This window comes from Anoplopoma fimbria, chromosome 4, assembly GCF_027596085.1.
Source record: "Anoplopoma fimbria isolate UVic2021 breed Golden Eagle Sablefish chromosome 4, Afim_UVic_2022, whole genome shotgun sequence".
Taxonomy (NCBI): domain Eukaryota; kingdom Metazoa; phylum Chordata; class Actinopteri; order Perciformes; family Anoplopomatidae; genus Anoplopoma; species Anoplopoma fimbria.
Window position 1 is genome coordinate 6,861,354 of NC_072452.1, and position 121,896 is coordinate 6,983,249.

Below are 121,896 nucleotides of genomic sequence, written 5' to 3' on the forward strand. Positions count from 1 at the left end.
GTGTGTGTGTGTGTGTGTGTGTGTGTGTGTGTGTGTGTGTGTGTGTGTGTGTGTGTGTGTGTACGTTTCAAAGAGTGAGAGCGGGAGAGTGAACCAAATCAATCTTATATCACCGAACCGGCCACTAAGTGTTGCGTGTGTAAGCGTCACTCTGCGTTGTTTAAACACACATTTACCATCTAACTGAGCTGCTGCACTGCCATTTGTCAGCCCCCCCCCCAAACCTCCATGGTGTGTGTGCGTGCGTTGCGTTTGTGTGCGTGCATTCGCACACATGCCAAGGTCAACCGCACCTCATCTCGCCGGGCTGGTTTCACATGCTGAATGTAACACAGATGAAATCCACCCTTTGTCATTTGTTTAGCTCACAGTTATATGTGTGGTATTCACGTTGCTGTGTGTGTTTACGGCGCACTAATTGGTTGTCTGTACAGGCTGAATTTACTGTAACCAAACATAAATAATCTGCCGTGGTATTCAGCAGGGTTACAGCTTAATAGTATTGTTTTATCATCAGCGTTGATATGCTATAATAAAACAGAAATTATGAATAAAATGTTTTATAGCCTTTAAACAACAGTGTGAAATACAAATGGGGTGGAGTTGGCAAACCTCCTGACAGGCCAACAAAGCCATAAATTAAACCTTCAGTCCAACTTCTCTGTATGTGGTTGCTTTTAGGGGGAAAACTCAGCGGTCGGAGGATTCACTCTTCTAGACCACACCGCACCAACAGTTCCCAAGGCCGCACCCAGTTGTACGTATGCATTCTATTCAGTTCATTGCCACGCTGTACACTCCTGGGTAACTACATATTTGTTAAAAAAAAGTTAATTAAAGGGAAAGTTTATCCCTGAATCCAACTTTTAGCCAACTTTAAATTATAAAAAAATATTATTCCATAGACATGTATAATTTCCACCAAACCAGTGTAGAAAATTTGCAGAAACTACAAAACGGAGAAAGAAAATGAAGCCGAACTGTATTGACTTGACTCTTACTACAATGTCTCACAGAGAGGCAGCCATGTAGACAGATAAAGCAAGAGACAAATGTAAATCTAGCTAGTGACAGCTAGCTTTAGCAAAAGCTAAAACTAAATTTACTTACTGTCCATTTTGACGAACCTACATCCTTTTGGTTTGGTATTCCACGTTACTGGAGTGGTTGTTTCTGAGAGCAGTTCGTCCTTTAACCACAAGGTTGGTGGTTCGATTCCTCCTCCTATCCGCATGTCGACGCGTCCTTGAGCAAGTAACTGAACCCCAACTTCCTTCATGGGTGTTTTACAGTAGCATTGTTCCTAAAATATTTAGGATGGGTCAAATGTAGTGGTCAAATTTTATGTATGTATTGGAATTCATTCAATACGGTATGGCTAAGATGTATTTAAATCAAATATTTACATGTTTTATTACAATTAAATACAATGATTTAATCAAATATTAATAGTAGAAGGAAAAAAAACACATTTATTTCCTATGAACTTGGTTATTTTACCTTGAACCTTATATTCAAGGTAAAATTACAAACTAGTTAGGATTATTGAAGCTGATGGAACACATTTTGGTATTGGCCTACTGTTCCCCTTGCACAGATAGTAAGTTTTATTAAATTTCTTGGGGGGGATATGATGTATTATAGCTATTATTTCTGGGGCAGATTAAAATAAAATTAAGGCATACAACCTCTCTGTCTGTCTTGTAGTTTGCTGCCTGCCTTTTTTTTTTACTCGTCTCTGCTTCAGCATGGCAGATAACTGAATGTAACACACAAACATAATCAACCGCAAACCGCATTAGCTTAAAGATCCTTGTTCGCCAGAATTCATTTAATTTCATTGGAGCATTGTGCCTCCAAAATCCATTGGAAACGTGTTCTAACCCTCAGACTACAACCATTATGACCCTTTTGAAAAAATTACTTTGCATTATTGATGCTCAGTTTCAGTAACACAACATGTCTTCCCCCCCTTTTGTTAAATCACAAATGTCTGTTATCTGATTATGTTTTCTTACAGTAAATGGACTGTAGCAGACTTGGGTTAACATTTCCTGACAGTCTCTAGCATAATGACACTGCGCTGCCAAACCCTAGCCTTGTGTGAACAAAAAGAAGAAGAAATCTAATCACATTATGTATTTCCAGAAACGCCACCACACTGTGAAGATTTCATCACAAACGTTGCATTCAAGGCATGTTTTACTAAAAAAGTAAAGAGAATGGAGAGATGCTGTGTGCAGGTACACAGAGGGATAAAAGAGAGAATGTGTGTGTGTGTGTGTGTGTGTGTGTGTGTGTGTGTGTGTGTGTGTGTGTGTGTGTGTGTGTGATTGGGGTGTGTGGCCGGGGATGAGTGTGTGTGCATGCATTAAAATAGGGGATTTTCTTGTCAGAGTAGCAGGGTTGGGGATTAGTTTAGGATCTGACTGAGACAGAGGAGAGGAGGGCTCGCCACATAAAGAGATGACTGGGCAAATATGGGCACATACATCAATATCAGCGGCGAGGACATTATAGCCGCCACGCAGCAGGGCAAAAAAAAAAAAAAACGCACACTGCAGACAGCCGCCGAGATTTTCTTTGTTTATGCATGACCGGAGAGAAGGAAATTAATATCAGTGAATTGAATCCGCTCCTATATGGAAGATCTTTATGCCTCCCCAAACCTCAGCCCCGCACGGCAAAATAGATGCAAGAAGCGACACACACACACACACACACACACGAACGCACACAGACACACACCCCGCTGAAAGACAGGCACTAAAATAACCTCTGTTCCAGCTGGTGGACTGCTGAGGCTCCTGCTGGGCTGTTTTAATGGGGAAAATTAGCCAAGCAGAAAGGTGGATCCTGTTTGTTATGCTCCACTGTCCCCCTTCCATGCAGTCGGCCAAGGAGGCATCCTCTGTTGTCCTCTCTCTCTTTCTCTCTCTCTCTCTCTCTCTCTCTCTCTCTCTCTGAGCTCTCTTGACATTGTGTATCTCCACCAGCTGCTGCTGCCTCCACACATCCCTCTCCTCCTGCCTCCATACTCTGCCAGGCACAGATATCTACAGGACATATATCACACACACACACACACACACACACACACACACACACACACACACACACACACACACACACACACACACACACACACACACACACACACACACACACACACACACACCACCAGCAGCAAAGAAATCTCAAATATGCTGTGTTCAAATCAAGGAACTCACCAATGTGTTTTTTTATAATCTTTTTAATATTCCAGCAGTGTTGCCATCCTCATCTCATTTACTTCAACCTGCTCCGGCCCGCATGAGAATGCCAAAACAAAGAGAGAGAGAAGCAAAGAAAGAGAAAAAAACTGAAACAAATGAGAGGTTTTTCATGATACAGGGAGTCGGAATGAGAGAGTGAAGGATGAGAGGAGGATATGCAGAGGGGTGAAAAGCGTCTTTGTTCTGGGTGCCCTTGAGACAGCTGACATCGCCACAATGAGACCTTCTTTCAGAGGGAAGGAGAGGAATCAGAGCCAGAGAGAGAGGAGAGAGGAGAAAGGGAGCAGGATTTGGTACTTTTGGCGTACTGAGCTGGTAGTAGTAGTGGTAGTAGTAGTGGTAGAGATAGTAGTGTCACTTCAATTAGTGTCTGGATTTTTAAAGAAATTGCTGGTTTAATGCATCATTCCTGTCTGGTGTAATGTTAACATTGCACTCACAAAGTTAGCATGCATACAAATCATCCTGTTTTTAAATAACAAATATATATTTTTAACCTTCATTTCCATTAGCACTGATCAACAAAGTGATTTCTGAGAGCTGGGAACGTTGTGACATCACTAAAGAGGGACTGGGCAAAAATATAAACAGGCAGTGAGACATCAGACCCATTTTAAACACACCTCCAGAGCATCTTACGAGACATGGAATATGTGTCATTGCTGGCTAAAGAGGTTTGGACGTAGGTGTCTATAATGTCTGGATCATTCTGGGAATAGCCACAAAGCTTGTGCAAGGAATCTGTGAAATATACCACAAGGAAATTAGTTTTTTACCTCTTGTGCTGTACAGTGAGGGAATATCTATGTATATACTGCACACACACACACACACACACACACACACACACACACACACACACACACACACACACACACACACACACACACACACACACACACACACACACACACACACACACATATATATGTATGTATGTGTATATATATATATAGTGTGTGTGTATTACATATTTATATAGCATTTTTTGGTTTAAAGTGTATATGAAGTTATAACTAAGTGATTCATTGAGAGGTTGTAACAAGACCTTGATTATATATTTACTAGGTCCAACATAGTAAAATCGCCATCATGACTTTTAAGTAAAAGTGTGTTTTTTCAGACATGGATGTAATGTTACGTGACCAGGTGTGTTTGTGTGTGTGCTTGTGTGTGTGTGTGGAAAACATAGTTTTAAATGATCAATCAAACCCTGTCAGTTCTAGACATCCATCACAGTTTACAGACCGACTTCCTTAGCTTTGACCTGCTATACTTGTAGTTGTTGGCACACAATGAAGGATTACAACATTCATTTTGGGTTCAGATAATCTGGAGAAACTGTTAGCATATTGATAATGTTTCTGGCCCCGTCTGATTTCATTGCAGCAAACTCGTCTGGTTCTCAAATCTAAGCTTTTAGTTAGAAAAGCTATGGAAGCAAACCAAACTGTTGTAAATCTGACTTTTCTTAGTGCAAATACTTCTGAGAGTATTTTCTCTGCACTTAACCCCACTATCAAAAATAGTGAGGGACTTTAGGCAGATTAAATTAATATTTTCTTTCCTGCAGAAAAAAACGTTCTCTGCGAGAAGCACCACCATATTTGAGATGTTTCTAGTTGTTGCAGTAATTCTGTCCAACTACTGACCTGCGTTTGTCACATCCTGTATCACACAAAAGCTCGCACACAAACGCACTTTGGTAATCTGAGAGTGTGTTAGACCTCTCTTCCTCCTCACCCAGAGTTCCTGGCCCCGGGGGGTGGAGGGTCTCTTCACCCGTCTCACACGTCCAACCAAAACACACAGCAACACACACACACACACACACACACACACACACACACACACACACACACACACACACACACACACACACATGAACACACAGGAACACACACACTGGCAGCAGACCACATCAGAGGGGGGTCCATTCCTCCCCAAGTCCACAGGTCTCTAGATAAACATATTATTCTGGATTAAATGTTTCCCATATTTGTTATTCTTCCCTTGCGAGACTCCAGGTGGAATTGGTACCAAACCAAAAATCATACGCGCATTCCTTTGAATGAAAGAGCCGGGCCGAGGGGAACGCTCCGAAATGGGAACGAGAATTCCCTTTCGGAGCGAGAACTTGTAACAACATTTGTGCAGATTCTTCGATTGCCCCGGATTCTGCGTTACACACCCAACAAAGGCTGTGCTGTGTTGTCAAGAAAGTCGCCTTTCCCCCCAACCCCCCGCGCAAACCTCCCTGCGCCGCTACCCAGAATCCTCTATGAAACCAGGAAGTGTGTGTGTGTGTGTGTGTGTGTGTGTGCTCGGCGGAGGTCGGCAGCTGGCTCTGAATCAGATCCGATCACTTCAAGAGCCTCTGATCCTCACGGGGACGCCGCGGCGTGAGATGGTGTTTTACTCCATATCAGTCTGAATAGAGATGGAAGACGACAGCTGACCACGCTGAGGCCTGACTCGAAGACTTCAGAGGCAGCGGAGGGACGACCACGGAGTCCTGCTCAATTACGCAATTACGTCCAAATCACTGCCAGAGCCCTCTTCCTTATCAGAGCCGGGGTTGTGGCCCGGAGCGAGCCAACCGGCGAGGTGTTGACGTGCGGCCAGAGATCACATACATCCCACCTATAGCCCCAGTGGGCCCTCGGTAACACTATCTGAGCTGACGGAGCCCCGTACTGCGGGAGAAAGGATTATAATCTCCTCTATCAGCCGCCAATTAAAAAGTTAACAACCTCCTCCATTTTCAGCACCAGGGAGAGCGCTCTCGTTTGCATTCTCAATCAGTCGTTTGGCGGTCGGCGCACCATCCCGTCAAAAAACGTGTCAGGAAGTCGTGCACGAGCTGATGCTCTTGAATGATCTCGGCATCAGACGTCGGCCTCCTGCATACTAATGCAACAGCAGAGGCTCACAATAGTCTGAAGCCGCTCACCGACGCCTTTGTTTTCATCCTCTCATGTTTATTTTTGTAAACTGCACAGCCCCAACTTTGTGCAGCGGTGGGACGTGTGTTGTGGACGGAGGGTTCTCACTGCAGTGTGTTTGATGTCCCACTCTCTCTCTCTCTCTCTCTGTCTCTCTTTCTCTCTCTGGACCCTGGAGACACTCCTCATGCATAATCACTGTGTGTATTTCTCATCTGCCTCTATGTACCGATGGTGGAGGTTAATGCACAGAGCTGCACACACAGAAACACTCACACACACACACACACACACACACACACACACACACACACACACACACACACACACACACACACACACACACACACACACACACACACACACATAAATTAGAGGCACAACGATCTTATTCCCCACAAATAGAATAAAGCAAACGAAGGCAGAGAGGAGGATTTTTTTTGTAATGTTTATTACGTGAGAACCAGTACAGCTCTTCGGGCTTCTCTCATCTTCTCAGGCATGCCGCTTAGCACCGTGCCGAGCTCACAAACGCAATCGAATGTGGTGTTTTAAACACAGTTGCGCTGCGGCGGGTTTAATAAAACCTATCTACTCCTGTAATTCATCATCCTTTACCGTACATTAAGCCGGGGAAGTGATGTGACTGGAGGGAGGGAAGCTCGGGAACAGCTCAGCATTCTGGTGAGGACTCTCTAACTGTAGAGCAGAGGGGGCAAAGAGGTCACAAGGTGTGTGTGTGTGTGCGTGTGTGTGCGTGTGTGTGTGTGTGTGTGTGTGTGTGTGTGTGTGTGTGTGTGTGTGTGTGTGTGTGTGTGTGTGTGTGTGTGTGTGTGTGTGTGTGTGTGTGAGACGGCAGCATCACCAGTCCTCCAGGGCTCAGCAGGCTAATTAATAATGAATCCCAGAGAGTCTGTGTTTGAAATGCAGATGTGCAACTGCCGGCTCCGCCTGCTCCTTCAGAGGGACCTGTGTGTGTGTGTGTGTGTGTGTGTGTGTGTGTGTGTGTGTGTGTGTGGTGGGGGGGGGGGGGGTTTGTAGGCCACAGGGGAAAGTATGTTGGTTGGTTGGTTATTCAACTGTGGCAGAGAACTTGCAGATATTCCACATGAAATTCATTCGTTAAAGGTTGATATTTGAGAGAAAAGAGATTACGTATTGTGAATACTTTTTCATAACAAATGCTCTTGCTCGTCGGTGCCAGCAGAGGCCTCGACCCCACCGAGCTCTTCTCTGCTCTCAGCAACAGAAGAGGAGTGGAAGAAGAAGGAGGAGAACGTGGAAGAGGAGCTGGAGAGGGGCTGAAGAGCATACATTACATTTCTATAGACTCTTCTTCGCCGCTCTATAGGATACCGTGTGCGTTTGAGCAGTTTGAAGTTTAACAGATGGTAATGTTATGTAGATTTTTACCAACCTTGGCTCCCTCGCTGACCCAGGGACAATATACTAGCCCCTTCAGCAAACAGCACCTGTAACACACACACACACACACACACACACACACACACACACACACACACACACGAACACACATGAGAGCGGTGAATAATCTCTCTAACAAACATTCTCTTCGTTTGAGGGAAAGCAAGTTGGACAAACAGTTTCAGTTTAGTGCAGGTGTTTTAAATTCCTTGCAATACAAGATAATATAAATAATATTGGACTGCTTTTGTGCAAGTGAGTGTTTGTTCTCCGAGTGTAAAGGGAGGGCTGGAAGACTGTCTGACCTCAGGCCTGTGTGTTGTTGTGAGCGAATTCATTTTCTCATTAACTAGAAAACCCCAAATAATTTTACGCTGGAATTTGCATCATTGTTGGAATACTAATATCCAGACCTAAGAGAGTTAATTGAAGCCTCACATTGCACTTCATGTCTTTCAGTCGTTCCAGGAAATTAAATTATTAGAATTTTGAGGGAACTTTGAAATTCAAAACAACTTTATCTGATTTAAAAAAAAAAAAAAAAGAATCCAGGGCATTTAAAGTTTCTCTTGTATTGGCAGTCAATAAAATGGCAGTTCAGTTTATTCATATTTTCATATATTATATTTATATAAATTTCCCCCGGATCTATGATATCTAAAACAGAACGTTGTTTTTTTTAGCGTTACCACTTTTTTGTTGTTGTTATGTTCCATTAATATGACCCTTAAAAAAATACTCACTCATTAGTGCTGTGTAGTATTTAAAACGCCGTGATGTAAACGCCATTTCCAGAGCACTGCTAGTGCCACAAAGTGAACACTTCATTTAAAAAAAAAAAATCTTTCTTTTTCCCCTAACAAGCTCAGGTGTTATTTCATCCTTTTTAATTATTTTTTTATAAATCTCGAAATAAAAGAGCATTAAACCTATCTGATCATCGTAATCAGCGCGAGCTTCTGTTCTCTCTATAATAATCACCTCTCACGCGGTGTTCATAAACTAGTCTATGTCGTCCGAAAAGTAGAATCGTATCACAACAATAGGGTTTGAATAAAATCCCCATAATTAATCCCACATTTCACATGGCAAAATTATATATTTATTGAATGTTTATTCTTACGTTATAAGTATCACGAATTAAGTTTTTTTCTCAGAAACGGTCCTTAAAAATATAATAGGACACTTTGGAAACAAATTCAGAAATTCATGTTTCTACACCTAGATTATGGTTTTCCTTTAAATTACCAGGGACTTGTTGAAAAGCATAAACCATTGAATTTACCACTTTAACAGGGAACAACACAAACACACACACACACACACACACACACACACACACACACACACACACACACACACACACACACACACACACACACACACACACACAATAACCCCTGAACCAGTGTGTCTCCGTGCAGTCCAAACAAACGCACCGGGCCTCATGCATTATGAATGTACATTTACACTGCTGTGCTCTCGTGGGATGAGCTTTAGCTTCATATACATTCACTCATTGGTGTGTCCGAGGTACTTCCTCCTCCTCGTCCCTGCTGGACACACACACACACACACACACACACACACACACACACACACACACACACACACACACACAGGCAGAGGTGCGGCTGACATGTCTGACAGGTGGACCATCCTGCAGAAACGCAGCTCAAACGGATGGTTTTTTTTTTTTTTTGTGTGTTTGTTTCAAGTTGATGATGAAAACAAAACGTCTCGTTGGCGACATGATGTGAGATTAGTTTGGGGCTTTGCTTCTGAAGGGCCGTCGTGTTTAACTCCCGGTGTCACTGTCCTTTTATTAGCCACGTCACGGGTTAATGGGGATATCGATTTTGCTGTCCGGGAGCGTGTGAAGTGTGTGTCATTGGGGATGAGAGCAGTTTAAACTCAGAGCTTCTGTGGATGGACACTAAACACCTCAACTCTACGGCAACAACAACAAAACAAAACAAAAAATAGAACTAAAACGGGAATTTGCAACCACGACTTAACATTGTGAATGAGAAAATAAAGGCCCGTTTATTGATGAGTGTCGGCTCTGAAATGAGTGCACACATTTCACACAATCGGGGCTGTGGGATCCTTAAATCGAGGCCCAGAGATGTGGGCTTCGTGGGGAAAGTTTCAAAGGTCATGACACCGAGTGACAGGTCCCACCCCGAGGACCAAGGCTGTCCCAACAGCAGACTAAACCTGATTTATCTGTAGGCTGCAGCCTGCTGCATTAAGCTGGAGAGGAGAGCATGTAGGCAAAATAAGCACAGTCACAACATATATATATATATATAATATATATATATATATATCCCCCAAAAAACACCCCATTAGTCTACTCTGAGCTGCACATTTAGAATCCCACGCAAAAACGAACTCCATTAACTTTATACAATTTTTTGAAATAATTAACATGGGCCTACACAAGCAAATACAAAACTGGATCACTGTTGAATTATTATAGCAAGATAGCAAATATTACAAATGCCCATTAAACATTACAAACACTGGGGAAGAGAGACACACCAAACCTCAATAGGAAATGAACATGTTGTTTTTGTCCTCAGACTGTTCTATAAACTATGAAAACATGGTGATCTTGACCTAATACTCCCTAAATGTAATGAGCAGGAAGTCATTAGATTTAATGCATGTTTTGTTGACCGGCAACATAGTTACTCTCCTCACTTCATCTGTATAACATTAATTTAGTTATTGGCCAAAGATACGTTGCATATGGTACAAGCAACAAACAATGCTGAAAATATGTTTTTTCTTTTTCAATTGTTTGCTTCATGAAGATCACCATACTGGAGGTTTAGAGTTAACAAGTCGCTTTCTTTTTTTATTTACTCTCTTTTTCTTTACAGCAAATAATCTGAGTCATAAAATAATCCGCAATAGATTTACTCAAATAAAAACAAACAAGCAGCTAAACAAACAACACACACAAACCACAAAACTGCCATCTGATATCAAGACGAAATGAAAGAAAAATCGGACTCATTAGTGTGTGTTATTTAGCAGTAATGTGCAGAGAGCCACGCAGTGCTGCCTGGTGTAAGTGTAGCAGGGCTGGCCCGGGTTATCTGTGAATGGGCTCTTTATTGGAGGCGAGGAGCGGGGATTTGCCTTTTATTCGCCTCGCTATGGAAACCAGCTCGACGGCAGAAAAATGTTGATGTGAATAAAAGGAATCGGCACAAGGAGCGTTTCCAGAGAAGCATCTGTTACACTTAGAAACTTAGACCATCGAGAGCAACACAACCCCCTCTCCAAGTCCCTCTCCTGTCTGCTTTATGCTCCCCAAAAAACGCACTTTATTTTTGTAACAATGCAACAACAACAAAAAAAAATGTAAAAATAAATAAATGTGAATGTTATTTTTAAGCGATTCTGCGCGTGGAAACCAGTAAAGCAAATTTTTAAAAACCTTTAAATTGTGTTTATACACAAAAATTCACATACATTTAAATTTTTTTCTCTAAATGGAGAATTCATCCTCTAAAATGAATTGGCTTTTGGCTTTGTCATTTAAAGTGACTCGTAAGAAAATAAAGGAATTGTTTTTGGACACACTACGACATTTGTGCCAGGAATTACTACTATTATTATTATGCGTATAATTCTGCATAATTCATCCCATAACGACTCCAACGAAGCAATCCGGTTTTAGTAAACTAGGCCACTCGAGCAGCCCTGCCAATCACATCAAATATTCAATCACTTTTAATGAAGTTTCAAAAGAGTCGACGTGGAGAATGTGCGAACACAACAACAGACACGTCGGTGTGTTGGATTGTTTCCCACCCATCTACAGAGGCCCGTGGGCTGCTGTAGCCTGGCCCTGTCACCACCCTCCCCTCCGTCACTCCTCCGTCACTCCTCCGGCTCCCGAGGCCCCAGTCCGCCCTCCCGTCCAGCCCGCGATCAGCTCACCTGCTCCGGCCTCTTCTCCTCAGTCTGCCGCCGCCGCCGCCTCACTGCGAGCAGCTCCTCCAACCCCGTCGCTCTTTAATGACTTTCCGGTGGCTGCAGCCTTCTTTTATTTCTCCTAAATGTATGAAAATGTATGCAAATTTAAATCAAGCTTAACCTGGGAGCTCGAGCAATATATTTAATGGAATTTTTTCAAACCAATAAGGAGACTGGGACGCAGTCCTCTAATGGCAAATATGAGTACGCAGCCAAGTTAGTTCTCAGATATGCAGATAGATCTTTTTTTTTTTTTTTTTTTTTTTACTCTGAGAGGACATGATTAGATTCTTAAATACTGGGAGTGTGAGTGTGCAGTGCTTGGGGAAACACTTATTTCTTTGAGAAAATGGGGGGGAAAAAAGTTGGAAATGTGTTAGAGGAGTGCACGCTCCCAGGAGCAAAAGGTGTGATTTTAGTCCGCCAGATAAATATACATATATTTTAATATTTTAGGGAAATCTTATCTTAAATACTAAATTTGCATGTACCGGCCCAGGGTGTATTGTTTTTGTCTGGACATAACAGGTGTGGATGAAGAACGTCCTGTGCGTAAAACAGCATCTTGAGAAGCTCATTCTATAAACACCTGAGGAAGTATTCCCTAAAAGTTAATCTTTAGCAGTGAGAGCTGCTCTTGGTTTGATTGTATCCTTCTAAATTAAGTGCTGGCACGTCTTACAGATGCCATTGCGCTTTAATCTCCTCCTCCGCGCGCGCTCATGGGTGACAGGAGCAGCAGTAACCTCGTGCGTAAATCAGTTGGAAACTTTAATTAATAAACAGGAACTGCGCTCCACGCGCACATCGTCCCCAGCCAGACCCACTGGACCAGCACTCTCCACTCACTTCCGGTTCGGCTGCCTGTAACCCTTTCCTCTCCACGGCTGTACGCGTCCAGAGGCGGAGGGTCGGGCATCTGCGCCGTCATTGGCCGAGACGCGCCGTCACTGCGCCTCTACCGGCCCGTGAGTGGCGGCGGAGTCTGTCAGTCAACGCCGGGCTGCTGCCGAGGCTCCAGAGAGAGGGAGATGTCAGAGGCTGAGCTGCTCCCTTCCTTCAGTAGCACTAGTGGGGTTCAGCAGCCAGCATGGCCACAGCTGCCTCCAGCCCCTACACCCTGCTCAGCTCCAGCCCCATGATCCACCCGGACAGCCAGGCCATGCAGCCTGCCAGCCCCTACAGGGGACACCAGAAGCTCCTCCAGGGTGACTACCTGCACAGCATCCAGAGCAACGGACACCCCCTCGGGCACCAGTGGGCGAGCAGTCTGTCGGAGGGCAGCCCCTGGTCGGCCTCCATGGAGCAGCAGGATATTAAACCGGGCCGAGAGGACCTGCAGCTCGGCATCATCCATCACCGCTCGCCGCACGTAGCGCATCACTCTCCTCATCACAACAACCATGGCAACCACCCGGGAGGCTGGGGAACCCCGGTGTCCCACAACACCTCCATCACCAGCGGGCAGCAGATCAACATCTACTCGCAGACGGGCTTCACAGTCAACGGCATGCTGGACCACGGTGGCCTCACACCTCCGCCCAACCCGCAGGGCCAAGGCATGCACCCGGGCCTCAGGGACACGCTCAGCCCCGAGCACAGCGACCTCGGCGGCCACCACTGCCACGACCACTCCGACGAGGAGACGCCGACCTCGGACGAGCTGGAGCTCTTCGCCAAGCAGTTCAAGCAGCGGAGGATCAAGCTGGGCTTCACGCAGGCGGACGTGGGTTTGGCCCTGGGCACGCTGTACGGAAACGTGTTTTCCCAAACCACCATCTGCAGGTTCGAGGCTCTGCAGCTGAGCTTTAAGAACATGTGCAAACTAAAGCCGCTGCTGAACAAGTGGCTGGAGGAGGCCGACTCCACCACGGGCAGCGCCAGCAGCATAGACAAGATAGCAGCTCAGGGGAGGAAGAGGAAGAAGAGGACGTCCATCGAGGTGAGCGTGAAGGGGGTCCTGGAGACGCACTTCCTCAAGTGTCCCAAGCCGGCCGCGCCGGAGATCACCTCCCTGGCGGACTCTCTGCAGCTGGAGAAGGAGGTGGTGCGAGTGTGGTTCTGCAACCGGAGGCAGAAGGAGAAGCGCATGACGCCGCCGGGCGAGCTGCAGCACGAGGGACCCTATTCTCACGGCGGGAGCGCGGGGGACGCCTCCTCGTGCCACGATCTCTGACCGAAAGCACCGGGAGGAATCACGACCCCTAACCCCCGACCCCTAACCCCCGACCCCCGGCACGGATTCCAGGCCGTCCCGACACAGACTCCTCCAGCACTGAACCACAGCGACAATAACAGAGACACCTGTCCAAGCCTTCGTCATCTTCTGACTGTCACGAGGGCATTCTTCTATACAGCGGCATATCAAACGTCACATTTGTTTCTGATCACCTTCGGATCCCGCCAAATTATTTTCTACATCACGGATATAAATACAAAAATGTGCCTAATAACCTGCCAGCGCCTTTGGTTTGTGTCACCGTTTCTCATCCTCTCGGTAATAATGATAAGATGGGACTGATGATGTTTTGTTTTTTCTTAATTTTTTCTTAATTTTTTTTTTTTTGTTTGGGGGGGGGGTCTTTTTCTCTGTTGGATCAGCGGACTGAAACAAACAAAAATATTACTTTTCTTAATTGATTTGTTGCAGCACCGGAGGCCGTTTCTTTTTTTTTTTTTTTTTTACAGTCCACCTCATGCTTCCCTCGGGCTCACACACACCGCTTTAGCTCTCCATATTTACACTCATTATTTTGTAACACACTCGTAGCAGATCTGTAATTATTTCTTTTCGCATATGCAAATATAGGCCCTCATTCCAGTTGTAGAGGTATTGCTACCAACATAATAGCACTTGGAGGTTGTTTTTCTATTATTGAATTCCTCCCTTATGGCCTGTAGCTCATAAAGCCACACACAGTCACAGCTATTTATAAAATTCATTTATTTGATCTGAATCATCTTCGACCATATAAACTGTGTGGACTCTGAAGCAGAGCCGAGAATAGAAAGATGGGTTGACGACGCTATACACCTGCCTATAATTTTATTGTACGTTCAGTATCAAAATTTTATAATCTTAAATACTCCTGTTATTGGTTTATTTCTTAAGTATTTTTTCGAATATTGTACAGTTTTATATATTACACTTTTGAAGTCATTAATTTAAACAAATGCTCTTAGTTATTCATGCACTTAATTAGCAATGTAAAAAAAAAAACACACACAATATTTTCAGTAAGATTGAACTGTTTCGGCGGTTTTATTCCAAATTTCGATGACAGCTCAAGTAATTATTTATTTTCAGTATAAAGCTTGTATTATGTTTTGAAATAAACTATGTATGTTGTAATAAACAATTTCTTGCTACAACTGTTCACTGTCCAAAACAGAATTTAACTTCTGGTGAATTAATATTTAGAAGCAAAATTATACAAAAGTAATAGTTATTATTATTATTATTATTATTATTATTATTAGTAGTAGTAGTAGTAGTAGTAGTAGTAGTATGAGTAGTACTATTTAAATAGTGAAAGCCATAATTTTAATTTATATTTTATTTTGTTTATTCAACATTCCTTTAAAAATCTTACACAATTTGAAAATGGGTTCAGTTTAAAATTGTGACTAATTTTGATTATACTAAAGAGAAAATGATGCTCTATTTGTGTATGTATACAACCATGCTTAAGCAGCACAACCTTCACTTAGCTTCAATGTCATGTCAAAGGGCAACTTTTTCCGAGTCTCTCATGTCACTAACAGCTGTAACATATCCAGTGGTTCAGCAGGACCTTGGCTGCAGGTCTACAGGCTCTACGGATCAAGCAAACTGAGACGCTTTCTCCAGCAGTTCCACTGAAATGTTATTGTCCGGGCCCCTCTGCCCTCCTCAATCAGACATGCGTGATTTATCGCCTGGGCCGCTGGGCCTGACAGCAAAACACAATGACACACACACACACACACACACACACACACACACACACACACACACACACACACACACACACACACACACACACACACACACACACACACACACACACACACACACACACATACTCAGACACACACAATCAGACACACACAATCAGAAGCAGATGAATCTCATTTCAAAGACTACAGCTGCGTGTAATTGGCCATGCAAGGACAATATAGAGCTATATTCCCTAAAAAAAAAAAAAAGAAAAAGTCATAATGGCTAAAAAATAATTTATGGATGGTTTTTGCAAATAAGTAAGCCTATAGATTCAACGCTGCTTTAAATGATTCAAAAACAGAGCTGGAAAGGGAGAGTGAAGGAGGGGAGAGAGGAGTAGAGGAGAGGCGGAAGGGTGCTAGGCCTTGCCTTGAAATGGAGAGCCTGACTGGAATACTAATGCATCTGAATTTATGCATCTCCTCAGTCTGCAGCCCTGAGAGGGGGTGGGGGAGACAGAGAGAGAGAGAGAGAGAGAGAGAGAGAGAGAGGGGGGGAAAGGGAGAGGGAGGGGGAAAAGGGTGTGAGGGTGGAGGGGTGGAGGTGAAAGGGGGCGGTTATGTAGAAGAAGAGAAAAGTAAAACCGTGGCTGATTGATTCCATCCATCTATTTTAGTTCGAAATAATCCCTGATTTCTGGGAGGAGGGGGAGTTTGGGGGGGGGGAGGAGGGGTTGGGGGAGTGAGCGAGCAGCCGAGCAAACAAGCAGAGCGAGCCAAGGTCCAGAGCAGCACTGCAGTATCCTTGAGCCTCTTCCACCTCGCACTCACTGTGTGAGTAAGGATGCTGAAAAAAAAAAAAAGAACTTCCAGATACGTCTGTAAAGAGTAACGGACGCCTCCACATAAATAACTCACTAGTGAAAAATGATTGACTGTGGAAAATGTGCAAAGGACAGCGAGAGAGCCAGAGAGAGAGAGAGAGAGAGAGAGAGAGAGAGAGGTATAACAGGTGCAACATTGAAGCACTTTTTTCAAAGGTATTAAATGAAGAACTTCAGGTAATGATTCCTCCGAAATGCCTGAGACTCCCGGGCAGATGGTTGAGCCTCTGAATCAGATCCTGAGTAAGAGATGGATCATCAGACGGGACAGCAACAATAGAGAAGCAGTAGTAGAGCTGGATGAGCTGCTTGTTTACTGGCGGGGGGGGGGGGTTAATAACAGCACTGGCTGACTCGCATGCACCTTCTTTAATAATTGCATCTCATCTCAAACCTTCTGTTCTCTTTGAATTCTTTCCGTATCCACGTTTCAAAAGACTGATGGTTGAAAGTTAAGAGGTCAAAAAAGTGTAAAAACCCAAATTCCTCTAAATAAATTGTTTTCCAAGGCTTTCATTGATAGTGTTACTTTCCCCTCCGAGCTTTTAAAAGAATGTCTCTGAAGGTCAACAACGTGAATAAAAAACCCGGTATCATTAAAGGGGACTAACTTTGAAGCAGGGTGGCACAAATTCACTGAGAAAGCAGGAAGAAAAAAAAGTTTTGCGAGGTACTGATGTAGTGTTTTTTTGCAGTAAAGCTGGCAATGCAGGAGGTCAAAGAGAGGACATTCGACAGCACATTCATCTTTAATTGGAGGGGGGGGGACGCAGAGGGCTGCAGTCTAGATGTCGCACAGAGAAACGCAGACAGCAACCCACATGAGAGGATTCCTACATGGGAATAATGAATATCGGCTGCTGGTCGGCCACATGGTTGTTTGAATGTTGGACTAAAAATTGCCGACTCTACATCACTCCTTTATTTTTTTTCTCTACCAAGTCTCCCTTCCACCATGAACTTATTGTAAAGCCATAAATGTATTCTCACACCTCTTCTGTCAGGCCACTGATGGTCTGATCCTTGTTGTGTTGAAACTTTTAGAAGTCTTAAAGCCGTGGTTCCCCGAAACTTTTGTTTTTTGATCCCTGAAAAGAAAGTTATGTAAAGATGTGACCTTCATAATCTGCTGCATGCTGTACGTCTGCCAGTAGTGATGACTTCAACCAAATGCTGAAGCCCTAACTCATTTAAAAAGGTCCAGTCATTGTTGTTTAGCTAAATTATATATTCTTATTCTGAGTTAAAAAATGTTGTCTTTAAACGGACTAACTAAATGCACAATTACAGGAAAAACAAACAAACTAAAGTAAATAGTCAAAATAAGAGAGACAACTAGGCTCTTTACATTATGTGAACAAATGAGAGTGAGCTAATAGTTTCATTTTAAATATATATATAAAAAGTTTAGTAGTGAAGCTCATAATGGCAATGAAAAAGTCATTTATTTCTTTATTTAAGATGATATTTTTCAATTACAGTAGCTTTTCACTTGGGTCTGTTATATTTAATACATTTCTAAACTGAGAATTCTCCAAAATGTTCCGTTGTGGGAACCAAACTCCCTCATACAAAAAGGTAATAAAAAACTACAAACGAAGTTCAAATACTTAGAGAAGGTAGAAGGTAGAGTAGCACGGTGTTAATATGTGTTGCCGACACATACGACAGATGCATTCAGGACGTCCCGTTAAAGAATACCAGCTCTCAAAAAGTTTGTCCTGAATTCAGAGCATCACCAGAGCTTAACTTTCCAATAGCGACTCTCAGTGGTAAAGGAATGTGAAGAGAATAGGCGTAATAACCTTACGTTTTGGTATCACACATTTTTGGCATTTTCACACCACAAACAGCTCTCTGAACTCTATAAGCACATGTTTTGGTAATGCTCTTCAAAATTGTTGCGAGGAGGCATCTCTACCCTGATTCATCACATTTTCAGTGTATTAGTTCTCACAGTTGCCCCCTTGATAATTCAAGCAGCCGAGCTACTGCAGGGCTCTGACATGACTTCAAAGTGAATATGACCAAACTTGATAACTGATTACTGGAGGGCAGAGGAGCTCTGTAGGTATGTGCCAGTGGATTTGAGGACAAAATCAGTTGCAGAGTAACCGAGAGCAGAGGAGAGAAGAAAGCAGAACGGATGAGGAGGAGGAGGAGGAGGAGGAGGGGGAAGGGGGTGTCGAAGAAGAAGAAGACGGAAGAATATGCAATACGACTAATCGCATAACCTAAAATCAATTTCACATCCTCAGTTCTGGCATCCCCTGACAGGGGCTGGGCAACTTCAGCTACAGTTAGAAGGGTGGGGGTGGTGTGACATATATACACTACATCCAGCCAAGGGGATCCCAGTATGGAAGTGTATCATCATGAATAGAAAAATAAAGCAGGTTCTTTGTTGGTTCTGGTAAATCTTAAAAGTGGTCTTCCTCACCTCTTAAGATCAGTGCAGGCTCTCAGAAACCTCCATTTCTTTTAATGTTCAGTCATTGGCAATTAATTGTAAAAAAAAAAGAAAAAAAGAAAAAGGATGGTGCCAGTAGAACAGCTGCCTCTGTGATCTCATTGTTCTTCTCTGTTGAGGCTGTGGCATTCATGTCTTTGCAATTACTCTGACAATTAAAACCGTATTAAGGTTGCTCGAGATGATGGCTCCATTAAGGAACATACGAGCTCCGAGTGACATCCACACTTTATTTCTAAACTGCAAACTTTGATGTCTGAGGCCGTGGCACGTGGCTGCACACCTTCAGTCAAGAGGCCTTTATTTTGAAAAATAGAAAGATAGCTCTCGCCTTCTCACTTACCCTGCCGGCATGCCCATTAAACACACACACGCACACGCACACACACATGCCAACGAGTGGTGTATGCGAGAGGCCTGTTTATGACACTGAGAGAGTAAATCACTGTGTCTGATATCTTCATTGGAGACAGAGGGCTGATCACTGCTCGTCCTGCTTGTTCCACATTAACTCATTATCACACACGCTCACTCCATTAATTCTCCTGCTTTTATTAGCAGCAAGAGTGGAGACACGAACACACACACACACACACACACACACATACACATACACAGTGGGCTGATGACGAGCACTGCCTCCACCTCATCTGACAGCTAATGGCTTCATTAGGAGCGGCGTGTTAATTGGCTGACTTTGGGGAGACGCTCGTTAATGAGGATAAATAGATTCACACCTGAGCGGGGGCACTGTGGGAACTCTGGATGGCGAGCAAGCGTGGACTGCGTGTATATGACTGCAACCCCCTTTTTTTTTTTTTTTAATTGTGGAGTATGAGTGGACTTGACGGACCCCTGTCCCCTCCCCAGCAGACTGAACACAGTTGTGTTTTCCTTGCCAGGCAGACTTATTAGCCGAGTGGTTGATTAGCACCAGGAGGCCAAAACAAAGAGCAGTATGTCAAAACAATTAGCCCCACTGTTTACCTCTCAGCTCCCAGGATGACTGCTAAATGCATCTAATCCAGGAGAGAGAGAGGGGGGGGGAGAAAGGGGAGAAAGAGAGGGAGAGAGAGAGAGAGAGGGAGAGAGTAGAGGACATTGAGTCGGCTAGGAGAGTTGCAGGAAAAAGGACAACAGCTGGTCCATAGGCCAATGTGTGTGTTGTGTGTGTGTGTGTGTGTGTGTGTGTGTGTGTGTGTGTGTGTGTGTGTGTGTGTGTGTGTGTGTGTGTGTGTGTGTGTGTGTGCGCGCATTGATGGGAGCAGCCCTCGTCTCAATCCATCTGCTCTCCTGCCTAGATCTCCATCCTCTGCTGTCTGGTCATGACAGCTCTGACACACACACACACACACACACACACACACACACACACACACACACACACACACACACACACACACACACACACACACACTATTCTTTACACACCACTGGTTAGAGGAGCTCATACTCTCGGGGGAGCAGGGGGTTGGACAGACAAAATGGAAGCAGGCGACACCGATCATTTGCATAAGGGTAGGACACAGAGACCCGCTGAGGGACGCTGTGTGTTCAACAGCCACCTGGACGTCCCATGTGCTGGACTGTGTTACCACCTAGTGGTGGCTGAGGTGCTCTGCAAGGGAGCTGGCCATCCTTTTAGTTTGTTGACATAAATGATCATAAAAAAATATGTTCTCTCTACTCCCAAACATTGAAATACTTTGAATTTAAAGCTTCACGACTCAATGTTTTCGTATAAAGAATGGATCATCGACTTTATGTAATATGAAAGTGATCACTTTTGGAGAATTATCCCCAAACTCTGCAGATGTCTTCAGATAGGTGAAGCATTTTATCACCTTTAGCTCGTTGTTTTGGTTTTACAGCCTACAACTTAAGTGTTTTGGTTAGGTAAGGGTATCGTTAGAATTTTATCGATAACCTTATGTTTTTGATTATTTTGTGAGAAAAATACAATTAAGAAAAAAAATCACCTTTGTATTATTATTCCAGTATGTAATGAAATAGTCTTTCTTAAGCAGCAATACAAAAAGTTCCAAAATCTTAAAACTACTGCAACTAAACAATTAGCTAAGTGATAAGCTTTCATTTGTTACCATTGTTTTATTATGTTCTGCTTGTTGGCCAAATGTTTTGTTAAATTGCTGGTATTACCTCCCTTTACGGGAGTTCTCAGCATCTACTGGAGTAAAATGTAGCCACACTTTTTGTTCTCTCTGCTATGATTGTGTCTGTCTGTGTGTGTGTGTGTGTGTGTGTGTGTGTGTGTGTGTGTGTGTGTGTGTGTGTGTGTGTGTGTGTGTGTGTGTGTGTGTGTGTGTGTGTGTGTGTGTGTGTGTCAGAATAAAGCACAAAGACAAAGAGACAGAGAGATGAGGTTTGAGAAGAGGAGATCTCACTCCCTGACTTCTAAAGTACAGATAGCAGAACTATTAACTCCGGACCTTATCAATGCTCCGGGTTTTACCAATTTAGAACCAGTTTGGGTTTCGGTTCACTCTCAAGGCTTAAAATACTTATTTAAAAAACTGACTGTTCGCTACCTGCCCAGCACCAAATGGCCGACGCATTTAGCAACTATAGTGGAGTATTTAGCTGCTAGGAGCTAACTATTTTCTTCAGAGGTTGATGGAGACCAAAACAGAGCTAAAAGGAGAGTGTACTTGGCGGACGGCAATACAAACGAGCCCCAAATGAACGCAAACGTTGCTCCGTATCTACTGGATGTGTAAATAGGCAGCTGTTTGCTAACATGTTAACCTTATGACCTTAATAAAGGGGTAATATGTTCATTATGTGTTTACAACTTGTTCCACTTCCCCTAAGTGAACAAAACTAATTTAATGCTGCTTAATTTGCCATGGTTTCCCAGATATCCGTCTATTAGATTTCTGCCGCCACCCCAACACTGAGACATTAAATCAGTGCTACGGACACTTTCAAGGACACCTTTTTCAGTAAAAAGTTCAAATGAAATGTGTTGAGTGGAGTCTGTGGATAAAACACCCTTATTTCGTTCAACACACTCACCAACGTGTTCTGGTGCAGTAGTTTGAGGTGGCTAATGTTAGCAAACCAGTGGTGGAATTTCATTTAGTACATTTTCTCAAGTTATACTACTGCACTACATCTCAAAGCTAAAGTTGTACTTTCCTGTACAGTGAAAACTATTCAAATCTGAATGGGCAGCTTTCTGATAAACTGAGGAATGAATTGGACCTCTACTGGTCGAAAAAAAATCCTACTTCTTAAGCTAAATAAGAAGTAGGATAAAAAGCCTCTTAAATAATTGTGCAAGAAAAAAAGTTGACTTTTTGAGAGAAACGTGATTCTCACTTGATGGCGCCGCTACATACAGAATAATGATTTTACAGAGTATGATGCAGTGCTGTAATTTTTTTGATTAAACTACCCAACAGTATATAAAGGATGCAACCTACATATTAATTCAGCAGTATTATTCATCCAGTAAGAACATGTATAATAGTAAAACACTGACGGGGAGCATTTTATCGCAAAACTTTTGATGTATAAAGAAAATATTGGTGGTACTAAATACATACTTTTACTTAAGTAAAGGTTAAGAATGCAGAACTTTTACTTTAGTTGTAGTATTTTCACAGTGAGATAATAGTACTTTTACATAAGTAAAGCAGATGAATACTTCATCACTGTGTGTAACTCACAGCATTGAGTTAATCTGCTGACTTTTTAATTCATGTCTACTTGTGTTAAACTAAGCAAAAGTTACACAGTCTTGCTGTTATATACTTATGGTTGGCTCTAAATCATTCTTAGAGTTAGATTGTTGTTGCCTTAAATTAGCATTTTCCATTTCTCACAAGTTGCCCGACGTTTGCAACAGAACAAACCAGCTCAGACTTGGATGCATGTCAATAATGATCTTTAATGTCAATATATACAGAACTTGAAAGAAAAATAGAATCTTAAAAATCAAATGAAATAAATACAATATCATACAATTTCCACAATGTCTTTTTGAAGAGATATCCATGGAATATTTTTTATTTTTTTTTCATAATTCAGCCTCTCTGGTTCGACGGGGTGCGTCCTGTCCCCCCCAGAGAAATCCCTACAGCTCCCCCACATGCTCTTCATCTTCATCATCTTCATTATATATATATTCATATATATTTCTTTGCAAACTAGAATTTCTATCATTGTTACAACACCGTTCCACCTTCAAACTCTACTCTTAACTTTTGTCCATCTGCAGCAAATTTGTTCCTCTTTTGATACACTGCTAGCATCACAAAGTAACAGGAGTCAGACGGCGAATTTGAAGGTAAAAAAAAAAAAATACAGGCTCCGTCCACACATGCATTCATGTAACAAAAGTGCTGGCAGATGATTTTGACACAGAGGGGACTTTCTGATCCGCCACAAGCAGCATCATATCTATTTTTATTTTTGAAGAGAGGAAACAGTCTTGCAATGTCCCTCGGTCATAACCGTCCTGCCAGCACTCTCACACACAAATCATTACTGCATTTTGAAGAAAAGACGTTAAGACAGCGACAGACAACGAGGGAAGGAGAGAGAACTGAGGAGGAGGAGTACAGCAGAGCGCAGATGAAGAGCAGAGTGGGGGAGTGGGGGGCACAGTTTACCAAAAGCAGCTCTGAATCAGCCAATCACAGTGAAGGAGAACATCAGCTGGTGCATTTCTTCCCCACACGAGGAAGGGAGAATGAGAAGGCGAGGAGGGCAAGTGCATATGAAAGCTGTGGAAATAAATACAAGTCTGTCTCCCCAGCAGTAACAGATATGTGAGTCTCCCCTCTTCCTCTTCAGCTGACTTCTTCACAATGCAACCTCGTCCAGTGTGAATGTGCATATGTGTGTGTGTGTGTGTGTGTGTGTGTGTGTGTGTGTGTGTGTGTGTGTGTGTGTGTGTGTGCACATGTCGGGTGTGCCAAATAAATAGATTTAAAAAAGAAAGGGAGACAGGAGGTCTGACTGGCCAGGACTTCGGTCTGTGTGTGTGTTTGTGTTTGACAGTCCAACTGAGAGTGAGGTCAAAACTGGAGGGTGGGTGGGTGTGTGTGTGTGTGTGTGTGTGTGTGTGTGTGTGTGTGTGTGTGTGTGTCTACATGTCGGTTGAGGTGAGTTTCTTCATGCTGCGTCTCTGGGCTAGACTGGACGCCGCCACGGGCTCCAACACCGGCTGGCTGGTCTTCTGGCTCAGTGCTGAGTAGGTTGCAGCCATGGCTCCCTGGAAAACAACAACATTAACACTTGGTTTAAACTTTTAAATAGATACAGGAATCCAACTTTGAAGCTGTGCTTGTGCTGGTTTTTATTTTATTTTTGGTTATGAATTTGTGATGCTCGTGATAATGAGCATCATCACATGATAATATCATAGACTCTGCTTTATGGTCTATTTGACTCTAAATGGAGCATCATTTACTAAATGAACATCATGCTGTATTGAAGAAGACTTGAAACTAGAGATTAAGACCATAAACTCATGTTTACTGATGTTATAAATCAAGTGAGAAGTAGAGTCATTTTCTCATAGACTTCTATACAATCACACTTCTTTTGCAACTGGAAGAGTTGCCCCCCCGATGGCCATTAGAAAGAAATGCAAGTTTAAAGACACTTCTGCATTGGCTTCACTTTTCAGAACCGCAGGTCGCCGCCTGATTCTTCTAATTTTGAAAAATATCTTAATATACCCACTCAAGAAAATAGCAGAGCCATTCTTCCATCTTGCTGATTCATCATTGTATTGAACCACATTTGTTTATCTCGTACAACCCACTTATCCAGAGATGAATCAGAAACACGTCATCTGAGTTGGAGCAGCACTAACAACACTGGGCTTTTAACACCTGCAGGTGCATCTTAAAAACACAGCTACAATAATACATGCTCGTGTAATCGCAACCTCCTTGGTTACACACATCAGTGTGTGTCTCTACAGTTGATAGAAAAAAAAAAAAAAGAGAGTCTGGAACATGCAGTCTGAAAGAGAAGATGGCAAATTGAGAGTTATAAGGAAGGGACTTGTTGGCTTAAGGGACTTAAGCCAACAAAGAGGCTGTAGGTCCACAAATAACACCTCCTGATGGCCGGTGTGCGGCGAGGCCTTTCAATACAAACTGTTTGTCAGACCTTGAATCACATTCACAAGAGAGAAGAAGAGCAAAAATAGACCAGTGACAGCAGTGGGATTCATGACTAAGAGCAGGATGACGAGTCCACAGTCAGCAACACCAAAATGGACAAAATTATGGAAAATTGATGCACGGCCTCGGTCGTTCTAATAGAAAAGGTAAAATGTTATGTGACCAGCATGAAGCCATCGAACCATCCATCCTGCTTGACGGGTGTTAATAACGCTGGAAATTTATCAACAGATCTGAATACTGTTGCTGACTAGGTGAATCCCTTAATGGTGCAATATTAACAACAACATGCATTGAAATTGCTCCATAGCAACGACAGTGAACTATGCTGTTGGCCCTAACAGTCACCAGACCTCAGAAATGTGAGGTAAACAGGTCGTCCACTGCATGAATTCTTCACAGGAACTTCTAACGATCTTGTTGAATCTTTGCCTTGAAAAAGTAAAGGTTTTTCTTGAGTTCTAGCATTACACGTTTTACTGAAAAACAATATTTTTAGGCCATTCGCTGAGGGTCAAAAAGCTCTGTGAGGCTGTCTGTTGTTAAAGTGGTGGAAAAAAAAAAAGAGAACTGAGGCACAAAGCGACGCTCTCAATTTCCTGTTGACCTTTGCTCAGACCCTCCACTATGATCACAGGCTTTGGGTTGCATCTGAAAGAGCAACACCACAAATAAGAGGCAGATTCCTGGGCAGGAAGGCTGGACTCTCTCTGCAGGTTTGGGTGAAGAGTTCAGAGTGCCTTTATATACTCCGGCTTGAGCGCTTGATACGGATGCTGCCTGGATAACCTCTCTCTGTAGGGGGTGATGGAGCAATAGAGAGAATGCAGCAATCTTGCAGGGGGGGGAGGGGAGGGGGGAGTTAACGGAGAGAAATATGACCAGGCTGCTCTGTTGTGCTGTTTTTACTGTGCAAAGTTTCTGATCGCTTCCAGGTCACAAATTTGTGATGTATGCTTATGTTTTGATGTTGGAAGTTCCTTTCCTTTTTTAAAAAAAACTTAATTGACTTTCTTCATCCCATCGTTCCTAAACTTGTGTCTATGTTGGAGTGCAAAAGTTAAAAAAATAAAATAAAATAAAAAGATTCACCATTTTGTGAACAAAGCAACATCCTTTTTCTTGTTGTCAGTCGCCTAGCAACAGTGCTCTCACGACTCAAACCACTTGAGCTTGACTTGAAACACGTGTCAAAAATACGACCTGACGAAGTCCGTTTGAAAGAAGCTTCTGACCCGGATTAGAGGCAAGATAAGACAGAGGGACGTCTGCTCTGTTGGATGTGGTATTAGTAATAGATGAGGTCAGGAGAGTATGAATTACTTTTATGTGTCAAGGGTATGACATCATGTAGCAGAGTTCAGACCCTCTTCTGCTTCAGAGATGATGTGGTTCCATGTTTAGAAACACTGAGTGGTGTGTAATTTACCCATCAGCCAACACATCTGACAACTTTGAGGCGTCTTTGTGTGTGTGTGTGTTGTGTGTGTGTGTGTGTGTGTGTGTGTGTGTGTGTGTGTGTGTGTGTCCACCTTGTGTGTGGTGTGGTGCGTCATGCCGTGTGAGCTGGAAGTGTGGTAGCGTATCTCTGCAGGTGATCCAGGAATGCTTCAGGACCTGCTCTGCTGTGTATCGCTGGTGAGGGTCCACATGGAGCATATGTGACAGCAGGTCCTGGAACGTAAAGATAACATCCAGTGTTAAAAGTATACGAGGGACAAAAACAGGGTGGTTTTTCATTCAAGGATAAACTCCCAATGTTTCTTAAACCATTTGAACAAGCATAAGAAAAAGATGCCGTCCTTGGTGTTTACTCAGTTTAACAGCAGAGCTTTGAGTCATGATTCATCACTCTGCTGAATCACAGATAGAATCTAAATAGAATCAAATCAACCTTTAAAACAGCCAAATTATGTCTTGTAGCACCTTTCAAAAACCACTGTACAAAGTGCTTTCCAGACATGATAAGAGAAAATCATTAATACAAGACTTATATATGCTTGAAAGTCACCTCTCCAATGCAAACTAGCTACCACCTGGTGTGAAGCGTCATCGTGTCAGCGTGTGCGTTTACCTTTGAGGTGTCTGATACCGTGTCCCAGTTGCCACCGGTCAAAGAGAACTTTCCGGATCCTATCCGGAGTAGAATCTCCTCTGGTGTGTCGTTTGGCCCGTTAGCAAACGGCGTGTACCTGACGGGGGGGGGGGTTTACAAAGCAGCCGTGAGGAAAACACATGCAGTGCTTCATTTCCTTTCATAGGCAAACTTGACTGCAACTTTGTGGTGATTAAACACATCATGTCTACAACTATTTGAAATTGTGGTTAAGATTGCAATTAACACCAAAAGCACAACCAAAGGCATTAGACTGGTTTAAAATAATTAAAAAATTTTTTTAATGAGTGCAGTCTTACCCTGCCAACATGGTATACAGCAGAACTCCAAGACTCCATATATCACAGGCTGCATCATAACCTTGCCGCATTAGTACCTAAACCAGCCCAAACAACAGAAAGGCAAACGCTCAGGGACTCATATTGACAACAGGAATTTAATAAAAAGAAACTCCTCTCCTCAAGCTGTTCTTCCTTCACACTTTATATCCTCTCACCTATAGAACATCTCTTTCGGGTATAAAGTCTTATATATTTTTACTCGAGCATTTGCTCTCTTTTCGCGTCCGTCCTTTCTCACCTCTGGCGCCACAAAGTTGGCGGTGTAACAGGGGGTGAGGAGCAGGCCGTTGCCTCCCCGAAGCTGCTTGGCGAATCCAAAGTCACAGATCCTGATGGAGTCGGGGTTCCCCGAGTCATCCATGTACAGGATGTTACTGGGCTTCAGGTCTCGGTGCACCACCTGGGAAAAGAGGAGGAGAGGAAAAAGTTAGAGGAGGAGAAGTCTCCAAATTCTCTCTCGTGCTCACGTGTGCACGGACGTGTCCACTCACCCCTTGGCAGTGGAGGTAGTCAACAGTCTTGGTGATGGTGTAGAGCACAGCACTGGCCTCTCTCTCAGAGAAAAACTTCTGCCTGAGGATCTTGTCCAGCAGCTCCCCTCCCTTCATCAGCTCCGTCACCACGTAGACATACCTGCCCTCATCATACACCTGACACACACACACAACCTGTGAGTAAAGTGGCAAACTAAAAACTGTAACGTTGTGAAACGCTCGCACACGGATGTTACTGACGTCTTTCAGAGTGATGATGTTGGGATGCTGTCCGTATCGCATCAGGATTTCAATCTCTTCGGAGGGGTCCCTCTTACTTTTGTCTATAATCTGAGACACATGAGAAGACAGCACTTAGCAGTAAATCAAATTAGAGAGTCTACTGGCTGAGCAGAAAAAAGAAATTACAGCATTTAACAACCCAAACAAGCTGAGATAATACCAATATGGCTTTGTTAGCTAAAACTGTGCTGCCCTCTGCTGCTCTGTTGGCAACACTAACCACAATGGGCATGCTTTGTCAATTTTCCACAATTTCATACACTTGTGAGGTTCAGAAGCTTTTATGAGTTCAAATCTGCTTCTAAAGGCTGTACAAGTGGAGTTTAGTTCTTTTTTTTATCTTAATAAAAACAAACAGGTACTCGAGAGGTTTTCATAAAAGGCTGTCACACAGTCATAGCTTCAATGCAACTATTGATACTGAAAATGACACATAACGCATCAGTGGCCTGAGGGTTATTGAAGCAGGATTCTAGCTTAAAAGTAACTGTTTAATCCTTGAGGAGCTAACCCCTCCCCCCAACTGCTCATGTGAGGCTGCTCACTGGACAACAAAAGTGGGATTTCATCAGATAACTCTCAGGAGTAACTGTGGAAAAGAAAGCAGGGCTGAGTAGATAAGAAAAATAAAGACCATACTACCTTCACAGCATAGTCCGTGGCAGAGACTCGGTGTACACAGCGTTTACAAATGGAGTAGGAGCCGACCCCGATGTCCTCCTGCAGCTCGTAAAGATCGCAGAACTTGGTGGAGCCCCCGTGCATCTGGAGGGGGAAGAGACTTAAACAGTTAGACGACATTCATCAACATTAACCGAATACATTAATGAATTATTAAAAAGAAGTGGTCCAGTAAAACAGTTACAGGTGTGTTAACTGAAGTGTTGTCTCCACTTTCAGAGATAAATGGAATTATTCTGTTTTATTCTTTTTTAAATGTACCAATTTAGCATCATGTAAAAGCTTAAGATCTGAAAAAATACCTGCGTTTGACCTTCATGTATGTGAGTTAATATGCTAATAATGAACCTGTGTAAATTAAAAACAGAGGATATTTGTAAAGTAAAGACACTGTGTGTTTACCTGAACTATGGGGAGTATGCTGAGCAGCGGGGAGCTCTTGTTCTCATCCATCGGGGTTGGAGCCACAAAGCTGAAGCCTTTGAAGAGCTGGTGGGCGTTAGCACTGGGAGGGATACCTGGGGAGTCTGGATGTACAAAAGGCAATTCATAATATATGGTCATATTAAAATACACACACCTGCTAAAATTTGGAGTTTTGTTTTTTTTGAGTCAGTGCTCAGCTGCAGTTTCCATGGCTGCAGGAGTGGCTGTTTTTTACCTGAGAAGCATATATATGCGTGCGTGCGCGTAGGTGTGAATTTACCTTTAGGCGTTTTAGCGGTGAACTCTGGGTCGAAGCAGAACGTGTCATCTGGTTTACCTGCTGCAGGCTTGAACGGGGGCTGGAGCTCTCTCCTGTACAGTGTCTGCAGGTGATCCAGGCGCACACACACACACACACACACACACACACATAAACATGTTAGAAATCAAACCCAATCACAGGCTGCTTTGCCAATGAGACCCCTTCCCAGATTAACCCACTCCCATCTCTCTCTACAGCACCGGTCCAGCCAATAGCATCCTGCAGGCTCTTAAACACTCACGCAGCGCTATTAGTGCACACACAGTGAGGACTGGCTCTCTGCCCAGACACAAACACAAACACACACACACAAACACACAAACATAGCTGGCTTGGCCAAGACTAATGGCCAGAACTCACCAAGCCAACCGTTTGTTAGGTGTGAAGCCTCAACAGAAGCTGGAGAGTTACATGTGTGTGTTTGTATGTGTGAGAAATGAGAAGGCTGTGTGTGTGCGTGCGTTTGTGCTCACATTCCAGTCGATGGTGGAAAAGAAAGCGTGGCGTTTGATCTCCTCCACTCCGTCGGGCCCGGCCCCTAAAGACACAGATTGCTTTGGTTCAGTTAACCTGGCACGGCAGTTTTTTTATTGTTTGCAGAAGGATCAGCAACACGTTCACACATTTTTTTTCTCTCAGCGTGTGATTTAAGCAGGTGCCAAAACAAGCTCAGGCTTTAGCGAGTGGCGCAATGTGAGAAGTGACACACACACACGCACCTTATTTTCTTTCATTTCTGGTGCACCTTACCTAGCCTGTTAGCAGGGTTACGTTTAAACAGCATTCTCAGCAAACTCTGGGCTTCCAAACTTAGGAACTGGGGCATTCCCAGCTTAGCTCTGGAGGGGGCAGAGAAGAGCAGAGAGCCACAGGTGGATACGGACACAAAGATGAGCTACGGTGGATCATTTCTTACAAAAACTTTGAGTGTCTTAATCATGCAGCGCTCAGTGACTCACTTGAGAATCATGTTCATGGTCTCATTGCGGTCTTTCCCTTGGAATGGTAACGTCCCCGTTAGCATCTCAAACTGCAATGAAAGAAAAGGGAATAGCATCAACAGGATTTTTGTTTTTTCTTTTACCAGTTAATGTTAACGAATGAGCCTGTTTCTGTACCATAAGCACTCCCAGAGACCACCAGTCTGCGCTCTGCGTGTGTCCTCTCCGGTTGACCACCTCAGGGGCCATATACTCCACCGTACCACAGAAGGAATAAGCCTTCTTATCAGCATCTACTGACTCTTTACTCAAGCCAAAGTCTGCGCAACAGCAATGCAAAGCAAAATGGTGAGACAAACAAGCGACCGGACATCCAGTCATCATACCGTGCAGATATTTTTATTCTTTTAGGTGATGTGTTGGCAAAAAGACACATAAAAAAAGCTGCTGAGGAAAGTCAGTCTGAGGACAAAAATGGGGTCGTGAATCTATTCTCAGTAAAGACACATTTAACATGAAACAGTGTAATTACAGGCCATTAACTAGATTAGACTGTTCAATTACTCTTTTGAGTTTAAAAATTGCTTTTTACAATAAAAAAAGTCTAAATATTAGGTATAAGTCAAAAACATACCTGTTAACTTTATGTGTCCAGCTTCATCAAGTAAGATGCTGAAAGACAAAAAAAAAAAAAACAGGATTCCCATGGAGGTGAGCTTCAGACAACAAATGTTTAAAAGTCATCTCATGCCTTAAAATCCCTTGGGGGGGTTTTAGGAAGTCTTTGCACATATACTCTTAAGCTCTGGAGGTTTCTAATGGACTGCTAATGTTGATGAATAACAGATTGGAGTACTCCATCCAAAGCCACATTGTGCACAACCAGTCACATATTGTGATACTACTCAGGCTGAGGAGAAGTCTGAACTAAAGTCAGGAGTGTGTTAGTTGGTATGGGTCTGTGTGACAATAGATGTTTAGTGGAGTTATGGTAGGAAACGAGTTGTGGGACCGGCCGTATGTCAATAACACTGCAACACATACATTTATTTAAAGAACGGCATGATGCTTCATCAGCTATACTGTACAGAGCTGTACAGTTTATATGTTCAAGCCAAAAATCATCAGATGTGCACACACATATGTAAAATAAGTTGGAAGGGGGTTTGAGTGTGAGGGGTCAAAGGTGAAGGTGAAGTCGAGGATTCTTACTTCTCTGGCTTGAGATCTCTGTAAACTATGCCCAGGCTGTGCAGGTGGTCGAGGGCCAGGGCCAGCTCTGCAAGGTAGAATTTCACATCTTCCTCTGTAAACATAACCTGATAAGAACTGGACAAATTTACTCTCTGAACTAAGGAGAGGGGAGAAATTCAGCAGCAAAGAAAGAAAAAAGGACACAACTTCAATATCAAGCTTCAGTGACCATAAAAAAGAGAAAAACAGAGTGTTGTTATTGTCACAATATCAACATTTCAAAACAGGTTACATGACTCAGCAAACTGTTGATTTGACATTTGCCGGCAGCTATCTCTTTGGCTCTGAGACGCGCTTTCAACACTCTATCTGGAGGACAAACACGCATTGAACACAGGGCTGATCTCACCGACAAACAACCGATGATCTAAATGGGAAAAAAGGTTCCAAGAAAAGCACCCGTGTTTCCATGAGGAATTCAAGTCGCAATTTTAATAGAAAACAAACCAAAAACACGAGAGACAAATTACTTGGCCGTGCGTATGCTCTTATAAAAATAAATTAAACATTTCTTTATTTTATTTGCACCTGTTCCATTTGTAGCTGTCAGCTTAACAATTCCTTTGGGTTTTTAGAATAACATTGTGCCGTACGTAGTTCTGATTTTCACAAACATGTTTAAAACATCAGGGTTTAAAAAAAAAAAAAAAAAAAAAAAAAAAAGAGACCATTGAATAGTTGAATGACAAGGACATGCTGTACTTTTCTTTTCACACAAAAACAGTTGCAAATAAATTGAAAGTATAATGAGATTTTAGGCAACAGGACGTCAGCTTACCTCTTTGGATAAGCGAGTGAATACATCCCCTCCCCTGAGAAAGTCCAGTATTAAATACAGTTTCCCTTCTGTCTGAAAGGCTGGGAGACGTGGAAACAAGTCGGTTAATGATCTTGATATCATTCAAAAGTAGATATTAGCTTGACCCTTTTGTTTTTAATGTGTATTATGGCAATCTTGTCTATTAACCACTGTTCAATATCTGTGTTATAACTCTCAAGATATTCTGATAAATGATGTTAACAGTGACTTTTCTGACTGGAACATGAAGATGCACATAAGCAGCTTATCCCTACCTGCACCGGGATGTAACCCGTATGATTATATATAAAATCGCATGCGCAGTATGTAAATAAGAGTTTCTCTTACCGTAGTGCAATTTCACTATGAAGGGATGATTGACTTCCACTAAAATGTCTCTTTCCATCTTAGTGCGAACTCTGTCCCTGACTGGAGAGAGAAAAGAGGAAGGGGGACAATGACGGAGAGAAATTTGACACCGAGGACAGAACGCTTTGGGCGACTTGCACCGTGCGTTTCTGGCTGGATGCAGAGTGAAAACAAAGTTGCCTTACCTTTCAAAGATGCCTTTTTTAGAACTTTCATTGCATATAACTGACCAGCATCTGGACCCAAGATCTTCCTGACAAGAAACACCTGAGAGAAAGGGAGAAATTGAGAAAGATACAAAACACCAGTGCGACCTCATCGATGGAAACATTTGATTTGTGGGACTTGGTTTCCTCACCTTGCCAAAAGAGCCCTGGCCGAGGACTTTGAGCAGTTCAAACTGAGATGGATCAGCTTTCTCGCAGCCCTCCTTCACATGGTGGGTGATAGGAATCTCCTCATATGTCCCTTCATCCTACACAAACAGCATCGGTATGAGACCTCCACGTACAAAAGCCCCTACGGTCTGTCACCCTATATGCTCCCTGAGACCATCGCTACTTACACAGTGTGAGAAAGACTCTCCCTCCTCCATGGGCTCGTCCATGATCTCATGTCCGTTGACCTGCAGCGAAAGCGAAAGATCTCATCAGAGTCGGCAACAGCAAACACTTTCACGGAGCTTGTTAATCCTTGTTTTTTAGCTGAGCAGTGCTGTGAGTGCAGCTGCCGCACGCCCACATGCATGACGGAGGACTCGACAGATGAAATCAATGAGTCACATGCAATAACAGTGCGCTTTCACTTTTCCAACTCACGCTCTTATTTGTTGTCAAACAGTATGGAGTCCATACCCTAAGCCCATCCAGCTGTCCAGCGCTCATCCTGTCCCCATAAAAGCCTCATTATTAGCATTCTAGCTTAATCCCCAGCCAGGGCAAAAACAACATGTCTGACTGGCTCTGAGAGTCTGATGTTTGCTGGGGCTGCAGCCAGCATTCAACCTCTTCAGGACAAACTGGGGTCTAGCTCTTTCAGGGCTTTGGGCTGATGGTGGCTACATGCTTGTTTTTTTTTTTTCTTGTTTAAAGACCACAGTTGGACATTAAAGAGCCTGTTTTGGGGCCCGTTTGCTGAAATGGCCATGCACTGTGATATTGTCAGCAGAGGAATGTCAGATATTTCAGCAACCGCAAATAAATCGGTCAATAAACTGACCGCTGTAACGTTAACCAGGTCTGCATATTTCAATTCTGTGCTGAAGCTCAGCCAGCATGATGTATTCAGTCCAGTGTGTTTGTGTGTTGAATTCCATCAAGCCTCAGAAGAGGGGGGATGAGTCATAGCACTACGCAAGCCCACTCAGTGGGTGGAGCCACCGACATACACTCACGTACATCCACAGAACAGAGGCCAACAAACCAATTTCTAATGTCTATAGCACTATGGGATGATATCATCGACGTCAACGTTCATTAAAATCAGTCACGTGCGCACTTTAAAGCAAAGAGTTATCACAAAGAAAAAAAATGTCAAAATGTAAGCCTCAGTGAAGCCAGGGCAGTGCTCGTGTCATAATTCACACATACATTTTCACTCCCACCTTTGCTGTGGCTCATCGCGGCTGGTAACAGAGCGCAGCCTACACTTGCGGCACAACGGGGCGAGCCTTTTTCAGCCGTTTGAAAAGATGCCTGACAGCCACACGTAACATCATCTCACAGTCACCGATACCGGCGGGCAATCCTTTGACTACATATCGACTAAAAAGTCCAAGCTGATAAGAAGTGCATTAAACAACCAGCATGACCACTGGCCCAGTATAAGTGGATAAGCTTAATGTTTACTGTGTGCTTCTGTTATCTTGGCAGCTTTCAAGCCAGGGGATTAAAGTGCTAACTTGTGGCGAGAGATGAAAAACTTTTTGAATCACAGTAATATTTGGAGCACAACAGTTGATAGATTATTCAATATTTCCATGCCACCTACAGTACCAGTCAAAAGTTTGGACACACCTTCTCATTCAATGGTTTATCTTTATTTTTATTCTACATTGTAGATTAATATTGAAGACATCCAAACTATGAAGGAACACATATGGAATTATGTGGTAAACAAACAAATGCTCAACAAACCAGAATATGTTTTATATTTTACATTCTTCAAAGTAGTTGAATGAGAAGGTGTGAACAAACTTTTGACTGGTTCTGTACAATAAATCAGAGCTCCTTCAACAGCCTGCCAAAAAGATTAAAGCTGCCGTGGTAGAAGTCCTCCAAACACAGGATTGGGGGGGAAATGCATGTTGCAATATCTTTAAAAACAGTTTGACTGTCGGTGTGAAAGACTGCAAACAATCCCAGAGATGGAGAGGTTTATTGGGGTGTCAGGCTGGTACAAAAGCAAACTGAACCTTTGCGAGCATTCAGAGTCATGAGGATGTGTCACTGGTTCCACTGGTGTCACTGGTTCCACTGGTTCCACTAAGCTGATGAGCTGGTGTTAAACTCTAAGGCTGCAGACATGTCCTATAACCACACTGTGCCAGCTCCTCGCTCACAGCACGCCGGAGGAGCCTGAACACAAACTTGCCTCCTAAGTTTTCAAAGCCTGCAAGCCTGTCAGCTAGCACGCTAGCTACATGCTAATGCTACATGTGCTAAGCTAGCTGTGAGGCGAGCTCCTCCTGAGAAGTGTAAACAACAACAACAAAGGAAAGGAGGAGATGGTGTTGTGTTGTATAGGGTGGAGGAGGACAGAGGGAGTAAAGAGCCCCGTGTCACCTGTGCGGGGCCCTGCGGGGAGGAGGAGGAGGAAGAGGAGATGCGGGGCTCAAAACTAATAAACAAACACCCGACACCAGCTGTTAGCATGGGAGCTAGCGCGTTAGCATGCCGCACGTCGTGACGCGTGTCTTAGCTGAACGGGAAACAACAAAGTCAAAGTAAACACGAACCACCGCATCATGTGTCGACTCACTTCACCACAAACGCTGTTTTCGTCCATCTTGTGCCAGGATTTCCTCTCTCCGACTCTTTAAGGCATCGTAGTCGACCTACAGCCCCGCTCCACGCTGCATGGTCCCCTCCTCCTCCGATGGCCGAGCTGCGGTGCGGTGCGGTGCGGGGCCCGGTGTGTGTGCGGGTTTGGGGTTTGTCGGTGTGTGCGGGGGGTTTGGGTTTGTCGGTGACTTGGACCGTACGCTCGCAGAGAGCACCGCTACCCTGCCATGGATGCGAATATGGCGGCTATCGTGGTGCCTGGTCGTCAGTGAATGAGAGTTTATTGACGTATTTATGACGCAACTCTGAGGAGGATTTCCCCCCCGTGCAAACCGGTGGAGAGCGAGAGAGGACGCGGTGGCGTGCGGGGCATGATGCGGGGTGAGATGCGTGCATCCGGAGGACGGGTCGTTAGTTTGTAGACTGATGTACAGAATCAGACAGAAAAGTGTGTTCACAGCTTCTACTTTGAAGAGTGTAAAATATAAAAAACATATTCTGGTTTGTTGAGCACGTAATTCCATAGAAGATGAGATGAGAGATAAGATAATCCTTTATTGTGTTCCTTCATAGTTTGGATGTCTTCAATGTTAATCTACAATGTAGAAAAAAAATAATAATAATAAAGAAAAACCATTGAATGAGAAGGTGTGTCCAAACTTTTGACTGGAACTGTATATATACATATATATATATATATATATATACACATATATACACACACACACACACACACACACACACACACACACACACACACACACACACACACACAACAGCTACTTTCCAGATTTGGAGTAATTTTCCCTTCTCCAAAACTTTATGATATAGCTCCAGTAAAATGTCCTTGGATGATTCTCTGGGATTTATCATGATATACACACCTGAACTTTTTCTCTTGATGACATCTTGGGGTTTTTTTTTTAGAACAAGATTGAATTATGCCTTTGTAAACGGTTCATTTATTAAATCATTGGTTTTAATAATTTATATATATACAGTACCAAGTTTGTTCACACCTTCTCATTCAACTACTTTGAAGAATGTAAAATATAAAACATATTCTGGTTTGTTGAGCATTTGTTTGTTTACCACATAATTCCATGTGTTCCTTCATAGTTTGGATGTCTTCAATATTAATCTACAATGTAGAAAAAAATAAAAATAGAAATAAAGAAAAACCATTGAATGAGAAGGTGGGTCCAAACTGTAGTCACTGCTGTTGTTTGGTTCATGGAGCACAACAGACACCTAAGCCTCTGAATTTAAGGGTGTGAGTTGAATGTTTCAGACACTGTTTCATAAGTCTGTCCAAGTGGAAATAAGAGGCTTAAAGCTCATCCACTCTCCCTCCAGCTCCATCCCTCTCTCCCACCCACAGCCAGTTTGTGTGTGGTGAGGTAATGTAACATACACTACACTAATGTAACATAGACCACATGACACTAATACAATGTGCAATACAATAGTTATAATAGTTTCTGTCTGTATATATAATATTTCAGTTACTGTGGATTCTTTACGGTTTTTTGTTGCTCATTTGGTTACTTATAATGCTTATTTTTGATCTTGTGTTTTTTTTTTTACTATGTCTCTTGTTTGCACTATCCCCTATGCTGCTGTAATCCTTTAAATTTCCCCGCTGCGGGACTAATAAAGGATTATCTTGTTTTATCTTATCTACATGTCTTTATTTGTTTAACGTCACAACTTACCATTTTGAAAGCAACTGTGAATCTAATTTGGCAACTGCTAAATAGTTTCAAGACAACTAACAGTGCTGGTTGGTTTCAAATATAATATATAGGTCACCATAGGCATAGTCTTAAAGTTAAACTAAACGAATGATGTTTTAGTTCAAATATTTAACCCGCAAAATGAGAACAAGCCAGTTAGTGACATTGTATATCAATTGTGGTTGAATTTTATGATTTTAATCTGGACAAATTAGTTTGATTTGTTTAATGACTGCAACTGTAAAAAAAACAACTAAAAAAACATCAGCCACTACAGTATGTGAACATTATTATTTTTTACAGTTGGGGTTTTAAAAACATTTAAAGTGCTTTTTCTACATCTGCTAAGCTGATACATAAGAATAGTGACACTTCTCTCACTGAAACCCAACAGCCACACAGGTAAGTTAGAGGTTGTTTATTGTTCTCTCCGGACCGGTCCGGAGCAAAGGCAGATGATATGTGGTAAAAAAGGCATTTGTCAGCCCAACAGTCGTAGTGAAGCGTCAATCCACAGGCACTGGGCGTGGAGTGTTTGTGTTAATGTGAGACCGTATAGTCCAAACCATCTTCTTGGTGGAGTGTGGAAACATCTGTGTGAGTCTATGCGAGCTGATGTACATGACATAGTCACTTTTGTTCTGTAACTGCCTCCTGCAGATGCTCCTCTGATGCAGAGGGCTCAGTAACTTCAGTCGATGTGTCGTCTTTGTTTCTGGTGACCGGTGGGAATTCCTCTTTTGCCGTGGCCGGCGGAGGCTCCGCGCCGCTCAAGCCGGCCATCGGGGAGCCGTTGTGGTTGGAGAACGCGTCCGCTGACACATCAGCTGGCTGCGATCCTCTCTCCTCCGTCATGTCCTGGTCTGAAGGCTGAGGTAGACTGGCCATGAGCTCCTAAACACACAAAAACGACAGCAGGCCTCAGGTGAGAAATGTCTACCATCAGAGGTGTTTCCCCTCACGCTGACTTTCTAATTTATCTTGTCCGCGTGTAAACATGCCGGTGAATGTACCTGCTGTTTCTCCATGTCATTGCTCCTCACTGCGCTGAGCAGGCTATTAGTGAAGCTTGCAAGCTCGTCGTATTTTTGTTTAAGGTTCTCTAGCTCATTCTCTAAGAACTGAACTTCCTCGTGCTGAAACGTTCAAAGCAAAGAAAAAAGTGAGTTAAAGTAGTTTTTATTAACTATTAACTAGTGTAAATGATCTGTCATAGCCGTGTTTTTTGTCTTCACCTTGAATTCCAGAAGGTTCTGCATTTGATCTAGATCTGAAGCCACTAAGTCGCCATCTTCATCGTCTCCGTATTGGTATTCCTCGTCCTCAGCAATTACTTCAATCTTCTGTAAAAAGAACACAGAGATTAGATCAAATTATCATGACACATGTAAGTCTTACGGTGACTTTTATCTGCTTAGGGTTTCATTCCTTATGTTCTGCTTCTGTATTTTACAGTATTAAAAAATGCCTATTGTCTGATTTGTAATGTCGTGTTTTTGTTGTAATGTTAGATGCTGTTGACTATCTACTCAACTTAAAAGTAAAATATAAAACGGCTCTACATATGTAGATGAGCTTTAAATCTTTATTTTGCCAAAGAAACAAACCATCCTATTGGGTGTTTGTAGAATGCATTGGCACCAGTTTTTTGGTCTTCAACAGTGCTGTAAAGATTATGCTAACTTAGCTCATGCTAACCATGAAACATGTGGTGTGATCAAGCACTTAAAACTTCTGACGTGACAAGGCATGATGGGAAAATGTGCCACGCTGACATACAGCTGGTGACGTTTTGTTGCTACAAACAAATATATGAACCTATATGTTTAAGTCGAGTGAACAAGCTCTGATCCATTTGATCACATTTGAGTTTGTGTAACACAACAGCGCCCGTTTAATATGACGGAATAAGGACGTACCACATTATTAACCAGTGGAGGAGCAGTGGACATGTCTATCCCGTCGTCTTCGTCTCTATGCTGTGACTCGATGGTGCCGTCTAGAAGACAGAAGATTGCACGGATGCTGAGAAGCACGGTTTATATACATACTGCGGTGTTTGTGTGTGCATCGTATCAGCGGCCTAACCTTCAGACAGGCAGAGAGAACCATCATCATTCAAGTCGTCTCCAAGTTCGGGCGTTCTGAGCCCCTCCTCGTCGGGGCTGAGGGCCATCGGAGATTCGTTTCCTGGGGAAGAGGCTGAGAATACAGCGGGCCCACCTTTGGTTGGAGGGATTTCAATACCCATCAGACGGTACTTCCTCCGTCTGTTACTGATCCATGTCTGCCAGTTGAAAAACGCAACGGGATAAGTGTCACAGGTGTTGGGGGGAAAAAAAACAAAAAACCTTGACTACAATTCAACAATCAACTTTTCAAAATAAAATGTGATGAATGTGATGGTTCAGACAGGAAAAAATCTGTATAGAAAATAAATATATCGCCTAAACTAAATCAATATTAAGGAGCTTTTTTTATTTTTTATTATCGCATTTGATTTGAAGATCATCCTAATTGTGGTGTACTGTTTCTCTGCATGGGCAAAGCTTCTCCTTCCTTGCAATAAACATCCCAGTAAGTGAGATGGCGGCGGGGTCATGTGTGTGTCAGGACTGAGAGACTATATTTAGTCCATCTGCATTCCTACGGTGGCCCTGATACATAACAGCGTGACTTTTACACAACTTTGAGCAAGTAAGTTAGAAAACATCTATGACCTAGAAAAGTTGCTCCTTCCTGTTTTCTTTTAGCGCTCTAAAGTTCAGACAAGTCAAATGGTTGTGATTTCATTAAATGTCATAGACGAGTGGCCAGACAGTGTGAGTAGGACTACAAAACATCTCTCTAGTTTCAAGGATACTGCAGACATGTTATGTCAGAGGGGGACCCATACGTTTCTAAATCTCTCTGTATTATTTAACACTGGTACATACCAAAGCAATACTTTAACCCTATGGAGTTGGTTACCTTGACTATTTCAGTGTCTACGTTGAGTTGGTTCGCTGCAGCGGTGATCTTTTCCCTGCAGACCGAGCCCAGACTGGTCATGCCTCGATCCCAGTAGCGCTTCAGTTGGAGAAGATCCCCGTCGCTGAACTGGGTCCGATCCTGCAGCTGAAAATAAAAACCTTCAGCTTAACTACAGAAGATTCATGCTGACGGTAAGCAGATTGTGTCAGTGTGTAATAACCATACAGTAAACCTGGTTTCTCTTCATTTTTTAAATTTTTTTATATTATATGCTCAAAGTTTTGCTATTAAAGTGACTTAATTAAAAGTACTGACTGTTCTCTTTCTGGAGTTGCTGACAACCCAGGGGCCGGCAGACACACCAAGTGAAGTCTGTACAAAGAGACACACAAGCAGTCAGGTTCAAGTCTTTCAACTCACTTTGAAGGAAAGGGGCAAAAACGCTAGAACCTCCCCTACCTGTGAGCCGGATTCCCCTGTAAGTGAGGTCTGTGCTGTGACGGAGTAGCTGCCCTGAAGAGTTGTGTTGCCGTGAAGCAGTGCGGGTCTGGGGCTAGTCGTAGGCGGCGTGGGGCCTCGTCTCGCCGCAGACACTTCAGCCACGGTTGGGCTAGTTGACATCCGCTCCCTGTGGAGGTGTGTCTGGGCCGCCATCTTTGCCAGCCCCTCTTCCCTTTGCCACTCGTCTTCTTCATCTGCGGTTTCCATTGCAATGGAAAAGTTCTGACTTGCGTCAAGGAAACGGGGCCCCTCCTGGCTTTTTCGTGTCGACTCATGACTCGACCTTAGTCTGTCCCCCTCGCTTCCTTCTGACAAGGTGAAGACCTCTTGGATACGAGGTGTCTGTTCAAGGGAGGGACCAGCGTTTTGCACTGGGAGGGAGACCCGCGTCTTCTGAGGAGCAGGTGGTTGAGGTTGGGGGTTGGAGTGAGGTCTGGGCTGAGGCTGAGTTTGGGGCTTCGAGGAAGAGGACCAAGGGCGAGTTTGCGCTGCACCGTACTGCCTGGACCAGCTGTGAGGTACGACCCCTGCTACTGCACTTACCCCTGCCTCCCCGAGGGGTAAAGCTCCCTTCCTGACTGCAGTGTAGACTAAAGGCCCTGAGGCAGATTTGACGGGTGGGAGGTTTTGAGAAAGCGAGACCAGCTTGGAGTGGAGGGGCGAGGAGGCGTAGCTGCTCCTGCTCTGCGAAGCCCGGCTGATCAGAGAGGAGGACGCGTGACCGGAGAGCTTAGAGTCTGACTGAGATGGGGGCGCCGCGGGTCTCTGTCGGGAGCGAGGGACGGAGTTGAGGGAGTAAATCCCAGTCAGGATGACGTCGTTGTTGTTGTTGTTGCTTCCGCTGCTGTGGGGAGAGGAAGAGGAAGGGGAGGAAGATCCCGACGAGAAGGAGGGGAAGGACGAGGACGGGGGGAGGAGGTGCAGACGATTCTGGATGTTCGGCGCCGCAGCCAGGTCAGCGGGGAGCAGTGGCCCTGCCGCCAGGCCGTGATTGGACAGTGGACCTCCGGCTAACGGGTGATTGGAGAGTAACCCCCCAGCGAGTCCGTGACCGGATAAGGAATGAGACATGCCTCCATTCTGCTCTACCCTGGAGGCGAGCTTACGTCTTTTGTTGCCAACCCACGTCTGCGGGGAGAAGAGCAATCAGCTCAGTAATGTCACTTAACAAAACGCTCTGTAATACACTACAGGACAGTGAGGGTAATAATTTATGACTCTGCATTTAGATGAAGAACTCATAGGGAAGAGACTAACTGTCTCGATGACTTGCCTCCGCGATGGTGCAACTCATAATCATAGGACAGAGGTCTGCTTCCCTTTTGCTCAGTCACACAAACACACAAGCACATTTTTATGGGCCTACCCGGACCACGCTGAAGTCCAGCTTGGACTCCTGAGCACACTGCAGTATTAGCTGGAAGCAGGCCTTGCTCTGATTGGTCATCCCGTTATCATAGTAACGCTCCAGGATCCTCTGCTGTTCAGCCGTAAACACTGAGCGCAGGTTCATCTGACAGACAGTCACAGAGGTAAACAACTCACAGACAGATTGTGGTAGATGATTAGATTAAAGAGATAAAGCATTTAGTGCGAATTTATAACTTTTTGGCAATTTCTAGAGGCAATTTCCTCTAGAATGTAATAGGAAGGGTTTTTTTCCCTTGCTAATTTAATTAGAAATACCCCAACATTTTCTCATATTAAACATGAATTCAGCAAATGCATCAACTAATAAGTAATTATAGCCCCTGAAAATGTCACAGTCTCAAGATTACAACTGCAGCAGCGGTCCCTGTACTTTTCAAGCCAACTCTTGATATACTCACAGTATGCAGGCCGCGCCTCTGTGCCCATGCATCCATTCTGCCACTGGAGGGGAACGGGGCAGCCGTGTGGATCACAGCAAAACCTCCATGTTTCTAGATAAGCACAAGTTGGATTGTACTCATCGTGTCTCAGTGTACCTGGCACACTGCTGGGTAATGTGGCTGAGGAAGAAAAAAAAACAGACAACGCTATGCTTAAGAGTGGAAAATAAAGAGTACGACAGGGTCATGACAACTCTATGCACGTACTACGGTCATTGCAACAGCAAAATACTCGTCATCTTTTCTGGATGAAGATCGAGATGTGACCGAGATAATGCAGACAACCAGTCAAGAATACATTACAACATTTTGGAAAAAAAGTTACTGCAAGCATTGTGAAGCTGTAAAATATACAACACGCTGTCAGTCAAAGTACAATAGGCTGTGACAAGCCACTGTGGAGCATGAATAACACCATCAATCAAGATAGTAGCAGCGAAACATTGTTCTATTCATCAACTGAAAACCATTTAAATGCATTAACTATGGAGTTACAATTATACACATTAATTGCATGTTATGGCTGACCTTTTGCCCCCCCCCAAAAAAATAAATAATAATAATGATAATAATAATAATGATAATGTGTCATAAACCTGCTCAAGTAATACAAATTATTTGACATAATCTAAAGAATATAATGTAGTTTTAGTAAATCCTTCAAAATAAAACAGTGACAGTCGACTTTATTCTGACACAACTCTCTCACACACACACACACACACACACTCACACACTCTCTCACACACACACACACACACACACACACACACACACACACACACACTGTTATTGTTGACATGAGATCCAGTGTGATCAGTTTTAAATATGGAAACAAACTGCGGTGCACGTGAGATTAACAGAAAACACTGTTTCCGCACAGGACGCGCGTGCCATAACTTTACGAGCGCGAGCCGCATCAGCACAATGGCCACTCGGGCAGCTCGCGCTAGCTCGCAAAGGCCCGAGCGGCCATATCCGAGCCAGCCGAGGCTCGCTAGCATTAGCATAGCTTCCCCTCCAATGGAGAGCTGCTGCAGCTGAACTTTTCCTTCAAATCTGTGATCCCCCCCCCTTCCTCCCTCCTCCCCCTCCCGTGCATGGCCGCTCGCGCGCTGACCCTGGCTGTCGCGCGGACACGAACCCAAACGAGCGAGGAGTCGGGGGCTCGTGCAGTGAAGCCGTCTCTGCCTTCTTACCATGTTGGATGTCTAAAAATCTCACGAACGTTTCCTGAATTCAGCAGATTCCTCCGCCGGTCGCCCCCCCTTCACCAGACAATGAAATCAGAACGTCCGATCATCAATTCTCATCGTGATGGTGACGTGTCCGCGGACGGGAGCCAATGGGTGAGCTCCGGGTGACGCGGGCAGGCGGCGGCGGCGGGCGGGTTTAAAACGCAGACACACTGAAGAGTTTGTGGTTCTGATGATCAGAGACAGTGGAACGGTTCTGATGCTGCACAGCGGCAATCTGTGGACAACAAGAAGGGTCTCTCAATACATATCTTTATCTACAGATACTAAATAAATAACCTTATATATTATGATAATTATAATAATAATTATTGTTATTATTATATAGGTATTATTGTTATTATTGTTATTATTATTGTTATTATTGTGATTATTATATTGTTATTATTGTAATTTATTATTATTATTATTATCATTATTATTATTGTTATTATTGTTATTATTATTGTATTGTCATTATTATTGTCATTATTATTATTATCATTATTATTATCATTATTATTATTATTTATTGTTATTATTATTGTTATTATTATTGTATTGTCATTATTATTATTGTCATTATTATTATTATTATTATTATTGTTATTATTATTATTATTGTTATTATTTATTATTGTTATTATTATTACATTGATAGTATTGTTATTGTTATTATTATATTATTGTTATTATTATTATTATTATTATTATATTATTATTATTATTATTATTTTTACTATCAGCCACATCAGTCCACTAGTCAAAACATTTACACAGAAAAATAAGAATTTTCTACAAAACGTGGTGTTTGTTGTCAAAACTAAGAGCCAATCAGCTCTCTGCTCAGAGACAGCAGCCTTTCCCATCATGCACTGCGCCATGCAGTCCGCGGCTCTAAAACCTGCGGCCGCCTCGCTCTCGTGAGGTTATCGTTGCCCACGTGTTCATGACGTCAGAGCAAGTCGGGATCAAGTCGGACACAAATCTAACCGGCATGCATTGTGCGGGGACCGGCGGGGATCGATTCTGCGCAGGACGAACCCAATACCCGATCCAGTTATATATAACCTGGAGATCTTCACCTTCTAGGACCTTGTTAGAAGTGTCAGTACCCGACCCGTTCTGCGCATGCGCGTACTTACTCCACCCCAATTTATATATAACCTGGATCTCTTCACCTTCTAGGACCTTGTTAGAAGGAGCAGACCGGGTACTGACAGCATGTCAAAGCGTCCTTTGAAGTGTTTTTTAAGTTCAGTCTGTCACTGAAACTGACCCAGAAATGTTGCAGACAGAAAATGTCTAAATAGACTATTTTCCTGTTGAATACATACATATTTCCCTGTTTGATCAAGATAGCAACTGCTGTGTTTAACATTCCATCAATTATTGTTATTAAAAACAAGGAAAAGTTTGTGTATTATTAATACTTTTTTTTCTACATCCAATCAGATTTTTTTAAATGATGGTTTCATATTACATTTATATTCAGATATACCTACATTGTAAACCTTGGTCAACCTGCTTTGGCAATACTGCACTGAACTATAGTCTACTATTTACCTTAGTGATCAACTGACTATAAGAGATACAGTATCACAGATGTTTTATTTAGCTACAAAAGCACTCTATTCCTAAACATCTCTTCATCCTAAAACGTTCTTCTCCCCTGTCAGAAATATGACTTATTACAGTCTTAGAGCTCATTAGCATTTCTGCTGCCGTATGGCTAACAATATGTATCAGGGAGAGAGACGACAGAAAGACACAGGTCTTGTATAAGGAATTTGGCCACAGCGATCCAAACCATTAGGGAAATGGGGCAATAAATGTTCTGTCCTTTAAACCAGGTCGAAACAAACATTGTCCCTTTAGAGGTACCTTGCCAATAACATAAACACAGCCGCTGAGTGCCATGCATTTTCACTTGAAGGACTCCATCAGACGTTATTGTGACTTTGTAGAGTATCCCAGTCTGTTGGAGGGTTCGTACTTGTCCTACACAGCATATCTGCACTTTGAAAAGTGTTTGTTTTGTTTGTCTGTTTCTGTGTAACAGAAATAAAGTAAGTAATTATACAGTATAATCATTGTGTACTGTGATCTGTTCCTATTGTATGCTATGTGTGTATCTATCTATCTATCTATCTATCTATCTATCTATCTATCTATCTATCTATCTATCTATCTATCTATCTATCTATCTATCTATCTATCTATCTATCTATCTATCTATCTGTCTATCTGTCTATTGCAATACAATACACAGTGCGATTGTAGTTATAATAGTTTTCTGTCTGTATATAAATTATTTCAGTTATTGTGGATTCTTTACTGTTTTTATTGCTAATTTATAATACTTGTATTTTACTATGTCTCTTGTTTGCACTATAATCTATGCTGCTGTAATCCTATAAATTTCCCTGCTGCGGGACTATCTATCTATCTATCTATCTATCTATCTATCTATCTATCTATCTATCTATCTATCTATCTATCTATCTATCTATCTATCTATCTATCTGTCTATCTATCTGTCTGTCCTACCTCCTGCTACTTTCTCCATCTTCCTATGTATAAAGTGAGTCTTATTTGGGTGGAGGTAGTGGTGTGTGTGTGTGTGTGTGTGTGTGTGTGTGTGTGTGTGTGTGTGTGTGTGTGTGTGTGTGTGTGTGTGTGTGTGTGTGTGTGTGTGTGTGTGTGTGTGTGTGTGTGTGTGTGTGTGTGTGTAGAGGGGATGCTGCCTTAATCCATGACGTCACCTGTGTCCCAGGTGCGCAGCAGGGGGCGCTGTTCTTCACAGTGGAGCTCATGCACCGGGGCAGCAGCGCCTGACAACTGATGCTGATATCCTCATCCCCAGATATGATGAACTTAGGAAAAGAAAGAAATAAAAACAGCTGACACACAAGCATTACCTTGCCTTGTGGTGTGGTTTACCACGCGCTGCCAAAATGCACAAATGATGACACGAATTATTTGTGGAAATGCAAATCATGAAAACATGTACTTTCTGTAATATTTCAGGTACTTATGGTATGTGTTTGGTACCCAATAGACCCTGCTGCGGTGTTATCACCATGCGTTTAACTAAAGGAATGCTTAAGTTATTTCTTGCTCTCTCTTTCTATGTATGTGTAAGGTAGGATGGGGGGGGGGCAGGGTGAGAGATCCTCCCTATATGGTGTGCGTTGCACCATTCCCTGGTCTGTGTTATGAGTGGTGGCCCTTGTGATGCTGCAGCGAGGCGGGCGGGAGGAGGAGAGGAGAGGAGAGGGGAGGGGAGGGCTCGCTCCATCCCCTCGCGCCCACCGAATCCACTTCTCACAGCGCGCGGGCTGCTGGCGGGAAGGCACGAGCGAGAGAGAGAGAGAGAGAGAGTGAGAGAGTGAGAGTGAGGGAACGAGAAGGAGGGAGGGAAAGGAGAGAGAGAGAGAGAGAGAGAGAGAGAGAGAGAGCGTGTGTGCGTGTCTCCCGTGTGTGCGCGTGGATTGCACCACCGCATCCCGTTCACCGTTTCTGCAGGCGGCCATGCTCCGATGGAGAGAATAAAACTGACAAACCTCTCTTTATCCCCCAGGTCCGCCCGTCGCCGCGTCATTCCAGATGTGACTGACTAAGTCACTGTGCCGTTCACCTCGGAGAGACCGTGACACCATGGCTCTGGTTATGGAACCTATAAGTAAATGGACACCAAAGCAAGTGCTGGACTGGATGAAAGGTAAATGTGGACCCACTTTACATTTGCGTCAGGCTGGGTGATGCTCGTGCTGCTTATGGGTGAGAATGAGGATGATGATGATGATGGTGGTGGTGGTGGTGGTGGTGGGTGAGCAGCGGAGGGCCACACTGTGTGCATGTGTGTTCTTTCCTCATCCCAAACCTGCAGGGCTGACGTGTGATTTTTTTTTTTTTAGAGGCTGATTAAAGTCATTAAAGTATGGAGGGAATGCGTTTTGTGGTGAAATGGATGTCCCCCCAAAAAGAAGCAGGGAGTGGAGCCTCAGCATTCTGTCATCTCGCTTGCTTCAGAGCTCAAGCCAAGCCTATAGGATGCTGCTGCTGCTGCTGCTGCTGCTGCTGCTGTGCTGACTCCATCAGCATCAGCATCAGCACCAGCAGCGGAGCTCCCATCAATGAATGTGGAACGTATGTCATCTGCCCCTTCACTGACTGCCACATGCTCCCATCCCATATCCCCACTCGCTCTATATGTGTGTGTGTGTGTGTGTGTGTGTGTGTGTGTGTGTGATTGCGTGGGCGCGTGCGTGTTTGATTAATGTAGTTAGCTGCATGCACACCCCCCCCCCCCACCCCACACCACCACCTATGCCAGCCGTACAGTCGGATTCAGCACCGTGGACAGCGCAATGCCTCCTACCATATAAGGCAACCGCGCCGATCACACTCTCGCTTCTTTCTTTTTTTTTTTTTTTTTTTTTTTTTTTTTTTGTTCTTCCCGTGTGCTTGCTTTTTTGCAGGCACGAGGTACGTCCCTTCAAACAAGACAGTATGAATGAGTAATCACTAATCATGCGTGTATGAGTGTGCGTGTGTGCTAATGTGTGTGTGTGTGTGTGTGTGTGTGTGTGTGTGTGTGTGTGTGTGTGTGTGTGTGTGGTAGGAGCCGTTCTCACACACTCTGGTCAGACACAGAGCTGTGAGAGAAACTGTGGTACAGGCCCATTGACAGACAATGGACATGGGGAGGGAGGGTGTCCGCAATCCCTTACTTCTGAGGATGACTTAATCACTCCTGTGTGATGACTCAAACCAACATGTAATGCTCCTGTAGATACTCGTGATTGTATTCCTCACATACACACAAACACACACACACACACACACACACACACACACACAAACACACACACACACACACACACACACACACACACATGTAGAGCCGCCGCTTTTAGTAGCTGATGGATATCCTAAAACTCCATATTGTGTTTCCAGACGAGCCTAGGTCCCTTTATTCTTTATGGTAAAGCACTGAGATTAGGAGTCAAGGTGGTTGTCAGACCCTCAGGGGACACGGCCAGGGAGTGTTTAGGATGCGATACGTTGAGTGATTACGATGATGCTCCTGCTTTTTGTAATCGCTGTCCTCAGCCACAGTGAGCAGTCAGTGTGGAACCACGGCTTCATCCTCTGATCCTGGGAAAGCTTTGCTTTCCGCACCGTTTATTAAAAGGGTTGAAATGTAATTGGAGATGAGATTAGTAGCAGGCCAAATGTGGTTAGAGGTTTGCAACATGGAAAACACAATAAACAATGTTGGCCCTGAGCAATATGAACAGTTGTTTACGCAGACACGGCAGTTGGATACAAACATTTGAAGAGGTGCAAGTCTGCCAATGAGGAGCAGACAAAATTCAGTTATTTGATGAGTCGTATTCCTCACTCTCAAAATTGTGATCACTAGGAAATCACCACAGTAGGAAGTGAACATTTCTTCAAGCTAAGAACGACAGTTGAAAGGTTTAAACCTAGAAGCTGAATCCCTAATTCATTATTTGCCATACATGCTATTATTTGATGGTCTCATGCACTGAAACGGCGTGTGAGGTTTGTCATCAGCAGCGTAAAGACGAAGAAAATTGTACACAGTTGCACCGAAAGTCTTGAGGGAAAATTGTTTTATCTTGTTACAGCTCCACTCGTGGTCTCCCTCGCATGCGTCTCCTGGCCTCTTCTACACCAAGAGCTCAGAGTTCTCTATTTTCAACAACGTTCACCAACATCTCCCATTGTTGTCCCTGTTCCTGTGAAGCCCCCTCCTTCTTTCTCCTGTGGGTCCTCAGTGGCAGGCTTATGCTCAGATCTTATTTTATTCTGAATAAAGTAAAAGGCCAAAGGCTAGTATTAATCTGTACGCTTACAGAGACTTCACTTTGGCCTCTTTTTTTTTCTGGAAGCTCTTCATCTCTCTCATGAGAATCCAAGTAGTCTTGTGTCATCTTTAGGGAGTATTGACATGGAGACCTTCCTTAAGAAGCACTATATTGACTTATCGTGTTTACCAGAACAGATAAAAGTAAATGTGCACAGCTATAAAAGACATAAGTGCTGATTGTTTCTCTGTGGAGAGTGGGGGGCCATCATGGTCCTCAGTTTCTCAATCCATCTTGGTAGAAATACTGAGCCTTTTTGTCTCTAATTGTAGCAACTTAACAGACACTGTAGCTGAATTGTTTGTAATATTTATTCTATTCTTGTTGTTTTGGGGGGCATTTAATGCCTCTGCTAGGCAGCACCAGTAGAGAGATGCAACAAATGTCCCCAGCTGGACCCAAACTGGGGATTAGCCATGAGGGGGGCCCCTGCTTTTGGTGTACAAAACTGTCGCAAAACTCTCAAAATATCATTAATATTACATACAAAAATTAAGAATCTTCACAATTAGCTTGTGAAGATAGCTTGAGGGCACGAAATGCTGTATTGAAATTAGAGTTATCCAATGAAAATCTTTCCTTAAATTTAAAACATTGCTGATGATTTGTTTGTAAGATATTTGCAAGAACACCAACATTTCATTATGTATATGTACGACTTTGATCTTAAACATTATTCAAATTTCAGAAAATTTCATATACGTACATTGACAGGATATGCACATCTGAAAAAGTGTACTCATCTTATCAGTATCATATCAGTGTTCTGACTGTATCTAAAATATTAGTCTGCCAAGTAACTATAGCTCTCAGACAAGTATTCTGGAGTAAAAAGATAAATATTTTTCTATGAAATGTAATGGAGTAGAAGAAATAAGTCAGTGAATAAAAAAAGATATACTTAAGTTAAGTACGAATACCTCCAAATTCTACGTAAGTACAGGCCTTACGTAAATGTACTTGTACATGTGATCTCTTGTCAGTGAGGCCTTCCTTCATATAGACCTCTCAACCTTATAAAAACCACATTTGCAATTAGGTTGGCCTTGTGTGATAGTAAAAGATAGTTTGAATTGTAAAATTCTTATCGAGTTTTGTGACGTCATGGAACCCCTTTTAAGACTCCATCCTTCCCTTGCAGAAACGAAAAGGTAAAAAAAAAAAAGATAAGCTTTACCCAGGTCTCAGGGACAGCATCTCCTTCCTACAGCATCGGTCCAATCCTGTCATATGAAAGAATAGGAGAAGGGATATACTCTGCAAACCTATGGTGTAAACCTGACAGAGCTTCAGCCACCAGGCTGAGCAGTGTACACTGTGTCGCTGTAGAAGGACTGCTCCAGCAGCAGAACACTGGTGAGGCTCACAGAAAGATGACTCATCAGCGTTTGTTTTGATTTGAACACCCACACTGGAGGAGTTTCCTCTATATGAGTGTATGTGTGTGTGTGAGGGGTTATGTAGGGGGGTATGCAGATGCAACTGATGTGTAAAGAATGACGCGTAAGGATCTGTGCTTTAAACGTGTTAGGCAACAAAGAAAAAAATGGACTTTCTCCTCTGCCTCTCGGTGCTGTGTGCACCTCATCAGATCACCCTGTGCTTTCAGGCGCGCGGTATCGGCAGCCTGCTGATGCATGCAGTGACGGGAAAATGAACAAGGCAGCTCACTTTTCCTGCAGTAATCCCTCTTTTCCTCTTTGCGTGCAGATGTATTGGAACCGAATAAAAAAAATCTAAAAATAAAGGTGACGTGTGACATTTCAGAGCCTGTGAATGACTGAGATGTACAAATTTAGATGGAAGTCTACGCACAGATGCGTCGCTGTGGTACGACATGGACAGCAGGAAATGTTTGCTCTTCCGTTTAGGGTATCCTCTTGATGTTATTTGGCCCTTTGAGTGTCCGAAGGGGGGGTGAGAGCCATGTTTACTACCGTTCCATACTGTGTTATTTAGTCTCCTGCTGACACGGTGAAGAAGTCTGTGCTGGAAAACACGCTTCCCCTGGCTTCCGACTGTGTGCTTGTTGTAGTTTCAGCTGCATTAAAGATTAAAGAGCGTGCTTTATTATGAGGACACAAGCACACACACACCCACCCACGCACACACACACACACACACACACACACACACACACCCACCCACACACACCACACACACACACACACACACACACACCCACACACACATAGATGAAACACAAAAAGAGTGCAGAGATGCTGCATATGGATGCACACGGGTACGGGCGCTCAAAGGAATGCACATGCTCACTGTAATATATGGTCTGTATGTATGAATGCACACTGACACACATGCATACATGCACAAACTCTGGAGCAGCGGCTTTAAGTGGGGCATCGGTAGTCATGGAAACCAGATCTGATCATGTCGGAGTCAGAGCAAATGTCATAAGATGGGGGAACCAGCAACGCTCGCAGATGCCCAATATCTACATCCTGGATGCTTAGAACACACAGTTAGACCCACAGCGAGGCAAACGTACATGCCACACGCACACACACACACACACACACACACACACACACACACACACACACACACACACACACACACACACACACACAAACACAAACACAAACACATGCACACACAAGCTTCCCCTCCTGTTTTATGGCCCTGAGCAGAGACAGAGAGAGGGAAAGAGGGAGCAGGGACACGCATTCAGAAATGGGGAGGCGCGAAGCAAAATGAAAGAAAGGCTGAGGAGCCTAAGATGGGGGAGGAAACGAGGGAGTGTGCAAGGGGAAGGGTGGGCATGACCAATAAAAGGGGGAGAGCACAGAGACGGTGGCAGAGCGGTGCGGAGAATGGGAGGATGCAGTGGGCATCATATCAAAGCACCCGCTCTATCCGGGCGCTCGGACAGAGGGGCCTGTGTGTATGTGTGTGTGTGTGTGTGTGTGTGTGTGTGTGTGTGTGTGTGTGTGTGTGTGTGTGTGTGTGTGTGTGTGTGTGTGTGTGTGTGTGTGTATTCATATGTTTTTTACTGGGTTGATTTTGCACCTGTTGTCCCGGGGGTCTGCAGTTTTTACGACCACATATATTAACTTGGTGCAAAGTTTCCTAACCTTGGGGTCGGGACCCCAAATGAGATCGCACGATGCTCAGACAAGGGTCCCTGGAGATTTTTTTTCTAGATATGGCAACAATTGTGTGAAGATTCAAATTTACGTGACAACTTAATTGCTAGGTTTACAAGCCAGCAAATGTTGTCAAAGCCTGACTTAAAAGATTAAACTAGATTTTAAGCTGTTATCCTTTTATAGTCGCCAGAAAGTCAACAGTTTATATCAGTTTAGCTGTCAACATTACTGCAAAGCTAGTTGGTCTGTTTAAGCTCAGACCAACAGCTTGTTCTCACATAATGCTTCAGAATCATGAAAGAAATTACTTGGTTTAATCAACTTTATGGCATCGTGGCTCTTGAGTTGTTTTGGTCTAAAGAGAGTGGTAGCATTCTGACAAATGCTTCCACTCTCTTAGAGACCAAATAATACACTGTATGTTATGGCACTAATAGCAAATAATAAGCTCAGTAATAACCACAACAACGTAGCAATAAAAAAATAAAAAAAAAACACTACAGAAGATTCTTTAACACATACTAATGTTTTACTATTATTAGCTCACATGTAATACACTGACCAATCACACTGCTCGCAGCCAAAATAATACGTATTTCATTCTTAAACCTGCATTAGCGTATCTTTTGCTGTAAACAACATTGTTGACATATAATCAGCGTTATAGAGTTATAGCATATATATTAGCAAACAGATGTTAATCTAGATATCAAGCGGTATGGGCGGCTGTGGCTCACGAGGTAGAGCGCTTGTTCTGCAACCACAAGGTTGGTGGTTCGAACATGCCAAGGTGTCCTTGAGCGAGACACTTAACCCCAAGTTGCTCCCCGGGCGCTTCTTAGCAGCCCACTGCTCCTCTGGGATGGGTTAAAATGCAGAGAATTGTAAATTTCCCCACTGTGGGACGAATAAAGGATTGATTATTATTATTAGTAACAGTAGCGTTTATTTTGAGTTGTGTATTAACTCGTCTTTTAGCTCTGTTTTTCTCTCCACAAACATCTCAGAAAAATATTTTCTTCCCCAGCTAGGTGCTAACTTTGTCAGCTGTTTGGTGCTGGGCAGGTAGTGTTCAGTGTGTTCACCTTAGTCTTTTTGTTTCTGTGGAAACAGCTGCCTGATGTGTTTGGGAAACGTTGCAGATGAGAGCCGTGAGACTGGATCAAAACAGCAAAATGCTGAATATCATGCATAGAACTGAGGGGAACGTGTGTGCGAGTTATCATTTTCCGTGGGGTCGTCAGTCCGGGCGACCCCCTTTTACTTTACACACTGTCATTTGATCCCTGTTGATAAAAAATATTTAGTAGAGCAGCTTTAATGTCAACATGTGAGCATATAAATTGTGACATTTAAGTGTGCTTCCTTGACGCTCTGTCTTGATAGGTACAGCTAAAGTTCATGCTAACACATTACTTCTGCTGGAGTCACTTCAGATTCTCCGAGGTCGGTTGGGTCCTCTGAGTCGAGCTCTGCCTCTGAACTCCTCGCGGCTTCCCGGTTGACCCCGTTTCCCGTCCTCGTGTTCCTCCAGATTGCCTCTTGACACCTCCCTGCAAGCTGGATTTCGGCGAGGGAAAGGCTGCGGTGCACTTGAAAGCCTGTATAAAATGCCACGGTCTTAAGAATATTCTGTCATGATGTGATGAATATTTCACAGTAGGAATATTTTTAGTGAGCGTTGTGTCTTTTCTTCCCACTCACCGGAGCACTTACTCCAGCTGGAGGCTTGCAGATTGGGGGCGGGTTAAGGCGACGGGACAGGAGTCATTGCTGCCTGCCGTTGCTCTTAGCGCAGGCTTTACTCTGACCCAAACGTGGGCCCTCCCAAAAAAGCAGAGTTTTGACAGAGTGATTTCAGTTGATGTTGATGCAAAGTAACTGCTCTGCGAGAGTTTTCAGCCGTATTTCGGCTGTTAATGCAGTCTGTTCTATTGTGGAACACATATATAGGCTACAGCGTGTGTGTTTGTTTGTGTGTTTGTGAGCTCCTTAGCCTAGCATCAGTGCAGGGACCTGAGGGGCAGCAACTGCTGATCCCTCACTTCTGCTCGGAGGCCACTCTCTCTCGCTCCGGTTGCCTGGCAACCCCCGTGTCTTCCGAAGGGGAGGGGTTTCTTTTTCTCAGAAAAGAAGGAAAGATTGGAGAGAATTGCATGAAATGTGGATGAAGCTGTCAACATGCGATGCTCGCTCAGGCCTCGGCACGCTGGGATTTGCTGACGGTCGGCGCGCGTGGGAAGCTTCAATGTTTCTTGAAGAGAGGTTTCCTAACAGACATATTTGTATACCTCATCGTACGGGCAATAAACAATAGAGATCTTGTGCATGTGTGGTAAAGTTCAACAGCATTTAAAATCTAAAGCTCGTTGCTTTTCACATCAAGTCAGAGAATCTGAATCTTTTTGATTGATTGATTTTGATTTATTAAAAACCCAGCAACTCTACAGTGACAATTCCTTTCAAAATCGAATTTGGCAAGTTTTCGGCAATTTGTAATAAAACTCGAAGGCAACTTAATTTCTTTACTTGGACGTTGTCATTCTTGAACCTAAAATTCAAGCTATTACGGACAGTTAACACATTTTCTACCCAGCCACATGACTAGTTGCTTGTATTGCGTACTGCTAATTACAAACAGAGAAGAAGGAAAATATCTGGTGAGATAGTTGGAGCTCAAAACCCCTGAAAACTTGGTGTCACAAAAAAAACGATCAAAGCTCCTATTATTAATCGAGAGTTTGATCAGATGTGATTGAGAATGACGGTCAGATTTTGATTCATATGTTGCTAAATCCTGATTGGTGGATGGAAGAATGTGACTTTGCACTTTTTTTCCAAATGAATCCAGCCCAATTCAAACTAGTGATAAGCGCAAAGACAAAAAAATACAAATACAGGAATCTCTTAAGTGAGGTAAACAAAACAGTCATAACACTGATGTGTATTCATGCAGAATCCCATAACTCACAATAAAAAGCAGCATGAGAGAGTGGTTCCAGACTCTAAATAGAGCCAGCACTATTAGTAAATATTCTGAAAAAGGCTCTCATTCAACTCCAGTGAGAAAAGCACTGAGATGCCTCTAAAGTGTCGCAGCAGAATTTAGGAGGTTGTGAGTACCGGCTGCATGCAGTAATCTCATCATCTCTATCAGACTGTGGGGGATAAAAGCAGACTGTTGACAACTGACAAATGTGTGTGAGGACGAGCTATTCAAAGTGATGGATGCGTGAGATATGCCGGCGATGCCCTGGCTCAGCAAATACTGCTCAATATTTAGTTTCCTGAATCGCAGCAGGGAAAGGCATTATTTACAGGAAACGCATTAGTGTGGCCTGCCACCGCCACATGAGCATCACCCGCTGTAGTGGCTCCGTGGAAGCCCCATTTCAACTATCTGTGGCTAAGCTGTGATGAAATATCTTATTCCAAAGTCAGCATCGCTCCCAGGGGAGACTATCAGCAGCTTACGACTTGATTACACAGAGAGACACTTCCGACATTACTCATGCAAAATTACTTTTTGTTTATTTCAGCTGCACGCAGGCTAGGACTCCTACTACACTACATCAGTTTTTTTTATTTTTCCTGCAGTTACTGTGAACGGTAGAATGTGAGAAGGCATTCGGGATGCGGCGAAGAGTATTTGTTGTTGTGTGGTGCAGATTTAGACTAATCACATCTACATCATTTTAATATCATTAACCAAATCACGAGGTGTAGTGTTGACTAACCTGACGCCCCTAGGTGTTGGTTAGTTTGTGTGTGTGTGTATATGTGTGTGTGTGTGTGTGTGTGTGTGTGTGTGTGTGTGTGTGTGTGTGTGTGTGTGTGTATGTGTTTGTGTGTGTACAGCATGAGCAGCATGTGCTATTTCCAGCTGGCATATGAACTCAGCAGATGAACCCAGATCAGCTGTTTGTCCTCCAGGGGAGGCATTCTGACTCATCTGATTGGCTAGCAGCTGTGTGTCACAACATGTATGCATATGTGTGATTGCGTGCCTGTTTGTGTGTATGTGTGCAGCTCTGTGCTTGTGCAAGTATATGCGAGCGAGAACTCCCATTTGTTTGAAACAACAAATCCCCAGCATACGTTTAAGAGAATGGCACAAAAGATGCACTGCTGTCCACCTGGCAGTCCATTCATGTGTGTGTGTGTGTGTGTGTGTGTGTGTGTGTGTGTGTGTGTGTGTGTGTGTGTGTGTGTGTGTGTGTGTGTGTGTGTGTGTGTGTGTGTGTGTGTGTGTTGCAGAAGTAGGACATAGCTATAGTAGGGGGGCTTTCCCAGAGGTAACAGAGCTACTCAGCCTTGACTTCTTTGATTCTTTATTCATCACGTCTTTATATAATTCATACTAACTGTAGGTGGAAAGAGGGGAGAAAAAGGTGCAACTATTGATGATTAGACACCAGAAAGAGGACTGAAGTGACGAACAGAATAACAAGCGTGATACAGTTCATTCCCCCTGGAGAGAATCTTAAACGTGCACTTAAGATATTATATTGGCATAATTTTGGAATTATGGTCAGATATTGCATTTGCATGAAGACATAAGCCATAATGTGCCACAATGTATGACATGACTACTATTAAAAAGCGCTCCCAGAGGGTGAGGCAATTGGGGAAGGACATGTGAGAGTGGCAGAGGGAATAAGAAGTGTGTATTGGTTTGGTTTCCGGAGGCTCACCTCCATTAAGTGTGGACATAAAGATTCACATTTTGAGAGATAGCCACCTCCGTTTTTGTCTTTCCGCTCACGTGTCTCAGATAGTGAGGTATCAGGAGTCACACATTCAGAAATCCTAGTCATTAGCTGCAGTCTTTCTCTCTGCACCAGTGTTGTTCCAACACTGATTTATGTGATGATTTATTAGACTACACCAGACTATTTTCCCTGCAGTAATAAACATTTTACATTTAAAGCAAAGACAAACAGCTAATTTAAAGCAAAGACAAACAGCTAATTTAAAGCAAAGACAAACAGCTAATTTGAATATAATGCTGGAATGTAGCAGTGCACTTACACTCTCAGTGAAGAATTTGTCACCGAGAGGATTCTTGTGAGAAATACAAACAAACATGCAGAACTGTATTGAAATTAGTTATAACTTTTTTCTTTTTTGTTTGTCTGAATAAAGACAAGTAACTGGGTATGAGAGTAGAAAAGAATTTTAAGAGCTTTTTACAGCAAAACGAAAATGTGATTACATGATTACTGTCTACAAGCTCGATTAGGAAAAATATTTTCCAAATGGAACATAAAGTGGTGTAATTTAGAGCATTTACTCAATTATTGTACTTTGAGATTCTTGTACTTTCTTGAGCATTTCCAATTAATGCTAAAGTATTGCACATTTTACTCCACTACATTTATTTCACAGCTATAAGTTTTAGTTACTTTTCAGATTCATATTTTACATTAAAAAACATGATGACCACAGAAAAACACAAAACATTGTTTAAGATTAAAATATTGGCTCCCGACATGTTCAGCTTGGGACAATTTTTTTTATCTAGTTAGGGCCCCTTGACGCATTTCAGATGTCTATAAGTTACTAGCAAGTCATTTCGTGTTTGAACCTCAGATGTTTAAAATTCAGAAGAGGTAGAAATAACTGTTATTTCATAATATAGACAAAGATCATAGAAAAGTAAAACAAAAGATTTCAGATTTGTGTCCAGCAGAACTTGATGGAAAAATGGCCTTTTTGTAGAGTTTGTAAAATTATTCAAGTATTTAGTACCTATATCTGTGAATGTAGTGGATTAAAAAGTACAGCACTTTCGTTTGAATTGCAATGGAGTCATAGAAAGCAGAAAGTGACGTAAAATAAAAACACAGTACAAGTACCACAAATTTGTACATGTGTACAGTGCTTGAGTGAATGTACTCAGCTACAATCTACCACATATTAATATGGGAGCAGTTTTATTTTGAAGGCATTTTCAATTTCTTAACAATACAACACCAAATTACATTACAAACAAGTCGTCACATGTACCCACTTAATTTCACATGTTTTCACATACTTCATGCACAGACTTGAAGTCACAACAGTCGTGCATGAGATGCAGTGAAACACATACTATAATGTGTGATATGAGGGTTTCTCCATAGGGAATGTATTCCATGAAACAGATTCCACTTGTGGCCCTCCAGAGCAGAGCCTCTTACAGACGTGTTAGAGTCACAATTGCTCTTCTGTTCTGCATGTAACGAGATTGTTTGTCCGTGTCACTCGGAGCAACAGTGGGCTTACATTTTGCCCGTAATGTCCCATGGCACACCAAGATCAAGATGCCTCCTGCTCATCCTTTGTGGCGACTGTGTGTGTGGTGACTGTGTTAAGGTGCTACCACACTGTCTGCTCTCCGTCAGCATCGCCTCCCTTGGGCATCAGTGTTTTCCCTCACAGCTCCTTTCGGCTTTAACAACATGCCTCCACAGAGGCGTCGAGACCCCTGAATAACAGCACCAGTCGTAATTGTATTTGTAAGTGTGATTGCGTTCCAAGTGTGCGCCGTTTGTGTGCCCCAGTGGTTCCACTTGTGTGTGTAATGTGTGTGTGGATTCCACTTGTTTTTCTTTTTTTTTTGTTGTTGTTGTTTTTTTTCGCTCTGCGTGTGCTCATCTGGAGCAGGCTTGTTCATTAGGTCTGTGGGGAGGTGTGCTTTCTGCTGACTTTGTTTGGTTCAAAGCCTGAGGCTCACACGGATCAATAGTATCTTGGACCCACCGCGTCCATGTGCAGCTGATTGGCTCTCTGCATGGCAGGCGGTTGCGGCTTAACGGCGGAAAGTCATACGTCGATATGTTACTCACATCTCTCTGGGTATATTTTGGACACACCCTTAATCACTCAATGGAAATTGCATGCATGAAATTCATTATTTCTTGCATACGCTGAAACAACACAAAAAATGCATTGCTTTTAATTATTTTGTGTGTAAAAAGCATCAAAGGGAATCTTGTTACATTAGGGTGTACAAACATTAACTGGTATTGGAAAGCCAAACCAACAGATATGTGTTTTCTAGGTGACAGTTAGAAAGTTGCCAATAAAGCATTGATGAAATTCCTGGCTTTAGGCTGATGTTTAGCTTTTGTTTTTATTTTTGCAAACATTTCCCATTGAGTTTCTGGGTGTGTGGGTGTCTGCACTCATGCCTTAATTCTCTGTTGCAGCTAAGTGGACCAGGATTCGGTATGACAGACAGGAACTCAAATTTGTATTCAAGTCTGTAATCAATATTTCTTTCCCTCTTGTAAATATGTTTTTGTCTCTGCAGGGGCAGAAAAATCTCTAAAACACTAATTAGGCCAATTAGAATATTTTGTCCTTTTTGGCTGAGGCTGACTGGCAGGCCCTTTATTATACACTGTGATACAGTACTATACATCAGCTCTGGCTAATCTGTCCGTCTGTGTTCTCCTCAGGTCTGGATGACTGTCTCCAGCAGTACGTGAAGAGTTTCGAGCGGGAGCAGATGGGGGGAGAGCAGCTGCTGCACATCACCCATCAGGAGCTGGAGGAGCTGGGTGTCACCAGAATAGGACATCAGGAGCTCATCCTGGAAGCTGTCGACCTCCTCTGTGCCCTGGTCAGTCAGCCCGGTTACTCACTGACACTATTTATCTCAATCACTTACACTTCAGAGGGTGTGATATATAGGCCTATACGCACAGTTGCAGGTCTTGGATGGGTGTGTTATTGTGCGTTTGAGTGTGTAATAGTGTCCAAATATAAACTGCATTGATGTGAGACTACCAAGAGCCAAAACTATGGAACCCCAGAACTGACTACTAAACAAAATGTAGTGAAAGGTTATCACCAAAGTCAAAATCAGAACTGAATCCATTAATAAATATACATACACTAATTTACATTAATATGCTGTAGGTGACACTACAGCATATGGATGGTTAAAAATGAGGTGCACTGGCTGGTTTAGTTTTAATGTTGCTAAAAAGGCTGGTGTTCAGTATGTTCAGCAACACTGTTAGCTTATCCATGCTTTCAGTTTAACTCGCTATCCTCAAAGTTGCTTTGATTAATCCGCAAATACTTGACACTAGTTAACAAATAAATAGAAGAAACAACTTTTAAGTTTGAATTAATTTCATCAGATGAGTGGAGGTGAAGACAAAAAATGAAATGTGCTCTTTCTTTTATCCACAGATTGGAAGTTAAGGGAAATCTTTTCATTTCTTTTCACACTTCAGTTCAATAATCAGCTACATTTTGATTCACCTGATAATCTCAAAACATACATATAATCCCTCCTGTCACACATAAATTGTTGGTATGATTGTCATATAAGACAAGAAAAAATGTTTTTGGCTTTATTAGCAATACCAATCACATAAATTGTTGGTATGATTGTCATATAAGACAAGAAAAAATGTTTTTGGCTTTATTAGCAATACCAATCACTCTGCAACATGTACAGTATCCAATACCCAATACTACATTTTTGTAAATGTATTGTCCCTGTTAGAAATAGCTTGTTAGCTTAAAGAGTCCCCCCCTTCAATTACTTCTTTATTATGTTAAATTGTGAGCAATCCCAATAATAAAATACCAGGGGGAAGTAAACAGTACAGAGAAAAAATAAATGCATTTTGCTAGTTAGCATGTTCCTGGCTAGTTAGAGTGTTAGCGCTTAGCTTGCCAGCTACAGCTAATTAAAGACAATTCTGTTTGTAATATAATGATTATTCATTTTCAAGTTTGCCAGAATTACTTTAAGACCAATTTAGAGTAAGTGCATGAAACTGCTGAATAAATTCTCACAGGTAGAGAGATTTATATATTTGTCTTTGTTTATTTTCCCCCACCAGTCATTGATATTGGCAAAAGAAATGGCTGGAAAAGTCCTCCATCATTTGCTGCTTTGTGTGACTGCCTTGGTCACTGCGGACTGTATGTGCAGTGGCCCTGCTCAGGATTAGGGAATTAGGGGGAATTAGGTGCTACTCTCCCAGAGAGAGAGAAAGAGACAGAGACGAAGGGAGAGTGAGAGGGAAAGCGAGAGGCAGAGGAGGAGAGAGAGTATGTAGAAAGAGTACGCAGGATGCACCTTATCTCCCCGGCACACATGGCTGGATTAGTTTGGGCTGTTTGAATTTGTGCGGGTGTGTGTGTGTGTGTGTGTGTGTGTGTGTGTGTGTGTGGTGTGTGTGTGTGTGTGTGTGTGTGTGTGTGTGTGTGTGTGTGTCTGTGCGCACATGCTTGTGTGTGCATGCTAATCAGCATCACTTCCCATTCAGACGTTCCAGCCTGGGAATGAGCAGCTATCACCGCATGTCCTGAAACTGGACACACACCACACACATATAGGGATGCCAGGTAGACAAGATGCATCACTAAACCTACTGCTGTGAGCAGTTTTAAAAGATCATCCCAGTTTATCACAACTTGGGTCTTAATTTTTGTAGTTTTAGCTATCATTCCTATCAGATAATATAACAGTGGATAAAATTGTTGACATCTTGGGAAGAAACTTTGACCTTTATCACTGAAAAGTTTGGAATTACCTGTTGTATTGATATTTTCCCTCTTTCTTTCAACAACGGCTATTCTTAAAGAAACAAAAAGAGAAAAAATGTAGACACTGAATGTATTTTATTTATATTTGAATGCTTTTGGCCCCAAAATAAAAGGAATTAAATGATTCAAACTTGCATTTAGTTGATGTCCACGAATAATTAAAAAAATGTATTCCCTCAAATACCCTTCGATATTGAATTCGTTTTCCAGTTCAGAAAAGTGTAAGTGGCCCTAGATCCTTATTGATCCTTATTTGTCAGTCCATATGCTAATATTCACTGATCCAATTTCAACAGCCTCAACTGTAGACTAACCTTCTATATCTTTTTTTGAAGTTCAAATATCTTTGTTTAAGCAACATGTTGCATGGTAAATCCAGCTTGTTATAGGCTGCATTATTGTGAAACAGGAAGCTGTTCCTATTTAAATCTCCACTCATTTTGATGATATGCTTACTGTTTCTTTAACCAATGACTGGAGATTTCATCTATTCTTATTCAGCTCTTGCTCAGAGGGTGTCTCTTTAGTCTCTTTCTGCCCAAAACATGACTTTTGTTGCAGACTCCTCATACAAAATAACATCTATTTGTTACGAGGACTTTCTACAACAAATATATAGTAGTTATCTTAGCCATCTGACTGGACACAATCAAGCTTTAGTTGCAGGCAATTCCAAACTTTTGTGCGGTAGTGTAGTTTTTTGTGCAAAGAGGGATTATTACAGGGATTTTAGCCATGCTCAATTGCTTTTAGACTTTGCTGAGGCAAAGTTTCAGTGTTTTTCAAGATCTCCACAATTACTTTGTTGGGTAAAATGTTTTCATAATCAATAGAATGGCAATACTAAAGTTGTAATAAATCAAAATGATCCGTTAAGATAGCCAAGGGACAGTAATTATCACCTGACCTCATACCTCTCATTTGGACCAAAGGGACAAAGCTCCATAGTATAACTGTAGAAACTGTGAATATTTTGGATAATAAAGGACGATTCACTGTCATCAGCTATATAATCCATCATAAGGAAAGCGAAATAACCCTGTTCCCCTGGCTCAACTGTTATGACTTTCTGGTCTTTCTGCAGTAAAAAAAGCGGAGCTTCTGTGGCCTTGGATCAATGCAAGTTTGAAGCGCTGACTGAGCTTTCAGTCTCGGTGTAAATGTGGAAAAGTCCCTTCTTTTTATGCCTATGCAATCGAGTTTTTGCCCCCAGCATCTATGCTAAGTAGGTTTGGGTGCAGTGCATTTTCAGCGGGATGTGCTGGGAAGTGGGCATAATTTAGGAAAATGAAATGACTGCTCAAACACTTTTTGTGTAATTGTATTGAATAACATCGAAATGTGTAGAAACTGAGCAAATGAAAACAGCTGTTTAATTTTAATGTAACTAGGAACAAATGTATAGCCAAGGGCGCAAATATACATTTTCTTTCTCAAGAACTTATTCAAAATCAGCTATAGTATCCAGGCCACAGTTTAAACTTGAAAAATGTATTATTGCTGTAGCCCAGTCTATGAATTACATTTATTGGCAAATAAGTAAATGGTAACAGCAACAAGTACATTATTTTTACATGTTAAAACTTACTAGTTCATTTACATTGTTAAAATACAGCTCATAGTAAATGTAACAAGTTATAACAGCAAACTGCTATTTTATATTTTAATTAATCATGTCTTTTTTATTAAGTTTTATTTCAACCATTCTGTATTTGATTTGATCTTGATACTGCTCATCTTGAAATGACATGTAAAGAGGCCTTGTTTGTTTGTTATTGTTAATACCGAAATTAAAAACAAAAAGAGAAAAAAGTAGCATGCTCTGTTTACTACTAAACCATAAAGAGGGTCAGACGGTCCATCTTGTCATTTCTTTATCTGTGTCGGATGTTAATGAGCTATCAGCCCTATCTACACGATGTTAGGGTAGAATGTAAAGGAGACCCCGTAGAGCGCATGGTCAAGAAGCGGTAGAGAGACGTTAGATGCTAATCTGGTGCTAAGCAGGCATAATGCTACCGCGCCGACATTGTCAAAGCTGCCGGAGAACTAGGCCCAAGATGGAGTGTTTTAAAATGTAGCTATATGCTAACTGCTGTTAGCGCATCAGCCCGTTAGCAAAGTTAGCACAAATTGCCATGTAGTAGCAGTTTGACATCCGTGATATATCCGTCAAACGCATAATGTAGACCCTTCTGTCTGCTGTTCTCTGAAATTGCTTGTTCGTTTTTGCTTTTTACAACATCTTACAAACAACTTAAGTCTCTGAAATTTAAAATATCTTGGCATAGTCCATAATAATAATTAGGTAGCTTTACTATCTTTTGTCCCAGTTCTGCTTGTGTTCTGAGAAAGTGTTTCATGTCATCATGTCGTCATCTCGTCCTGTAACTTTCACACAGATGAGTCATCTTTCCATGTTGTTTCCTTCTCAGTGACATACTGTGGGCCTCCAAACTAATTTAAAAATCCTGCTTGTTACCTGAACGTTATTGAATAGCTGGCCATAATTTATATTTCCAGTCTTTTCCATTTTCATTTTGAGCTAATTAGACAGGATTATTCATATGTCCTATACAGGAAATCTTAAATAAATGTAATCTTTGGGTTTATAGTCTGTGAGGAAGCATCCCCCATTACTGTCTGACCTTGCCGCTCACCCCTACTTGTATCATATTCCCTTTGTTTGATTTACATGTATGTGTGCATGCATGTTTGTCTCTCAGTTTTTTTTAGGCTTACTCTTATCGCAGTTGAAGGTTTAACTGATTACAATTCGGGTGTCAAAGGTCACTGTGACCTCACAAAACACTTTCTTTTAAAGAAAGAATCAAGAATTCATATGCTATTTTGTCAATTTCACGCAAATATCTTATAGGATAAAATGATGAGGTCACATTTTGGACAGACCTGGATGTAAACAGAAACTTGTACTGTAATAGTAGTTTTAAATGGGTTTTTTTGTCACAGCACCTTGGTTGATGGTCTGGTGCAGTAATTGTTTTTTCTTCTACTTGTTTTAGCTTAGTGTTAACACTCTGAATTAAAACGCTTTGTTTGAAACAGTCCCATTAAAAAGACAGTTATTCCTACAAACAAATCAAACCATGTTCAGCTTCATAATTTGTATTCTGTTTTCGAGCTGCTGATCACAGCCCTTGTTTTATCATTTCAGCCCCTCAGTTGAACTGTAGTCAAGTCAGGTTTATTTATAAAGCATATTTGATACGACAGGCGTAGACACAATGTGACCATAAATGACAAAAATCACTGGTTTCTTTTTTAATCAAATTGCAGAAAATTGTAGCTTGACTTGTTTTGGGTAAACCTTTAGTTAAAATCTACAATTCACTCATTATACAAAACGTATCTGCCTGAGTTGAGCAGCAAACCTCGATCTTCCAAGCTTAGAGCAACACACACACACACACACACACACACACACACACACACACACACACACACACACACACACACACACACACACACACACACACACACACACACACACACACACACACACAACACAATCAATATTCTCTTCATTAATAGTTATATACACTACACCTTTCTGCGAGAATGTACATTGTAGCAGGGCTGATCGATGCTTTACTTTGGAAAGAAAATGATTTCATGCTGACATGTCTCCCGTTTTTGCCCAAACATTTCATATACGGCGCTTGAGTCTGATTCTGTGAACAACAATGGTAGAAATAATCAGCATGGATGAGAGGGCCACTCCACACATGGTTGCTATGGCAACCACATCGACATGCAGGTGGAGGGAAGGGGATGGGGGTGGGGGGATGCTTAATGGCATCGCCCTCTTACTGTATTGATTTGACACACACATGCACACAAATGCACGCACTGCTCAAATTATTTATCTCTCTTTCTCCAGCCACACACACACACACACACACACACACACACACACACACACACACACACACACACACACACACACACACACACACACACACACACACACACACACACACACACACATTCAGACAGTCGACACAGGGCATTACTCCCCCCGGCTTCATCTCAGCACTCCGTCCCCTGGAGAGAGAGAGACGCACACAGCTTTAGATCGGATCATAGGACAGGCTAATTACAGCTGTGCAAACATGGGCGCTCCAAGTTCATGTATACATCTACATTCTCACAGAACACAGTAGATTATACAGAACGCGGCGTATGTATGACCCAGTTTCAGTGAGATGCATAGCTGGGTGCTCTCTCCTCTCTCTCTCCCTCTTGTCTTTTGCCTCTTTAGTTCCTCAATTCTCTCTCTCTGCTGCCACAGTGAAACCCTCTCTCCTTTGTAGTCACTGTGGTCGTGACTGTGTAGAATAGATCTAGAGGCAGAGGAGGAATAGATACGTCTAGCTTAGCCTGTGCATCTGACTTTACAAGGGTGTGTGTGTGTGTGTGTGTGTGTGTGTGTGTGTGTGTGTGTGTGTGTGTGTGTGTGTGTGTGTGTGTGTGTTTGTGCCTTTGTGTCAGCAAGAATCAGGCTCTGTCAGGCAGGACATGACTGGAGCTGCCTTGGGACGTTGAGCGCAATGTGGCTCAGTGGGTGTGTGTGTGTGTGTGTGTGTGTGTGTGTGTGTGTGTGTGTGTGTGTGTGTGTGTGTGTGTGTGTGTGTGTGTGTGTGTGTGTGTTTATTTAAAAGGGTCACAATGAAGTAATGGGCTACTCGACCAGCTTGGTGTTCTTGTTTTGGAGTGGAAACTGACTGTTATATGAAGATGCTAATGGAGATTCAGAGATAGGGATTCTAGTTTTAGTTAATACCTCTCAATCTAAAAGGAAAGGTTATCAGATACAAGTAAATATGTGTTAAATTATGTCGTATCTATCCCAAAATATATTGCAGTGGTTTCACATTATTCTCCCATGTTTCTTTGTGGATACATAAAGGATTTATAAAAACCTGTAGTTCATTTCGGTAGATCTCTTGCATGCTGAGAGTGAGATGAGAAGCTCTTTAGCTATCTAATGTTTTAAGTCAAGTTAGGGGCTAGCTACCACAAATGGTTATTTTTACATTTCCTTTTGTGTATACAAAGTGGTAATAAGTGAATGTATTAACAAAAGGTGTGGTCAACTATTTATTTAATCTTTAATCAAACAAATCACTCCTAAAAATAAGTAATTCGTTGCACAATGTCCAACCAGACTGTGTAACAGGAGCAGCACATTAGCAGAGCAGCAGCAACAAATATGTGTGATTCCACTTCTAAAACGAATCCCTCTGTTTGCCCTCCAGAACTACGGCCTAGAGACGGAGAACCTCCGGACTCTGTCTCACAAGCTGAACGCTTCAGCGAAGAACCTCCAGAACTTCATCCTGGGCCGACGTAGGGGCGGACACTACGATGGACGGGCCTCCCGGAGGCTACCCAACGATTTCCTTACCTCGGTGGTGGATTTGATTGGTGCAGCCAAGAACCTGCTAGCCTGGCTCGACAGGTAGCGACCACCTCTTAACCCACGCTGTGAAATTAATTTGGGAATAAGAGCATTCATTTTTAGGACAAAATTCCCTATTTTCATCAAGTAAGGATAATCACAAAAATCGAAATATATACATTCTATTTTAATGTTCGAGCAAGAACACCTGTTATTAGAAATGACTAACTTAACCAGACATGGCACACTGGTCAGTCAAACAAACACAAAGGACTTTCACCTAGAATACCGCTGTTCGTGTCTCGTAGAAACTAACATCAACTAAAGTCAACATTGAGTTATTTTGTCACGTCAGTCTTAAGTGTCCATAGTCAGTCAAGTTATTGTCAACCATGATCTTTCCCTAAACCTAACTAATTGGTTCTGTTGCCTAAACCTAATTTCCTGTGAAGATGGAAGTTTATTTTGAAAAGGCACTATGCATGTCATTTGAAATGTCATCACTGCGCGCCCAAAACTGACGCTAGTTTGAGGCTTAGTACTACGGACTCTCACTCTTGTGAGTGAGAATGTGTTGTACAAAAATGGAACATAATAAACTTCACAGAGGTTATTTGTATTGTTAATGTGTTGCATAATTACCTTGTCAGGTGCTCTAGATATATTTACGCTTCATACAGAACCATAATTCATAGAGGGGTAAGGGAGAGTGTTTTTTATGTCGTTATCGTGAAGTTAGAACTGCTGATGGAACCATACGAAACAAAAAACACATACAAATAAAGCGATGTTTGAGCTTCAGTAGATTCCCGTGTTGCAAAGCCTCCTGGCCAGGATATAAAACCAAATATTGTTATTTGACTTTATCACTTGCTCATGTGCTCTGAGAGGAGCAGAGAATATTTATTTGTTATTGCTCTGACTCTCGCTGCCATATCACAGCTTTTAAAGTCACACTGTTTGCAAATAAATGAAGGGAACAAAATAAAAGACACCAATATGACAAAAATCACTTCCTCGAGACGGAAAGGAACTCATTTTTTTTAATAGAATGGCCAAATATGCTTTGCTCACATTCATTTAAGTGTGATTTTGGAAGCTATTCCACCCTGGAGAAAATAAATACTGTACTCCAAACAGGAGCATATGATGAAAACAACAAAAAAATGTAGAATGAGATCATGACCAGGACAATAATCCAATGTTCTACAAAAGTTTTCCACATTTTAACATGATTTCTTTTTTCCTGCTTTTGTCTGCTTCAGGTCCCCGTTTGCCAGTGTGACAGAGTATTCATTACTGAAGAACAACATTGTGCAGCTCTGCCTAGAATTGACCACCATCGTGCAACAGGTGCCTCCACATACTCACACGAACGCACAGGACTCATGCATCACTCAATCCATAGTGTCCGTATTCATTGCACTGACACAAAAAAGGTCATGATTGTGAATTGAAAGGATAAAGCTAAAGTGGGGTTTGGATTGGGATTGAACGCCACTCACACAGCTTATGGTGGTCTATAGCTTGTTTATATAGATTTGACTATTTGTGGAACATATGGCCACTCCCACAGGCTGTTTGCAGCACGGCTGATGGGACAAGTCGCTCTCGGTAACAGCCTTAGGCAGAGTGCTCATTGACTCACTGTTGGACCACATCCTCTGCTTAGCTGGTGGGCCCTAATGGAGAACGAGCTAGGGGTCTCTCATCCCTTCATTTCCTGTCCTCCTTCTGCTCCCCCCCTCTGGCTCGCTCCCTTGTGTGGATTCACCACGTTTACATACACAAATGCACATTTTAGAAAAATATAACTGGAAGTGCATTCACAAACGCACACGCACACACACACACACACACACACACACACACACACACACACACACACACACACACACACACACACACACACACACACACACACACACACACACACACACACACACACACACACACACACACACACACAGGGATACTGCAGAAATCTCATTGTTTGGACAGAAAGTATGTCTGCTCTCCTGGACTCCATCCACGTCTTTCCTTGTAAGAGCCCGCTTAGAGAGTGTGAGAGTGTGTTTGTGCGTGTGCCCGGAGTTACTCCTGGAGCCAAGCAGATAACACCCCCCCTCACTTACAAGGGCCAGAGGAGAGGGACCAGAAAAGGGCCACCGTATAGGTCCTCAGTGGGCCAAATGAACATGTGGCTGACAGGCTGCAGCGGCTCAGACAAAGGTGGCAGCAGCTCCCGCACTAATGCATCAAATGGATGAATTAGTCGCTACCATGCACATCTGGTGGATTCTGTGGGCTGCTTTCCCAGAAATAGATTAACGATCAGCTATCTTTAAATAACAACTTGTTATGTTCATATAGTGTAGTTGCTTAATCCTGCGGCGGCTCCAAGCAGTGGAGCAGATCACGAACTGGTCAATCCAATGTTTTTAGCCCGCATAGATTATAAAGTAATATGCATAATGTGGAAGGTTAGATACGAAATAGCTGACTGCTGATGTTCTCCTTCAAAAAAGAAGTCATCCATCTTGGCCGTCTCATTTCTCTCCTCTCCTGGTATTTATATATATTTATATGGAGGAGGAAGATTTCTCCATCTCATGTTGTCTTCTTTCCTCTCTTCTTGTTTTACAGGATTGCACTGTGTATGAGACAGAGAATAAGATTCTCCACGTGGTAAGTTTCCACTTTAAAATGTCAAAGTTTTCGGCCTGTATCCATCAAAAAAAAAAAAAACAGGGAAGAGGCACAATTGCATACTCAACAATGACAGCTATTTTTTTTCAGCATCCTTCCCTCTCTGGTTGGATCACACATGAGTTTGTAAAGCGTTATTTTTAACATATCCTAACAAAATCTCCCTTTTCTTAAACAAGTCAAGAAGTAGTTCAGCGTTTTGGAACATAAGCTCTTTTGCCAAGGGTTAGATGAGAAGTTCAACCCCACGCTTTTATCTGTACGTTACATAGGAAGATACAGCCAGCAGACCATTAGCTCAGCAAAGATAAGGGCTGTAAACAAGGGGAAAACAGCAAGCCTGGCTCTGATCTACCTAGCAGCACCTCTAAAGCTCATTAATTAACACGGTTTATTAAATCATTTTCGCCATACAAATTCATTAAAAAAAAGAAGCGTAAAAAGGGGAGCAGTTGCCAGGCAACCATCACCGACTCCAGGAAGTAACTGCTCCTGGCCAAGAAATAGTCCGCCGTTATAACCTCTTCAAAGAAACCATCCCTAAAAAGTTAAAATTTTTCCACATAACATATTATCATATGTGAATAACTAGTTATTATATTAGTTGAGGTGCCAGTAGGAGGATTTTGTTATCTTTGGTAAGAACCATGCCAGCTCTTTTCCTCTTTGCTTTGCTCTTGCAATTTTGGTTCCGATGACAGTTGTAATGGTTCTGAAACAAAATTGCGTTGAATGAGTTCATAAACACATCGAAAACCTGAAAAACAACTGTACGTGTGTGTTTTCTGGGTGGGAGTCTCTGTGTGTACACGTCAGAGCACTGTGTGTTTTTTTTTGTGGGAATTTGTGGCACAAAACTACATGTTAAAGTGCAAGCAAGCCTGAGGCCTTTTGAAAGCTCCAGTTTAGCTTCTGTGTGTGTGTGTGTGTGTGTGTTGTCTGTGTGTTGTGTGTGTCTATGAGTATGCATGTGAGTGGGTATGTGTGTGCGTGCATGTATGCATGACGGAGAACTGTCTGTGTCCACGTGTGAAACCGAGTGAACATCAGCGTCTGATCGGGGCTGACAGTCGGATCGGGACACTTCCTGCTGCCATTCAAGGTCAGGTGGAGGAAACCAAATAAAATGTTAGCAAGGGGGAGTTCACAGAAAAATATCTGAGTATTTTACCCGGAAAAAAAATTCCCACACCAGATGTTACATCAGTATACCATATATATGCCATTGTATTACATATTTATATGTCATTTATATTTTATTTAAATATCAACAAAACCAATCATAAGACGTGATGCAAAGCCCCCCCTTGTCAAAGTGACTTCCCTTTTCGCTTCTTGGTTGTCGTTTACCTCTTTTGTTACAGGGCCGCTAATGACACAGGACAGTGACATCAGGGAAACTCAAATATTTAAATGGCTCTGCACATGTGTGCACACACATAAACAAACACCCACTCACACACACACACACACACACACAAACCCCGGGTGGCAGACTAAAGGCTACTCATGACTAAGTCTGTTATGTGTGGGAGGTTTATGTGTGAAATAGGGAGACCGTGAAGGGAGGGAGAGAGAGGGGGAGGTATTTGTCTTTAGACGTTGCTTCCTTGCTGACCTTGTTTACTACTTTATGTGTTTGAGAAATGAATTAAGTAAATCTGCCACTAAATCATCCTCAACAGACAGGCACACATGTATGAAGATGATGGAGAGCTCAGTATTACAGCTACATTTGGATTTTGTACCTTTGCTCTAAAGGATGTAGGGGTCATATGCTGATGTGTAATCTGCTTAGAGACAGACGGTTTTACAAAGGAAGTGCTCAGAAACAGACAGTTAGGAGGGGAACGAAAAGGTCAGTTAAAGGTGAAAAGAGAACTGAGAGTTGAAGGCGATGTGACTGTTAGGAAAAAACTATTCTATTTATGTATGTCACCGGGAGTTAGCAGACTCGCAGACGTGCAAAAGGCCAAAGTGAAAATGGCGTCAGGCTGTACAGGGTATACAATTATCAAAAACAATTAACATTTCTTTCATAATTCCTCCTTCCGAATTTGTTTACAGACATACATTCCATGAACCTAGCCTTCAGATCTTTTTGTTGGTTTTGCATATGTGTTAGTGGGAAAGTGTTTGCTGTATTTTGGATATTTAACATAGAGCAGTGTGGGATGGACCACATTTCTGAGATGACATAGAAATGTAAAACAAATGGCTAACTATCTACCTCACTGCTAACTGAATAATGACTAACTAACTAACTATCAGAAAACGACTTCCCGGACCAGCGATTTAACATTAGCTTGTACTTTTACTCAGAGAATTTGACAGGGAACATGTAACTTTACACAGATCAAATTTAAACTTTCAACACATGATTATCTTTTAAAACAATAATAATCAAATGAAGCCATTATATATACTAGTTTAAATAAGACTGGCCTCATCCTGCCACTGCATTAAAATGCTGCTTACATGTTAATGCGTTAGTAATATCCAGTGACTGTAGATACTCTAAGGCCATGTCCACATTAACCCGTTTTCAAATGAAATAGGGGGTTTTAAAACTAAAACTATCTCCGTCCACACATGCGTTTCAGCATCGTTTTCAAAATGATTTGCGTCCAGACTTGCTCCCCTGAAAACGAATATCACATGACTATTCAAGTACACTGGGCATGCGCGTGCATTATCCATGTTGAATTAACCTGGTAGTCGATCGGTTATCAAGGCTGTTGTTGTTGTTCTCTTCCGGAAAAGGGTCACGTGGTAAGGGGGTGACGAATCAGGAAAGGAACCAATCAAATAGTGAACGCGAGTGCCTACGTCATCATTTTCAGACTGCTACGTTTTCCGTCATCCACACTATCAGGAAAACGCGGCGTTTTCAAACTTATTCGTCCTCGGGAGCGTTTTCGAACTCCTCCGTTTTCGGTGCCCTTAATCGCCGTATAGTGTGGACGCTCGGTTCAAACGCAGCAAAATATATTCGGATTCATTTGAAAACGGGTTAGTGTGGATGTGGCCTAAAAAGGATCACATGACTATTCAAGTACACTGGGCATGCGCGTGCATTATCCATGTTGAATTAACCTGGTAGTCGATCGTTATCAAGGCTGTTGTTGTTGTTCTCTTCCGGAAAAGGGTCACGTGGTAAGGGGGTGACGAATCAGGAAAGGACATGTCGTAACTGCTAAGAACCAATCAAATAGTTCCGTCATCCACACTATCAGGAAAACGCGGCGTTTTCAAACTTATTCGTCCTCGGGAGCGTTTTCGAACTCCTCCGTTTTCGGTGCCCTTAAATATAAGTATAGTGTGGACGCTCGGTTCAAACGCAGCAAAAGATATTCGGATTCATTTGAAAACGGGTTAGTGTGGATGTGGCCTAAAAAGGACCCAGTCTGCATTTACCTTGTGTATTTTTACAGAATGACAGAAATAAGAGTTTTCAACTCTTTCGAAATGGTTGTGTAGATACATTGGCTTAAGTGATATATGGCGGTAGATTCAGACAGACAAACAGTACGAGGGAGTCTCCAATGTGCACCATGGGGTTCAGACACTGTTTAATGCTTTGGTCAGCTCTGATGTATAGCTACTGTAGCCGTAGTTGTGCCTTTGTCAGCTCCTGCTTAATAATGCAAAACCCACTGCTACTCTGCTCTCCTCCAGACTACGGCCTGCAGCAATCAGATGGACGGGGATAGAGAGTGTGTGTGTGTGTGTGTGTGTGTGTGTGTGTGTGTGTGTGTGTGTGTGTGTGTGTGTGTGTGTGTGTGTGTGTGTGTGTGAGTGTGTGTGTGTGTGTGTGTGTGAGTGAGGGAGATAAGATATGAGCATGTGTGAGCCTGTGTGTCTGATGGAGCGTGAAGTGTGTATGAGTGTGTGTTTTTGTGTGCATGCATGCATAAGGATGAGAGGAATTACATAAGACTGTCCTAGTTGTGTGTTTTTTCCCCTTCCCCTTGTTCTCTCCCCTTTCCTCCCGGACTCTCCCTCCCTGCCTCTCCGCTTCTCTCCCTCCACATCTCTTCATCTTTCCCCGCGTCTTGGCTCAGATTTGTATGTGCCACCTATGCTCACGAAGGTGGAGTATAGCTGCAGCGTGCTCGTCGTATGTGCGGGATAGAGAAGGTGCGAGTAGATGTAAGCAAGAGTGAGAATGAGGGAGGTGATGGAGAGGGACGGAGGGAGGGCAGTGTGCAGCCAGAGTTTAATCCATTTGGCAGCGTACTATGTCTGGCTTTCTGTTTGACTGCTCTTAAATCTCACGCCAGTGAGCCACATAAGTTAACTTCCCTATAATCTGCGCTCTGATTCCCCGGAGGCGTGTCAGATCAAGGCTGGGTGTGTCAGAGCTGGAGGACTCGGGAGTCCCCACACTGGTAGTGGGCCCTTTTTTTGTCTCTTGGCCCGTGTTAATCCTAGGTCAGGACTATTAGTCCAATGATCAAAGAGGGATACAAGCAAAGCCACAACATTGTCACTGAGTGGTTTCCAGCTGGGGATTTCACATGCTATTTATAGCTCTATAGGCGGGATTGGACACACTCTGCTTCTGCTGCTCCCCTACTTATTTATCACTTATTTATCTATTTCCCCCTTTTGTTTAGTTTTTCAAATTATAGCTTGTTTGGTGTCTCCAGGTGACACGAAAAGCCCTCGTTACGTGTAGCCTACACGTGGAATAGAACACAATATTGCTGTCTGTGTAAACAGGAAGCTAAACAGGCAGTGTAATGTTCAAATAACTGACCTAGAAAAGGATGGAAGTGTGTCTGTGTGCGTGTGTGTGTGTGTGTGTGTGTGTGTGTGCATGTGTGTGTGTGTGAGCGAGAGACAGTGAGAGAGACAGAGAGAAAGAGCATAAGCATCACATAGCCAGCTCACTGAAGATCCTCCACCTTTTCCCTCACACTGAATGAATCATAGGCTCTGAGCTATAATGTGTGTGTGTGTGTGTGTGTGTGTGTGTGTGTGTGTGTGTGTGTGTGTGTGTGTGTGTGTGTGTGTGTGTGTGTGTGTGTGTGTGTGTGTTTGTGTTTGTAAGTGTGTGTTGAAGACCTCCTCTGTTCACTTCATCAACCATAATCCGGTAATTGCTCATTAAGATTGGGATCAGAAGATTATTTTATGCAGGGTTCATCACCGTCATGCTGCTTGTGTGAATGTAGACAACATATATTCTCTTACATGTATGTCTGTTACCTTCTAGCATACTGGTGTTTGTGTGCGTTTGTTTGTGTGTGTTTTTGTGTCTGTGCGCACCAAGGAGGGATGCGGTGAGGCAGGATAACCAAGGTAACGGTCTCTGTAAACCCACTGTAGTCAGTCAGCCACGATTAGAAGGCAGAGATGTTGCTGATGATAAATTAAAGTGCGTGCTTGGCCAGGCAGACAAATACCCTGAAAAACATTCAAGGTTTTATTTGGAACAAAGGCAACATGAAGCACCGCTTTTTATTTGTCGTATTTGCTCAGATGCACTACGCATTAGGTAATATGTATTAAGAATTTAAGTGTAGTGGAAAAAACTGGAGCAAGGATAATCTAACCACTCTACAGTGTGTCGGATTGTGTTTAGTTGATGGGAATCCAAAAATAGCCCTTATAGCCCCCCACTCAAAAAAAAAAAAAAAAAAAAGATAACAACAAATGAAATCTGTGCTCTGTAATTTAGATGTTAGAAAATGTCATTTGGGCACCTCGGGGTGTGCTGGTATCGGTGATGTGTTGTTCCGTCTGTGACAGTGTCTTGTGGGCATGCCTGTGGACAGACTGTGACAGGAAACAGTTTGTGTGCTGGAGTGATAGAAGCACCGATGTGGAACAACCTGATGAAATGATTTCTGTTTCACCTCCTCCAGCTAGGTCACGGCATCCCTTGCGGACCAAAACTAATCTCAATAACTTTTCTTTTCTCTTTTTGCCACTCACTCTCTCGTTCCATCTTTTCCTGTCTTTTCTTTTGACCTCCTGCCCTCCTTACCTCCGATGCCATCTCCAGTGTAAGACCTTAGCGGGGATATGCGACCACATCATCTCTCTGTCGTCAGACTCCCTCGTCTGCCAGTCCGCCCATCTGGAGGTGGTCCACCTCACCAGCATCATGCCCAGTGAAGGGCTGGTAAGGACACAGCTGAGCATGCACACATGTATCCACCAAAGCTATTTTTAAAGGTGCACTAATTAATAATTTAAAATGAACCAAACATTTTTTTTATTTAAACCAAATGGCTGTGTGTAATGTGAAAGGGGTCACCGTGGGTATCAAACCCACAGATAATCATCACCCCTCAGCTCCAAAGAGCGTTTTAGCGTCACACTTCCTCACAAGTGAATTCGCAATTGGACTTTATTTATTGTTTTTCAAACAGCATTTGAATATTCTAATTTCAAAGCTGTTAATAATGTTTTAACATGACTGAATCAAACGTCTCTTGAATGCATGATAGGAACAATAGTTAAATATTCAAGTGGTGTAAATATGCAATGCCTGACTTTTGAACTCTTATTCATTATTTACTCTATCAGGACTTCAGGTAAAAATGTGAGACTTGAATGTTTTTTCAAGTTCAGATGAAGACAAATTAATTCAAAGACATGAGCAAATCTGTGGGAAAACAACAAAAGCTTTCATACAGAGCTTGAAGGGGACACTGATTGGTTTGAAGAGTATATAAATTATGTGTATCATACGCTAAAGCCTTTGAAGTCAACCCAATTGAAAATGTTGCCTCACTACGTTACACGGTGCTCTCTGCCACCATCATCAAAACACAAAATAAGAGAATATCTTTTGGAAGAACAGTTCTAGTGGAGGATCTAAAACAAGAATCACTGAATCTGTTCTGGAGCCTCTTGGACAATCAACACCTTACTAATACAATTTGTATTAGTCGTCCTTTTAGTTTGTCACTTAGTAAGTCAAATCTCATTCCCTTCGATTCAAAGTCAAGTCTTAGTTCCTTGGTTTTGTGAGCTAAATCATGACTAGAGTCCAAGACAGAGACGCAGATATAGACACAGGTTTACAGATTTAAAACATAAGTATCATGTATTTCCCCATGTATTCTGTATTATATAATCCTCCCTCCATGTGCTTGTGTTTCAGGGGATGTATATCAAATCGACGTATGATGGACTCCACGTTATCACCGGAACCACAGAGAATGTGAGTTTTTGTTTCATTCAGTAGGAAGCTCAACACCAAACCAACTGCAATTCATGGTCTCAAATTCCACCATGACAGTGAATCCATGCCTTACACAAACAAATCCTGAATGTGTTCCCGGGGTGAAATGGATCACAAAACTGTCGGATCAGATCGTTTAATGTCACAGACCCGATGAGCGTTTCTTCGCTGCCGATACCGATTGCTGATCGTTATAGTGGTTGTTTGCATAAAAACATCAAATTCAAATCATTAGAAAATTTTAAGATTGGATTCATGTTGATGAAAACAATATTTTCATTAGTTTTAATTTTGTATTATAAGCTGCTTAGTTCTAGTGTTAAGAAGTTAAACAGTTAATAATTCCATCGTTAACATCTATTTATGTTGCTGTGAAAATATCTCCTTTCAACAACCCAATTTCTTCAAGTTTCTCGGCCATTTTTCAAGAATACATTTGAATACATCATGATAACTTTAGAATTGACCTTTTCCCCACACTCAAGTTAACTGAACAGAGAATAAACACATCACAATGGAACTCAATGGAACCTCTATATGTTAGGCGTTAGCTCCGGGGCTGCTAACATTACCAGCTTTCCTCCTGCCGATTTCAACACGGATCTGTTGTTCACTATGTAGCATTATCAAGGATTGGCGACTTGAAAGATTTTAAGCCTGTCGCATATTGTTACTGAATATCAGCCGATATCGACTCGCAGTATAACTTTATTTCACACTATGGTTGGTAAATTGCGAAAATAATTTGCGGCTCACATGCGTGCCGAACCGTGGAAGGGGAGGTGGTGGTGGAGGGGGGATCAGCTATGATCTGTTACGGCACTAATATGTTCCCATTGTTCTATTCTATCATCCAATTTCTGCCTCTGCAGTCTCCAGCAGACCAGTGTAAGAAGATCCATGCAGGGGACGAGGTGATCCAAGTCAACCACCAGACAGTGGTGAGTTAAAAAGCTTCCAAACACAACGCTGTGGTCACAAAGACTCACAGGAAACGTAGCTCCCATGTGTTTCCACTGCAAACCGCCTTTTGTTTCTCCATCCTGTGCTATGTTGAGGACATGTCAAGGAACACGATGTCTGCCACCACCACCAACACCACCACTGCCGCCATGGTGCTTCCTGTCCTGTGCCTGTGCAGCTATGTAGGCTAATTAGACTTGCTGCGGGAGCAGATTAGAGGACGATTGTTACCTTTGTTCGGTCCAGTGTGATTGTCAGCTCACTCTTTCCAGAATTTGCTCCCATTGTCGTTAGAAAACCCCTGAAGGAGGCGTCTGGTTTTGAAATGTGAAATCATGTTCCACTTTCAGACTTGAATAAGTTGTATTTCTGCCTTCAACTCATCAGAGTGAAGCACGGAAATGGGCAGCCATTTTAAATGGAACAGCGCCTTGTGAGAGCATGTGATTGAGCGCGCTGTCTATTGCCTGTGCTGTCAGCTCTGGCACAAATGATTTGTTCCAGCGTTATTTGAGATTTCCGGGAGGGGAAAAAAAAAAAAGACTTGTGTCTGTGTGCAGACGTCTTTTGTCTGCTTTGTCCCCGTACGTATTACCTCGTACGTCTCGATAGGTGCTGCTCATTCGAAGGCGGGCATGCAGTGGCTGATTGACCCGTGATGGAGCTACGTGTTATCTCTCTCCATCTCTCTCTTCGGGGTGACAGTGCAGATCGCACCCTGCCAGGCTCTCAGCTCCAACCCCTCATTACTCCCTCAGCTAGACCCTCACCACTCTGATCCCTCACTCTGGGGGAGGAGATAAGCAGGGGGAGACAGAGGTGTGTGTGTGTGATGTGGAAAAGAGGGGTAAAGTAGTCAGGGGATGTTGGGATGAGGCAGAGCTGGGAGAGTGGGGCGAAAAAAGGGAGGAGGAAGTAAAAAGGGACTTGGGGAAAGGAGGGAGAGGATGAAAAGAACAGCAGAGTCTCTCCTCAAGATAGCAATTTTTTCAATCCTAAATCGAGCTGCTGAGGCGGGAAGAAGCACACATACTACCAAAGAACTCTCTGTCAACATCACGGCTGATAAGTCTATCTAGTGAAGCTCCACATTCAAGAATTGGATTAATGTGAATATTGGATGAACAAATTCCATTACATTATGGAATCATTATGTAGGCCTATCCCACATATTTAGCAACAGCGCTGCCTTCATGTCTATGCATGAGCTTCTGTTTGAGACCCACTTCAAAACAGGACTTTTGAGCTCAGCTTCTCTTTTGAGGTAAAATGTGGAATTTGCTCAAATAACAAACTGATTGTTTGAAGAGGCAAAATAATTATGTGGAGGTAATAGCATCTGGGAAAATAATGAAGACCCCGGGGATTTGAAAAACCTCTCCAGCAGCAGTTTATGCTCTATTATTATTTTTGGTAGGTCTCTCCCTGTTTCCCTCCGCTCTCTGCATATTTGCATTACAGACCAGCTCTAAACTGGCCTGGTTAGGAAGGGCCTTGTGTTTGTTGTGAACATACTCTGTTGTGTGCTGTCCACCGTTGTGGTGGAGCTGACGATGGGTTGCGTGATCGTGGTCCAGTTCACTCTCAGTTCAGTGAATTCAGAGATGATCAGAAAATGTCAATGAATTCTCTGTCAAAGGCTTGGTGTTGTTTGAAATTGTACAATATCAGTGCGTATAAAATACCAGTATTAACAAGCGAAACAATTTGGGAACTTTGGCTTCTTCTGTTAAAGGAATGGGTTGATATTTTGGGAAAAAACAATATTATCTTTCATGTCGAGAGATAGATGAAAAGATGGATACTACTCTCTTATCAGTCCCATTATTATTAAGCTTAAGCCAGGTAACGGCTAGTTTAGCTTAGCATTAAGACTGGAGGCGGGGGGGACACAGCTAGTCTGAGCAAACAACATGTTCATTGGTGAGCTTTAGAGGTGCTGGTAGGCAGATATGTTTTTAACCAATTAACAGACATAGGCTACGTATTTCCCTTTGCTTCCAGTCTTTACGCTAAGCAAAGCAAAGCAAAGCTTACAGTTAGCCTGGCTGTAGTTTCTACATATTAAATGGACAGATATGAGAGTGGTATCGATCTTCTCCTCTAACTCAGCAGGAAAGCAAATATGCTTATGTCCCAAAATGCTGAACTATAACAAAGTGCTAAAAAGTGCTTAAGTGGTAAAAGTTGTGTGAACAAAAGGAGCCAAGAACTTTTATATATAATCAGGTGAGGCTTAAGAAACAGTATATTTCAACAGAATATTTCAAATCTGACCAGAGATTAAAAACAAGATTTTGGTACTTTGGTTTTTAATACACAGGCACATTTCTTCCAGTTTGGTTTGATACCTAGCCCTATTTTTGTCACTAGGTAATTAATTACAGTGTGTCCTTGTGTGTCCTAGTATGCCCTTTTTTGTTTTAGTGGGCTGAACAGGACAAAACATACAATAATAAATCACATCATGGCTCTTGCTGCTTGTGATCGATGTCTGGAGTTCTGAACTGGGCCAAAGAGAACAGGAAATGGGCCGCTAAAGGCTGACACAGGCTGGTCATCATTATGTCAGGAATAAGGTCAGAGCAGTTCCGTCTGTGTCTGGGTGAGCGTGTGTGTGTGTGTGTGTGTGTGTGTGTGTGTGTGTGTGTGTGTGTGTGTGTGTGTGTAAGCGCGGTGGCCTCTGCGGACACATCCAGTAGCTGAGACCAGTGTAGCCAATCAATGGCCTGACGAGTGCTGCGAGCTCTGGAGACGGGCTGGCCGGAACCACGAGGAAACTCTGCAGTCAGCACTCCTTTCTTACTCTTTTACCATCTCTCTCTCTTCCTTAGAACCAAACCATACTGACCCTCCTTTATCTTAATATGTTTACAGATCAGCGGCACTGGGAGAGTGTGGTCCATAGTGGTAGTGTCTAGGTTTATTGGTATTATAACTGTTTTGGTGAGGATTTAGCATAGAAGGTACCAAAGCAGCGTGTCTGAGGCATGGTGGTGAAATAGTGTATGTGCCTGTTGTGTCTGCTGTAGTAGCAGTAGCCTGGAAATCAAATTAAGAATATTATAAGTTGAAAGCACTTTTCTCTGTCGTCGTTTGTACTGTTGACACTGTTTTGTTGACTTGAGAAAAATGTGTTAAAAGTGTTAAAAGAAAATACTCAAAGTGGCGGACGATTATGCAGATTTCCTGATGACAGCCATCATTTTTGGACATTATCTAAATCAAATCTGGTAATGATGGCGCTTTAAAACAGACAAACTGTGGAAACGTTCAAGTGAGTCAGACTCATATTACAGCGATGTCGTAGCTCTTTAAATGTATCAATTTGCGGTGTAATCAAACTCTGCAGGCTAATGCTTGAATTCTATTGTTTTATACCTAGATGTTTGTCTGATATTGTATTCACACCATTCATGTTAATGAGACTAACCAAATATTAAAAACACCCTGCATTACAACACAATACAGTTCAACAGCACCAAAAACTGAAACCTCCAAAATAACCATAAAGTTTCAACAAATCTAAACATCATAACCTTCATTCAGATAAAATCTACTGCAGAGCTATTGCATAAGGCTGCATTAATGTTAACTAGAGTTGCCCAATAAACTGGAAACTAAATGTTTGTCAGGTAGGCCACAAAAAGAAGAATTTCCCAACAAATTATAGAGAAATGGTATAGCATTATGGCATTTTATAGCCTCGTTAGAGTTTTTTATGCACCAAATTTGGTGAAGATGGCCGATAAGGGCTTGGGCTAGGTATTCAGGAAAAAAGTATGATATAAGTGGTCACATGGTGGTGCTATCTTCATTAAACAGTTATTAGTTTTTCCAAATTTTATAGCTCAAGTCACATGTAAACATACAGGCCTAAAAGCATACATGATATAAAAACGTTCACCGTCATTATATATCGGTTGTTGTAAATAGTGGGGTTGCACTATAGGTTTAGGTGTCAAGGCACTTATTATGGACTGCACTGTCCCCAGTTCTAAATGGGGACCTTGGTTAAATCTGTCTCTCCAGCGTTTCCTATCATCTCTCCACTGTCTCAGTCTAATAAAATGATTAAACAATCAACCGGTAGCATGTGGCGTTTTAGACAAGTAGTATCCGTACCTGTGAGTGGTGGTTTACAGCAACTGTTTGGACAGCTTTATGTCTGTGCGTGGTGGTTTTCCTCAGACGATTCGGCTGTTTCCAGTGCATTCTGTACACAGAATATGTGTGTGTGTGTGTGTGTAGCTGTTTGCGGCAGTTGTTTCGGTAGCCCGGTGTGTGTGCTCCTCAGGTGGGCTGGCAGCTGAAGAACCTGGTCAACGCTCTGAGAGAGGACCCATGCGGAGTCATCCTCACGCTGAAGAAAAGGCCACAGAACACCCTGAGCTCCACGCCGGCTCTGCTCAGGAACGTGCGCTGGAAACCACTGGGCCTGCAGGTAAACGACAGCAACACCTAGATGCCTCACCTGCAGTAGTCTTGTACATGTATATCTGCACACTTCTTGTACTTACTCTGACGGATGATAGGCAGGATGAGTGTGTGTACCTCTGGCTTTATATTTGACTCACTCTCCGCTCTTATTTTTTTTACGGCCCACACTCTGCATTCTCCTACTGGCATTTTAAACAAATATTTTCAAAGGCAACTTGTTCGCTGTGTGACCTTGCATCAATCCTCCTGTTGAGCGTTTCAACATATCTCTGTTTTTTTTTTTACAGCCCTACGTACTGTTGACACAGTTCAAAGCCATTCACAAATGTGTCGGTAGCTTAACCTCCATCTGAAGAGAATTAATGCATACCAAAAGCGTGTTTCTTTTAGATAGAGAAAAAAATGTAGATAGTGAAGGGGGAATATGGCAACATAGATCTTATATCTACACTTTGTAGTGTGTGTGTGTATGATTGAATGGTATAATATTGACTGAACTCCCTGCTCAGGAGCTAGCGCAGGGCAATGCAAGGTCACCAAAAGGTCCTAGCACACTCCCACTCACATTCATATTCATGTTTACTGAGACTCTGGTCTTGATTCATTCAACCTTTAGCCCTAAGGGAACTCCTTTTCTGGAAAGAGAGTTAATTGTTAATGTACAGTAGATCTTAAAGGTGGAATGCTTGTGAGCTTACAGGAAAGAGTGTGTGTACTTTGACAATACATCGCTCATTCAAAGCCCAGAAAAGTCCCCCAAATTTTGGTGTCAACAAAGAGTTAAGCTGAGATGGACGTAGGGGCCAGGGATGGTCTGAGTGTTTGTGGAGCATCATGTCTGTGGGCATGTGAAATCAGTTTAAAAACACTATATACATGTGAGAGTATGTTCACTCGAGACGAGACTTGCACATTCAGTGAGTGTTTTGGTTCCTGTAATGGCCTCCAAACCATTAAAACCTTGTTATAACCGCGAAGCCTGCTGCAACTTCATCACCACGTCTGTGTTTAACAAGGTTGCTGCCTCGTTAGATCATCGCTCTAAGTCGTTACCATGAGCTTATTGTTTGCTGCGTGCAACAGCAGAGGATTGGGGGAATTCTACCCTGATGGGCTGCTGAGACACAAACGCGCCGTGAGCACCCCAGATCTGAGCGCACAGATATCTGCGGGAGAAGAGAAGAAAGGAGTGTTTTAGATTTGTTCTCTCCCAGAAAGACTGGAGCTCTTAATTATTCATAAGCAACTACAGGCGGCTCCACTGGCTCTGAAACAAGAGCAGCTACTCAGCAAATACTGGAGATAATGCACCGAATCCAAAATATCCTGCTTAACAGCCTGTGTGTGTATGTGTGTGTGCGCACTGGTGGGTGTGCACACATTTCCAAGCGGGGCCGTATATGCACGCTTGTCCATCTGTATGTGTCAAAGCTAGGTGTGTTTCCGTGCAGGTTTGCACATGCAAGCAGAGCGAGGTTTTCTGTTATCAGTCGAGTTACTCTTTTGAGAGGCAAAGGATCTGGGTCACTGCACTCTGTAAGCTCAGTTTTTGATATATACTGTACCGACACACTCTCCGAAAAACAAACACACTAGCACCCAAGAACTCCAAGCTTGGTTTTGGAGGATGAATCGTGCGGCTGCAATGTCTAGCCCAAATGTGGCAAACGTTCAGCCGGTTTATAACTGAATCCACAAAGGAAACAATTTATCTCTGCAAATGATCATGTGGTTCCAACCCCAAATCCCTCCATGGCAACCTTCTTTATTCTACGAAATAATGGCACATCTCTCTCTCTCTCTCTCTCTTCTTGTGTGTTTGTGTGTTTGTGTCTACGGTAGGATGGAGTAAAATAAATGGAATGCTCCCCTGTAATCATTCTGGCAATGGTTTTAACAAATAAATTGAGGATTATTTCTGTCTGCTGCGCTGCTGCAAAATGTGCATGTAGGGAGTCATTTCATGCATGACTGAAGGCCACATCAGCGCTCACATTACAGGTCACTTCACCAGTCACATGTGTGCCACACATTGTCCATGACCCCGCTTTCATAAATCTGTTATATGTTTTGGATACATAAATAATTGCTGTTTGAAAATGCCTGCTATTTTGGGCAACATGTATTGTTATGTATTATTGATGGGTTATAGTACATTCTTTCTGCCTACTTTTGTGACGTCTAATGCAACTTTAAACCTCTGCCATCTTTTCAGAGATGACTGCTTGTTTTTCAAATCTTTACCTCATGATCTTCATCAGCAGATGGCGTTTGAGGCTCAACCTTTAAGCAAACATATCTTTAATTAATCAGAAACATTCAGAGTTCAATGAAAACTAAATAAATATGATAACGGTAAAGCCAAGTGCCTCAGCATAAAGACTGTAAACTTGTGAAACAGCTAGTGTGGAGTATGGTTGCTTGGCAACCTCACAGTGGCCACATTAACATAACCACCATAAAACCAGCACATGTTGTTTTTGCACTTCAGTTGTTGGATGGATTAAACAAACGAGAGATATTATGGGTGAATTAGTGAGCTCTAGAGGTGACAAACCTGAGTGATCTCAATCCTTTCAACTTACTCTCAGCAAATAAGTAAATAAACGTCTCTACATGACATTTCTCTTCCCATGCAGGCTTACCTTTTATATTTTTGTCTGGATTCATTAAAGCCTGACCAGTAAAATATTCTTGACTTCTTGATTAGATTGTATTGCTAATTAGTTCGTTGAACATCTGATTAGATGTCATTAGTTGGTAGCTATTCTCAATTGAATTATATGGCATATTCATTTGAGACCCTATATTAACAGCTCATATTATTATATTTACCTCTGCCAAGTAGGTTTTGTATTTGGTTCAGTTTCACTTGCTTGTCAGCAGGAGCACGAAAAAATGGTGGGGCGATCATAAAACATGGTGGCATTTGTTGCATGGGCCACGCAAGAACCCAGAACTTTTAGTGGATCCGAATAAGCTAAAAATATTTTTCACAATCAATAAACCGGATAGTTATTATATTAGCTCGTCTTAAGCTTATCGGTATCAGACTACACGTTGCTCGATGAATACAACAATCTGCTAATTTTGTTTATTTTTCATCTGTAAAATATCCCACTTTGTAAATATCTCAGTTACAATTCTTTAATATGCAAATGTAAGGTATACAAAATATTTATTCAAGTTGGGAAAAAAGAAGGGGCAGATATACAATTGTATGATTTCACTAACACACACTGATATTGTTGTCAGGCTTCAATAAATCCAGCTTACTATTAAGCCCTACTGTAAACGTTTTATTCAAACTGTTCTCTTACCCTTAAGTCCCTTACATAGTCAAAATATTATATTAAGCGTATTAGTGTGTGTGTGTGTGTGTGTGTGTGTGTGTGTGTGTGTGTGTGTGTGTGTGTGTGTGTGTGTGTGTGTGTGTGTGTAAAGGTGGTGGGATGGGGAATATTGGTCTGAAGAGGATTTGAGCAGCAGATTTTTAGTTAGTTCGGAGTGGACGCAACAGGGGTCAGATGGTTTAAGTGCTGTTTTAACAGACTGGAATTTCGCCTGCTGTGGAGGTCCAATCTCTCTCTACTTCTACCCCCACCCACCGTTTTCCATGCAGGCAGCAGTGGGCTGTAATCACTAAATTACTGTTTTCACTCTCAGCTCCAGTCACCACACTGCACAGCTCCCCCGCCTCGCTCTCTCACTATCTCTCTCTCTCTCTCTCTCTCTCTCTCTCCTGCACTCTTTCTCTCTGTCTCTCTCTCTTTGTCCTATTTCCTTTGCTCTCTCCTCTCCCTCACGTCCCCCTCTTCCCACCCTGTCTTCATTATTTATCGTGAAGCCTTCTTACTGTAAGCTGCCATCATAAGAGCAAGACTGGGAGAGAGAGAGGAAGAGATGAAGGAGGGACAGGGCCTGGGGATGGAGGTAGTGAGGAGGGAGCGGGGGGAGGAGGCAAATGGAAAGTTTGGAATATGAAATGAATTTGCCTAATGCACTGTTGATGAATTGATGAAACACTGGGCTTCCTTAATGAGGACGCTGCCCTTCTCGCCTTCGCTCGGGCTCTCAGTCTGTTTATCCATTCTGTCCACGCTCTCGTCTCCTCTCTAAAATGGAGCGACCCCCTCCGACATACAGTAAAAACACCACATCTTTCAAAATCTGGAAAAAGCATCCTCTGGGAATAATTGTCTGCCCAAGCTGGGGTTGGTCACCCCAGCTGTTCCTGCTGAGGACAAATATAATTCACTTGAAATTCGGACAGAGTTTCCATGACATCCGTAGCGAGGCACCTTGTCCTCAAGGAGTACCTGATGACAAATCTAAGTGTCCTTGAGTCAAGCCGGGGTAGGAGGCCACGCTAGCTTCCTTACCTAGAGCTTCCCTCTCCTTCCCTTGTAGCACGGGTAGAGGGGATGAGGAGAGAGGAAGAGCAAGGGGAGGAGGGGTTGTCATGGGAACAGACACGGAGAGCCCTGTGTGAGGGAAGAAGAGGCTTGAGACAAAATGACAGAATAGTGAAGCGATTGAACGTGGGAGAGGGTGCACCGTCAGACAGACGTAAAAAAAAAAAAAAGACAACGCACACAACATGGCAGCTGTGTGGAAATAACTCTCTTGTTTGGGATTCGGCGTTAAAACGAATGCTGCAGTACAAAGAGGATCACACACAAGTAAAAGGTTCCCTTCCCTCGTAACACCGTAAACTGTGTGCTTGTTTGCCTGTTTGTCTTTCTTTGAGGCGGGAGAAGATCTAATGCTGCAGGTTGTGCTCCCAGATTCCCCTTGCTATCCTTCAATTATAGCTCATGAACAGGTGCGAGTCATTCTCTCCTTCCTCCTCTACTTCCCCCCCCCTTCAGCCGATCCCCACCAGCCCCACCAGCACCTCTCCGACACCCGGTGGAACTTTGGGCATGTCCAAAATGGACGCTCCCAGCATGCAGGACGTCTACATCCTCTCCCCTGTCTCTGGACTCTACAACACCAGGTCAGCCGCTTGGACAAGCAGGTGTCGCTTATGATTATTATTATGATGATGTGATGACACCGATGATGGTGCTGATGATGATGATGATGATGATGATGATGATGATGACCACTTTGCTCTCCCCAGGGAGGAGCTGGGTCTGATGTCCTGCGACGACATCAGCCGCTACAGCGTGAGCTCCCAGTCCGGCTCCAAAGGCTCAGAGGCGGTCAGCTACTACCTGGACCAGGACAGCGGTCAGTACTTCTCTCTACTGGAGGGAGATGGACCCCCGGGGTCTGACTACGACAGGAGCCGCAACACGGGGGTTCGCCGGCGGGACAAGACCCCCACCCACGGTAAGACGGAGAGCGCAATTTCGACAGTGTGAATGGGGTGGTAATGGCTCTGGTCCTGTGTTTGTTTTGTTGGACGGCATGCTCTCTCTGCCACCAGTTTTTCTCACCTTTTTTCTCAGAGCTCCTCCTCATCCATCACTCACATCATGGCTCTGCTTCTTTGTGTCTTTACCTCGTGTACGCACCACCCAAGAAACACCGATCACATGCCAAAGGGTCAGTCCACAAACACCGTGTCCAGCTCCCTGTCTGCCCCACCACCTGTGTCACACTTGTCCAAGACAGCTTCCTAGACATCCTGTACCTTCTTGGGAGACTCTCAAGGGGCCATTTGATGCGCAGGGCGATAGTCATGAGACGGAAGGAAGCATTGGAAGTAGGCTTGTGTTAATCGAATGTTCGGGAATCGATTTTTCCTAAACCGATTTTATTAAACAGGTGATTTAAGCTAACTTCCTATCAGGTCTAAGAATTTATAAGAATTATCTCTAGATTCTCCTATTGTACATTTAGAGTTTCTGTTGGAGCAGTATGTCCGCCGGCTGAGTCCGCTGAGTTAATCAGCACTAGTGCCGAGGGAATTTTAACTGCTTAAGGGGAGACACTGAAGGTGAATTGGGTAAAAAGTTGAACTTATAGATAACCCCATGAAACTTCCCCAGTAATTAAAATGGAGCATTATCTTATTAAGTTTGTGCTAATTTAAATACATACCAAAATTCTTGTTTCATTTGTTGACATATTAGAGTCAAAGGTTTTTACATAGGAATTTTTGGATCTCTTTGTATTCCTCCATGAATTAGAAAATACTAACAAAAGTCCTAAAAATGTTCTGTCATGTTTTTTTGCAATAGAATGCTCTATAAATCAGACTCTAATGGTGCTCTACTGCTCTAATAGGGTAAAAAAATGTAACTAATAGATTTCACAGTGTAACTTCCCATGTTGATTACTTACATTAATCGGGTATTTTTGGGGGAATAAAACTTTTCTGCCATTTTATGTTTGAATATGCAAATTAGGCAGATTGCAACCTACCGAAACTTTTTCCATGTGCCAAGCGTGTAGGAGAACTAGCGTGGCTGACGCAAAAACGCAAATGGCCCTATCTACAGCCAGTGATTGGTTTGTTTGTTTTCAAGTTACTGTAGAAACAGGACCAAAGTAGAGTTGAAGATTCCAAGAGACCAAAATACTTGCTGATCCGTCAGATGTGTGACAATGATGACTGAAAAGTGAGGTTGAAACACCTCCTATGTAGACAAGCTTTAAGGTAATATCATCTAACAGTGATTATGCTAACAGATTAGCTCAGTTCAGCTGTCCCTGATATCGGGGAATTTACGTGAAAAGAAAACTTCCGCGACGTTATGAAATAGCATGTCATAGCAGTCCCTTGAGAGTCTCCCGTTCCTTCCCCCCTCACCTGCACACACTTTGTCTCACCTGTCCACCCCTTCCAGCTGTCTCCCACGCTGTCTCTCAGTCACCGCCTTCCTGCGACACCCCCCACTCCCTCCCACTAGACGACTCTCTGATTGCTGATTGGTCGTTCCAGGTGACCTCAGGCCTGTTTCCATGCCTCCCGAATATAACTGGATGGCCGAGGCCAAGGAACCCAGCATGGGCAAGAGAGGGAGCCGAGGTACACACAAACACACACACACACACACACACACACACACACACACACACACACACACACACACACACACACACACACACACACACACACACACACACACACACACACATACACAAAAACACAGCTCCACACACAGGTAACACAAACAGGTCGGACTGGTGCCGCGCTTTGCTCCATACTCAGCTCAACACATTTCAGCTCATCCTCTGGTTATCCATGGTGGTGTGGTTGTGTGAGGATACATACCTGCCAGGTATGTATCTGACAGAGCGACGAGTAAACATAAATGCTAGAAATTGCATTTGTACAGCTGCTCTGGAAATGAGGGTATTTCTATGTGACCAATTCTAACCAGCTCCACCGTTTTGTGGCGAGCCTCGATCTGTATTCAAGCGAGGATCCTCACTCTACCATCAGAAAGTCCATGAATAACATTAAAGCACAATAGCACCGTCTGGGGTCTGCCTTTCTCCTTTTCTTTCTCTCAGTCACTTTTTAGTGTTTTCACATTTAAGTATGTGGATAATAAACAAATAAGGTGAGAGGCTTTTTCTCTTTGGAACTAAAGCAGACTAAAACTGACAAGATTTAGCAGTAGTGCCCTCCAAATCAGCATAATCATTGCAGACAGATCAGCTGTATGTCCTAGACTGTGGATCCATATCAGATGCTACTGTTCTGAGGCACTTTTATCCCTGTCTGTAAGGGATTTATCCGTAGAGGTATATTCACCGTCATCTATTTCTTCTCTAGGGTTCTCCCTCGATTCTAACGCTAACCCCCCCCTCTCCACCTCTGTGGTTTTCCTCCCTCTTTTATCCATCCAGTTGAGCCTGTCCATCCTCTAACTGCTCCATGCCTCTACCCCTCTCATCCCCACAGATTCAGACAACTCCCTGTTGCGTTACCTTAGCGACGACAAGATCCTGGTGATCGAGGAGGAGCCCGAGGGTCCGGGCAGAGAGAGCCGGCGGGATTCCACCAGACGCTCCCGGCGTAAGAGCCGCAATCCCAGCAGCCCTAGCTTTCCCATCAGCCCCTCCATGCTGTCCTCCACCCTGCGCCTAGACCAGCCACCCGATGCTTTGCCTGTATGTACACAGTTTTTTGAACTGGGGTTTTTAATATATAGTATAAGTCAAATGTGTTGCGTTGCTGAAACCAGACACATTTTTCTTTCCATTTGTGTCTAGTATTGTCTGGTTAAGTCGGTTAGACGTGTGGGTGGTGGTGGTGTGCTGTATGTCTTTTTCGTGTAAACATGGAAAGAGAAATGCCTTTAAATGTCCATGTTAAAGGATAAGACTGGCTATATTCTGTATTTTCTTAATGTTAACAAATAAAATAAAAAAGACCAAAACCAACAATAAATAAATACTACTTGCAAGTACTATCTATGAAGCTAGCACCTCATATAATGTATCTTATTCCTTTGTGCCATAGAGCTCTATTGTTGTCCATCATTGTCCAAACAGTATCAGACAGTTATTCCTAAAGACTGGGTCGGCACCCACCGGTGGGCTGCAGGAGATTTTATTAGAGTCTGCAAATTTCTTCCACAGGGTCTGTGTTCACATAGTGTCTTTTTCTGAGGGCCAGCATCTAATCTTCAAAGAACAGGAGAGATTCTAGTCCATCAAACAACGGTGATGATATATTGCCAAGATATTGTTGTCATAGAAACATAGAAAAAGCTTTTTTCAATAAAATCACTGGGTTGAAGCGCTACCCAGCGACCTGTGGCCGCTTTTCTGCCAGAAAAAGGTGCTATATAGGGTGGCTGAGGCACATGAGGTAGAGCGCTTGACCCACAACCACAAGGTTGGTGGTTCAAACCCCTACAGGCAACATGCGGAGGTGTCCTTGAGCAAGACACCTAACCCCAAATTGCTCCCCGGGCGCTTCATTGCAGCCCACTGCTCCTCCGGGATGGGTCAAATGCAGAGAATTGTAATTACCCCATTGTGGGACTAATAAAGACTTAATTATTATTATGTAGACACAGGCCCGGATTCTTTTTATTTAACATTTATATCTGCAGTAGCCATTGAATTTATGAAAGGCTAGCGTACATTGTTCTTGTCTAACTGATGAGAGGGGAAAAAAAGAGAGTGCTTCAATTAATATATTTGGTCTCATTTATTAAGTATTTACATAAAAGGAAGTTGTGATTTATCAAATGTGTATCTCTTTTAATGGCTGGTTTACCTAAACGTTCATTTACGCTTAAATTGGCTCTCTTCACGATTTATAGCCAAGGTCGGTTGTGAATTGGGTCATGAGGGTTTTGTTATTTTTAAAAAGTGGGTCCCCAGAAAAAAAGGTTTGGGTGGAAAAAACACACAAATGAGCCACACTGTTGCACTGTGGGACATGTTCCTTCATAATTATCAACATAGGCACTGTAGTTTATTTTGAGCTACATATGCTGTCCTGTTGCTGTAAATAGTCAGTAGTGCACCAAATGAGGCATTAATCCACAACAGAATATAGTTCCCAGGTGTAAATGCACTATTTATTTGAGTAATGTTTTCTTTAAACTACTACTGTTCTAGGTAATTAATGAGCCCTTTCAAAAATGAAAGACCAGTATATATATATGTTACACATTTAACACAACATTTAGGTTTTCAGTCATAATAAAATATGGACTAATGTAATATAAAATGTAATGTCTTTTATGGGATTTGTTGACAATAAGAAAAATACAACCACTTTATCCTTTAAAGGCAGCTGAAAAGTCTGACTTGGGTAGACAATATTATTTAATCTGCATGCGTGTTTCACCAGACCACACACGATTGGCAACAATTAACAAGCATTGACTCAGTCTCACAGTGTGCACGCACAATACCAGGACCATAAAACTGAAGCAGCCAAATGGAATTCAGCCACCGTTCATTTTTATTATTAACACCTCTGCTTTTGCTACTTTGACAAGTTAAAATATCTGCTGTGAAAATGGCATATTAGTGGCACTATAATCACCTTCAAGGCTCTAATCCTGACTCGCTCGTACAGCTTCCTTCATCTTGCAGAGTATGTCTGTGTCCTCGGAGGGAGACTGTTTGTGGTTGCAGGATAGGTCACGGTGTTCTCAGATCCACACACACGGTTGTTTGTGTGTGTGTGTGTGTGTGTGTGTGTGTGTGTGTGTGTGTGTGTGTGTGTGTGTGTGTGTGTGTGTGTGTGTGTGTCAGGTAGAGGAGACAAAGGAGAGTGAGGATGATCAGTGTCACTGCATGGCTGCCAGATTCACGGATTATGAGAATGACAGTGTGACACTCATTGACACGCCCCTCTTTAACTTTTTTCTCATGCACTTGCCAGTACACACACACACACACACACACACACACACACTGGCATACACAAACAAACACACACCAGCACACAGGAGTGCATTTGTATGCAGGGTAGCCATCTCACGACTCATCCTAACTCATCCTAATATCCCCATCTCCTCAGACACGCCTGAGTCTAAATAGGAGTTTATTCTGGACAAACACACACACTCAGTTGCATGCGCACGTGCACACAAACACGTACCCCTATGAGTAGGTGCATGACTCAACATCAGCCAGACCAATTACAAGCGCGACTGACAGACTGGGCTTAAAACACGCCGCACGCAATCACACACACAAACACACACACAAACACACACAGCGCGCTAACAGTTTAGCTAGCACCAGCCCTCTCTAACCCTCTCAGCTGCATGCTTCTCATGGTGGTGACTCATATCTATTCTGTGGCACATGAAGTACACTATCCTGCACTATCAAGCATACGCTAACCTTAATGACCTGCCTGTTTCCTTTTCTCATTCTCTCTGTATGATTCTTTTTTAATAACACAACACATAAGAATTTTAGCACATTTTGAATTTACCGATTGGAAGAGTTGTAGTGAAGTTTCCTGTCTTTGTCTTGCAGTCATGTATTTTCTTACACATTGTACACAATTATGTTACCATGGCATCATCCACAGCAGCACAAGTACATTCAATCACTTTTGTTGCATAATGGTAAATGAATGGTTTATGAGATGATAGGCCCCTGTGCCAAAGCCATGCCTAATGGCTGTGACTCAGGGCACCCTGGTTATCTCCTGGGGGCCTGGGTCCCTGAGCTTGTGGCTGGTTGGCCCATTCGTTTAAAAGTGTGTCCACACTTGGGGCAGAGATTAGCAAAATGATAATTTTAATAATATTCCAATTTTAATTGAATACATTCCATTGTGATGATTATAGGATTATATATAGTGGTGGTTATTGTCAGCTCCACACCTTTGAACAATACTTAAAGAAATTGAAGTCACAAGGATCAAGTGCGTAATCAGCCAGAAAATTATCTATTGGTGGTGGAATTTATCGAATGCGAAGCAGCCGGATTCCGAAGGACAGGCTGGCAACTTTTAAAATTTGAAAGTAAATAAATAAAATATACATATGATTTAAAAATATGAAAAGCCAGTATGAGTCTATTACCTGTGCTGTACGTTTTCTTGTTTTATTTCAGTAGATTTTACTTTCAATCAAATTTGTTACAATCCTTTTAATCACTATAATTACCATTTAACAAAAAACACTAAATGCATGCATGCATGCAATAAAACTGTGATGATTTTAATTGCTAGTATTGTATTGAATTGTGTTTCTAGGTTTTTTTAATTTACAACTTTGACAATGTGCATTGTTACAGCTGCAGTTAATGGATTAATTAGTACAGTACATTACTGTAAAGAAGATAACAGCACTTCATGCATTGGATCAACAATTACATGGATGTGAAACATTTCAAATGACAAATATTTCAACATCTTTTTAATTTGCAATACCTATTTGGAAAACCGCCCACCCCTTATAAGGTGCATGTCAGTTATCTAAGTTACATACATATTGTAATGCAAATTTCCCCCCAAAATGTGCACGAGGTAGTCTTTGATGATGTCTTTTCTTTCTTCTTTTCTGTCTCTCAGCGAGGTGCGGACACACTGCGAGCAGACACAACAGACAGGTGAGTCTGTGTTTGTGGTTGGACCACATGCTTGTGATTGATGCAAGGAGTTGTTTGAGGTTACATTCAATCCTGTCTGTCCTCCTGCAGGTACTCCGGCTCAGGAAGCTCAGGAGCTGCATCCATGAGGAAGGTAGGAGAGCAGACAGGGCTATGGGGCTGACTGTGCATCTCTTAGATGTTTTATAAATCTAAAGTTCTGATGGTTTATTTACCTGATTTTTTAATAATGCTGTCTTTCCAGTACATTTAGATTCTGTCTCAAACTGCATTTTAATGATGCAACAAAGGCTTCAGTCACATCAATAACAAGTACACACTCGCTGTTATATGGAGCTTGAGTGTGTCCAAATAAAAGCTAGACATTACATATTCAGCCAGACAAGAATGGGAGCGATACCTGAGATGAAATCCAATCGGGACTGTAATAATTAAATAAAAGCTAACGGTCAGATGAGGTCAATTGGTTTCCATATTTAGGTTACTGTAACACAGGAAACTGTCTTAGTCATAGCCCTAGCCTCTCCTCCAAAGCACTATGAGATGCAGCATACAATGATTCAGCTCCGCTATACACACATTTATTCAGCTTTGTCCCCTAGATAAATAATCAGACGGTGTATTCAGCTATGTTAATGTTGAAACCTATGGCCTACTTACATTATCCATTAGCTTCTTTGTGATGCTCTAGATAGTGTGCAATTCAGGTGTGTTTGCTGAACACAAAATATGATTATAAAGTGACACTTCACAAAACAATAAATCAGAGACACAAATGCCATAAAACCATAAGAGGTGGACCGCCCAAGCTATACAGCAACACAGGCAATACAAGAACCCAACAAATTGAGACCCTGTTTCCATCCGTGCCATACGCGCACGCACACACACACACACACACACACACACACACACACACGCACGCACACGCAAACAATAATCCGCAATGAGAGAGGGAGAGAGAGGTCCACATTCGCGCATGCAGCGCGTGACTTTGAAAGATAAATGTCAGATTTTTTTTTTTTTTTTTAAATTAAATGTCAGAATACGTAATTTTTTGGCGGCACCCCTGACACAGGGGCACCCCAGGGTGCCGCGGTACCCACTTTGAGAAAGGCTGCTCTAGATAGTGTATGATTATAAAGTGACACCCTGTGACTTTGAAAGATAAAATACAATGCTCTTTCTCTCACAAATGAAAAGTTGAACTCATAAGCAATAAAAGGCACCAACAGACACTCAGTCTGGTATGACCAGTAGCTTACGGTGGCTAATGTAAGCTAACTTTAGAGGGTTATTGCTGTATACCAGACATTACTGAGTTACTGACTCTTTTGTGACACTTCATTTTATTGTTAAACATTAATTCCGGATTGTAATTTATGGCCACAGAAGCTGTTATTCATCAAAAGTCATGGCCGTCATGCTGAAAGCAGAGAAACTCCAAACAACATAAATTTTGGCCACAGTGGGTCAATTTCAGTACCGATGCCTCTTAATGTGTTAGCCTATGAGGAACAATTTCTAAACTAGATCTTGATGCATGTCAGTGTCAGCTTGTAGTTAAGGTGATATAGTTTAGGACATCCTGACATCACGGTGGGTTTTTGTCTCTGTGGCATACAGCTTATATTTCTCCATCCCAGGTTGTGGGTCACTTCCTTGTTAAATTGTAGTACTGTGATCCCTCTGTGCGTGAAATCCTCTCTGCTGTGTGCTGGATAAAATAAAAATAAGCTAAACATGGAAAGTGAACTCCCTGCAACCTCTCATGCATTAACACCAACCATATTTTTTTTGTTGAGCTAACAAGTTTTTTCTCTCTCCCCTCTAGTCTTTCCATTACACCTCTCTAAGAACGAAAACCAAAAGGAGAAGTAAAGGTAAACACACTGGTGCATTTTCTCTTTCTGATGTATGATTGTTACTGATCGTTCAACCAATTTACCTTTTATCACAAAAATGAAGCTAAATCTAAATGACTGAACTCTGACTGACTATACCTGACAGGCTTATGTTCACATTGTTTTTAAAATTTACATAAAGAAAGACCTACTGCAGACTTGAAAAGACTCCAGCCATTTGGATTTAGCCTGTTAGGGCCAGATTCATTGTAACCGCTGGATAGATGGCATACTTCTCCTTTTATTACCAGCTTTTTCCCCTAATTTAATACCAGAGCTATGAAAATAACTTTCAGCATTAACATCTTTTCCTCTCTCTGCAGGTTCCCTCACTAGTGCCAGTCGAAGAAGAATTTCCTGTAAGGACCTGGGCCATGGTGACTGTGAGGGCTGGCTGTGGAAGAAGAAGGATGCTAAAGGCTACTTCACCCAGAAATGGAGGAAGTACTGGTTTATCCTCAAAGAGTCCTGCCTCTACTGGTACACCAACCAAAACGTAAGGAATCACGACCAACTGTCGTTATGTCCTGAATCAAATGATCTGAGTTTTTTCTTTAAAAAATGAATTAACACAACTATTAAATAGTTGGGGGGCGGCTGTGGCACATGAGGTAGAGCGCTTGTCCCGTAACCACAAGGTTGGTGGTTCAAACCCCTCTACCGGCAACATGCCGAGGTGTCCTTGAGCAAGACACCTAACCCCAAGTTGCTCCCCGGGCGCTTCATTGCAGCCCACTGCTCCTCCGGGATGGGTAAATGCAGAGAAATAATTTCCCCATTGTGGGACTAATAAAGGCTTAATTATTAAATAGCAATCAAACATCAAAAAACAAATCAGCTGCATCATGTCTTCTGTGACTCTGTAGGAAGCTTTCTTAAGTCTGAGAAAATGGGTTATCTCCAGTTAGGTTCGAGACTTCTGCGGCGTATGTCATTCACATACACAGGAAATAAACTGGGACACATTTGGAATGTTTTAGTATACATCTGTTAAGTGCTGTATGGGGCTGCTCACACGCTGTTTTTGCGACCTCTAATCCATTGTGAATTTGGACTTCAGACAAACATAAAAAACTCACTGTAAGATTTGAGGTGTAGATACATGTTTGGATGAATGGATTATATAAATATTTGCAATATTATGAAGAAAAAAGAAAAAAGGCCTGCAGATCAATTGTGTATGTGATAGTTTGTTTACACAACCCAGTTTTAAAGCAAATACAGTCATATCTCATCTATCTTTTTCCTGTCAAAGGGTGAAAAGAGCCAATATAAACAGCATATGCTGTTTTCGTATGCTTGACTAAACTACCATTATCCAAAATAAAATTGGTATGTCAGTATGGATGACATTTTGTTCTGTGTGCTGATGATGTACCACCACTCTCCATCTGTCTCTGCCTGCAGGATGAGAAGGCTGAGGGCTTCATCAGCCTCCCCGAGTTCAGAATAGACCGAGCCATAGAGTGCAGACGGAAATTGTGAGTGTCCCTCACATGTCGCCAAAATTACTAATCAAGCACATTTGCTCTCGCCCACACAACATGAACGCACACACACCTACGCGGAAAAAAACACTAATCAGTCTTCTTCTCCCCGACTGACTGCAGCGCCTTCAAAGCCTGTCATCCCAAAATCAAGAGCTTCTTCTTCGCCACAGATTGTCTTGAGGAAATGAACAGGTGAGTGTGCGTGCGTCTCTGTGAGTCTCTGTGAGTCTCTGTGAGTTTGTGCTTGTGTCTTGATGTGGACAATAGTCAGATGCTGGGGACGTCACATGTCCTTTCATGAATATTTTAGCCGAGTAAACCAAGTTTACACAAGGCAGCAGCCCACACAACACAGCGCATGAATAAGACATGAACTTTGCCCTGTTGCTAAATGTAGAATTGTGTGTGTGTGAGTGTGTGAGTGTGTCACGTGTGTGCTCATGTGAGAGGGAGATCGTAGTGATATTTGCAGGAGTGCTATCTGATGAGCTCTAATTATCCACACCTCTCCTCAATGACATGGGGAGATAATTGGGGGAGAGTAATTAACCAGCTATATTTGACTTCCATACTGTGCTCATGTGTGACAGCGCTGTTGCACACATTTGCATGTATGTGTGAGAAAGAGGGTGTCGGTATAGGCATCAGAAAAATGGCCTTATGTGCATTGAAAATGAGAAAGATCTTGCAGTGAAAACGGGATATAAACACAAAAAAGCTTGTTTATGCAGACAGATAATTAAAAGCTACACTGAAGATTGAATTCAAGGAAAAAGACAAAACTGATGCTCAAAATTGGCAGAAATAACTTGCTCTAAATCTCTCCTCATTCACAGCGAATCCCATGGAAAGACCTAAATTGGCAATCTTTGAAAATGGCTCACAAATATGGGTAGTGTTTTTAGCAAACATTACACAAACAGGAGGAAACAGTGCATTTGTTTGGGACTATTTTCAGCAAGGGATTAATACGCATGTGGCGTGATAGTAAGTATCTCTGGCAACAGAGCTGTGTATGTGGGATCAACTCCAAATAAACTACGGTGCCCATGTTCATCTTCATGAAGGAACATGTCACCCAGTCCAACAGGGCTGCTTAGTGATGGGATTTTAATAGTTTTTGGACAACAGTGGGGCTCTATGGCACAGAGGAATACGCTTCACCAGGCTTTGACTACAGAGAACACTTGTTAATAGGATCAATTCATAGTTAGTTTTTGGTCTTATCATGGGATTTGTTGAAAATTAGAGAGTCTTTAAAATGTTACCCTCTGGATGTAGCTTCTTGTAGGAGGCACTTCATACTATGATGGTTTCCCTGTTCTTCAAGCACAGACTGGGCCTCTGTACTTAGTATCAACCTTATTGTGAGCTACCTGCAGAGAGTCACAGGACATACTGGGCTCTGATGGAGGGATGGGAGGAGGACAGGAAGCCTGGCTGCAGAGAGAAAGAACGCCATCACTTCTGTCTTTCTGCATCCATCTCTCTAATTATCTCCATGTTTTTTTCTCCTCATCAGGGGGCAGAGAGCGAGTTAGAATGATATAAACTGTTAAAACACACCACTTAAATTATTTAAAGTGAAAGTCTTTTCATGCATCTTCTACGGTTTACCCAGTATAACCCATTCTTTTCTCTCCTCCTCTTTGCGCCTCTTTTCATTGCACCTCTGACGCCCTCCTTCTCCATACTTTATGCACCTCACCTTTGCGTTCCTCTTTTTTCCTTTCCTTGTGTCCAATAGGTGGATGAACCGCCTCGGGTTAGCTGCTATTGGCTACACACCAGATGACAAGGTGCCTCGCCATGACGAAGGTGGGACGGATTCACTTTTCAAGATATTCCCATCATCACCCTTTCGCCCATGAATTGCTAACACGTGTGTCTCTGTCGGTTTTTATCTCAACATCAGACTACTGGAGCGAAAGCGATCAAGACGAGGTCGATGGCTCGATGACGCTCAAACAGGAGGGACAGTCATCCCTCTGTGATACTTATCACCGCACGCCATCAGTAAGTACACACACATTCACTCACACATCCTCAACATATTCTTTGCAGTTTTTCAATCTGATAGAATATTTTATTTCTAAAAGCCCCGCAGTTTTCTGAGCTGCATAGACCGGAGCTCTCAGCATTAATAAAACATCAGACTGTGAGAGTATCTGGTTCTGTTAGCAGCCAAGACCATCACTTGTCTTTAATCTGCTGCCAGAACGTCTTCACAATCTGACCTCTAGGAGGCGACAATTGCCACTGCTCATCACATCTCTGAAACATAATGTAACACTGAACTAGACTTGGTGACTCATTTTCAGAGATGGGCATAAAGGTCCAGTGGCATTGGTACCATGTTTTCCCGGCTGAGCCATGCAGCAGTCATGCCAGTCATTCTGCCATCCCATTGCTTTTTTGCACTCATCTTTTGTTCTATTTCTGCCCTCTTGCCTGTCCTCCTTTCTTCTCTCCTTCCTTGCACACATCCTCCCTCTCCTTGTTTTGCGCTTCATATTTTCCTTGTATCCGTGCTCACCTATCTGTCAACTTCTATGCATCCCTCCTGACTTCTCTCCATGTCGACCAACCTGTCCACCTCACGAACCCTTTGGGCCCTCAGGCTAACTTCCTTCACAGTTATGACCAGTTGCCCCGCTCAGTCAGCTCCATGAGCCTTATGCGCTCCACTCCGTCCCCACTCCCCCCATCAATGAGTGCCTCGACCTCCCCCATCCCTCCACAGATGGTCTCTTCCACCTCCCCTCTCACTCTCCAGGTTAATTCCTCGAGCCCCTTCCCGGAGCCCAAGCACGGCCGACACTTCTCCAGCGAGTCCACGCACTCCCACTCCTCGGCCGAGGACCAGCGTGGAGAAGGCATGGGCATGGGCACGGGCACAGGCAGCACCAGCACCCACTCGTCCGGCTGCCGCTCTTCCCATCGTGAGCGGCGCTCCTGGCAGGACCTCATCGAGACCCCTCTGACCAGCGCAGGGCTGCACTTCCTCCAGACGGCGCCGGGGGAGAGTGATTACGGGGGCCTGATGGGGAGCATGGCCGGAGACATGGGGATGTACGGAGGGCTGGGCAGACAGGGCATGTCCCCCGAGAGACGCAGGCAGGCTACGCTGCCCGTACGGAGACACCACGCCGCAGAGAGGGACAGGGAGCGGGACGGGCCCTTCCCTCTGGAGCGAGGGCCGCACACGCACAGCCACACACACCGACGCTCTCACAAGCAGCGCAGCCAGAGTCTGCCCAGGAACAGGGACCCCATGCCAGGAAAGCTTATACACACCTCAGCTCATATGGAGGAGAGGAGCGAGGACGAAGAGGCGGAGGGACAAGCTGCAGATATACTAGAGGGTGAGGAGGGTAAGGAAGTTATACACTATCTATTTTGTAAGGGGAGAGAAGCAGTAGAATGCAAGAAAAAGTCTCTGTCATCAGAGGAATAGACTTTTAACTAGCTAATGGGTCAAAAATATTGTGTTAAACGTTAGGATTTCTTTTATTTAAGACTGTGTTATCTCAGAACTTACACTGCTGCAGCAAAGTCCCTATATTACAAAGTCATGTATACAGGTTTAGGGGTGAAAGTGGATCTGGGCAGTTCATGTTACACAGGATGTCGGGGTAGAGGAGACAGACAGCATAAAGTAGTAATAAATGCATTGTGGCTAAAATGGTATCATTCAGGCATTGGTAGAGGAAGTATTTAGATAATTTACAAAAGTAAATGTAACGATACCTCACTGTAAAAGTTTAAGTTCCTAAGTGTTATTTGCTAAATGTTTCTAAAGCATCAAAAGTAAAAGTCCTCATGAAGCAGAAAAAAGGCCCCAGTGAGTAAGAAACATTTAAATATTGGATTATTACCACTGATTCAGTGCTATTTATTATTATAAAACATACTGAGCATTGTTCAGCTTTACACGTCATGACTTTAATTCATTTTTTGAAAATGTCTTATCAACAGGATTTTGAACTGAGGATGTGTTTCAGAAGTCCACCACTGATTTGGGGGTTTGAAGTCTCAAATCTTAGGTCTCATATATAAATATAATGTAGTTAGAATTTAAATATTTATCTCTGAATTGTAGTGAAGTGCTTAAAAAATATAAAAGTATTTTGGCTGTTTACTTCTTCCTAGTGTGTGCTATGAAAACTGTAGTTTTACCTTTTAAAGCCTATTAAAAATATTCAAGAGAAAACCAACCTGTGGTATCCCTTGTTACAACCGTATTTGTTACACATGTGCACAAACACATCGTTTGGAAACCTTTGGGTCTCATCCATACATAAAATGTCAGAAAATAGTAAGCCCAAGCCCAAATTGACATCTTTGTATTGCTTTTTCTCATTTTACCAACTTTCCAAAATACCCAAATAGTCAGTTAACCGTCGTCAACCAATCGCTTCAGCCCTACATTAAACACACAACTGTATATCCAATTGAAGCTCATTATGTCATTCTAGCAGTGAACTTGACTCTCACCGGCCCTCTGCTGGGAGTCTCAGACCTGAGGGAGTTGAGAGTTGAGAGCAGAGAGAGGAGGGTGTCGGAGGGAAGGGAGCGGCGGGTGTCAGAGGGCCGTGAGCCGGAGCCGTTGGACGGTCTAGAGCAGCTGTACCGGACCCTGGAGCAAGCCAACGTGACGGCCCTCGGAGACCCAAGACCCTGTAGCAGGCAGGAGTTTCGACGGTGCTTCACACAGAGAGCCAGGGACCCTCTGCTCAACGACAGGCTGCACCGGGTCCGAGCCCTCCGCAGCACCTTGAAGGTAGCACGAAACAGAGGATTCTGTCACAAACACAACAAAGATTCAGGACATTTACAGAGGAATTACATGTGTGAGGATCAATGTGGTGACTCCCTGGTGTCTCTTTGCTCCCCCCCCAGGCCAAAGAGTCCGAGCTGGCGGTCATCTGTGCCCTCCTGGAGGACCCGGGCCTGTGCTCCGAGACCTTCAGAGAGTGGAAGCAGTGGCACAGCGAGATCTACTCAGACATCTGCCAGCTCAGTCCCGGCACCAACGGCCAGGACGACCTCTCCCCGCTGGCCGTGCCGCTCATGACCCACACACACTCCTTCATCGAGACACACGTGTGAGAAAGATAGCGGGAGCAAAGACTGAACTGACGCACACACACACACACACACACACACACACACACACACACACACACACACACACACACACACACACACACACACACACTCACACAAACACACAGAGCTTTACATCAACTGAGTCCTCAGTACTCTGAGCACGCACTCACACACACTCAAACACACACACACACACACACACACACACACACACACACACACACACACACACACACACACATACATATTGTAAGATGTGTAAATATCATAGAGGGAACCGTCTGAGACCTGCGTGTATGAACTTTTGATAATCCTGAGGACCCCACAGGGTGCCTATTGCATGCCTGAACAGAAAGCATTAATCTTCCTTTGTCTATGGAACTCAGCATAAACTCCACACGCTTGTCGGGCAAAATGGAAAAAAAGGAGACTTTTTAACACGTTTGTTCCTTTCTATTCCCTTGGTTTTTGCTATTTTCCTTCCTGTTGATTTTAAGGGGGCAGGGGGAGCTTATGTAGCAGCAATACAGAGGAGAATCCTTTTCACCACAGCACTGTACTTTTGTACTGATGAACTTTGCACCCAGAGCCACCAGTTCTCCCCCGTTCTCTCTCTCTCTTATCTTTTTTTTCTCTCACTGCATATCTCGCTGATTTACAGGGACCTCACTTGTTATTCCGGGGCTGAGCTGACAGACGGGACAGTGTGGGGGAAAGTAAAAGCGGCGACTTTTAGTATAAGACTGTGAAAGGTAGTCACCAATGCTGCTTTATCTGTTTATCGCGTTCCCTCTGCGAGCCAATGAAAACAAGTGTTGAGGAAGCATTGTGTTGGCTAGTTGCACACTATTTCAAACTGTGAACTGTTAAAAAAACACACAATTTTATCGGCAGAAGGAGGCTCCTCTGATAGAGTTTGTATTCTCTCTCCCTCTCTTTCTTTTCCTCTCTCTGTATTTCCGTCCATCTCCTCCTCTTTTCTTATTTCTTTTTTGTCTTTGTTTCCTCTCTCGCTCTCTAGTCGTCAAAGACTTGTGTATATGTGTATACTGCTGTGTATACTGATGTAAATGTTTGCGTTCCACTACCACTGTGATATGTTTCTAGAGGTAGCGGAGGGAAGACGGAGAGTATGTATTTGCGTGGGTGCAAAAGATTTTTGCATTTTTTTAATTTTCTTTTTTAATTCTTAAACAGCGAATGCAAGAGCTAGAGAGTTCTTTTCAAAGGAGTCACTCACTATGAAGAATGCACTTTCTATATCTCTATATCTCATTGGCTGCATCACAGGGTCTATGTCTCATCGGCCTCTTTACCATTGCTGTTCAAAATATCAGGTAAAAGCATTTGCCGTCTCATTTTCTAAAGATTTGTGTACAGTCTACAAATATATTTAAACATAGAAGAATATATAAATCTATTTACGTTTTGTGTCATAGATATAATGTAAAGTATGATGTATTCTATGCCAAGGTTTTGCAGTGTCCCCCTCTTCACTCTGTAGATGCAGGGTGTTTAGCAGTTGAACAACTAGGAGGCAGACAACAACAACAACAACAACAACAACAACAACCACCACCATCATAACAGTTGATTGACAGTTTTTTTACATCACGGCTGACCCTTCTCCTGGTGATGTGTTGCATGACAAAAGTCCTGGGACTGATTTGATTGGACAGGGTAAATTATCGTGGATCATTTGTGTTCTTTATCCCCCCCCCCCCCCCCCCCCTCCTTTTTATCTTCAGCTCATGATTGCAAGATAATTAGACTTGTAGCGCATGATACATGCAAAAGTACTGTTGAAGAATGACCTTTTATTTGTATGTTCATAGATTTGAAGTATTCTTCTGTTTTCACAGTGTGTGTGTTTGAAGACACACACTGTACAATGACTGCAGCGGGCATTTTTGCTGCTCAGTTACTTGATCTGATGCAGATCCTCCTTTAGCATCTTACCAGGAGGTTTCAATTTGATGTTTTGGTTTACATAGAGAGACTGAAACGTTTCCGAAGGCTTCAGGAATCTTACCTGAGAGACAACAGTACAGTTACTTCTAAAAGGAAAGCTATTTTTACATTCCCTCTAAGCATATGGTCGATACTGGGCAGTTTAAGACCTCCACACTAAATGGTCTGTAATGTCTGTGAAACCCGGATGAATCATTTCATCTGCAATATCAGGCCAAGGACTCAACGGTGCCCCCCAGTGTCGAAGACTCTGAGAGACATGCGTAGCACCTGCTGCATCCAGCACTATCTGTACTTATTCTTCATATTTTACTGTAGTTCTTTGACTGTAGGTTCAGGTTTTTTCATCACGTCACACTGTCCTGAAATATCAAACACACCCCAGAGATATAGATCATGTTTTTTGAATGGTTAATTTGAGAGTACCACAAAGAAACTAAATGATGCAAGCACTTTCCCTGTGCCTCCCAACCCTCTCTTTGGCAACAATGGACTAACTATACTGGCGATCCTACACACACACAGCTGCAGAAGAGCTACAATACAGTTTTAGTCTTCAGGCCTCTCTCTGTTTCTCATCTGTAGTGGTCTTCTTTTTCCAACCGCCGCTCCGCTGAGCAGGCGATATACTGTAGATAAAGAGGTGCGAGTTATGATTTGTAGGCACAGACTGTATTATCCCTCCCAGATCTTTGTGTGTGTAGACCTGCAGAAACAGGCCGAAAAGGGAGATTCCACTGTGTGTTCTTTCAGGGGTGTACACCTCATGGTACATTGCACAGGTGTGTAAGATGTAAGTTGCACTGCGACATTAAAAAAGGAACATATTGCTCTTTTTCAAGGATATTAGCTTACTGTTATTCTGTACATTAAACTGACTAAAGATGATATTAAAAAAGAAAGAAAATTACATTTATTCTTCCTAAAGTAGCCTTTTTTGGTTTCATATATATGAATATATATTACAAAAAATACAGATTGTAAACTTAAGTTGTTAAACTTTGACTTCAATAAACTGAATCCTCTGCACTATGAGCTATGATCTGTATATGTGTACCCTTTGTTGGATTTATTGAAACCGCATTACAGCGTGTTCTGTACTTATGGTCGTCCTACAAACCAGGGGGCCATAAATATGGTCTTTTCCTGCACCAGCTAATGTGTATATCTAAAATGTATTTGGGCTAGACCCTTACCTGCTCCCTCCTCATAAGAATCCACCTAAAGAGTTGTAGACAAGTAGACTAGTATGCATACATCAAACCCAGGGCATCCATCTTATTCTAGATTAACTTGTTAGGGCAGAGCTTGAGTGTTGGGCTCTTACTTTCTGAACCCTATCCTACTGCACTCAGTCCAATGTGCATGTACCCCATCGTCCGAAACAATACTTAATGTGTGTTAGTTTGTGGTAAGTTGAAAAAACTTAATTTAGGAACATGTAACATATGAGCACAACAATTCAATTATAAAAAAATAGATTGTGAGATGCTAACAGAAACAAAATATGGCCAAAAAGTAATACCAGATTCACCTCAGTTCATACAGTACCAGTCAAAAGTTTGGACACACCTTCTCATTCAACTGCTTTGAAGAATGTAAAAGATAAAACATATTCTGGTTTGTTGAGCATAATTCCATATGTGTTCCTTCATAGTTTGGATGTCTTCAATATTAATCTACAATGTAGAAAATAAAATAAAATAAAAATAAAGAAAAACCATTGAATGAGAAGGTGTGTCCAAACTTTTGACTGGTGCTGTATTGTAATTAAGTCATGCAAAATGTACAATTAATTAAATGAGCAGATTTAAAAGCCCCTTGGGGTCTGGGGCTTTGGACAGCTGCCTACCTTGCCTTTCCCCTAATAAACCACAAAAGCAATGGCTTACACAATGGTGTGCACTCTCTGCTGCTGTAAGCCTGCAAATGTCCCCGCTGCGGGACTAATAAAGGATTATCTTATTTTATCTTATTTTATCTTATCTTATCTTAAATGTGGAATTGCATAAATCTTCCAATCCAAGCAGAAAGCCTTGGCAGTAGCCTCTTCAGGCCGCTAGGGGGCAGCAGCTGACCGTGGTTTGTGCACCTCGGAGCTGCTCCTCAGAGCCGAAAGAAGAAGAAGAAGAGGAAGAGGAGGAGCGCTGTCATGGCGGCCAAGGTGAATGCATGACTTTTCTTCTTCGTTAAAGTATATTTGTAATGGCTGAGCGGGTGTGTAATCCACGTCAAACTGTCCTGGAGTCGTTCATGCAAAAAACGTGGACTGACTCACCAGTCGAGACATTGAACGCAACGCTGCAGGGACAAAGCTTCACTGCCTCTGCACACTGTGTTAGCCTCCCTGAACGTCTCAATGCTAACTGGACGGCGTGTGTGTACAGTAACGTATTCACCATTAACCTCAGTGGTCTCTCAGCATGTGGAGCAGCTGACATGTGGGAGCCATGGCTTGGTTTTCCTTTTGTAAGACTGTTAACATAGTCAGAGGAAACATTGCAGTCAACCTTGGTTAGCTCTGCAGGAGGCGGTTTGTATGTGTGTCCACATGAACCATAACTAGTTATGTGTCCACATGAACCATAACTAGTTATGTGTCCACATGAACCATAACTTAAAAGCAGCTAAACACACAAACATAAGCGTTGCATTCATGCACAGTCTGGAAATATGACGCATGCTGCAGATTAAAGCACCAAACTGTACACAGAGTCATTAAAATGAGCTCCAGCTGCAACATAAAGTGCAGCATACGTGTCAATGCTTTGATAAAAATAGTCCAAAAATAGGATGTATGTAAGAATAACAGGAAAAGCAGCACCTCAGCACAATGAGTGAGAGTGACTTTTGATGCTGTAACAATGTACTATTGTCATACTTGTGCATTTCTACCCTGAGCCTTCCTCTCTCTTGTATTTGTATTAGTTTGTTGCACTTATTGTATTCGTATTAATTTGCTTCTGCACTATACTTTTGCTAATGTCTATGCTTTTAGATGCTTGTTTAAGAAAGGAGATGCACTTATGACTTCTGGTGACTAGTAGTTCTCTTGAATACCTATGTTGAATACACTTATTGTAAGTCACTTTGGATAAAAGCGTCTGCTAAATGACTGTAATGTAATGTAATGTAAAATTGTGCTTTTTCTACTTTTACAAAGACAAATGATGTACTATCTTTACCACTCATCCTCATGAGTCATCTGCCTAACAGTGATTTGTGTGTTGTTGCTATGAGCAGACAGACACTAAACCTTTTTTATTTATTTTTTTATTGTGTCCTAGGTGGTGATGGTGGCCGTCCCGACGGTGATGGGCATAGCCTCCATCCGTGTGTATACCGTGAGCGAAGTGCCCACTGATGGACTGGTTACTCGAGAAAAGGTACGGTTGTCCCAAAGCGTTAGCAGGGCTGATATGAGAACACTGAATCATTGAATGTCACAGATCCATGCTGACTCTGCCTCTGTCCCCAGCTGAACCTCTACACACCGCTGCCACAGTCTGCTCAGGCCCGGTTCGTTCCAGAGAGGCCGGGTGTCATTCAGAGTGGGTTAACGACAGCGAGGGAGCGCATACTACCATTAGTTCAGGCTGTTAAGGTATTACATTTTGCTGAGAAAACATTCAAGTTCACAGACACCATTTGCTGCAGAATTAACTCATACTTTCACATCCTGTCTAACACCTAAAACCTCTTTGATGGAATTAAATAAGTGTTATGTAAATGAAACCGAGGCTAAAACTCATTAAATAAGTCTTATCTTGCACCTGCAGTGTTAGTTTTCCAACCCAGATTTTTGTTCCTCCAGTTTGTGGTTACAGAGCACAATCCCACGTGGTGCGAGTGCTCTGTGCACGTACGACTCTGCAAACAGCAAAGTTCAGGAGTCAGACAGGAAATAGTGTTCATGCACTCAGCAGCTGCAAGGCTTGCTGCGAGGAGATTTGTCACTTTGATACTGTGGAAGATGGGGAAAAAGAAATACTTCATACTGACTCAGATGTAGATGTGTTCTTCACGCCCTGTTGTAGTGGTTCACGTCAGCTTTTTCCTTTGTTCCCTGCAGGGTGCCTGTGTCTCTGTGAAAACAAGAAGTGTTAATCTATACTATGCAGGAGAAGGTGAGTCAAATACATATAATACTCTCCCTGCTTGACACTCAAAACTTAACTCTTGGCTCCCTTAACTCCCATGTTTGTGCTGACACCCTTGAAAAACAACTCTCACATAGTGTATCAGAGTCATCTATTTATAAGTTCACACTATACTATCGCGTTATGTCCCCAACGAAAGCACTATAGCATCTTACTATCCAGTAATGATACAGCAACACATAATATTGCTACTATTATTATTATAATTTGTATTACTATTTATTTTACCCCTCCGACTGTTACTACTGCTTGTGAAGTGTATTATGACATGAGTTCAGAAACTGAGAAAACTGAAGGAAGGTTGTCATCATGTTTACTGTTTTCCTGTGTTTCCCAGATGTGTACTATTACTTAAAAGACCCTCCCCCGGGGTTTCTACCCAGATTTGGAACAGTCACCATGGCTGGCCTGCTTGGCATGTTCTTGGCACGGAAAGGTAACCTGATCCTCAGTCCCTGTATCACAAACACTTCAGGCCTCCATTCATTAATCGGGCTATTTATTTGTGCATACAACAATATTACAATCTAATAAACAAACCATAATTAAACATTTTGAAGTGTATCTACATAAATGGTGGTATAGAATCATGTCATATCACAATATTTAAGCATTTAATCATCGAACCTTTCTTACATTTTTCTTATTGCATATGATTTGCATCGTTTCCTTCCCTAGGTAACCATGTGATATTTCCCTTTGTGCCATTGAAACTAGGAAATAATACATGATTCTGTAGAAATTCTCTCTTTACAGGAAATCTACACTAGTATTTAGATGTATCAGTGTTGTAATAGAAACTGGCTATTTTTAATTAATAAAAAAAGAGTCTGCCATGAGTCCCTTGCAATATCATAGCAGCATGCAAGCTAGCTCAGGTTGTCTTTAGCTTAGAATGACATTTGCAATGCAGCTGTGTGGTAGTAACAGGTGTACATTATAAATCATCATATTCATCTTTTTGTTAATTTAGCAAACAAGTCTCGGATTTAAATTAACTCACTTTGTAAAACATAATGTACTTGTCATACAGCAGGTGTATGTATTATACAGTTTTACTTGACGCACATTAACCTCAGTTTTACATATCTGTCTGACATCTCAGATTCACATCACAGATTATTTTGCAGACAACAGGTTTGCCACTTCAGTCCTTCACTTCCAACCTCTTTAAAGAACATCACATAAGAAACAAGTAAAGTTTCTGTTTCTGTTTTTCTCAGCCGTCTTAATTCTCTCTGCAGGGAGTCAGATAAATGACACTTCTGAATAGCAGGGCCCAGATTAGGTTTGGCCTCAGGATTGAATCTGTGCCAGATTAGATTGATTTCCATTCTTCATTGTGAACTTTATTTCAGGCTCTCATTTCAAGAGGTTAGCCGTTCCACTGGGCCTGATGAGTGCAGGAGCATCAGTGTGCTACCCGGCTCAAACGGTGGCTGTGCTGAAGGTAACCTACTTCTTTTTTTTTTTTTTTTTTTTTTATTTTATTCTGACCTTATTTTCAGAGTTTAACAGAATCATTGTCCTTTGTGTTCCCTAGGTGACAGGTAAGAAGGTGTATGCTGTCGGGCAGTGGAGCAGCGCTGCAGTGTCTTCACTGCTCGCCTCCAAGTCCCAGGAGCCTGACCTCAAAGAGATTGCTGCTTCACAACCACAGGTTAACAGTCACATTCAGTTACTGAAAAGGAATATTCTGAATATTATATATATATATAGGGGCTGCACGGTGGTGTAGTGGTTAGCACTGTCGCCTCACAGCAAGAGGGGCCCGGGTTCGACAACCTTCTGTGTGGAGTTTGCATGTTCTCCCCGTGTCAGCGTGGGTTCTCTCCGGGTTCTCCGGCTTCCTCCCACAGTCCAAAGACATGCAGCTTAGGTGCATTGAAGACTCTAAATTGCCCGTAGGTGTGGATGTGAGCGTGAATGGTTGTCTGTCTCTATATGTCAGCTCTGTGATAGGCTGGCGACCTGTCCAGGGTGTACCCTGCCTTCGCCCATTGACAGCTGGGATCGGCTCCAGCACCCCTGCGACCCTTAACTGGATAAGCAGGTTACGGAAGATGGATGGATGGATGGATGGATATATATATATATATATATATATATATATATATATATATATATATATATATATATATATATATATATATGTAACCAGCTACTATTAAGTAGAAAATACTGTTAAGCTGTTTTCACTGTGTGTGACTAAAACCAAACAGCGGTTCGACTGAGATTATGGCAACTCCCTTTCCACTAAATGATTTCCGCTCTACGCTTTTTTTTCTTTCTCAAAAAATCCCTCATGTCTCTCGAAAGGGTTGTAATTCATTTCCTTTCCCAGCAATTTGCCCTTTTATGATGGTTTTATTGTTTCTGTTACTTGGCTCTTTGCGCTTCATACGTAGTGGCTTGGAGATCTCTGTTATCTAGAAATAAAACTTAAGCTCACTGTAATCACTCCGTAGTGTCAGCTAAATGCCTGAAATGTAATATGCTAATGTAAGCAATTCAGTTTTTTCCCCCTCTCCATTCAGGGTAATAAATTGAATCTATTAGAACTGAAATGTTCTGAAAACTGTAAGGGTAGGGCTTGATTCAGTTTATAAATTTAATGTATTTCTTCCGTCACTGACAAGTACAGTTTAGTTGTGATTATTCAAACGGTGAAATTCATGATAACAATTTTATATCCAAAAATGTATGCAAGTCTTAGTTAAACAGATTTAAATCTTTATTCTTTGTCCACATTAGCCAGCTGCAGTAGTTGAGGAGGCCTCAGAGCCCAGCACCACCGATGACAGCTCAGCCCAGAACTCTGCAATCCCAGAGACAGAGGTTGAATCAGCCGAGTCTGTACCCGTCTCTGATGAGCCTGTTGTCGCTGTCATAACAGAGGAGGCATCATCAGTAAAACTCACAGAGATTAACCCCGACCAGACCCCAACAGGGACCGTTACAGGTATCGTAGATATTGATCTCTGTCTGCTTCTTTCTCTGTCTAAATCTCTTCTGTTTAACACAAAGGCTGCTACTGCTTGTTTGCTGTATTTCCTCTCTTGTCCAGATCCAGTGGAAAATTCAGTGCCAGAAGAGACAAAGGCCATCGCAGCCTCTGAAGAAATAACTGCATCTGTTGAAAATGAGAAGCCCTCAGACACAAAACAAGCAGCAAAGGATGTTTCTACTGACGCCAGCCCAGCCGAGCCCACGCCAAGCTTAGAACCAGAGACATTAAAGGCTTCTCCAGTGGAGTCCGCTTCAGCAGAGGCTGCTCCACTTGAGGCTGCTCCAGTGGAGGCCCCTGCAGTTGAGGCCCCTGCAGTGGAGGCCCCTCCAGTGGAGTCTGCTCTAGTGGATGCCTCTCCAGTGGAGTCCGCTCCAGTGGAGTCTGCTCCAGTGGAGTCTGCTCCAGTGGAGTCTGCTCTAGTGGATGCCTCTCCAGTGGAGTCCGCTCCAGTGGAGTCTGCTCTAGTGGATGCCTCTCCAGTGGAGTCCGCTCCAGCCGAGACCCCTGCAATGGAGGCCCCTGTAGTGGAGGCCGCCCAAGTTGAGACTGCCTCGATGGAGGCCTCAAATGAGCCAACAGGTACGAGAAATATTCTGCCCCAAGTTTCAAACAACAGACAACAAGTGTTCTTGGAAACCCACTCTTGGTACAGAAGTGGATTCAATGGAAATGTAGCTACTTGTTGAAAAAATGTGAAAAATGGAAGACAGTTCCATTTATAAGCTCCTAAAGCTATTGTACTTGACCAGTACAATACATTGCTTTGTTGTAAACTGTTAATAATATTATAATGAAGGACGATAGCTTTCGTAAAAGTGGGAGCACATCAGTTCATGTCAGTGCCGCTGATCCTGTGTTGCATTTTGATTTGAATCCACAGTGCCGGTTGTTGAATCAGCCGAGCCCGAAGAACCTGCTGTTCAACCTGAGTTAACTGACCCACCACAAGTTGCTGCTGTGGAGGAGACACTCACACCACCTCAACAGCCTGAGCAAGAAAACAACAAAGGTACTGTGAACGCCGCTACACCACTGCTCCGGGTCGAGAGTTGGGCATCAAGACTCGCACATACCCACACTGCTTCTCTTCTGAGAATTTCCTGAACTCAAAGGCACCTTAATGTGTTGGGTCTTGTGCTTGTTGATATGCGTGGTGTTCATTTTCCAGACAGCCATCCAGTCTTACATCACAAGCCAGCTCTAAAGTCTGTGGAAAAACAAACTAGTATGACAGATTTAGGAGAGAATGACGTCAGAGAGCTATTAACTGAACCATATCCTGAGGGAGTCTTCTATTAGATGGCAAAGAATGATATTCGCCAAATAAAACACGAGAGGAATCTCATGTAATGAGAGTCAACAATATATCATACAAAGTTTGAAAACTTTAGTCATGCTCTGGACCTTTTAGACAGCCTGAGTTTAGTCTGACCAGAAAGACAATGTCACAATGCAGTGATCCCATATTGCAAAACACTGTATTCTACATCTCACTTTAAAGCCATGAGTCTCTGCCTGTCTCTTTGTTTGTCTGTATGTAACTTAACTCGATAATCGTTCAACTGCTCTACACTTGGTGAGTGTATTGCTGGGGACTGAAGGGAGTTCTTTGTCGAACTTGGTGCAATTTGGGCAGGCGACACGTTCAATAGTAATAAACAAACAAAACGCTCCGTTCAGCAGCGGCGGAGCTTCAGTGCTCTGCAGACTGAGTCCAGCATGTCGTCCGCAGCGGGCAGACTGCAGCTTATTGACGTCAGTTAACTTTACAACTGAACTCGTCCTCACTTCCCTGCTGACAACAACAGCAGATAGCCAACTGGAAGCAGAACTGAACTGGAGAAAAGTTCACCAGCTGCAACTTGGGTGTGTTTTTCCCCAGTGAGTAAGACTGTATTTTCCAGTTGTCTGACTTAATGCTAAATTATTACACTAAAAACGTTACCACAAGCTAAATGCCTCCGCTTATTAAGTCCATGCTTTACTTTAGAACCAGGCGGATATGTCAAATCAAGCGGCTAATACTCCTATTTTGAAATGACCCCAACTTACTTTACCTTCCACCCTTTCTCTATCTGGGAATGTTGGCAGTGGTAGAAGGAGAAGGCTACTCAAAACTTTTTTCTCAAGTCAAACTATTTATAAAGCAGTAAAACAGTAAAAGTCGTGCATCTACATTTTTAACAGTCAATGAAGGTGGAAGGTGTTCATGGTGGAGCTTTCAATTCTAATATGATGCTGGATAGTTAGATAAATAATAATGCATTGTATTTGGTTTGTTATATTTTGTGAGTCAAATATAAATTTGCGACATAACCAGTAACATTTGACAGGAAAAAGGTATAATAACATGTTTTCTTTCTTCTTCTTCTTTCTACAGTTGAGTTACATATTTTGGGGGGCTTTTGTAATTAATTTAAGGATACATGAGTTAGAATAGTAAAATAATATGATACTTTATAAAATCTCAACATCATGGTAGGTGTATATCTGTTTGGGGCCCTTTTAGTTGGGGCCCACAGGCCCAGTTTGTCTGCCTTGTGCAATCCTAAAGTCTGCACCTGGTGTTTTTTTCCACAAACCCGACTATATGCCTATATCACTAGTGTTTCACACCTTGAGTAGCTGTGACTTGGGTGTGACTTAACGATGTCACGGCAGGTTTTTTGCTGAAGACCGAGCAGTTCTGGAGAAAACCAGAAGCAGCAACTCCACAGGCCAAACATTCGGCCCGTTCTGAACAGGCATGTTTTGGACTGCACTACTTGGGGGAAAATGAAGCAGAATCTGTCTGTTTACTCCAATAAGCATCCGTCTCCAAGGAAAATAAATGCACAAGACCCAGCACACCCAGATCGCTCTGCATTTTGGTACTTCTAGAGGGAGACATGTGGTGTGTCTTTGTGCACGAAAGAATCAATGCCCTTTGTAGTGAACACTAGCTCACTAGTATTGTATGACCATAGAAAGATTGACCGGACACTGTGGCTTTGACACTGATACTCTTTTAATTAATTGATTATAAAAATAATTATTCAGTTTTTGTTTGTTCTAACATGGGATTTGAGGTTATTTTAGTTGATTAAAATGTATTTATTGTCAGTCTGGACAAGCCTAATCCCTCAGAGTTTAACATGTAATATTACTATGCTTGTGACAGAGTTGTTGCTTTTCTCTTGCTGCCCTCCAGGGGGCTCCGGTTTCAAGCCAGACCCTGCTCTAATGGACTTTGGCCAGTCCAACCCTGAGGATGAGGACCTGTACAGCACACGCAGCTGAGAGCCCACAGCCGGCGGCAGCAGAAAGCTCATTCCCACACTGCCATCTCGTATCTCATTCAGATCATCAGACGCTCTGTATCATTATGCAGTGTAAATAGGTCATTTTGCAAGAGTTAGGAAGTCTTTCATCACATTTCTGTTCTTGTTTCTTCAACCCACATCATTTATATTTCCACGGAAAAGGTCCAAGTAAGTTTGTTTTGAAGCGGCAGGGCAGCAATCCACTTGAGAACTGAGTCAGTTTGCGTAGGACAGAAACATGGAAAAATATTACACCCACAACTGTTAACAAGCCTTTTCAATCACAGATGGCAGATTGTGAATTTTTCTCTCTGTATGTGTCGTTTAACAATTATTGGCTTTTGTGCAACAGCTTTCACAGTCATGAGTGCATGGTGCTTTTATTTATTGTAATTGCTTAGGTATGCTGAAAATACTGCATCTGGGCTGGTAATCATTACAACGTGGATTGTTGCTGATTCATTTTATGACATCACAAAATGTTCAGTTGTTTAGAACCAAAAATAAATCTATATTTTTCATGATTTCATGTTGTGCTTTTTTAAAGTAATTGTAAGTATTACATTTAGTTAGTTCTGTTATTTATTGTAAATAAAAAAACCTAATAATTTTTATTAACATCAAACCCCTCCAAAAACCTCATCAGAAATGACAGACCTAAAAGTGTAGTTTCAAAATCATAACACAATTAGCAGCTCACAGGACATTGACTTAATCTTCAATCGCACCTAAATCAAATAAAGAAAGCCTTTAATCTCCAGGGAAACCATTAATTTGTCTCTGTAGCTAACGGTGATCAGAAATCAACTGTGCACACAGAGAGATTTGACTTTGGTGAAATCCTGCTACACATAAAGCTTTTCACTTTAGTGTAGTTTTGACCAAAAAAAACCAACTACTTGCAAACTAATGTCATTCCTATCCTTTTGTGTTTAATGCTAATTAGCAAATGTTAGCATACCAACACTGTACTAAGATATTGAACGCTGCAAACACCATACCTGCCAAAAGATAGAATGTTAGCATTGTGAGCATGTTTGCTTATGTTAGTGTTCAGCTCAAAGCACCTCTGTTAGCTAGGAAACACTGACTGTGTCCCTTGGGATCCGATTTACTAGCAGTTACTTTACTGACAAAGGAAGCTGTTCTCATTTGAATGTTTACAGTAGGAGTCCATTTATGACATGGTTCAAATTCGTTCAACTAATTGAGGAAATTGGAGCATAACATGTAACAAGACCGAGAGGCAATGTACAGACAGTACATTCAGTGTCAGTAAACTAACTGCTAGTAAATCGGATCCCAAGGGATACAGTCATTGTTTCCTGAAACAAAAGCTGGGACACTGACAATCAAATTTCAATGACAAACAACATCCGTACAGTGAAATGGACAAAATGAATCATGAAAATGATTCTGTTGAGGAACTCCTTTGGTTTGAGCTGCAAATGTGTGCATTAACATTGTGAATCTCGGGTGTAGGCTACTTTTAAATCTATCTGTTAACATCTTTATAGCTTCTTTACTCCCCCTCAGAGGAACCGGAGCTCCCCGGACCTCATAAACTCTTCTTGGGGTTGACCAGAGTCATGACCCCTGGGACTCTTGTGTGTGTGTGTGTGAGTGTGTGAGCATGCTCACATATGTTTATAAGAGAAAAACTAAGAGAGGAATCAATAAGACGCCAATATGTTCTCATCCTTCTTCCTGTTATACATGGGAAAAAACACACATGTAACCATGCATCCGGTGGCATCGGGGCTACAGTGTGTGCTGCTGCTTTGAGTCAAGGGGTTAAAGGACTTGGGCTGGTGTGTATGTGCTTTTTTTTTTTAGACAGGCACTCCCAAATGTTCTGATAATAAAAAAAAAACAATAACTCCGAAGAACAACTTGTGCCCTGGATTCATTATCCACCAACAGTATTAACAAACCCATATGGAACATACTGACTCCGATCAGAATAGAACAGAGCAGAGAGAGTGGGAATGCTGAAAATCTGTGCAACCCTTTCTACTCTCATGGGCATCTTGTTGCTATAAGCACAGGGGCCAGTGTTGGAGGCAAGATGTGAGGCTAAGTATAGCCTCATCTCACCTCTCTCAAGGGCTCCCTGCACATATGGGGGCCCCCTTCCTTACAGGATCCCACACAAACAGCAGCTATGATTATGTTCTGAGAACAAATGTTAGACTGGACTCTGTCATGTTGTCCAGAGTTCTCTCAGATTTTTCTTGACCAGCAAAGAGGAAGCAGGGCTCACAACCCCTGACCTCTCACCTCTCACCCGCCGTATTTTCCACAGAGGACTTTGCGACGGTTATGGCCTGTGGTGGTTATCTTCCCAGGATCCGGTTTGTGAGGGAGACCCCCACCATCAAATAAACACATAGCACATTTATCAGTAAATAATATAAACATAACAATTATGTAAGCAGTTTAAGGGTGTTTGTGAATACAGTATATGTTTACTTGTGCATGTTGGCCCCTTTCTTTATTTGTATGGATCAGTGTGTGTACACAGTTTGTGCGCATGGTCTTGTGCAAACAGTTTTCTCTCTTTTTCTCATTGATGTAGATACAATCTGATGTTGGCAGCTCATTCTGTTCAGTGGTAACAGTATGTGCACATAATGCACACATACCTATCAAGTAATCATTTGTTGTTTTGCAGACAACTGATAGCTGTATAACTTTTGGTTGCAGCAACATCCACAGATATAAAATCATAATATATCTAGTTAATGAGAGCAGAAGAAAAAGAAAGAAACTTTTGACAAAGTAAAGTAGCAAAACGAAAAGGAAAAGCCGTCATGCTTTTAATCAAGAAAAAAACAAAACACTGAAGAAATAATTGGCTGGGAGATTAATATCCAGTATGGGTTGTGATGTAAGTTGAGGTTTGATGCTCTCTGCTCCTTTGCTCTCCTTATCTGCTGCCTGTTCGGACACTGCCTTTTGGATCATCAAACACCCACAGATGAACTAACGCTCCCACACATTCTCAAACTGTTTATCACTCAGCCTCTATCCGTGCATCGAACACCCAAAGCAGAGAGGATATTTTGAATTTTGTGTCAGAATTACCCGAGTTTTTTTAAATGCAATGCATGCTATAAAAAGTGAAACTTGTATCTACATGCCAGCTGAATTGATTGTCTAGGATAAAGTGAGATTGCCCCTCCAATTGTTGATAAAGGTCAAAGAATGTCAAACACGAGCCACTTTAAGATAAACAATACAAAGAAAAAAAAAAGTGAAAGTAAGATTGTCTGAATGTCTAGCGAACAGACAAATCAATCTCTTCGTTTGAATGTCTGTAGTGTTTTCACTGTATCAAGGAGGTTTGTACCTGTTATAGCAGTGCTAGAAGAAGTAACGTTAGTCAACTACTTTACATAAGTAGTAGATAACATTAGTAAATAAGTAGATATAATAACACACGTGTAAAATAGTCAAGTAAAAGTGTCTACAGCCATGCTAACAGCTCTGTGAGGCTGTACCTCATGCTAACACTAGCGTGCTAAAATAATCACATTGACAATGCCAACATGCTGATGTTGAGTACAGTAGGTAACAATAATGTGTACTATATACATCACAGTATATTTTATATAATCTTTTGTCAGCATGCTAGGATTTGTTAGCATGTGCAGCTGAGGTAGGGAATTCATTAGTTTTCCAAGTATTTGGTAGTAAACTTAAAGGTGGGGTCTGCAACATTGTAAAAACAAGCAAGAGTATGCTAGATTTGAAAAAGTATCCAACTGAGAAAACCCAGCCCAGTGTAGGAGAAATGCTTAAAAGTGCTGCCCTCTCCAGTTCTGAAAAGTGAACCCAGTGCGGAAGTGCCTTAAAATTGCATTCTTTCTAATGGCCATCAGGGGGCGAGTCCTCTGGTTGCAAAAAGAAGTCTGATTGTATGGAAGTCTATGAGAAAATTACCCTACTTCTCATTGGGTGGAATCACAACGACTTTGTCCACTTATTGTATAAAGTCTAGGGTGCTGCAGTGATAACATATTTTTGAAGGCCTACCTTTTAAAAAATAACTGGTTTCCCGACCAAAATCCAATCAGATTTTTCCATTGAATTATGGATTATTGCAGAAAATAAGATCCATGGCAAACACGTTTTTGATACTTTCACGCTTTGTTCATCAAGATAATCTTCACAAATGAACACCACTTTTTTTTCTTTTTGAAGCAAATATGAAATAGGCAGAAGTTAAAAGCTAACTTTAGGCTGTAAACAAACTACACCACAGTCGCATGAGTGCGGCGAGAGGGTTATCTACGTATCTATGACGTATTTTATATCCCAGAAGAAAACATGAAAATGTCTTAAGCAAATGTTAGCTGCAGACCTTATCTTTAAAGTCATAGTATAGCATGACTTTTTACGACATACTATACTAAGACCTTTTTGACATAATATACTTTTACTTTTTTCGACATACTATACTATGACTTTATTATGACTATTATATTATTGATGAAATTATAAAAAATGTCATTAATGTCATAGAATAATATTTGGAAAAAGTCATAATAAAGTATTTAAAAAAAATGAACAGCATACTATGTCCAAAAAAGTAATAGAAAGAATACAGAAAAAAAAACTGAAAAAAATCATAGTATAGTATGTCGTAAAAGTAATAGTATAGTACAGTATGTCAGAAAAAGTCATCGTAAAGTAAAGTCAAAAAAGTCATAATATAGTATGTTGTAGAAAGTCATAGTATAGTATATCAAAAAGAGTCATAAAATAGTCATGGTATTGTATGCCCAAAAAATACATAGCATAGTATGTTGAAAAAAGTCATAGTAAAGTATGTCGTAAAAAGTCATAGTATAGTATCTTGAAAAAAGTAATAGTATAGTATGTTGAAACAAGTCATATTATAATTGGTCAAAAAAAGTCATAGTATAGCATGACTTGTTAAAAGGCAAAGTATAGTATGTCAAGAAAAGTCCAAGGGTACATCCCAAGTTGCTTATTTTTCATTTCCTTGCTCCTCGCTTGAACCGGAAGTTTTTCTGCTCCTCCACATTGACGGCCGTCCCAAAGCTCTTCTTTCCGCTCTGAGGAGCCATAAGCAGGGATTCACGAGAGCAGACTTCCATGACGTGTTGTAAGGGCTGACATGCCCCCCCATTGTTCATCAGTTATATGATTGGTCGTGCAACCAATTGTACTGATCTCATGTTTCTCATCATAATTG

General features: G+C 42.5%; 5 protein-coding genes across 7 annotated transcripts; 3 read left to right on the top strand and 2 right to left on the bottom strand.

Moving 5' to 3' along the window:
• Positions 1-12,731: 12,731 nt before the first annotated feature.
• LOC129090335 (POU domain, class 3, transcription factor 4-B-like) lies at positions 12,732-13,817 on the top strand. The gene has a single exon (XM_054597954.1). The coding sequence runs from the start codon at positions 12,732-12,734 to the stop codon at positions 13,815-13,817; it is 1,086 nt and encodes a 361-aa protein (XP_054453929.1).
• An 8,998-nt stretch (positions 13,818-22,815) lies between these two features.
• Positions 22,816-36,483, bottom strand: rps6kal (ribosomal protein S6 kinase a, like). Its single transcript, XM_054597231.1, has 22 exons — positions 36,085-36,483; positions 33,671-33,730; positions 33,464-33,580; positions 33,291-33,372; positions 33,085-33,165; positions 32,716-32,795; positions 31,896-32,002; positions 31,318-31,355; positions 30,861-31,003; positions 30,702-30,772; positions 30,493-30,581; positions 30,216-30,280; positions 29,701-29,803; positions 29,397-29,521; positions 28,956-29,078; positions 28,272-28,361; positions 28,029-28,187; positions 27,776-27,937; positions 27,496-27,572; positions 27,155-27,272; positions 26,624-26,754; positions 22,816-24,168 (listed from the first exon to the last, which is right to left on the bottom strand). The coding sequence occupies exons 1-22, from the start codon at positions 36,109-36,111 to the stop codon at positions 24,033-24,035; spliced, it is 2,184 nt and encodes a 727-aa protein (XP_054453206.1). The 5' UTR covers positions 36,112-36,483; the 3' UTR covers positions 22,816-24,032.
• A 1,619-nt stretch (positions 36,484-38,102) lies between these two features.
• hdx (highly divergent homeobox) lies at positions 38,103-44,526 on the bottom strand. The gene is made up of 11 exons (XM_054597605.1): positions 44,388-44,526; positions 43,147-43,308; positions 42,684-42,830; positions 41,276-42,445; positions 41,132-41,188; positions 40,814-40,960; positions 39,932-40,130; positions 39,763-39,842; positions 39,079-39,186; positions 38,857-38,979; positions 38,103-38,737 (listed from the first exon to the last, which is right to left on the bottom strand). The coding sequence occupies exons 2-11, from the start codon at positions 43,180-43,182 to the stop codon at positions 38,474-38,476; spliced, it is 2,331 nt and encodes a 776-aa protein (XP_054453580.1). The 5' UTR covers positions 43,183-43,308; positions 44,388-44,526; the 3' UTR covers positions 38,103-38,473.
• A 3,557-nt stretch (positions 44,527-48,083) lies between these two features.
• Positions 48,084-104,229, top strand: si:ch211-26b3.4 (connector enhancer of kinase suppressor of ras 2). Its single transcript, XM_054597651.1, has 24 exons — positions 48,084-48,147; positions 60,876-61,039; positions 68,268-68,470; positions 69,676-69,763; positions 71,057-71,098; positions 77,133-77,252; positions 78,240-78,299; positions 79,193-79,261; positions 83,581-83,727; positions 88,595-88,722; positions 88,849-89,060; positions 90,619-90,705; positions 91,588-91,796; positions 95,686-95,723; positions 95,814-95,856; positions 97,558-97,606; positions 97,951-98,123; positions 99,035-99,108; positions 99,238-99,309; positions 100,865-100,935; positions 101,033-101,133; positions 101,894-102,491; positions 103,599-103,900; positions 104,020-104,229. Exons 1-24 carry the CDS (start codon positions 48,084-48,086, stop codon positions 104,227-104,229), a joined length of 3,324 nt encoding a protein of 1,107 aa, XP_054453626.1.
• Positions 104,230-108,274: 4,045 nt separating this feature from the next.
• On the top strand, positions 108,275-117,186 carry apool (apolipoprotein O-like). Of its 3 annotated transcripts, none has more exons than XM_054597516.1 (11): positions 108,275-108,364; positions 109,488-109,586; positions 109,679-109,804; positions 110,273-110,327; positions 110,698-110,796; positions 111,719-111,810; positions 111,904-112,020; positions 113,115-113,322; positions 113,428-113,949; positions 114,251-114,379; positions 116,561-117,186. In XM_054597516.1, the coding sequence occupies exons 1-11, from the start codon at positions 108,353-108,355 to the stop codon at positions 116,647-116,649; spliced, it is 1,548 nt and encodes a 515-aa protein (XP_054453491.1). In that variant the 5' UTR covers positions 108,275-108,352; the 3' UTR covers positions 116,650-117,186. The 3 variants fall into 3 exon arrangements, with proteins under 3 accessions (XP_054453491.1, XP_054453488.1, XP_054453489.1); XM_054597513.1 differs by lacking the exon at positions 108,275-108,364 and adding an exon at positions 108,377-108,586; XM_054597514.1 differs by lacking the exon at positions 108,275-108,364 and adding an exon at positions 108,377-108,577.
• The last annotated feature ends 4,710 nt before the right edge of the window (positions 117,187-121,896 follow it).

Bases quoted from the DNA above. Each gene is read 5' to 3' on its own strand.
- rps6kal (XM_054597231.1), bottom strand. From the start codon at position 36,111: ATGGACGAAAACAGCGTTTGTGGTGAA. The intron at 30,582-30,701 runs GTGAGTCACTGA...TGCCCCCTCCAG, and splicing joins ACCATGAACATGATTCTCAA to AGCTAAGCTGGGAATGCCCC. The intron at 27,573-27,775 runs GTGAGAAAGGAC...GGGCTGGTTTAG, and splicing joins CCAACTTTGTGGCGCCAGAG to GTACTAATGCGGCAAGGTTA.
- apool (XM_054597513.1), top strand. From the start codon at position 108,560: ATGCTAACTGGACGGCGTGTGTGTACA. The intron at 110,328-110,697 runs GTGAGTCAAATA...TGTGTTTCCCAG, and splicing joins TCTATACTATGCAGGAGAAG to ATGTGTACTATTACTTAAAA. The intron at 111,811-111,903 runs GTAACCTACTTC...TGTGTTCCCTAG, and splicing joins AAACGGTGGCTGTGCTGAAG to GTGACAGGTAAGAAGGTGTA.
- LOC129090335 (XM_054597954.1), top strand. From the start codon at position 12,732: ATGGCCACAGCTGCCTCCAGCCCCTACACCCTGCTCAGCTCCAGCCCC.
- si:ch211-26b3.4 (XM_054597651.1), top strand. From the start codon at position 48,084: ATGGCTCTGGTTATGGAACCTATAAGTAAATGGACACCAAAGCAAGTG. The intron at 71,099-77,132 runs GTAAGTTTCCAC...TGCCATCTCCAG, and splicing joins AGAATAAGATTCTCCACGTG to TGTAAGACCTTAGCGGGGAT. The intron at 78,300-79,192 runs GTGAGTTTTTGT...CTGCCTCTGCAG, and splicing joins TCACCGGAACCACAGAGAAT to TCTCCAGCAGACCAGTGTAA.
- hdx (XM_054597605.1), bottom strand. From the start codon at position 43,182: ATGGATGCATGGGCACAGAGGCGCGGCCTGCATACT. The intron at 39,187-39,762 runs GTACGTCCTTAT...TTCTTTTTACAG, and splicing joins CTCCACTGGTTAATAATGTG to AAGATTGAAGTAATTGCTGA. The intron at 38,980-39,078 runs GTGAAGACAAAA...TGAACGTTTCAG, and splicing joins AGAACCTTCTGGAATTCAAG to CACGAGGAAGTTCAGTTCTT.